This window comes from Plecotus auritus (assembly GCF_963455305.1).
Source record: "Plecotus auritus genome assembly, chromosome: 5".
Lineage (NCBI taxonomy): Eukaryota > Metazoa > Chordata > Mammalia > Chiroptera > Vespertilionidae > Plecotus > Plecotus auritus.
In genome coordinates this window covers 38955558-39094762 of record NC_137776.1, presented here as the reverse complement: position 1 = coordinate 39094762, position 139205 = coordinate 38955558, and the positions used below count along the sequence as shown (strand labels likewise).

The 139205-nt window shown below is 53.6% G+C and overlaps 7 protein-coding genes and 2 pseudogenes across 11 annotated transcripts; 4 read left to right on the top strand and 5 right to left on the bottom strand.

Annotated features, from left to right (window-relative positions):
* Positions 1 to 10586: 10586 nt before the first annotated feature.
* On the top strand, positions 10587 to 11278 carry LOC308248899 (PDZ and LIM domain protein 7-like; annotated as a pseudogene). The gene has a single exon. The product of its transcript is annotated as a PDZ and LIM domain protein 7-like (transcript).
* A 19008-nt stretch (positions 11279 to 30286) lies between these two features.
* Positions 30287 to 33831, bottom strand: RTP5 (receptor transporter protein 5 (putative)). Its single transcript, XM_080667844.1, has 2 exons — positions 33666 to 33831; positions 30287 to 31908 (listed from the first exon to the last, which is right to left on the bottom strand). Exons 1-2 carry the CDS (start codon positions 33815 to 33817, stop codon positions 30621 to 30623), a joined length of 1440 nt encoding a protein of 479 aa, XP_080523970.1. The 5' UTR covers positions 33818 to 33831; the 3' UTR covers positions 30287 to 30620.
* A 2018-nt stretch (positions 33832 to 35849) lies between these two features.
* LOC308249618 (actin-related protein 2/3 complex subunit 3-like) lies at positions 35850 to 36625 on the top strand (annotated as a pseudogene). Its single transcript has 2 exons — positions 35850 to 36045; positions 36289 to 36625. The product of its transcript is annotated as an actin-related protein 2/3 complex subunit 3-like (transcript).
* A 3872-nt stretch (positions 36626 to 40497) lies between these two features.
* On the top strand, positions 40498 to 52867 carry PDCD1 (programmed cell death 1). 2 transcript variants are annotated; one of them, XM_080669032.1, is made up of 5 exons: positions 40498 to 40626; positions 48992 to 49354; positions 49705 to 49848; positions 51417 to 51451; positions 51739 to 52600. In XM_080669032.1, the coding sequence occupies exons 1-5, from the start codon at positions 40551 to 40553 to the stop codon at positions 51967 to 51969; spliced, it is 849 nt and encodes a 282-aa protein (XP_080525158.1). In that variant the 5' UTR covers positions 40498 to 40550; the 3' UTR covers positions 51970 to 52600. The 2 variants fall into 2 exon arrangements, with proteins under 2 accessions (XP_080525158.1, XP_080525159.1); XM_080669033.1 differs by having other exon boundaries at positions 40515 to 40626; positions 51742 to 52867.
* A 1305-nt stretch (positions 52868 to 54172) lies between these two features.
* Positions 54173 to 55294, top strand: LOC308248529 (V-type proton ATPase subunit D-like). Its single transcript, XM_080668645.1, has one exon. The coding sequence runs from the start codon at positions 54189 to 54191 to the stop codon at positions 54930 to 54932; it is 744 nt and encodes a 247-aa protein (XP_080524771.1). The 5' UTR covers positions 54173 to 54188; the 3' UTR covers positions 54933 to 55294.
* Positions 55295 to 63831: 8537 nt separating this feature from the next.
* NEU4 (neuraminidase 4) lies at positions 63832 to 69745 on the bottom strand. Its single transcript, XM_080668160.1, has 4 exons — positions 69685 to 69745; positions 67141 to 67344; positions 66795 to 67050; positions 63832 to 66046 (listed from the first exon to the last, which is right to left on the bottom strand). The coding sequence occupies exons 2-4, from the start codon at positions 67339 to 67341 to the stop codon at positions 65052 to 65054; spliced, it is 1452 nt and encodes a 483-aa protein (XP_080524286.1). The 5' UTR covers positions 67342 to 67344; positions 69685 to 69745; the 3' UTR covers positions 63832 to 65051.
* A 5877-nt stretch (positions 69746 to 75622) lies between these two features.
* GAL3ST2 (galactose-3-O-sulfotransferase 2) lies at positions 75623 to 88271 on the bottom strand (the record flags this gene model as incomplete). The annotated part of the gene is made up of 4 exons (XM_080668024.1): positions 75623 to 76441; positions 77141 to 77405; positions 78548 to 78625; positions 88240 to 88271. 4 exons carry the CDS (start codon positions 88269 to 88271, stop codon positions 75623 to 75625), a joined length of 1194 nt encoding a protein of 397 aa, XP_080524150.1.
* Positions 88272 to 95050: 6779 nt separating this feature from the next.
* Positions 95051 to 116658, bottom strand: D2HGDH (D-2-hydroxyglutarate dehydrogenase). Of its 2 annotated transcripts, none has more exons than XM_080669368.1 (10): positions 116541 to 116658; positions 115074 to 115441; positions 111894 to 111951; positions 110466 to 110605; positions 109402 to 109595; positions 107813 to 107981; positions 105967 to 106110; positions 104655 to 104797; positions 101926 to 102091; positions 95051 to 96171 (listed from the first exon to the last, which is right to left on the bottom strand). In XM_080669368.1, exons 2-10 carry the CDS (start codon positions 115429 to 115431, stop codon positions 95912 to 95914), a joined length of 1632 nt encoding a protein of 543 aa, XP_080525494.1. In that variant the 5' UTR covers positions 115432 to 115441; positions 116541 to 116658; the 3' UTR covers positions 95051 to 95911. The 2 variants fall into 2 exon arrangements, with proteins under 2 accessions (XP_080525494.1, XP_080525493.1); XM_080669367.1 differs by lacking the exon at positions 116541 to 116658 and adding an exon at positions 116172 to 116530.
* A 2326-nt stretch (positions 116659 to 118984) lies between these two features.
* On the bottom strand, positions 118985 to 138384 carry ING5 (inhibitor of growth family member 5). The gene is made up of 8 exons (XM_080668602.1): positions 138323 to 138384; positions 135581 to 135652; positions 133379 to 133545; positions 131355 to 131466; positions 131097 to 131190; positions 124985 to 125120; positions 124681 to 124742; positions 118985 to 122315 (listed from the first exon to the last, which is right to left on the bottom strand). The coding sequence occupies exons 1-8, from the start codon at positions 138357 to 138359 to the stop codon at positions 122273 to 122275; spliced, it is 723 nt and encodes a 240-aa protein (XP_080524728.1). The 5' UTR covers positions 138360 to 138384; the 3' UTR covers positions 118985 to 122272.
* Between the last annotated feature and the right edge of the window lie 821 nt (positions 138385 to 139205).

Genomic DNA, 139205 nt, shown 5'->3' with positions numbered 1-139205 from the left:
TAGGAAAAAGTGTTACATAAAGGAGAGAGAAAAATTGTGTGAGAGGGAGAAGCCAATAAGGAAGTCAAATACAGTTGTGTGTGAAGGGGATAAGATTACAAAAAAAAAGTTAATAGGGGACCAGGCCGGCAGGGGAGGGCATTTAGGGGTGACCAGGCCAACAGGGGAGGACAGTTAGGGGAATCAGGCAGGCAGGCAGAGTGGTTAGGGCAGGCAGGCAGGTGAGTGGTTAGGAGCCAGAGATCCCGGATTGTGAGAGGGATGTCCACCTCCCAGTTTGAAGAGGGCGCAGGTCAGGCTGAGGGACACCCCCCATCCATGAATTTCATGCACCAGGCCTTTAGTCCTATATAATAAAGAGGTAATATACAAATTGATCCTCATGCCGTAACACCGACACAAGATGGCGGTGCGCACAGCAGGGGCGGGGCCTTCTGCTCTGCACGCCTGCTGCCACAGTTCCCGCGGGGGGGCAATTTGGCGGTGGGAGGCCCGGTGGCCGCTCTACATGGCTTCCCTGGAGATTCCTCAGCCCCGCCGGGGGCGGGTCCCAGCTGCTGCTCCATGCAGCTTTCACTGGGGTTCCCTCAGCCCCGCACGCTATGGGGGTGGCTTCGCTGGGGGGGGGGGGGCCCGCAGCTCCATGCGGCTTGATGCTGCGTCCATCTGCGTGGGCACAGGCAGTTCTGGATCTTGCGGGATTTTGAAGGATGCAAGTGGACGAGGACTTGACTCTGGGTCCCCTGGCGCAGGCGGACTTAACGCTCTGTCCCCGTGGGCGCCAGCCCAGACTCTGACAGCAGGGATGAGGGAGTCCCATCCCCCACAGAATCAGCCAAAATCAGCTATTGGTCAGCCAGCTCTCAGTGGCCTAACAGCCAGGACTCTCATTCATCTGCATCCCAGATCCTGACAGCAGAGAGGTGGGAATATGTCTAAAGAGCAATTATTGACACAATGTAGCTCTGTAGCCAAAAGAAGCTGGCGTCATTGACAGAAAATGTCTGAAGACCAACATGCCTCTGAAGCTGAAAGAAGGCAGCGGCAGCGAGAGAATGTATCTGAAGAGCAACTATTGGCACAACGTAGCTCTGAAGCTGAAAGAAGCTGGCATCATCAACAGAAAATGTCTAAAGGCCAATGTGCCTCTGAAGTTGAAAAGGTGGCGACGACGACAGAATATGTCTTAAAGAACAGTCATCAACAAGTACCACTAATACTGGTAGGAACTGCCTTGAGAAAGGGCAAATAGCAATATTAAAATATTTTCTCTTAATTCCCTATTAATGTGCATGAATTTTGTGCACCGGGCCACTAGTAGAAAACAAAGTACATAAGTACATACATCAGAATGATGGAATTTTTTTTCTTTATATAAATAAATGGGAGCCAGGACTCTCAATTCACCTGCATCCCAGACCCTGACAACAGGGAGGTAGGAATATGTCTAAAGAGCAACTATTGACACAACGTAGCTCTGAAGCCAAAAGAAGCCGGCGTCATCAACAAAATGTCTAAAGGCCGGGGGAGATCCAAGATGGCGGCGTAGGTAAACACCTAAACTGCTGCCTCGCACAACAATTTCAAAACTACAACTAAAAGACAAAACGTCTATCACCCAGAACCACGGGAAAGCTGGCTGAGTGGAAGTTCTACAACTAGAAGGAAAGAGCAAACAGCATTGAGGGGTGCACAAGCGCTGAAAAGCTGAGGTACGGAGACGCGAATCGGGCTGGCGACGGGTGACTGGGAGCACTGCTGTTTTCAACCCAAAGGGAGATAAGCTCCCGATTACTCCGAACTCGTTTCTAGGGAGACGCGGGGGACCCAAACTCCTACGGGGAGAAGCTGGACTGTCTGCCGTGGGGTTGGAAAGTGAGGGAGGCTTGCTTGCAGGGCTGCGAGCAGGAACAATTGTTTATTGTGCTGGGGCGCAGGACGCGTGGACACGGTGGGAGACGCAGAGACAGTTGCAGAGCAGGTCGGAGACGGAGAGCCGCAGAGCCGGCTTACTGGCAGCCATCGCTGTTTGCCACGCCCTAGCCTAGTCACGCCCTGAGACCCCGCCCTGCACAATCTACGAACCCACCCAAGCTCCAAGCAGCGGCTTTAGCATATGAATGGCCTGCCCTATCGCAGCTTAACCTAGCAAACTTGCAGCTCGGGTCAGACAGCTCCAAAACCTCCAAACCCCAAGCAAAGAGGAGAAAACTGTAGTTCTTGCTGTAGCTCCTGCTGGGTGGCCTCAGACAGTAGCTGACCTGCACCCCATTGGAGATCCAGAAGCCAGTGTACCTAGTGGTCAGTGTGAGACACCAGATTTCAACTCCTCACATCCATAAGTGACACATTCAAGAGGCAGACTCAGTGAGCACCAAAGCCCCACTGAAACAAGTCCTGCAACATAAGCGTGTCTCCAGCGCAGCAGTTCTTCCATTATAGACTCAGCGGGTCCTCACAGCCAATTGGCCTGGAGGTCAATTCCTCCCAGTGTACCAACAGCAATCAAGGCTTAACTACACCAAGACTTTGCACTCAGCCCACAAAGGGGTGTACCAAAGGCGTCCACCTCAGGTGATTGGGGAGGCTGAGCTTCTGGCCCCTATAGGTCACCTACCACACAAAGCCACTCCATCAACATAAGGAAACAGCAAAATGCGGAGACAAAGAAACATGTCACGAATGAGAGAAATGGAGGAAAGCAAACTAATGGACGATATAGAGTTCAGAACCACATTTATAAGGTTACTCAAGAATCTTCTAAAAACCGCCGAGAAACTTGTTGAGACCTCCGAGGAGCTTAGTGAGACCTTCAAGGACCTTAATGAGAATGCCAAAAAAATGGAAAAGGACCAGTCAGAAATTAAGCATACACTGTCTGAAATAAAGAATATACAGAAACTCAAATGTAGATCAACGTACCCCAAGAATCAAACCAAAGATCTGAAATATGAGGAAACAAAAAACACCCAACCAGAAAAACAAAAAGAAAAAATCCAAAAATATGAAGATAGTGTAAGGAGCCTCTGGGACAACTTTAAGCGTACCAACATCCGAATTTTTGGGGTGCCAGAAGAAGAGAGAGAGCAAAATATTGAAAACCTATTAGAAGAAATAATGACAGAAAACTTTCCCTACCTGGTGAAAGAAATAGACTTACAAGTTCAGGAAGCACACAGAACCCCATACAAGAGGAATCCAAAGAGGACCACACCAAGACACATCATAATTAAAATGCCACAGGCAAAAGACAAAGAGAGAATCTTGAAAGCAGCAAGAGAAAAACGGTTAGTTACCTACAAGGGAGCACCCATACGACTGTCAGCTGATTTCTCGGCAGAAACTATGCAGGCCAGAAGGAAGTGGCAAGAAATATTCAAAGTGATGAACAGCAAGAACCTACAACCAAGATTACCCAGCAAAGCTATCATTCAGAGTTGAAGGTCAGATAAAGAGCTTCACAGACAAGAAAAAGCTAAAGGAGTTCATCACCACCAAACCAGGATTACATGAAATGCTGAAGGGTGTTCTTTAAGAAGAGGAAGAAGGCCCTAACTGGTTTGGCGCAGTGGATAGAGCGTCGGCCTGCAGACTGAAAGGTCCCAGGTTCGATTCCGGTCAAGGGCATGTACCTTGGTTGCGGGCACATCCCCAGTAGGAGGTGTGCAGGAGGTGGCTGATTGATGTTTCTCTCTCATCGATGTTTCTAATTCTCTACCCCTGTCTCTTCCTCTCTGTAAAAAATAAAATAAAATAAAAAATCAATAAAATATATTTTTAAAAAAAAGAGGAAGAAGAAAAAGGTAAAGATAAAAATTATGAACAACAAAATGACATCAAATACATACCTACCAACAAGTGAATCTAAAAATCAAGTGAATAAAAAATCTGAAGAACAGAATGGACTGGTGAATATAAGAGAATCAGGGACATAGAAAGGGAGTGGGCTGACAATTTTCAGGGGTAAGGGGGTGTGAGGGGTGCGGGAAGAGACTGGACAAAAAGCTTACACCTATGGATGAAGACAGTGGCGGGGGGTAAGGGCATGGGGTGGGGTGGGGAATCAGGTGGAGGGAAGCTATGGGGGGAAAAAAAGAGGAACACCTGTAATAATCTGAACAATAAAGATTTATTTAAAAAAAAATGTCTAAAGGCCAACGTGCCTCTGAAGTTGAAAGAAGATGGTGGCGACGACAGAATATGTCTAAAGAACAGTCATCAACAAGTACCACTAATACTGGTTGGAACTGCCTTGAGAAAGGGCAAATAGCAATATTAAAATATTTCCTCTAATTCCCTATTAATGTGCATGAATTTTGTACACCGGGCCACTAGTAGAAAACAAAGCACATTAAGTACATACGTCGAAATGATGGAACTTTTTTTTTTTATAAATAAATGGGACATGGCAACGTAACCACAAAATGATCTACGTTGAGTCCGAAGTAACCCGAGGACTGTCTATACTCCCGTCCCCCTCTGCTACAGGTATCTAATACCTCTCCACCAAGGCCATTATGCTCCTGCTCGGTAACCTGAATGTCGATCTCTAGGCTTCCCCCAGCCACCTCCTCAGGAGAGAATGTTTCCAGGCTCTCCGTGAGAGGGGGTGCCTCCCCATAACCCAGACTCGAAATCAGGATCCCAGTAGGAACACCGGCACCCAGGGTGAAGTACACGCGCACTCCCCCCTCCTTCAGAATAACATAGGGGGGCGGTGGGGGCAGAATGGGGCCCAACCCCCCTCATGTCAGCCAGCACCTGTGCCGCCTCCGTTTCCTCCCAGAGCCTTGGACGCTGCTCCGGTGGAGGCAGGGGCAGTCGCATGAGTGGTGGTGGCGGCGGTGGCGGCGCATTGTCTTGAGTGGGCTACGAGCTGCTCAGGTGGCAGGCCTTGGCAGGAGGCCCCTCATCCGGGTGGTCCATGGTGACTGCACTCAGAGCACCACACTCGCCCCTTCCCTCTCAGCCAGGCCGCTGCAGCCTGTCACACCTGAAGAGGAGCCGCTGTGCCTGAATGCAACCAGCTCCGCTCTCCGTTCCCTCCCATGGAGCCTGTCCTATTTCCTCCGTGCCAAGTGCTCAGGTCCGGCCCTCCCTGACGTCAAGGACCTATTCTGCCTTGTCATTGGCTGCCAGCTGCAGGGGCAGCACTTGTGTTTCCAAGACCACTGCCCTTCCCCCCCAGGCCTCGCTGTGCAGAGCAGCCGCCAGGCCCCACCTCCACAGCGCGTGCAGCCACGGGACCTCCAGGCCTCGTCCTGTGGAGCTGCTGCCAGGCCCTGCCCACCCGCGTGCGCCTGCTGCGCATGCAGCCTCCTTGTGACGGTGTGAGGGCATCACAGCGTGAGGGCGTGACGATCACCTAGGCTATTATTAGTATGACTAGAGGCCTGATGCACAAAATTTGTGCAAGGGTAGGTTTTTCTTCCTCCAGCTGCCAGCTTTGCAGCCCTGGCTTCACAGCCCTATCCCCGTCCCCCACCCACACCTGCCTTGGCCTGGTGCTGCCCGCATCCGCTGCCACACACCCCCGGTTCTGTGGAACCCCCTGATAGATCGCCCTGCAGAGGGTGGCCTGGGCCTCCCTCTGTGGGGCAATCATGGGGCAATGGCAGGGCCTCCCGACCAATTGCATCACACCCGCCTTGGCTGGCCTGGCGCCAGTGTGTGTCACAGTGTGGCTGTCCAGACGTTCGGCTGTTCGGCCATTCAGTTGATTTGCATACTGTGCTTTTATTATAGATGCACATTTCTTCTAATGATTTGAGGAGATAAAAAATTTACCTATCAGGGTCTATTACTACACCTCTTCTGTTCCATTAATGTGTCTCTATGAAAGTAGTGAACTCCCAAATGCTGTCCAGAAGAGGTGATCACAAAAAGTGGTCCCACTGGAACACGGAACACTCTCCCCAGGAAAACAGCCCTGAGGGAATGCTGACTTGAAAATAGCCTGGAGAAAGTGCTCACAGAACTCCAGCTGGCTGAAGTGCGCCCCTTAGCCCAGGCAGGCACCCCCTCCACCTCTCACACACTGCCTACACCAGGATGGAGAAATGCAGCCAGGTCTCACCTCCCTGTTACCGCAGGTGCCAGCGCCCATTAGCTGCTGGGCTAGAATCAGGATAAACAATTCGTCTCAAGGTCTCTACTGGCCCTTCATGTTCCCTGGCCTCTTTCCTCATAATCCTCTTGCTCATCAAATCTGGACTAAAGCAGGGATGGAAAATTCAGCTCCAGATCTTTCTCCTTTTGTCAGGCAACTGTTTTAACTGCACAAGGTGGCTAGAGCTAGGATGCAGAATTCTGCTCAAGGTCTTTCCTGGCCAGTTGTCCCAAGAACCACTGGTCTTCACACCCTGGCTGAAGCAGGGAGGGAGAATTTGCCCACAGGTCTTTCTTGCAGGTTGACCCATGACCCCATCAAAAGCTGTGTGGAGCCCACATAGGTCAGTGGTTACTATCAGCCTGAAGGGTCACAGGTTCGATTCCTGGTCAGGGGCATGGGCCTGGGTTGCAGGTTTGGCACGTGCGGGAGGCAACCAATCTATGTGTCTCTCCCACATTGATGTTTCTCTCCCTCTCTCTCTCTCACTCTCCGCCCCCCTCCCTTCAAGAGAGAAATTGAAAAAGTATCCTCAGGTGAGGATTAATAACGTCAACAAAAATCTGTGAGGAGAGGGGATAAATAATTTGTCTCCAGTTCTCTCCTTGCCCCTTAGTCCAGCACCTGCTCTGCCCCTCACATACCAGCTCAAGTCAGAATGGAAATTTGCCCCCAGATCTATGTTCTCCAGATGCCTCTCTTCTCCTCTGCTTAGAATCGGGATAGAAAATCCGCCTCCAGCTCTCTCCTCATTGCTTACCCCAGGGCCTCTGTGCAGCTCACATAGCAGACAACAGATATGTGGGTGCTAAGAAAAAAGATACCTGCTATAAAGGGCTCCTGGTGGATAACTGGGCTCAGATTTTTTTAAAAAAATATATTTTATTGATTTTACAGAGAGAGGAAGGGAGAGAGAGAGAGAGTTAGAAACATAGATGAGAGAGAAACATCAATCAGCTGCCTCCTGCACACCGCCTACTGGGGATGTGCCCGCAACTAAGGTACATGCCCTTGACTGGAATCGAACCTGGGACCTTTCAGTCCGCAGGCCGACGCTCTATCCACTGAGCCAAACCAGTCAGGGCTGGGCTCAGATTTTTAAAAAACAGACCCTCATGTTCATTTCTACACGGGGACTTCTCATACAAATCTCAGTTCAGGGAGTGACCTGCAAACTTCCACATAGAACTGACTGATAAAGACCTCTAGACTGAGCAAAGAAGAAATGGCAGGGCCAGACTGGAGCACATGGATTAGAGCATATTTTTTCACTCCACATTCTTCTGAAAGAGAAAAGTTTACCTTCTCCCTTCCTCCTCTCTCTCTCATTTTTGTTTTTTGGATTCCTAGAAATTTTTTGTTCTTCAGTGTGTTCCAATCCATTGTAACCAGGTTGTTTTGATATTTAAATTCCTCAAAGTGGGAGCCCCTCAATGCCTCCATCAGTCTTTATGCATCTTGTTTTCTGGTACGTTAACTCTCCTTGTACCTCCTCTCACCCAAACCTTTATCAGTTCTTTCTCCAAAGAGCTATTTGTTCCTTTTACTGGGAAATTACATTAGGAACCAAGAATTGTCTGATTCTCTGGCATAGGGGAGAAATCATTCTACTTATATGTATTCTTCATTTGTCATTTACTTGCCAGCCTTCTTTTCTGATGTTTTATAGTATCCAAGGAAAGGTCACATGTCTGGCCTTTCTGAATAGCATGTTTTTAATAAGGCTGTTATACTATTTGAGTATGCAGTTAGCCCAAGAATATTGTGGGACAGGGCTGGGCTAGTAAATACAGCTTTAAAAAATTGTATATGTTTGTTATTTATTTCACACCGTATTTCTGTGGGTCGGGACCTGGGTGTCTCTGGTTCAGGGTTTCCTCAGAGGCTGCAGCCCAGCTGTGTGCCAGTCTGAGGTCACTTCTGAAAGCTCACTGTTCCCTTCAGAACTCACCGTCTGGTTGCCGGAAGCTCAGTCCCTCACCACGTGGGACTCGGACTTGACAGGCTTCTTGAACGTCCTCGTGACAAGACAGCTTGCCATCCCAGAGGCAGTGCCACAGGGAATCCAAGACATAAGTCTCGGCTTCTTGACACCTAACTTCAGAAGTGGCATCCATCACTTTGCCACATTCCATTCATAAGGCGTGAATCACCGGGCGGCCCACATGTAAGGGAGGGTCACACAGGACATGGGCATCAGGAGGTGGTCACCAGAATCATCTCAAAGGCTGACTACCACACACGTTTTAAAAGAAGCTTGTTCATTTCAAAGAAAATTCTGGCATAGTAATTCAGATTGCATTGAATTTATAGTCGAGATTTTTAAAGTTTTCAGTTTGTATTTTTTGTTTTGTTTATTTTTAATCCTTACCCGAGGATATGTTGAGAGAGAGAGAGACATCAATCGGTTGCCTCCTGTGCGTGCCCCAACTGGGATGGAACCTACAGCCTTTTGGTGTATGGGATGATGCTCCAACCAACTGAGCCGCCTAGCCAGGGCCAATTGGTTTTCATAATAATGATCTGTACCCTTACTAATTTTAAGAATTTTTAATTGTATTTTCTATGTACACAATCACATCAGTGAGAAATGCTATGTTTCTTTTCAAATCCTCATACATTTTTTTCTTACCTATGACACAATTAATAAACATGCGTTAACTAATTTACCATTAAAATGTTTGCTGCAGGAATTCACATACACTCTTTATCAAGTTACAAAAGTTCCCTTTTGTTTCTACAGTTTGCTAAACGTTTTTACAGTAAATGGAGTTTGCATTATCAGTGCCTTTTCCGCATCTATTGACATGGATTTTCTCCTTTCGTGCTGTTAAACCACGCTTTTATCCCTGGGAAAACCCCTCTGCGTTGTGATGCGTTACCTTTGTATATAATTCGGTCAATTTCTGATTTAGAATTTTTTTATTGCTATCATCAGAGGGAAAGGGCTGCCGTTTTCCTTTATTTAAAAGCCTTTGTCATGTTTTGATTTCAAGGTTATTCCAGACTCAAGTTGGTTGAAATAATATAATTAACAGTAGAAATCACTGAACTAGAAAATAGATAATGCCAGAGGTTAAAAAGAAGTTCTTATAGTTATTATTTCTTCCTTTCTTCTTTTTCTGGCCCTATTCCCTGTTCTTTTTCTAGATTCTTGAGACGGAAACGTAGATGACTGCTTTTCAGTCTTATCACCTAAATGCATTTACCTAAGGAATAAACTCCCCTGTAAGCACTCATTTAGCTGCATCCCACGAGTTTTGATGTGTCCTGTGTCATTCCTCTGAAGTAGTTACCATGACAAAGCTTAATAGGATTAAATTTTTTTTTTAAGTCGTGATGCTAATTTGTCCATGGTCAGGGCTTAGGAGTGTCGAAAGGGCACAGGAGCTACACTGGGTTGGCCAAATCTGGGACAATTTAGGCAAAATAATAATAATCGTATTGGACTAGGATAAACACCCGTGAGCCCATATTGATATAAAATTTTTTGAAAAAAATAAGTAAATGGGAGAGAAGGGACAGCCCGTTCCAACAAAACAATTCCAATTAATAAATCTAAAAGGGGGTAAGGAAGGACGGAGAGGATGAAGGGGTCAAATGCATGATGATGGAAGGAGACGGGACTGTGGGAGTGAGCACACAGTGCAATATTTAGATGATGTGTTATAGAATTGTACCCTGACACTTACTTGTCACTAAACAATGTCATCCCAATAAGTTTAATTTAAAAATAACTGTTAAGAGAGTCATAGAAAATCAACATGCCACAGTAATAATTCTTGCAGGAAGAGCTCCATAAGGATGCTAAATGCCTGGAGAAATGGGTATTTGCATCTCCATCGGGGGAAAATAGTCATTACAGTGGAGCCGAAAGGTAATCAAGGTCGACATCACCGTCAAGGAGATGGATTGACCTTCGGTAGCCCTAATGTTATGACCTGAGAAGGACAAACATCGAGTCTAGGTTCTTGGGGAGGGCAAGTATTGCGCCCATCTAATCTTGAGAAAACATCACACAAACCCAATTAACAAACATTCTTCAAGATGCCTGACCTGTACCCCCCAAAGCATCAAAGTCGTAAGGCCCGGGAAGGACGGGAGCGTCCCAGATGGCGCGGACTGAGGAGACAGGACTGGGCAGTGTGGGACCCGGTTGGATCCTGGACAGAGAAGGGTGTCAGTGAGAAACTGGTGAAGCTGAATAAAGACTGTGGCTGAGTTGAGAGCGTTAAGCAGTGTTAACTCTTCAGCTTTGATACGCTGGTGACACGAGATGGCGGAACTGGGGGTGCTGGTGATGTGAGATGTTGGCACCGAGGTTCCTGGTGAAAAGCTGTGAGAACCTCTCTTCTCTTTGGCTTATCTGATGTAAATCTAAAATCACTTCAGCAGAACACGGTGGCTGATCCCAAGGCGGCTCCTTGGAGCCTGCCCTCGAGCAGTGCCCCGACAGGGCAGAACAGGGGCAGGCACCATGGATTCCTTCAAGGTGGTGCTGGAGGGACCAGCCCCTTGGGGCTTTCGGCTGCAAGGGGCAAGGACTTCAATGTGCCCCGCTCCATCTCGCAGCTCACGCCTGAGACAAAGCTGCACAGGCTGGGGTAGCTGTTGGCGACTGGGTGCTGAGTATTGATGGTGAGAATGCTGGACGCCTTACGCACACTGAAGCCCAAAACAAGATCCAAGCCTGTGGGGAGCGCCTCAGCCTAGGTCTTAGCATGGTCCAACTGGCTCAGAGCAAACGTCGGAAGGCCGTGGCCCCTGCCTCGGACCCCCCCGGGTACACTTTTGCACCCAGCACTTCCCTCAACAAGACAGCGCGGCTTTTCGGGGCGCCCCTGCTGGCTGACAGCACCCCACAGCCGAATGGACAGCCGCTCAGACCGCTGGTTCCAGACATTAGCAAGCAGCGGCTGATGGAAGTCACGGAAGATTGGTGGCCACTGGGCCAATCCCGTTCCTTCCGCATCCTTGCCCACTTCACGGGCACCGAGTTCATGCAAGACCCGGATGAGGAGCACCTGAAGAAGTCAAGGGAAAAGTATGTGCTGGAGCTGCAGAGCCCACGCTACACCCGCCTCCAGGACTGGCACCACCAGCGCTCTGCCCACGTGCTCAACGTGCAGTCGTAGCCCGGCGCTGGCTGGCCAGCTGTCCTCTCTGCCTCTCTCTTCCTCCTGCCCAGGCTCCCCTGGTGCCTCCAGCTTTTGCCTACCTGGCCCACCTCTTTTCTGCTCCTGTACTGAGCCTCCTGCTGGCCTGGCCTGGCTGCCCGCCTGGCACAGGGCCCGGCTTCATCTGCCACTGCCTTCCCTCTTTGCCCTCTGGTACCACTGTCTACCAGGTCTGTGCTGGGTTGGGCATGGAAATAAACACTCAGTCCTCCTTTCAAAAAATAAAAAATAAAGTCACTTCAAATAGCGAGTTTAAAAAGTATCACAATATAATGGAACACGGATTATAAAATACCAAAATGTTCACAAAAAATTTTTCATAGCTTAAGTAGTAGGAATTAAATAATACATGTCATACTTTTACAAACTGAAATTTAGGGACTTTAGGAAAATCTGTTTGGCTATACAGACTATTTCAGGCACCGCCTAAACTAGAACACACTGGTGGTGGGTCCTGCTGCGCCCTTCACACCCCGACTTTACAATCTGAACCCAGAACTGAGAGCCAGGGGGGTCTTCCCATTCCAGACCAGGGACGCTGGGGCAGAGCCCTGGAGAAGATGGCACTGGGCCTCTGGGTTTGGTTTGTTGTTTTTCTGATCCGTCAGGAGAGGCCTGTGGATGCCCGGGCCCCACGCACAGCCTCCTTTGGCCAACAGACAGACTGAATCTCGTATTCAGCGTCACATTTGGAGACCGAGACATTGTGCACATTGGACTCAGCTGAAGAGGAGAAAACGGGGCTCGTTGCTGAGAAGCTGGGCCAGGAAACTCCGCAGAATTCCGGGGAGGATTTCACAGAGAGCTCTTCATCCCTGTTTGCGGAGCCAGGCTCCAGGAATCTCACCTACCCAAAACAGCTTTCAGTGTCCAAAAATTAGTTTCCGTGACAAAAAACACACAAAACAATCGGTTCAACCAGGCATCTGTTACATTTCAGTTCACTGGGTGCTTTGAGAATGAAAGGAATTTAAAAACATAAACAGCAGTTTATTAGTGTTTGTGTCTTACCCTCTCTGCTTGCATATAACATTTGTCAGAATAAACACTAAAAGGAAGATTAAATATATTTTTTAACACAGATGTCTGTGTTTTCAACACTCGCTGTGGGAACGTTTTGATGAGTTGTGTTCTCTCCAGAATGTTCCCTTGGCGTGCCCGGCTTTCTGAATCTCTCGCTCTCGCTCTCGCTCTCGCTCTCGCTCTCTCTCTTTGAAAGAACTTCAACCCACCCTACCTGGTTTGGCGCAGTGGGTAGAGTGTCGGCCTGTGGACTCAAGGAACCCAGGTTCAACTCCAGTCAAGGGCATGTACCGTGGTTGTGGGCACATCCCCACTAGGGGGTGTGCAGGAGGCAGCTAATTGATGTTTCTCTCTCATCAATGTTTCTAACTCTCCCTCTCCTTTCCTCTCTGTGAAAAAGTTAATAAAATATATTTTCAAAAAATAACTTCAACTCAAACATTCATTTCTGCCATTAAATGTAAACCGTTCTGCTCCTTTGGATGGAAGCTGCAGTCATTGACTTGACCGAGACCTTAGGTGGGTATTTACAAGTCAGTATGCAGAGGTCCAAGCCAGCGATAAAAGAAATGAACAACAGGTGGCAGCTGTTTGAACAGTCAGATGTCAAGCTGTAAAGGGCTTGGCGCCCACCCGGTGTGACTCAGTGGCTGAGCATCAACCTATGAACCAGGAGGTCATGGCTTCAATTCCCAGTCAGGTCACATGGCCGGGTTGCGGGCTCGATCCCCAGTGTGGGGCGTGCAGGAGGCAGCTGATCAATGATTCTCATCATTGATGTTTGTATCTCTCCCTTTCCCTTCCTCTCTGAAATCAATTTAAAAATATATATTTAAAAAGACCTTGGTGACAAGCAGGTTCCAGCAGCTATGAAAACATTAAGATGAAATGAGCAAAGGTGAGCAAAGGGAGACGATGCCGGTGCTCTGTTGCTGGCAGGAACGCGGCACCTCGGGGAGGAAGGGTGGTTTTTTGAGCCAATGACCCTGCCTGGGCTAAGAAGCCCGTCCAGCCTACAGCACTCGCCTGGGGGCCCTCAGCACGGGAGCCCCGCCTGTGATCTGGGGTCAGCTGATGAGGGGCAGAGCTCCTCAGAGGTCCAGGGTCAGCGAAGCCCCCGGGGGGCCTGTTGACAAGGCGTTCTTCAGTCGCAAGGGTAGTGGCACATCAGAACAGGACACCGTGCTTTCACAAATAGTCCTGCATTAAGCAGAGAGGTCCTTTCAGCCAGACGCACATGCCAGGTCCAGGACCTCAAGCCAGGGACCCGCTGCCTCCCTGTCACCCTGTCCCTTTAAATCAAGCAAACCATATTTTTATGTTACTCTGTTTTTTTAAAAATCTTCAGGTGGACAGAAGATAATAGTCAATGTCTCAACAATTTATCCCAATTTATTCCTCTCGGGTTAAAGCACAACCACCCCCGCTGTGGATGATGCCGCAGGCCCCTCCTTCTCAGCTGGCGTCCCCACAGGGACTAATAGAGCAACTGGCACTATGTACAGAGCCTTAAAAATATCTCCACCTGCTGAGCTGAATTCCACCTGTAGGACTCGCTACCAGATAAGTCAATAGCCTGGAATACAAGAAGAGGACTAAGTACAAATTCATTGCAGAGTTATAAATAGGGGCGAGAAATTGGAATCAGTCTCAATACCCAGTCATGTTAGGTGAATACCAGAGAGTGCACACGTCAAATACTGTGCAGGTTTGAGTGTGTATGAAGAGTTGAGAGGAGCAGGGCAGACATGCTGAGTTACTGGGAAATAAGATGAAAACGACATGTCTTTTCTCCTTGGGGGGAGGGGTGGCGAATGGAAGAAGAGAGATCCAGAGACAAATGAGGAACGCGCACATGGTTGAATGTCGAGATGAGCTGCGGATAAATTCTCCTCCTTATGCTTTTTAGCATATTCTAAAATTCGTATAGTATAGTTCCATTCCCAAACGCATCATTTTGTTTAGGGATTCCCCACTTCTTAAGTTATTCTTATCACAAGAAAATAATGCAAATACCTGTTTAAACAAGTTTGTGCCAATACGTGTACAATGAAAAGTCTCCTGCCCCCCACCCACCCAGATTCCTGGCCTCCACTCCCCCAGAGGTGACTGCCGTCCAAGGTTTTAGAGAGTCGGTCACAGAATTCTCGATGCAAATGTACCAATAGCCACGTGCTATATAGTCCATACCTGCTCCTCATCCAGACTCCTCACCTGTCACCAGGGGAAGGACCCGGAGTCTCGCCTGTAAACCAGGGCTGGGCTCGGTGTGAGCTTGTGGGTGACGTGGCCAGTGCAGGCCCAGGTCAGGAAGGGCACACCGAGCACACAGCACATAAACAAACGTCCTGCCAGGCTCCCATGGTGGCCGCAGGGCAGGGGACGTGGATGCAGAAGTTCCCACCTGTCTGTGCAGCTGGCCTGCTCACGAGCTGGGGAAAGCCGCCTCCACGGCCTCTGTGGTGACCCTGCGGGCTCTGCAGGCTGTGCCCTCAGCCCCTTTGCTCCCCCTCCCAGAGGGTCCTCAGGGGCTAAAGCTCTGGAGCATTGCCCTAAGGGGGATAGGGGTTCCACTCGAAGACGCTGCAGGTCGCCATCCTTTCCCAGAGACAGCCAGAGGAGATGGTGGGACCACACCGTAACCCCCCATGGTGGGATGGCCGGTCGCAGGGATGGGTGGAGGGAAGAGGGGACAGAGTGCTCCCAGGGCTCCCAGGGGACACTGCAGCCCAGCCAAACTCCAGGAGGTCACCCCTAAGCTCTCTAAAACGCACTAAGGGCCCCACTGGCGTGGCTCAGTGGTTGAGTAGTGACCTATGAACCAGGAAGTCACGGTTTGATTCCTGGTGAGAGCACATGCCCAGGTTGCCAGCTCAATCCCAGTGTGGGGTGTGCAGGAGGCAGCCGATCGATGATTCTCTCTCATCATTGATGTTTCTATCTCTCTCTCCCTCTCCCTTCCTCTCTGAAATCAGTAAGAATATATTTATAAAACAACAACCAACGTACAAAGGTGCAAAGATACACAGGGAGGCGGTCACCGTCTTGGGGGCCACACGCTCCTGCTCACTCCTGCTCTTGCCCTGGAGGGACCCTGCTCTTCACAGGATCTGAGAGGACACATGGGCACTGTCATCACACTCACATCACAGGTTCCCATGGCAGACTGGAGCTGAGAGACCTGCACCTGCCCAGCCTGACACCCCGTATTTGCGCACAGCCCCACCCCAGTTCCTGTGAACAGGTGAGAGCCTCCTCCCCACGGGACAGTCAGCCAGTCACACCGGGACCAGACGGGAGGGACGGGGAGGGACTGAAGGAGGTGATAGCAGAAGCCCAGTCACACGCTGGCTCCTGCCACTGAGATCACTACACGACCACGGAGGGTCGCAGCCCAAGGCCCACGGCAGTGACTCCCGGCCCCTGGAGCGGCATTCCAGTGGGACAACTTCTGGGTCAGGGGCGGGCTGGGGTGGGGTCTGAGAGAGGGACAAGGGATGGCCAAGCAGGACCTCGCCGAGCATGTCGGGAAGACCTGAGCAGGGCCTGGGTCCCTGGAGGAAACCACAGACTTCCTGCTGTAGCACACCTCCAGGACAGATCGCCTGTTCATGACAAGCCCCCGCCCCCCACCCCCACCCCCGCACACTGTCCAAGGCGCTTTTTTTGAGACTCTTCATTTTTGCTGGTTTCTCTGAATTGTGTCAACAAGAACCAGAGTGCTTCACCCAGGGAGGCTCTGATGGTGACAAGGGGAGGCCAGCGCACTGTGCAGGAGCAATGTGCACGGGGAGATGTCATGATGGAGCTGAGAAGCCGCAGCCTCTGGCACACGGATCACAGGTCCCCAGGAGACAGGGCCACAGAAACCCAGGGCTCCGCCTGGGAGCCCCTGAGCACAGCATGGGGAGGAGGGGGAGCCTGGGCCACAGCCTTGGGGGCCACTCAGGCCTTCCCACACCTGAAGGCCAGTTATCGTCCTGGGTCCCCTGTGGGGGGTGGTTAATGCCCAGGGGGTCTGGAGGTGCCAGTTCTCTGGTTTAAAGGGGAACCAGCTGCTCTTGAGGGGACCTGAGCGCAGAGCAGCTTCCTGGTCTCCGACCAGCACCTGCTGGCAGAGTGGATCCCAGCGCTGTCCTTGCTCAGAAAGCTGCCGGCCACCCACAGGGCCCCACGCTCCTCAAGGCCGCTCCCCACAGAGCATTCTCCTACCTCGAGGTGTGGGGAACATGTGTTAGGAACTCTTCTAAACAAAACATGTCATTCTCGTGGTGTGCTAACCAGTCACAGTGTCACCTAGTTTACAAACACATTAGCACGGGATTGCCGCCCCTCCCAGATGCCGAGGCGCGGGGGTCCCATGTCCCCAGGGAAGGCAGCGGCCCTGGGCTGTGGGCCAGCCTGCGGAGACCAGCGCCAATGCCCTGCTCAGGCCGCGGGGTGTGCGTCTGCAAGTGCGGGAGAAGCGCTGTGCTGGGTTCTGCGTCATGTTTGCAAGACGGGGGGAGGGGGGGGATCTACCCACGTTCTGTGTGTCTCCATCTCCTGAACAAGCCCCGGTGGCCTCCATCCCTGGTCCAGACCACACTGCCTCACCCCGATGGCGGAACTGGCGGGTGTGCACCCCGTCCCAGGATTCTGTGCCTGCACATGCGGCTGCAGCGACTGGCAGGGCACTGTCTCCACTGAGCATCAGGACCACGTCCGAGGGCACCAGGTAGACTCCGAGGGAGGGGGCCCGAGATGTGCCGTGTGGGGGTGGCAGGAGGTGGGCACCGGGCAGACAGAGGACATGAGCCGGTCAGGATCCCAGCTGCGGAGGGCGGAGTGAGTGGGGGGGTCTGGTTTTCAGCTCTGTAGACCCTCGACCTTGGCTGCCTTATTCGATTTGGGGGGTTGGGACAAGAGAAGTCTATTCGGAATGTGACAGACTAGGTTTCTTTGGTGCCAGTGGGTGCTCCTGATTCGTACGCGGGAATTGGGAAGCTCAGGGGACATGCAGAGTTAAAGCGTCGACTGAGGGGCCAAAGGTGTTCTCCCCAATTCCCTCTTTGGCTCTGGTTTTCAGGTTCTACAGCTAACACACACTCAGTATAACACTTCCACGAGAGGCTTAAAAACTGAGAAAACAGCTACTTGCAGTTGTGCTGCCTTCCCAGAAGCATAACCAATGTATTCTTCGCAGACCATCCCTTCAGACACCCTGCGCCTGCATACTAACATCAGGGGCTGGACACACGCTGCTTTTTAAAAAACCTCAGTCTATGAGGCTTCTTGGGATTAGCCATGAAGAGAAGGCGATCTTGCCTGGCCGGTGTGGCTCAGTGGTTGAGCGTTGACCCAGGAACCAAGAGTTCGAGGTTCGATTCCCATCGGGCACATGACCAGGCTGTGGGCTCGATCCCCAGAAGGAGGCAGCCGACCAATGATGTTTCTCTCATCACTGATGTTTCTATCCCTCTATCCCTCTCTCTCTAAAGCATCAATAAAAACGTATTTTAAAAGAGAGAGAGAGAGAGAGAGAGAAGGCGCTCTTGTCCCTGCCGGCAATCTCGCAGAGAGTCACCGAGCTGCCCGCTGGCTCCTGGACGAGGCGCTGAGGGACGCGTGCCCACCAGTGAGTGCGTGCGGGAGCCAGATGGTCTCCAGGGGCCGTGGCCAGACTGAAGGCAGGTCGTCTTTCCGGCACCGAACTGACGCCAAGACCGGTCACCAAACTCATATAAGAGGAAGTGACCGGAGTCACCTAGGCACGCCGGGACGGAGACGGCACCCGAGGGCGCCCGCCACCCAGGAGGTCTCCCGGTTTGGGTGAGAAGCGATTGAAACGTAAGCTCTGTCTGAGGGGAATTCACTTGGTTTATAACTTTTCCCAGTCCGGTTTGTGATGGGAATGCTCTGGCGGAGAAGCCGCTTGTGCTCACCTGTCCACGGCTCACCTGCCTTCAGGTGTCTCCTCTGTGCCCTCCTGGCTCTCCGGGTCCCCTTACCTGTGGGTTCCCGCCCGAGAAGCTCTGGGGCTGCACAGGGGCTGAGCCAGGAGCAGCTGGTCTCGGTTCCGTTTCCACTCGGTTTCAATGAACCCATTTCTCCGGGGGGGGGGGGGGTGGTCCTGCCCAGACCCTTGAGTGGATCCGAGAGTGGAGCCCCCCCCCCCGCCCCCCGGCTCCCTCCCTCCCCCAGCTGTGGAGCAAAGCCCACAATCAGCACCATCTCAGCCCGGTTTCCTTCAATTGGCTCAGCACAGATGTGTGTGTTCAGCGCCTCCTGGGAAAGGGCAGGTCTGGGAGGGCCTGGGAAGAGGGGCGGGGCCCACACCTGGCCATCGCACCTGCGTTCAGAGCGGAGGATCACCACCACCGCAACGCCGGCTTGACATCACACAGCGCATTTCCAAGATGCTCCCGGCCGGCTCAGCACGGCCTGAGCCAGTTCCAAACTTCCCCATGCCTCCCCAAACGGGGCGATTGCCCCCAACTGGGAAACTGCCACCTGTGCTTCCCATTGCACAGCAGACAGGCGGTAAAGGCAGTCCCGAGAGCAGCAGGGAAGGCACCCTGTCTGCCCCCTGAGCCCTGAAGGTCGGAGTTCACGCCCAGGGCAGGGCTGAGGCAGCTGCAGACAGCAGACACCTCCTTCACTCAGAGAACCCAGGGCCTCACGCTCTGGACCAACGGTGGCCCTGGGTCCTCCCCTCCCCCCATCACCTCTTCCAAGAGCACAGGGTGGGTGTCCACAGAGGCCTGGGGCGGGGCCAGGCCAGGCAGGTGCACACACGGGGCAGGTGATGGGGACAGCCTGCCCACGGGCTCCCGTTGCGGCATTAACAGGGATACGTTCTCTGCACGGCAGCTGTCAGAGCAGGTCCCTCAGTACAGACGGTCTCGTAGGTTCTGGGTTTGTGTTCTGAGACCACTGGTGTCCTCCTCTCAGGTCATTTCAGTGCAAAAGAACAGGTGGGAGGTGATCGTCAGCCTCCCTTTACCACATTCCTTCAAATACACAACTGAGGGGCCAGCATGCCAGGCGCAGGCCGACGTTTGGGGCTGAGCCTGCATCCTTATTGTTCACCTGCTGGCTCTCCTGGCTCCCCTGTGCTCTCAGACCACAGCACAAAACTGCTGAGTCTTGTAAATGTTCCCTCTTCCAGAAAATGAGTAAAAGCTACACTTCGAAGCACCCACGATGGGTGGTCTCCGACGCAGAGGAGCTGAAGGTGTTCTGGGAGAAGAAAATCCAGCGTCACGCACGGCAGCTGCAGAGAGAGGACGAGCGGATCCATAGGAGCGCCCTGGACAGGTAGGTGGGGGGCGGCGCTGGGTGGTCTATAGCAGAGCAGACCCCGTGGGCTCAGGCTCAGAGCTCAGGCACTCAGCCTCCTGCCCGCCCCTCCCCCTCCCCCAGTAACAGCATTGCAATCCCAGATCTCATATTATACATTACCTCAGCTTCTAATCACAATAATGAGTAAGTGGGAGAGAGGAACACCCCAGGGTGCCATCCCCCATCCCTCCATTCCCCACACTCCATCATCCATCCCTCCATCCCACACTCCATCCCCCCATCCCTCCATCCCACACTCCATCACCCCATCCCCCACACTCCATCCCTCCATCCCATACTCCATCACCCCATCCCTCCATCCCACACTCCATCACTCCATCCCTCCATCCCACACTCCATCACCCCTTCCCTCCATCCCACACTCCATCACCCCATCCCTCCATCCCACACTCCATCACCCCATCCCTCCATCCCACACTCCATCACATCATCCCTCCATCCCACACTCCATCACCCCATCCCTCCATCCCACACTCCATCACACCATCCCTCCATCCCACACTCCATCACTCCATCCCTCCATCCCACACTCCATACCCCCATCCCTCCATCCCACACTCCATCACCCCATCCCCCACACTCCATCCCTCCATCCCACACTCCATCACTCCTTCCCTCCATCCCACACTCCATCCCCCCATCCCTCCATCCCACACTCCATCACCCCATCCCCCACACTCCATCCCTCCATCCCACACTCCATCACTCCTTCCCTCCATCCCACACTCCATCCCCCCATTCCTCCATCCCACACTCCATCACACCATCCCTCCATCCCCCACACTCCATCCCCCCATCCCTCCATCCCACACTCCATCACCCCATCCCCCACACTTCATCCCTCCATCCCACACTCCATCACTCCTTCCCTCCATCCCACACTCCATCCCCCCATCCCTCCATCCCACACTCCATCACCCCATCCCCCACACTCCATCCCTCCATCCCACACTCCATCACTCCTTCCCTCCATCCCACACTCCATCCCCCCATTCCTCCATCCCACACTCCATCACACCATCCCTCCATCCCCCACACTCCATCCCCCATCCCTCCATCCCACACTCCACACCCCATCCCTTATACGCTCACACTCCTGAGCATGTGTGGAACTTGTTATGGAGGGAGGCATGTCCTGCTTTATCTGATATTCTTACAATTGCTCCCACTGAGTGTGTTCATTCTACTCCTTCCCACACATTTGCCGGACTGCAGATCCAAAGCAATCCCTTTCTTTCTGCAGCCAAGTCCCACGACCTTGCTGCTGAGGGGCCTTACAAGCAGAGCCAGGGTATCTGATCTCAGGGACAGCTAAGAGGGCAGATTAGCACATAATTCACACCTAGACCAGGCCTCCAATGGCCAGGATACCAAAGTGGACACAGCCTCTTCCTCAAATAGCACCAGCAGCGGCTGCCCTGGGAGCAGGTTGGGAAGGAGGATCCTGGTGGCGGCCGGACAGAGTTGGACTGACCTTCAAGCTGCCAGAGGTCTGGTTGCTGCACTGGCCCACCCTCCCCGGCCTGTGGTCCCCTGGCTGTGGGGTGGGCTCTGCCACTCAGGACATCTGCCCTGGTTAGGCATAGATAGGTAGGGGGCCATGGTGCCCACCCCTCCACATGGCATGGCCCCCACTCCAGCTCTCAGGGGGTCCTCCCCCTGATGCTCCTCCCAGCTGCGGCTCCTCCTGGGTCTCAGGGCCTTGTCCCTGGCCTCTTCTGCCATCAGGCCCTGGAGCCTTTGGGTCTTCTGCCCAGGGGTACAGGCCCAGGAGTGGGTAGGCTATGGTCCAACAGTGAGGGCGCATCAGCACCAGCTGGGTATGTCACCAAGGTCCTGGGTTAATGGGGATGGGACTGTGGGCGGGACGTCTGTGCCTCTTTGGAAAGATGTGGCTAGTTATCAGGATCACAGACCACAGCAAGGACATGCCTGTCCCCTGGACCACAGCAGCCCCTGAGACATCCTCACAGGCACCCAGCGACTCCCAGGAGCCAGTCAGCAGCCAGGGCCTGGTGCAGGGGCAGGAGCGTGACAGTCGTGTGTGGGGCTGTCACTTGCGGGCCCGTCATACGTGGGCACTGCTGTCCTGGTCTAACCACCTGCTGCTCAGAGGTGCCTTCCTCCCTCAGGCCCTTGGGTGCCGGGACAAGTGTCTGAGTGCATGCCTTCACCCCAGGGGTCGGCTGGAGCCAAACACCCATCTCTCCACCACTAAAGCCAAACCACACACTCCCTCAGGCCGAAGGCACCAGTTGGTCATTGTCTGTGGGCCAACATCCTGGGCTGGGGGAGCCTGGCCCCCTGAACCTGGACGTCCCGGCAGCCGGATCACCCTGTGCTTTGTGTTGTGGTGACCACAATGTGCTGCCTCCTGAGGTGGTCGGGCTGGGCAGACAGGTGGGTGCAGTGTGAGGGTGCTGGGGGGGCGGGGGGCCGGGCCCATCCTCATCCACCATGAACCTGGCCTCACCAAGCAGAGAGTTCAGGATGTGCCTCAGTCTCTCTGGGACTCGGAAGTTTCTAGAAGCTACTTCCTGGGGCAAAATGCTTTCCCTCTGGGTCTAAGGTCTGAGACAGACCCTCGTGACAGGCATGGCCCTGACCCTGAAGTGGCCGCCTGCCCGAGGTTGCAGGGTTCTCTGCGACCTCACAAGGTCACAGCTGCCGGCTGAGTGGGGACACAGCCCAGGGAGGGGCAGCTGTGCTCACGCAGGTGCTATGCCCACAGCGGGGCCTGGCTGTCGGGGTCCTGGGAGGGTGACTCACAGTGAAATTCCGCGTCCCAGGCTCCGTGGGGAATGGGCTCAGAAGCTGGAGCTGAGGCACAGGGCGCTGCAGGCTCCCCTGGAGGCCGCCCCGCGGGCCTCCGGAGACAAGACGGCAGCCTGAGTCCTGCGTGGAGCGGAGACACACAGCCAGCCACGTGAGTTCCCCCGAGAAGGGGCACCCGTGAGGGGCCATGTGTGGGCACCACCCACAGAGCCACTGCGCCCACAACCAAGCTTCCCGCGTGCTCTCCCGCGGCTCCGTTCCGGCTGCCATGGAATGCCATTGGTTTTGCTTTTCCAGCACATAGTAGGTGCCCAATAAAACCTACGATAACTGGAACAAGAGTTTGTGAAAACTGCCTCCCTGTCTTTAAAATGCACACATCTTATAAGCTGACCAACATGTTTCCAACTTGCAACAGCCATAGAAAGAAACTCAGCTGCCCCACAAGGCTTTCTGCCTCCTAGCTGCAAATTTTATTTCCCCTTCGGTCAAAACATGTCCATAAATCTCAGCCCCGCGGGCATGCCCGATGTGAGGTCACATGAAACTCTGTGCTTTTCCAGAATACTCCATGTGCACAGTTGGAAAAGCTCAGGTTTGCAGAGCACGTGTTCCCTGAGGCCATGAGGCGATAGGTCAGGATTTCATCCCTGCTGGAGCCCCACCTGTGGTTGTGACTGCCCTGGACGGGCAGGAGGCAGAGCGTCCACCAGAGGCCAGGCCGCCACAGGACCTGGTCCCTCACATCTCCCGGCGGGGACCCAGGCTCCAGCAGTGACCACCCTCATGTGTTCACCCAAACTCCACAGCCCATGTTCTCACTGGCACAGACCCAGCTGTGGTCACTGGGTCCGCTCTAAAGACGCGGAAGCTGCTGGTTTGGGGCTGGAGTCTAGCTTGTGGCTCCCTCTGGTCTTACGTCGTCTCTCCAGGTTTAGCTGCTTGTTGGTTTGAGTTCTGTTTTGTGTTGACCTTCCATCAAGTTGACAAAGGGCTTTGCCTGCCTTGTGGACTCTCCAGGGAGTTACTCAGAGAAAAGGCTCTGAGAGCAGCCGCCAGGGACCTTCTGTGCCCAACAGATTCCTCGGAGGACATTTCCAGAGCTGACCTCACAACGGAAAATCCAGAAAGAACAAGTGGCCCTGGCCGGTTGCTCAGTGGTTAGAGCACCGGCCCACAGACCGACAGGTAGCAGGTTCAATTCCCTGTCAAGGGCGCGTACCTCGGTTGCAGGTTTGATCCCCTATCCTGGACCAGGCACATGTGGGAGCCAACTAGTCGATGTTTCTCTCTCTCTCTCTCTCTCTCTCTCTCTCTCTCTCTCTCCCACTCTTCCCTCCCTTTCACTCTCTCTCTAAAGATCATTGGAAAAAATATCCTCGGGTGAGGATTAAAAAAAGAAAGAACAGTGGAGAAAGTTACGAGGCAGACCTACAAGCATGCTCCTCAGTCATCACCCGGGCCATCTGTCACATTCGTGACTCAGGAGATTCCATTGACAAACACCCTTGGGAACCTGGCAATCCCCACACACAGTCTGGGAATAGGAGCCACTCACTAATACTGGTAAAGGCCCAGGCTGCTGGAGGTAATTGTATTTGAGGATATACTTAGACCATCTGTGCTGTCAACACCAACAAATGGAGGCGTCAGACTAGCCCCTCTTGGCTGGAAGGGCACATCCACGTCCCTGTGAGGCTGTGCAGAACCGTCAGGAACAGCCACACCCTCCTTGCCATCTGTTACCACCCCAGTGACCCATCACCCCCCAATAATGGCAGGAGCCAAAATCCCAGGAACACAGACAACTGACCAACCTGGTCTTCACTTGCTGTGTCATTGATCTTGTCCTCGGGCAAAGCTGAGCCAGACTCGGAGGCTGGGAGGCACTAGGTGAGGAGGGTCGGGGAAGAAAGAGATGATGGGAGGTGAGCAGGCGGGCCTGGGGCGTGAGGAGAGCGGGACTCCATCCTAAGGCCCCCATGGGGGCTCAGCTGGGAACTCCCTCCTCGCTTGGGCCCTTTGTAACTTGCCACAGGCTGGGTTGTGGAGGGTGCCCCTAAAATCCAGCTCCAGGGGCTGAGTTCTACAGAACACGTATGCTTTCTCTTAGGGAGGAGGAAACAGACACAGAGAGAGAGAGACCTGAGGACGGGCTCGGCCACGCAGCCTGGAGAAAAGGGGACATTAATTTATTTTCCTTTGTAAGAACGGCATCCACAGGAATCTGGAGTCCCTAATAGGAGACCAGCGAAGATAGGCAAAAGGGGACGGAGGACCAGGGCACCTTGGGCACTGCCTGGCCCTGGGGGCAGCCCTGAGGAGAGGGATGAAACCAGGGGCTATAGATAGACTTCTCAACTTCAGGGGGAGAGAATTTTGCTGCAGAATTCAGTGCTTATGAGATGCTAGTTGTTCTGGGCTCTCACTTGTCCTGTGGTTGGCAGAATAACGCCTTCCCATAGATGACCAGGTCTTAACCGCAGGACCTGTGAGGATGTGACCTTCATAGCAAAGATCATGAGAGGGGGTTTCCAGGTGTCACCACAGGGTCCTTACAAGAGGGAGGCAGATCATTATCTCAGAAAGACGTCTGCACCCCCTCTTATCACAGCATACTTCACAGTAGCCAAGGCACAGAAACAATCTACACGCCCGTAGACTGACGAGTGGATAAAGAAAATGTGAGCTGTATGTGTGTATGTGGTGGAACATCATCCAGCCATGAGTGAGGAGGAAATCCTGCCATGTGCAACAGCACCTTGAGGGCATTATGCGAGTGACCTTGAGGGCATTATGCGAGTGAGATGAGCCAGAGAATGACAAGCATAGTGCGGGATCTCTCTTACATGTGGAAGCTGGTAAAACAAACTCATAGAAACAGAGAGTAACTGGTGGTTGCCAGTGCTGGGGAGGGGTAGAGGGAAGGGGAGGGCAGAGGTCGGTCACGGGTACAAACTTCCAGTTACAGGCGAGTGAGTTCACACAGTGACTGTAGTTGGCAACACTGTGCTGTATACTTGAAAGTCACTAAGAGAGTAGATCTTAAATGTTATCGCCACCAAAAAATGGTAACTAGGTGAGGTGGCGGAAGCCTTCACTGGCCTTGCTGTGGAATCATTTCGCAACATCCATGTATCAGCACAGTGCACACCTTCAACTTACCCAATGTTATGTGTTAATGTTATGTGTCCATCGTGTCTCAGAAAAGAGGGTCAGAGTCAGAGAAGGTGTGAGGCGGAAGCAGGGACCGGAGGCCACAGTCTGCAAAAGGCTAGACCTGGGTGTACCCTGGAGCCCCAGAGGGCAATGCCCTGTGCACACCCAGTCCCCCTCCTGCGCCAGAGCCATCAATAACCAACTTCTGCTGTTTCAGTCCACTAGTGTGTGGTGACTTGTTATAACCGCCACAGAAAATAACATCTATGACAACTAGTGCACTCCTCTGGACCCCTTGGGGGAAGCCAGTTACATCCCACAAGATGGAGAGACTAGGAGAGAATTTAAATAATGCGGCTGCAAAAGCTTAACCGAGAAATGGCCTGTAGCGTGACGAAGGTGGCAGTGCCATCTGTCCGCCCAGATCTGAAACAGGACTGGAGGAAGAAACTGGAACAGGGCTGCTCACAGAGAAGGTGGCCAGCGTGTGGCTGAGCAGGGAGGTGCCTGTCCCCAAAGTGGGTCCTGGACGCCCCTCTCTCTCTGGAGCATGCTCTGTGCCCAATAAAGCCCATTTGTCACACTCGAGTTGGCAGGGCTCGCAATTCAGGGCTCACAATAGGGTCATTTCAGAAAGCCCACTAATGGTATTATTCTTGTGCGCAGAGGGAAGGAGGGCAAAGTCGACAAAATTAGAAGGGTTTAGTAGACAAACAGCACCATGATGTTACATTTCCCCCCGAATTGCAGGACACATACTTTTTAAGCATACAAGGAACATGTCCCAAAACTACCGCAAAGACATTTCAAAAAGAAGGTATTCAAGTGGCCAGTGTGCCCATGAAAGGATTTTGCCGCGGTGAGTCCTTAAGGAAATGCAGATTAAGGCACTGCACATCCGAGAGGTCACAGGTGCAGTGACACGGCACATGCCCGGGTTGAGGGCTCGGTCCCCAGTGGGTGGGGCGGGGTGCAGGGGGCAGCTGATCAATGATTCTCTCTCATCATTGATGTTTCTATCTCTCCCTTCCTCTCTGAAATAAATAAAAATATGTGTTTTTTTTAAATGGAATTAGGAACAAGAGCCACCCTGTTGTCAGGGCGGTGGCTACATGCAGAGTGTCTGACAGAGTAGCCTCTGTGTGTTTATTAAGGAGCCGTTTCAAATGCATCCCAAAGAGGATAACACAGCTTCTCTTGATTAGGCTACGATGGTGTCCTGGCTGGATCAGGCTCCTTTCAAAACTAAGCAAACATTAGCAGAAATGAAGAACCTCAGCCACCATCAACGTCCCGGGAAATTCCCAGGTCAGAGGAGAGAGGGCTGGGGTCTGGGAGCAGGACAGTGAACAGGAGGTAAAGCTCAGTCAAGGGCCAGGTGGGCGAAGTCCCAGCCATGGGGACCTGAGGCCCAAAGTCGCTGTCTGGTTGCCGCCCCCAGACCCTGGGGAGAACCAAGAGGTGGTCAGGAGCCCCACCCATCCCCCATGGGGCACCCCAGGCCCTGACTCTCTCAGGAAGGGGAGCCACGGTCCGACCCCCCATTATCTCAGCTGTGTGCCTGGAGGGTGAGACCGGTGTCCAAGGGTCGAACAGCCCGAAAGGACAGAGACCTGGACGTGGCACCTGCTTCCAGACCGGGAGGGGGGGCACGGACGTCATAGAGCGCTGTGAATGGGGGGACAGGTCTGCCCTCCTCCCAGCCCACCTTGATACCAACGTGCGACCAGGGCGCCACCTGGCGGCCCCGCGAGCACGAAGCCCGAGGCGGGGCCCAGAAGCCGCCAGAGTCGGTGCACTTGGGGACCTTTGCCCTCTCAGGAATCGCTGAGGGCGGCACCAGGAGCTGCGCCTCCATCCGCCTGGCCCTTCCCGGGCTCACAGCCCTGCTGAGCACGCAGCGCCCTCCGCGGGGTGGTCCGCGGGGCTGGGGCAGGGTGTGTGCTGAGGGCAGGTCGGCCGGGCAGGGACTGTGTTCACATGACGGCGAAGGCGGCGGGAGCAGAGAGAACAGGGGCCCCCACCGCTGCTCCTAAAAGCAGCGTCGCCGAGACGCCCCGGACACCTCCATGGCTCTGCAGCCCAGCGCCTGCCCTTGGCCCCTGGGACCCTGTGGCCCAGAAAGTCCCAGCTGGGCCTCAGGCAGTCGTCCTCCTGGACTCCAGATTGGGCAGCAGAGGAGACTGGCACTGCCCCCAGGCCCCACTTGCCCGTCTGCCTGGGGCACCCCTCCCGCAGAGCCACCAGGGGAGCCTGGATCCCAAGTGCCGACCCCTTCACACCCTGAGAGGAAACAAGCCTGCCGTTGGAGCCATCTCACACAACACACACACACACACACACACACACACACACACACACACACACACACACACGCTGCCCCTGGCTCCTTTCCCGGGCCCCCAGGCTAGGACTAACACCTCCGCATGCCAGGCAGGCTCCGGGCTCCGAGGGCCGGATCTGCTCCACCTGACAGACCCCATCACTGAGGCTACTGCACAAAGGTGAGCCACCCGGTGAATAGGCAGGAGTCTGGTGGCCTCCTCTAATTCCTCCATCGGCCTCTCTGTTCTCTGTTTCTACAATAAGTGCGTGTCCTTTTCATGAATTTCTTGTGTTTAAAGGACTCACAGTGCGGTCCTTCTGTCCCGCCCTCGCCCCACTGCCAGGCAGGTGGGTCCTGGCTGTTGTAGGCAGGTCACAGCTGGTTGGTCACAGCAGGGCAGACCCACTGTTGGTTGAATGAATCATGTTATGTAGACAATTATTTTAGCTTCTAAAGACCCCACGCAAACCGCACGCTGCCTCATAGGGGCACTAAGTCCCTGGACAACGCAGAGAAGACGCCCCAGCGCCTCCGCTCCCGGGAGTTGAATTTTTCGTGGCACTTTCATGATCAGTTGGCGTCACCAGCAGCACCAAGTGTGAGGTTCTCATGAGGTCCAGGAAGCAGCAGCCTCTCCGGATGCCAGCCACCCCAGGGCCTGGGAAAGGACACAGCGTGGCCATTGTCCCACCCAGGCCGCCAAGGGCACTGGGGGCAGGGACCTGGTCAGGGACTCAAGGATCTGCACTGGCCCACCCTGACCCAGCCCCTTTCTGATGTGAGCTGTGGAATTTCCTAGAACTTTCTAGAAGGCAATACCAGGTTACCCTTACTGATGAAAACATCTGGACTGCGGGATTGCTGTCAACAGATTGTCCTCTGACTTCAACTAAGAGAAAAGGGACAGAAAAGCTTTCCAGAGGGGGTGGTTACACAGGGTGGGGTCCCAGCATTCGCTGAGGGGCCTCTGGCAAGGGCCCCTCGTACCTGCAGGACTCCGGCCATGATAGGGGTGTGCTCTTGGGTAGGTCAAGCTCCCTCACCCCTGACCTAGGGTCTTCTGGAAGTCTGCCCTGCAGACAGGTCAGGGGACCCCCAGTTGGAGGAGAGGAGGGTGCAGCTGCTCATGTCTGCCATGGCCACTCCCTAGGGTGCAAGAAATTGGGTTCTTTTCCCTCCACTAGGAAGTTTACCAAAAAGCAGCAAACTGTTCACATGTTAGTCCACCCAACTTTGGCTGAACTAACAATAATTGCATCTAAAATGCATCTGCCTTCAGTCCTCTTTGAGACCTTTTGGACATTCAATATCTCATATTTAATAAGGCCCAGCCTGGTCATTCAGGCTGCGCAGGGGCTCACGTACTGGCTCAGGTGTGGATTCAGGCCTGATTCAGGTGCAGACTCTGGTGATGGCTCAGGTGTGGGCTCTGCTGTGGCTGTCCTGTACTTCAGTCCCAGGCTGCCCTCTGCGCTGTAAGGAGTGTCCCCGCGCCTGAGGAGTTATGGTTAGGAAGGTGGGTACAGATCAGAATAGCTGATGTGCCTAAGGATGGGTCCGCCACAGATCCAATGGGCTTATTGCATGTGCTCTCATTTTTATTAGTGAATTTTTATTCTAGTAAATTAATTATTAATGAATTTTAAAAAAATTAATTATTCTTAAGATGAATGTTAGAGATACTGATAACGGGTGGGGTTGGTTGGGTTTTAACTAAACCAGCTGATAGTTTAACAGCAGGGACTACCTCTCCGCTCTCCCAACGCAGGGCGGCGATGCGGCCGGCGGCCACATGGGGGCGCCGCAGGACAGCGCGGGCGGCAGACCGGTGGGGGAAGGCGGGGCAGGAGGAGGGGCGAGACAGGGGTCGGAGAAGGGCCGTCCCGCCCATTCGACCTGCGGCTGGCGAGACCTGACAACTCCTCTCCTACACCCCACCCCTCGTCCCATCCCGGGGGCCTTCGGGTGGTCAGGCAGGCAGGGTGGGGTGGGGGTGGACTGGCCTCGGGGCCCCCTAATCCGAGGAGCCCCCAGGCTGGTGATCCCCCGCCCAAGCTGTTCCAGGTGTTAACCCTTTGAAGGTGTCCTGGCAGGGCAGGGTCCCTACGCAGGGGGGTGCAATTACTGTAGGGTGGACGGGGCTCCTCCGACCTGCCACCAGTCCCCCACCAGCCCCACCAGTTGGACCTGGCCCCGGGGCAGGAGCGTGGCGATTGGGCCGTGCACAGCAAAGGCGAGTCCAACATGAGCTCTGTGCCTGAGCCCCGGTCCCATCACGCCCTGGGGAAGTGTCAGGGTCCCTGGCCACCGCTCTCCCACTTCACCATCTCTCTTAGGCGCTGGCTTTAATCAGCCCAAGTGTGCTGTATGGTCTTCTCTTTTTCACTTTTATTTTAATGGTGTGTAACACACACAAGTGCCTGAACACACAGGAACAGCTGGGGATCACACAGGAGAATGATCACACATGGACATCACACGTGGACATCAGGGAACCACTGCTTGAGTCACATCAAAAAAGAGAACACAGAAGCAAGAGGTCCAGGGAGCAGCTGTGCACACTGGGAGGCCTCAGCTCAGGGGGCGGGGGTGGGGGGAGCAGCGGGGGCTGGTGGGCCAGCAGCACTTTGCTTTGTGTCTGGGCAGCCCTGCGGAGGGAGAGACGCTGTGGGGACCCTGAAGGGAGGTGGCACGCCTCAGACACGCGTCAAGATGTGCACAGGTACAATGTCCAGAGGACGAAGAAGACCATGCACATCCAGACCCAGACCTCTTCATAGGGATCGAAACTCGGCCAGCACCAGCCGTCCTCCTCCTCCAAGAAGTCCTCCTCCCTGCGGGACCGAGGCCTCCGGGCCCGGCGGCGCCTGTGCCTGTCGCAGTGCCTGCTCCTGTGGTAGCTGCTGTCTTGCAGCCCCCTGAGCTTTATGGTACTAAAGACTGAGAAGGGGATGATGAGGGAACCCCTGCTCCCCGAGGAGGCGGGGCTGAGGGCAGGGTCGTAGCCACACTCTGCCCCACCCTTGCACTGGTCGGTGATGATGAAAGGGAAGGTCAGGGAGCCGTTGAGGTCAGGGAGGGAGTCCGGGCCCTGGATGATGTTGGCCAAGGACAAGGGAAAGGTGATGGAGCCCTCGCCCTTCTCTGTGAGGCCCAAGACATAGGACACGGGCAGGGTGGCATCTCCAGCGAGTCCACTGTTGCTGCTGGGATCGGCGCCTGGGCCCTTGGCTTGGCCCAAAAGGGAGCCAAAGCCCTTGAAGATGAAGCCTTTGACCTGGAAGGACTTGATGCTCCTGAGCAGGTGGCCTTTGCCATGAAGGATGGGGGCCTTGATGTTGACCAGGATGCTCATGCTGGTGGGCAAGGCCCTGAGACTGGCAGGTTGATCAGTGGAGCCGCTGTCGATGATCATCAGCCCCTGGGGACCGGCCTCGCCCGGGGGGCCCTCTCCAGGGCCAACAGAGCCCTTGTCCCTGCCCACACTCACCAGGGTAAAGGGGACAGTGATGATGTCCATGTCCTCGCTAAAGAAGAGGCTGCTCTCAGAGAGGGGGTCGGACGCAGAGGGGGGGATGAAGCCCCAGGCACAGTTGGCCACAGGGCCGCTGCCCAGCGCTGGCATGGCCTGGACGGTGCTGGGGCTCCTGGTCTCAGGTCCCCAGGCGGGGTCTGGGGGCTTCTGGAAGAAGCAGACACCCAGGTCGCAGGCTTCACAGTGGTCCCCAAAGCAGACCTCGGGGCACTGGTCGGAGCTGATGCTCTCCTGGTAGCACTGCTGCAGGACGAACAGGACCAGCTTGTTGAGGAAGAGGCGCACGTTCAGCAGGCTCACCTGGCAGTCTCCCCGGGCGTCCGGCGGGCACAGCTGGCATGCCTGGGCCCAGATACGCATCTTCACCAGCCCCAGGTGGCGGTCCTTGTCCCATCGCACATGGAATAGGATGTGCACGTGGGCAGAGGACCAGCCCCACTGGCAGCGGCTGCACTGGAGCCTGGGGGGGGTGAGGGGGGAGAGGCAGGAGTGAGTGGAGGGGACGGGGATCTGCCCACAGCCCTCAGCCCTGTTGGCCCAGAGAGGGTCCCAGTGTGAGCTCCATGAACCCGAGCCCCTGTCTGTATAGGGACAGGATGCAGGTGCCTGGCCCCTGCCTGCAACCCACAGTCTGAAAAGCAAACACCTTTCATCAGATTGGCACCAAACACCTTCCCATCAGATTGGCACCACTGGGTGGCCAAGCCTGGCCTGACTTGTGAGGGGTCACCCGGCTGCTTCTCTGTCACTGTGTGACTCAGGGCTTCATCACCCTGAAGAAATGTTACCAAAAGCCAAAGACAGCCTGTGGGTCCTGGTGAGGGCAGGAAAAGAAGGCGTCTGCGGTGTCTGGGCAGTGGGTCTGTGGAGGGAGGAGCCCACCCTGAGAAGGAAGGTGAGGGGGAAATAAAGTTGGGGGCTGTGTGGGTGGTGGGGACAATGCAGGAGGCAGAGAAGTGTGGGGAGAGGGGGAAGCAGAGGTTCTAGATGGCAGGGTGCACCCTGCACCCGTGTGACACTGGCTTTAATCATGTGAGTAGGGGACCTGGCCCCACCCCTGCAATGGAAGAGGAGAAGCAGCTGCTTGGCTCCCTGGATGGTGAAGGGGCTGGTGCCACAGGCCCGTGTGTCTCAGGGGCCAGGCAGGCGGGCCCTCGGGTCCCAGACAGGTGACCCCGGTGAGGCACATGCACGCAGGTGTGAGAACCCGCTCTCGTGTGAGGTCTCCCTGTATGTTTCCCTCCGGGGCATCGGTGGAACTTTCCGTGACAGCGGCATTGCTCTGCATCTGCGTCACAAGTGGCCAGGGACGCCCGCACATGGAGAGTGTGCTGAGGAGCTGAGTGTCCTTTACTTAAATTAATTAATGAGCACTTCACAGGCTGCAGGTGGCCTGTGACCCTGTTGCAGAGCGTAGGTCTCTATGTGTGACCGCCCCACCACCTGCCTGCTTAAAGCAGTTCTTCACTTTGGCTGTGGGAGTAGCACGTGTTTAAAGGTGTTTCTTAGATCTGAGAAAGCCAGCATTCCACCAAAAGCTTGGCCTGAGGGTCCCCTCCAAGCCCACCTCAGGGTGCCTGGCTAGGTGGGATCCTGCAGGTCTGGGTCGTCCACTGTACTGACATAGCTGTCGTCATGACAATGAAGATGGAGGTTCGTGTAGTGATCCATGACCACCAGGGCTCCCACCCGCCCACAGCCCAGGCTGGGCACATGTGCTCCTTGTCTTGGGCTGCGCTGTTTCTGTGTACTCCTCAGCTTCCTGGTCCCTCAAGCCTGGATCATTGCGGAGCTGGGCGGTGGCCATGGCCCTGCCCATCCCCTGCTCCTGTCAGTGCTGCCATGGAAACCAGGAGAGGCCTGGGAAGCAGACAAAGCCTTGCCTGGGCGGCTGCGTCATCCCACTGGCCCCCGTCTGGACAGGGCACCCACTGGGCTCCAGGGGTCCCCTCCTGCCAGGCAGGGTCTGAGGTTGCCACTGAAACAGACTGGGCAGGCATCGTCCCCCACTTTCCAGAAGGGAGCACGAGCACCCAGCCCACCCACCTACTGGGGGACAGGACCAGGCCAGACATATGCCCCTGTGCCCACCCCTCAGAAGCCAGGTCACACCCAGCCTGGCTCAGGACTCAGGGCCAGCCTAGGGCCCGTGGCTCAGCAGCCTTCAGCCCCCTCCCCTTCCGGAAGCCAGCAGGAGACCCCTCCCCTCCACCAAACCTGGAAAGCCCCCTCAGCCGGTACTCGTAACTGCCACTGTCCAGATGCCCGGAGGCCAGGTTCTCCTCAAGGACCAGCTCCCAGGTGTCCTCTGGCTTCCTCTTGGCCATCAGCTGGGCTAAGGTGCTGACCCACACGTCCATTCCGTCCATGCTGGCGCCGGCCCCGCAGTGCAGACTGCGGGCTGTGCCAGCTCCGGCTCCCAGGAAGCACGCGCAGCCCCCCCTGCCCATCCAATAGCTGCCTTGACAACCGTCCAGTCTCCATGGCAACCGGCTCAGCTCAGACACACAAGAGACAGGCCTTTTTCTTATCCTTTTGAATATTTTTCATGACGCAAGCAAGCAATACATTTTCATTTTTGGAAAAAAATGGAAACAAAAAGTAAAAACAACCCAATGCGATGAAATTGCCCATCCCCCATCACCAGAGCTCATCCGTGCTGACGTCCATGCGTGCTCCCATGCATATGTACATGTAAATATTCGTATGTATTCTTCACAGATGGGAAAACATACTAAACAGATCATGCTGTGCCTTGTGTTTCATGCACCCTGGACAGTGGCCCATGCTCACAGCCCGGCTCTGCCATAACCTGCCCTGCCCCCGCCTCTACTCTGGCCAGTTGCTCTTTGTCATTACAGACAAAGCTGCCAAGAACTTTCTTGACTATGTATCATTGCCAATTTTTTCAAACTTTTTATTGGCTGGAAATGTGCATCATTTACGTAAAAATGCCTAACGCATCAATGCACAGCTGCAGGAACTTGTATAAAGTGTTGGTGAGCACCTAGCAGAAGCCAGCCCCGGCCGCTGGGACCGCCTCGGGCCCCACCACTCTGCTGTTGTCCCCAGATGCGCCCTCTGTGCTTTCTGTGCATGAGTGTCTGGCCTTGCCCACCTTTTCGGTGTGAGCTTCAGGAGCGTGGTGGTGTGTCAGGTACAACGAGGAAAAGTGAGTTGAGGTCAGGCAGAGCGGGGAGGGCTGGAAAACACAAATGAGAGGTAAGGGAAGGCCACCCTTGGGGGCCCATGGCTGAGGACAGGGCCATGTGGAGGCGGGGCTGACACACTCCTGTCAAAGCCCCTCCGTGCTGGAGGAGCTGCCAGGGCAGCCTTTCCTCTGGGCAGCGGGCCGGAGACGCGGAGCTCGCCAGCCAGCACGCCAGGGAGCGGGTTTCTTCTTGTGGCTGTCGAGAGGGAGTCAGGTGGGACCAAAGCCATGAAACCCCCACTCAGTGTTGGCGAAATAAAGGGTTCGACCAGGGAGACTGAGAGCCGACGTTGGTTCCCAACACCCACTGCAAGCTCAGCGGCCAGCAGGCCTCGTCCCCAGCACCCACCTCCACCGTCTTCTGTGCAGTGGTGCGGAGAGGATGGCCGGCGTCCAGCAGCCACCTTAGACCACGAGTTCACGTTGTGGCTGGAGGCCATGTGCTGAGGAAGCAGAAAGGTAAGACCCTGGATCCTAGATGACAGTCGGAGTCACCATACTTCCTCCAGGGTGCCTACCTCTGAGTTAATGTGCAGGAGAGAACCTTGGTATAAAAAGAGAGACATAAACTTCTAGCTCCAGTTTTTTAAGCACTGTTTTCAGAGGGTTTGGGAGGTATCACCCAACCACTCATAGCAATGTTAACTGATACCCTACCGTCCTGGATTTCTGTATGCACATACACAGGCTTGCACATTAATACACACGCACAGCACCTACACGCCTGCACACAAACACATATACACGTATATCACAAACACACACATTTGGAAATTTAAACTGTTAATTCACATTTAAACTAACAGCATTCTTGAAAGTTTAGAAAAGAAGGGGGGATGAGAATCTCTTGTGACCCCCCACCACCTTAACAAACAGGCAAGTGGCTATCTTTATTCTTGTGCATAGTAGATGGTGAAAGTATTTTGTTTAATTTTTTAAAAATTTGGTTCTTGCCTTGGCTGGTGTGGCTCAGTTGGTTGGGGCATCATCTCATGTACTTAATGGTTGCCAGTTGGATCCCCGGTTGGGACATGAACAGAAGGCAGCCAGTTGATCTCTCTCACATCGATGTTTCTCTCTCTTTCTCTAAAGAAAAAAATCAATAAGCATATCCTCAGGTGAGGATTTTTAAAAAATTAAAATTAAATTTGGTTCTTGTTCATCTGGGTTGAAACTCAGGGGCCACCAAGATGCTGGCTTCCCACTCTTCTCTCATGGACCCCAACCACAAACTCATTGGAAACACGGCACTGTCGCCATCAGAAGTCAGTTCAAAGGACCTGCCCCAGAGAGACAAAAGATACAGATATTGTGGATGAAGCCATCTATAACTTCCAGACCAATGTCTTCTTCAAAAAGTGTGAAATTAAGAATGAAGCTGATAGGCCCTGGCTGATTTGGCCCAGTGGATAGAGTGTCAGCCTGTGAACTGAAGGATCCCGGGTTCGATTCTGATCAAGGGCAGGTGCCCCGGTTGTGGGCTCGATCCCCAGTGGGGGGCATGTAGGAGACAGCCAATCAATGATTCTCTCGTGTCATTGATGTTTCTATCTCTCTCTCCCCTCCCTTTTTCTCTCTGAAATCAATAAAAATTAAAAACAAAACAAAACAAAAGAATGAAGCTAATAGAACCTTGGTATAAAAACTCCCTACATTTCTGAGTGTTTACAGAAACTCCAAAAGTGCAATTCCAAAAGCCAAGGCAAGCAGAAAGTGTATGCCCTGGGAGTCAGTAACTTCCCGTTTCCTGGAGAGCGTGGTTTTCCCCTTAACACGATGCATGTCCATCCCTCAACACACAGGAAGCGAAGGGCAGAGGGCCTGTTGGCAGCAGCTGTGGTAAGAGGCTGGACTGAGACTCAGAGAGGAAGTGTTTGACCCTCAGAACGATAAACCCAGCAAGTGGCCGACTGGCTTTGTGAAGAGACAGTTTATGAACAAGAGTCTTTCGGGACCTCGACGGTGAAGGGACCAGGCAGACACTGTTCCCCTGGCCGTGGGCAGCATTTTACAGCAAATGCCTTTACTTCATAAAGTTTTATTCAGAAGAGAGAAGAGAACATGTCTTTACTTGGAAAGTTCATTATTAAGAATTTGGGGAGGGGGGGAGAATGAGTTGTCAGAGGATGATTTGAAATGTTCTGCAGTATTAAGTTGGTATTTAATAAGCAGTGATAAAGAATTTCTAACACTTAAAAATTGGTTCTTGAATTGTGCAGACAAGTTAGTCTTTTAACTTCTGGGAAATGCTTCAAAAACAGGCTAGAACAGAAAGTTTTTATTTGCAAACACTATTAACCATTTCCTGTTCCGACCTCAGAAGTAGCTGTAACTCTGCCGGCCAGTGGCAGGTCCCACCCCACCCAATGGGAACCGCTCGGGGGTCACTGACATCACCCCACCAGCTTCCTCAGAAGCAGTTTCGGGATGATCCTCCTGCTTCCTGTGTTTCTCTGTGAATGGAAACTGCCTCCGGAGAGCTCTGGGGATCCCCTCTCCCCCACTTTCCATCTGTGCTGGCTCATGTTCCCCTCCGCCTGCTGCTGCCGTGTGTGCGAGTCACCTTGGGGCTGGCGCCTTGGAAACTCTAAAGCGCCTGTCCCCAAAGCAGGAGGCTGGGAGTCCCGCCAACACTTGTCCGGCCCCCAGGACCCTCCTGCCAGAAGGAGGGGGTGCCACCCTGCAGAGAGCCTCGGCCCCTTGCTTCCTGAACTTCGTCAGTGGATCCCGCAGATGGCAGCCACAGTTACCGGATAAAGTGGGTACACCACAGGCACAGGAACATGCACACCGCAGCAGCAGCGCCCGCGGGGACCACTCCTGTGATAAGGCTGACAGTAACACTGACACCACACACCGCTGTGCCCGCAGCCAGTCACCAAAACTCAACAGAAAGGGCCAGGCAGCCGCTCAGCTCCCACCACCCCCAGCTCTGCTCTCTTGGAAGGAGCCGTGGGAGACACGTGCTAGTGGATAAAGTGCTTGAGGCCACGTGGCCCATCCCAACAGGCCACACTCAGTCATTCATTTACATGCGTCACAGAAACACGTAGTCACCGAGGTGGAGGGCAGGGAGAGGGGCGAGTGACACAGCAGGGGCCCGTGGGAATGGAACCGGCACATGGCTGACGTGTACAGCAAACACACACACAAATTAAGTCCCTAAAGCGGGCTCTGAACAGATCGGTGGTTGTGGCCATGCCAGCGTCCTGGCTGCGAGATGGACGGGGCTCACACCAAGGGATCATTGAGGAAACTGGGCCGAGTGCGCAGGGTCCGCTCTGTCAGTTCTCACACGCTCAGCAGCCCAAGATGACCTGAGAGCAGCACCCCCCTTCTCCAGGGGACACCACACAGAGCTGGGGTCATGGGCTGTACCTGACAACCCCGCCCGGACCTGCTTATTGGAGAGGGTGAGAGGCGAGGGACAGAGGCGGGCCAGCCTGCTGTGATCTCAGATGCAACCTTCCACACCTGAGGGTGAAGCCAGGACATGGGGCAGGGAGGAGAGGGCCAGCCGGCAGGGGACACAGGCCTGGGGCAGATGCAGCCCCTGACCTCCCCACCTTTCTCCAACCAGGGCCCCTGTCCTGTTCCTAATGAGGATGGTGAGGGAGGCAGTGTGATGGGGACAGCGTGTGTGAGGGGACAGTGTGTGCATGGGGTTTGCGTGTCTGGGGGGACAGTGTGCTGATAAGCAGTGGGAGCTCATCTTGGGCGTGCATCACCCCAAGATGCCCTAGGCCTCCTGTCCCTGTCCTGCCTGTGGCATGCCCCTCCCCAGTCATCCTGCTGGTCCTGCTCACCCCAGGCAGGTGGGGGCTCTTCTAGGTCCCCACCTCCTTTCATAGTCTCTGGGTCCTCCCCCTTCCCAGCCCCCCTGGAAACCCCCTGCCAACCCCGAACCTCCCAGTGCCCAGTGCCCCTTTCAGCCTCCTGTCTATGTCCCCCACAAGCCCACTGTTCCATGAGGGGAGGGATAAATCAGGAGGAAGGACTGGGAAGAGAAGGGGTCAGCAGGAGGGAGCAGAGTAAAGGGAGGGAGACAAGAGGGCGGGGGAGGGGAAAACAAAGCAGAGACCAGGGGGGTGCACAGGGGGGACTCAATCACCCCTGGCTTTTGGCCCCCTGTGGACACATGCCCAAGCTCTTGCAGTTAAAGTCACAGGAAGGGGGCTGCTGGCATGGTGGGGAGACCCCTCCCAGGGATCTCACACCCAGAGCACAGGCCCACCCTCCCCACCACCCCCTCAGCCCAGGCCTCAGAGGACAGCTTGTCCCTAGCGCAGGGCCCCAGCCCCCGGGGACAAACTGCAGTGCCCTGGACAGAGCCTGGCCTGAGCTGAAGCAGCTGGTTCCCTGTGTTGGATGCCTGGTGACCCTTAGCCTGACCCGGCCCCACCCCCAGCCCTCCGCGGAGCCCCTCCCACCCCAGTACCGGTCCTCTGAGGGGCCACAGGGTAGCCTGGCTGTCAGAGACCCTGGGCCCTCCAGCCACCCACATGGGGAGTGGCCCTTTGTTCTAAACTGAAGCCGCCCGCTCACTGGCTCACTCGTTCTGCCTGCAGACACCAGCGTCTTTGATGCTGTTTCCACCGTTTCTGTTCTTTAATGTTTTCCCTTCACAACTAACGCTGAGCTGTGCCCTCGAGCCCAGCCCGGCTGTGGCGCCAGCTGCCAGGCGGTTTCTGGGTTTCTGTCTTGGTTATTTTAAGCTGGTGAGACCTACGCATTGCATCATTAATATCAGCAGTTTCTTTTCTCCTTGTTTTCCATTCATTATCATAAAAGGCTTAGAGCAAAACTATCTCACAAACATCTGGCTGGGCAGCCAGGCCACAGCCCCCTGCAGACCGGAACCCTGTCTCCTGAACGAGTCCCGGGGGGCCCTGCAGGGGTTGTGACACGGGCAGGTCCAGAAGGCAGGTCTGCCTCACAAGCTGAGCCCTGGACACTGCATGCTGCAGGAGGCTGCTGACAGTGGAAAGATCTGGAAATGGGGCCTCCCCAGCCTGGCTTGGGGCCTTCTGAAACCCGAAGCTGAGAGGGGGATGCTAGGCAGCCGATGGCCTTCAGTAGGGCTGGCAGCAAGGCTGCCGTGGAGGTGGGGAGGGTAAGGGGGAGGACATGGGTAAGGGTCTCAGGTGGGCCTGGCAGAAATGTCCCTGACCTAAGCCATGAGTCAGGCAGACCCTCAGCTGCCCCCTGCAGGTGTCCTCGCAGCCTGGGGAGGGACGATGGCTCTCCAGGATCAGGAGGGCCAGACAAGCCCTTGGCTGCCCACTGTGCACTGCCCAGAAGGGTGGCTGGGTGGGGCAGCAGAGGTCTGGCCAGGCCCCCAGTAGTGGCAGAATTGGTGAGTTCAAACACGAGGCCTCAGAGGAGGCAGAGTGGGCTGTGGGATGGGGTCGATCCCACCTTCACTGTTGCCTGGGGGAGCTCAGCCCGGAGAGGGTGACCCAACTTTAGAAGGATGGCTGGGAGGGGAGGACAGTCACCCCGCCCCCATCCTATGGAAAGGGAAAGAGGCAACCCCAGATAAAGAAACAAAATTTTCCCTCAATAGAGAGACCCCTGATGGGGAGAGGTACCCAGACACCCTCCCTCCACCTGTCTGTCTCCCTCTCCTTCTTCCTCTCCATCTCTCTCTGCGTCTGTCTCTGTATTTCTTTCTCCCTCCCGCCTCCTTCCCCTACCCCCTACTCTCTCACATCCCCCATCTCTCTCTCTCTCTCTCTCTCTCTCCACCCCCTAACCCTCCCCCTGCCCGTGTGGAGGAGGAGGAAGAGGGGGCGGGGCGTGTACCTTCAACCCCAGGGAAACAGTTTCCTTTCTTCACGCACTCTGCCAGAGCAGAGGAGAAGACGTCGTTGTCGGCAGGTGCTTGGGGCATGGGGACCCCGTGGGTGCCCTGGCCGCTCATCTGGGCGGTGCTGCAGCTGGGCTGGCGGCCAGGATGGCTCCTAGGTAAGTGGATCACAGTTGGGTGTCGGGGTCAGGGGTGGGAACAACCTCTGGCCCTCTGTCTCTGGCAGGTGGGGAGGAGACTGTGTGGCAGAGTGCTGTGTGGCTTTGGGCGAGGGAAGTGCCCTCTCTGGGCTCACCTGGTGGTGAGACCCCTGAGCAGGCAGGAGTATCCCAGGTCTTCCTCGGTGACCAGTGGGATGGCGAGCCTGTGCCCCTTGCTGTAGAATGACCAGGCCGGGCTGGCCAGAGCCCCAACCTGCGCCCAGCTGCCCCAACCTGTGTTTTCCTGGGATGGGCCAGCCTCACGGGGGCTGACTGGCTCTTGAGGTGAATGGCTGGATGGCCCCGAGACTTACTCTCGTTATATCCAAAGTAACCGTGCAAGTGAAGATCATCCCCCCAACCCCCTCAGGGCCTGGGGCGCCGCTGAGGTCTCTGGAGGAGATTCCCAGGGCACGACCTGGGCACGACCTCAGCATCCATGGCAGGTTTTGGTGAGGGGATCCTGGCTCTGACCCCCGGTATGAGCCGTCCACTGGACAGCCCTGCAGGCCCATGGTCAGGGAGCGGGGCTCCCCCTGGCTGGCCCCATCCTCAGCCACACTGCACAGGTGCGAACCGGGGAAGGTGGATCCCCACGTCTGGGCTAGGGCCTTTCCTCTGGACCTCGCTGGGATGGGGACCGAGGGCCCCTGGAAGAGCCAAGACGAGGTGGGGGTTTCCGGACACCGTGGAATCCTGGGGCCAAGGGCTCTCAGTCACTCTGCCCCTCCAGGGTCTGCTTGATGGTGACGGGGGCAGGCCTTTCCCTAGGCAGGGCCTCACTCTCCAGGAAGACCTCAGGGTCAGTGAAGAAACTCAAAGTGGTCCCAGGGCCTGTGGCCGAAAGGTGCCTGGTGAAGGGCCTTGGGGGGAGTCCAGGCATGGGAGCAGAAGGGGCGTGCGCCACCTGGGAGGAAGAACTGGGGCATCAAGGGGGCTGTGACCTCCCCGTGGCCCGGTCCTCACCAGGACCCCTTCCCAAGCGGGGAAGGTGAGAATAAGGTTGTGCAGCCAGACCCTCCAGTTTCAGATGAGTTAGCCTGGGCAAGATGTTCAAACTCAGAGTGCCTCAGTTTCCCCATGTGTGACCCCGGCTCAGCACAGAGCACAGCACTGCCGTGTCACATGCCTGCGGGGTCCTGCTCCTGCTCTGACTCAGACTCGGGTGCTCCAGGCCACGGGGACTTTCTATTCCATGTCGTCTTCTTTCTTCCTAATTCATTCACTATATTTATTGTTTCAGTCAGTCATTCCCATGGAAGTCCCCCTCCTTATGTACATGTTTTTCTTGCACTTTATGAACTATCCCAAACCCAGCAGTAGGACGCCCCCACCCACCCGGTGCGAGTGAAGGAGAGAAAACGAGAGTAAATGACAGCCTGGAGTCAAACAGGAGCCCTCATCCACGAGCTTCCTCACCTTCAGCGAGTCACTGCTCTCTCAGAGCCAAGGTGTTAACCTGCAATTTGGGGACAATAATGCCTGCCCTCTGAGGGTCCTGAGAATTAAATCAGATCACTTATAAAAACTGTCTGGCACAGACCGTGACACAGATCATTAAGCCAGGTTATTGTATTTATTTTTTCAAATTACAGTTTTGAAAAATATTTAAAACATACAGAATAGTTACAAAACACAGCTGCAAACACCCTTCACCCAGAGTTACCAGTGGATCACATTGGCACATTCGCTGTGTGTATCAGCGGCCATGACCAATGCCACAGACCAGGTGGCTTCTCAACAGAAGTTCATGGTCCCACAACACAGAGGCTGGAAGCCGGGATCCAGGTGTCGGCCGGCGGAGAACCGAGAGGCCAGGCCTCTCCAGCTCCTGGTGGTGGCCATCAATCCTTCTCGTCCCCCGGATTGTACATCACCCCATCTCTGCCTCTGTCTTCACATGGTCTCTCCTGTCTGCGTCTGTCCAGATGTCCCTCTTCCTATAAGGTCATGGTCATGTTGAATGAGGGCCACCTCTGGACCACAATGTGAACAATTACATGTGCAACCACCTGTTTCCAAGTAAGGCCACCCTGAGGTGCTGGGTCAGATCTCAGCGTGTCAATCTGGGCCCACGTCCCATCTGTGCATGTTACCGAGATTTGGGCTGGGCCATGGAGGTTGGTTGTTCTGATCATGCCGCAGACCTCCCCTCCTCCCGGCACGGGAGCTTCGCGAGTCCCGAGTTCAGATGTCCCCAAGTCCAGCGCTGACTGCTTGTTGGCAGTCACGGTCCTCAGCTCCCCCTGTCTCTGCAGGCCCTGGAGTTCTTTTTCTTTTAAAATTCAAATCTCAATTTTATTTCACACATGGGAAGCCTTAGAACTAGGAATATTTTATTGAGGCATTAGTTCCAGGTGCATAATGTAGTGATTCCATATTTGTCCGCATTGCGAAGTGATGAGCCGGTTAACAGCACCCACCAAACATAGTCACAGAATTCTTCTTCTTCTTCTTTTTTTTTTTTTTAAATATATTTTATTGATTTTTTACAGAGAGGAAGGGAGAGAGAGTTAGAAACATCGATGAGAGAGAAACATCGATCAGCTGCCTCCTGCACACCTCCCACTGGGGATGTGCCTGCAACCAAGGTACATGCCCTTGACCGGAATCGAACCTGGGACCCTTCAGTCCGCAGGCCGACGCTCTATCCACTGAGCCAAACCGGTTTTGGCCAGAATTCTTCTTTCATGTCTTGAAAACCTTTGAGCTCCACTCTCTTGGCTGCTTTCAGACGTGCAGTGGTATGCCTCAGTGTCCGCGGGCATGGGTTCCAGGTCGCCCGGGAATTCTGGTCAAGCCCCTTATATTGCACAGATGTACTACAGTCTCGTTAGTAAAGGTGCTTCCCACCAAGACGTGAGGTAGCAATTCTGAACCTACTGTGTGTACTGAGATTGAACAAGAAAGTAATATATTGTAAACTCTGAGATCCAGGTTTCTGTCAGACAGTAAACCCTGTGCTGTCGGGCAGGAATTGGGTAGGACCTTAAACTCACGGTCTTTAGCCAGCTCTCACAGCAGCCATGCCTGCCAGGACATCATCGCCCCCCTGGCCACTTAGCCGAAGGGACTGTCACTAAATCTTGAACATCCTCTCTTGTGTTCTTTTCTTTTCTCACAGCCTACTACTATTTTCTCAATAGTAGTAGTATGAGCATTTGGAGCACTCTTACTGACTCACACCTAATACATACACCATCATATTTTCCTACCTCGTCTCAAGATTTCCAGAGGCAGAAAAAGGCGTCAGAGATGGGCAAACTGTTGAGTGGGGACTGGGTGTCCAGGCAAGTGCCCACTCTCATGGAAGGGGCAGCCCCAACTCGGCTCCAGAGGCGGGACCTTGCACCGGATGTTGCAGATTTTCTGACATTTAAGGAGAGGTCAGAAATTCAAATTTTTATGTGACATATCGTATGTCTTATGTGCTAATTCTAGGCTGTTTTGTTTTTTAAAAATTCTTTGTGAGGGAAAAGATAAACAACAACAACATATCTGTGGTCAAATGTATCTACCACAGCCATTTTGCAAGTTCTGGCCATGAGCAGAGATGACATTTAAGTAAATAACTACAGCCAGCCCTCGGTGTCCGCGGGCCTGTGTACTGAAACCCAAGGATGCTCAGGGCCCTTACATAAAACAATGTGGTATTTGCATATAACATCAGCGGGTGCGCCCGCACATCACTTGTTTTGCGTGGATTCAGCAAGTGCTCCACACAAATTAGCACGTTGCAAATTCAAATTTTGCATTTTGAAATGTTCTGGGATTTTTGGTTCTTGCGAATATTCTGATTCGAGATTGGTTGAGTCCATGGCTGACTGTTGAATATTATGAAGTACAGTTGCCATGCCCCAGGACCTATTCATCTTATAACTGGAAGTTTCTGTCCTTTGACCCCCTTCACCCACCACCCCCCCTCCCTCTGGCAACCACCTGTCTGTTCTCTGTATCCAGGAGCTCGATTTTTGTTTTGTTTTGTTTGTTTTTGTTTTACATTCCACATATACGTGAGATTATATGGTATTTGTCTTTCTCTGTCTGACTTATTTCACTTAGCATAATGCCCTCAAGGTCTATCCAGGTTGTCGAACATGGTAAGATTTTATTCTTTTTTGTTGCTGAGTAACATTCCATTGTATGTACGCACACCTCTTTTTTATCCACCCGTCTATCAGTGGGCACTTAGGTTGCTTCCGTAGCTTGGTCACCGTGAATAATGCTCCAGTGAACGTGGGGTGCACCTATCTTTTCTGTTAGTGTCTTGGGTTTCTTCAGATAAATACCAGACGTGGACTTGCTGGATCCTATGATAATTCTATGTTTAACTTTCCGAGGAAACTCTATCCTGGTTTCCACAGTGGCTGCACCAGTCTACATTCCCACCAGCAGTGCTCGAGGGCTTCCTTCCTCCACGTCCTCGCCAGCGCCCGCGTGTCGATTTACTGAAAACAGCCATTCTCACAAGCATGAGGTGGTGGCTCGCGGGGGTTTTGACTTGCATTGCCCTGATGATTAATGAGGATGAGCATCTTTTCATGTCTGTTGACCATCTGTATGTCCTCCTTGAAAAATGCCTGTTCAGGGGCTTTGTCCATTTTGTAATCAGATTGTTTGTGGGGGTATTTTTGCTTTAGAGGTGTGTGGGTTTTTTATATATTTTATATATTAACCCCTTATCCAACATATGATTTACAAATATTTCAAATCTTTTTTCCACTCCGTAGGCTGACTTTTCATTTCGTTTGATGGCTTCTTTGCTGTGCAGCAGCTTTGTAGTTTGCTGTAGTCCCACTTGGCAATTTTTGCTTTTGTGGGCAGCCCTGGCCTTCTCGAAGGCTCCACCTGGGTGTGTCTGATGATGGGTCGTGGAAGATCACACATGTGTTGGTCCTTCTTAGGGCACCCGCCAGAGACCCCACCAGGGTCACATTCTCTCTGGGCCCCCAGCAAAAGAGGGGAAGGCAAGAGCCTTCCCTTTGTGATGAACAAAGACGCACAGGGGCAGCTGGACAGGGACCCGCCTCGTCCAGTCAGATTCCGTGAGAGGCACCACAAAGAGCCAACAGACAAGTGACTCAATTGGTAACAAATTAAGGTCAGGGGTGGGGCAGATGAGATCCAAAACTGCAGAGAAACAGGGCTCCCCCCTCCACACAGAACAAGGACAGTGTCCCGGGACCGGTCAGTAGTGTCCACGCTGGGGCGCCTTGGGAAAGCCTGCTGGAGGGGCCTGGGGAGGAGGGAAGGGGCTCCGTGCACTGCGTGGGCTCTGCGGGGAGCTTCTTGGGTGGCCCTGGCCATGAGAGGGGGGTCTGCTTGGAGGTGCTGGCAAGTTGAACCCAGGTGGAGGCATGGATTTGGGGAAGGGTTGGACAGCGACTTAGGATGGTGCCATCCAGATGGGCCATCCTGGGCGTTTGTGAAGGGAGACATGGGCTGGCTGCAGTGGACAGTGGCGGGGACACAGTGGTGGGCCCACGGAACCAGCACTGCGCTCTGCTGCTGCAGTGTCACCAGTGACTTCGCCGAGTCTTTGTCCACCTTGAACTGTCACTTCCATGACGCTTCCTTTAAAGACTTGCTTCCCGACACCATACAGAGAACTCTGCCTTCTGTCACCACCACACCACAGCAGTTATTCTTTATCAGGTGTCCTCAGACTTTTTAAACAGGGGGCCAGTTCACTGTCCCTCAGACTGTTGGAGGGCCAGACTATAGTTTAAAAAAAAAAAACTATGAACAAATTCCTATGCGCACTGTGGGCCCGGGACGAGTCGGCTGCTAAGCAGGACAGGCAGCGGCACCCGGCGGGCCGGATAAATGTCCTCGGTGGGCCGCATGTGGCCCGCGGGCCGTAGCTTGAGGACACCTGCTTTAGATAATTGTAATGACTAATGTGCAACATTCAAACTTTTAATTTCTTGCTTATCTAACAGTGCTGAGTGGTTTGGGGTTAGCTGGGTGGCTCATTTCTTTAGAAACCCAAGCTGATGGGGCTTTCTTTCATCACTTCGGCCTTCCACTCAGTCATCTTTATTGGTCGGCCAAGAGAAGAGAAGTTGGGGAGTGCCAGGGAAGAGCTATGGACCAGGTTCAAAGTGCCGCTCATCGCCTGCACGCCACATCCCATTGTAGAACGAATGAGCTAATGCTGACTTCACGTAGGAAGGAGACTGGACTTTCCTGAGCAGCTGGAGACTTTTTGCCCCGCAAATGGGAGGGAATCACACTACTATTCATCTTAAATTCTCTATTCCAGATTGGTGTACCTTTCCAACCTTTCCTGGACCGCTTCTGTACTTTGCCACCACACTGTTTCTATCAGATCCTTTATTCAGTCTAATAGCTCCAAATCACTTTCTTTCACACCAAAATCCTTTACCGCAAAGCACAGTATTACCTCTTTCGCTAAATCTTTTCTCATTTTTTTCTCTCCTAAAAAAGAGACCAAAGGTAGACAGTAAACGTATTCTACTTTAAATCATCTAAGATCAAATCATAATTAGTGTAGGAAAAGACCCAGTAATGAGAGAGGAGAGAGAGAGAGAGAGAGAGAGAGAGAGAGAGAGAGAGAGAGACACTTGCTTCCCAAATAAATGTGTGAAGAAGATGGCCGATAGTGCTGCCAAGGGGAACGGGGCTGGCATGCAGGAGGGTAGGACACAATCAAGAATGAGGGAAGGGCTGTGTCTCCATCAGTGTTTGTGTCACCCCCTAGAGGACCCTACCTGCCACAGCCATCCCCAGTCCAGAACTGCCCTTCTCCAGCCCCTGGCCTCCCTGACACCCAGGCCCCTCACAGCCAGTGGGACATGCCCTCCCCCAAGCTGCCCCTCCACAAGGCCCAGGGGACCCCAGCTCCCCTGAACAAGGATGTGCAGGCGGTCTGCGACGCCCACACAGGAGGGGGCTCGAGGCTCTCCGACACGATAATGAGCACACATGCTAGGTTATGCTCTCCCTCCCTCACATGCATTCACGCTCACGTCCACATGCTCCCCTGGCTCATGTCCAGCTGGCACTTGACGGGATCATAGGTACAGTACCTGCAGCCCCAGGACTGGCCATGTGCCCATCTTGACCATGCATTGATGGCCAGGAGAGGTGCCCGGGAAGGGACATGGTGGGAGGTACAGGCTGGCTGGGCCCTGGGCTCTGCAAGCCAGTGTTCTCAGTGTAAACCGGGTGGGAGGTGGAGAAGGTCCTGTGTCCCTGAGCAGGACAGAAATGCGAGGACACTGGGAACACCTCAGGACCCACCTGTTCTCTGAATATCTCTGATTTTGACCCTTGTGAGGTGCCCAGTAGGGATGGGCAGAGGGTGTCCTGGTCACACGTGCCCTGAAGTGGCCCAGGTTGAAGGGGAGCTGGTCCCAGCACCATCCCATCCTCCTCCGAGCCACGCAGGCTCACTGGGCAGGCATTGCACGGGGCAGGGTGGGCTGAAGCAGCCAGTCCGGGGCCAGTGTCATGGAGTGTGGGAGCCACACCCAGCAAGTATTCCCGTTCAGGATGGAGCTGAGTAGAAAGCAGACGTGTGGCCGTTAGCGTGAATGCATGTGAGGGCGGGAGAGCATAACCTAGAATGTGTGCTCATTCTCGCATCGGAGAGCCTCAAGCCCCCTCCTGTGTGGGCGGCCCCAGACTGCTGGCACATCCTTGTTCAGGGGAGTGTGGGCTGGAGCCCAGGGTGTTGGGGACTCTATTTCCGTCCATCTCAGGGGTGATGGCCCAGCTGAACTGCAGTCCCCAGAGCCTTGGAAGAGGACCTGGGGGGCCCCACACGACCCAGGTTAACAGTGCCCATGTGGGGTCCTAGCTCTGAGCTTGTCCTGAAATGGGGGAAAGGCTGGCCCCTGAGCCCACTGGACTGGGCTTCCCACCGCAGTCCTCGTCAGCCCAGCCCAGCGCCCAGGCCACCCTCCGCACCCCTCAGCACAGTGCAGACAGCTCAGAGACCTGGGAGGCAGAGCTGGGGACCTGAGTCAAGGAGGGAGGGGTGAAGGCCCTAAGCCACTGCTTGGGAAAGAAATGGGATGGGGGGCCTGGGTCGGAGTCAGAGGCAACCCAACCCAGATCTCTGGATGCCATCAATGGACAAGATCCCACCATGAGGTTCCCTGGTGAGAGGTGAGCACCCCGTCCCCAGGAGGCGTGCAAGGAGAAGCTGCAAGGCTCATGGCAGAGGGGACTCCAGCGTGGCTGGGCTTCCCAGGAGCTTCCTGTCTGACGGGATGTGGGGAAGTGGGAGGTGAGTCTCGGTGGGCTGTCCCACATGCCTTCCTCAAGTCCCGCTGGTTCTCTCTCCACCCCCCAGAGACTCCCGACAGGCCCTGGAGTCCCCTCACCTTCCACCCACTTCAGCTCACGGTGGCCGAGGGGGAGACCGCCACCTTCACCTGCAGCTTCTCCAACACGTCGGAGGACTTCGTGCTCAACTGGTACCGCATGAGCCCCAGCAACCAGACGGACAAGCTGGCCGCCTTCCCTGAGGACAGCAGGCAGGAAGTCCGCAGGGACCAGCGCTTCCGCATGACCCGGCTGCCCAACGGACGGGACTTCAAAATGAGTGTCCTCACTGCCCAGCGCAATGACAGCGGCATCTACCTCTGTGGGGCCATCTACCTGCCCCCCAAGGCGCAGATCCATGAGAGTCCCCGAGCAGAGCTCACAGTGACAGGTGCAGGGCGGGACCCGAGGGTGGGAGTGAGGGTGCAGACGGGCAGCGAAGGGCTTGTTAGGCATAGTGAGCACAGATTCTCCTCACTTCACCCCAGGACTCTGTCCCACACCCAGGACCACAGTGACCAATGGCTTCGGGCCTCTGTGCTTGGAAGCACCTCAGACCCCATTTGTCCTGAGGGAGGGGCAGGTGGTAGGTGCGCCTCAGAATGAGGTTGTGCAGGCCTGGGTGAGACTGGTCAGTGCAAGTCTAGGACTGAGTCCCCTCGAACTTGAAGGGGGCAGGGTAGGACCCGAAGTCCCTGTCCTGTGTCCCCACGCCTGAGTATCTGTCCTCTGTGTCTCCAGAGAAAGTCCTGGAACTGCCCACTGAGAGCCCCAGCCCCCCACCCAGGCCCACAGATCAGCTACAGGGCCTGGTCATCGGTGTCACAAGCGTCCTGGTGGGCGTCCTGCTGCTTCTGCTGCTGACCTGGGTCCTGGCCACTCGAGGTAATGCCCCACCCAACCGCCCTGCCGTCCCAGCCAGGTGGAGCCTGGGGCACTGCCGAGGCCTGTCCTTGGAGACCCCAGCCATGCCCTCAGGAGGGGTCTGAGGGGAAGGCAGCTGTCCAGGTCACACAGGAGGCAAGGAGAGGCCCCCAAGCTGAGGCCCCTGTGTGGCTACCCAAGGCTGCCCTCAAGCCTCAGGCCACAAGCCACTGTGACGGTGCTTCTAACAGCCGCTGGGGGCCTGTGGTGACAGCCACAGCCACCCCGCCCCCCAGAATGGTGGTGGTCACGGGCAGCTGACCTCAGTCACTATGACGATGGGTGGACACCTCTGGGGCCGGAAAAAGGGGCTGCTTCCTAGAGGGGGCCTAGCCCAGGGCTAGGCCAGCCCCTCCGCAGGCCCTGCACACCAGAGGCTCCCGTCACACTCTCCTAGGACGGGCACCATGGGTGGCAACAGCAGGAGTTCCCAATTGAGGACGGATGCTGCTCTTGGCCCCTCTGACGGCTCCTCGCCGGCCCATGGCCTTCAGACCCTGCGATAACAGGGTGACCACCCAGGGCTGAGCCTTGTAGGAATCACACCCCTGTACCATGTCAGCCCTGCCTGGCTCTCCTCTTAAACCTTGAGGGACCTGGGTGCAGGAGAGACCACTGTCCCTTCTGGGCGAGGAGAGGAAATTGGCTCAGGGCTCCAGATGCAGACCTGTTGCGACGGCCGCCGAGTCCTGAACTGCAGCTCTGTGCCTCCTGCACGCCTGCCCTGGGTGACAAGGGCAGCCACGGCCTCCATGCCCTCCCCCTGGGTGGTTAGGGACAGCGGCATGCTGCCCTACCAGGCCAGGCCCTGCAGGATTCATTTCTCCAGGGATCACATTTTCCTCCTCCAGATATTTTTTGATATGTTTTTATTGATTTTTTAGAGAGAGAGGAAGGGAGAGGGAGAGAAGATAGCAACATCGATGATAGAAAAACACAGCCACCTCCTGCAAGCCCCCTGCTGGAGATTGAGCACACAACCCAAGCAGATGCTCTAACGGGCATGGAACCAGGGACCTCTGGGTTCATGGGTCAAGGCTCAACCACTGAGCTGTGCCCGCCAGGCCCCTTCAGATAGTTTTGAGATGTGCTGAATGCCCCAGGCGCTGGTCCCTGGTGGAGATGCACGTGGTGCTCCTGTGCACATCAGTCAGGGAGATGCTCCGTAGCACCGCTGACTGTGTGTCTGCTGTGTGCTTTATGGCGCCAGCCCGGGACCCAAGGTGGGTTTAGTGGCCTGCAGTAGGCACCAGGCTCGGCCAGGTTTGCGACCCACAGGAGCACTACGCCTGGAAGACAGGCGGTCCTATGTGGCCTCACACCCAGCACCTCACTTCCAGACGGACCCTCGGAGATGAGCAGGGACTTGGGTGGTTGCATGGGGGGTGGGAGCAGGCAGGGAGCAAGCTTGGCCACCCACACCTGGAGGCTTAGGCTCTTCCCATGGCCAGAGGCCTTCCCACCCTACCGCCTGCTGAGACCCAGCCTGCCTGGGCCTCCTGGCCCTGACGCCCTGTGTTTCTCTGCAGGGGGCTGTGCCTGCCGGAGTGAGGACCAGCCTCGGGTGAGTTTCCTTCACCTTCTGGTGATGCTGGGACATTTCAGGAAAGGGGGGTGGGGGGACAGGCAATGCCACAGGTGAGTGGTCTCAGGAACAGCCACACCCATCCCCAACCATGTCACCTTGTTTGAACATGGGGACCCAAGCCCGAGCACAGGTGGTGGGACTCAGGCCCTGCCCCTCTGTGTATGTGTATATACGCACGTGTGGGTCTGTGTTTACACTTGTGTGCATGTGTGTGTTCACCAGCCACTGAGAGAGTGCTGACTCCTTTCTCCTTCTCCCCTAAGAAGGAGGGCCCCTCCGCAGGGCCTGTGTTAAGTGTGGACTATGGAGAACTGGACTTCCAGTGGCGGGAGAAGACCCCGGAACCCCCCATCCCCTGTGTTCCTGAACAGACAGAGTATGCCACCATCGTCTTTCCTGGCAGACCTGGCTCTCCCCGCAGGGCCTCTGCCGACAGCCCGCAGGGGCCCTGGCCTCTGAGACTCGAGGATGGACACTGCTCTTGGCCGCTCTGACGGCTCCTCGCCGGCCCAAGGCCTTCAGACCCTGCGATAACTGGGTTGCCACCAAGGGCTCTCCTCTTAAACCTTAAGGGACCTGGGCACAGGAGAGACCACTGTCCCTTCTGCGCGAGGAGAGGAGACTGGCCCAGGGCTCCAGACGCAGACCTGCTGTCCTGAACTGCGTCTCTGGGCCTCCTGCACGCCCATCCTGGGTGTCAGAGGGGCTTCGGGTTGGAGACTGCCTTGGGCGGCCAGTGAGGTGCCTCCAGAGCGAGGAAATCCAGCACGGACCTGAAGGGCACAGAGGGACGTGCAAGAGCCTGGCTCTCCCCAGGCCTGGAGAAGAGTCCCTGGCCACCCAGGTGGGAAGCACCCTGGAGTGGCCTCCTCCATGGTGCCCCTTCACGGTGCTATTTAAAGGTGCCCCGGAGGCTCCTGCCTGGGGTGCTGAATGGGCACCCTCCAGCCAGACTTACCACTCCTCACCTAGCACACACAGGGTGTCAGCTGTCTGGCAGGGTGGTCTGTGGGCACCCGGTGTGGGGGCTCAGAAGCAGGTGTCCTTTGTGGGCTCCACACACACTGAGAGGCCCTTCCCTTTCTATTATATTATCTACACTAATAAAAGAGAAACATGCAAATTAACCATCACTCTGCTACACCCACAAGCCACACCCACAAGCCAATCAGGAGTGAGTATGCAAATTAACCCAACCAAGATGGCACCCAGACACGGAGCTGGAGCAAGCAAGAGGCTTGGGTTGCCCCAGCAATGGAGGAAGCCAAGCTTCCTGCCCGCCCTGGCCAGCCCTGGCCTCCACTCAAGGCTACAAAGTTTCAATTATAGAAGATAAATAAATCCTAGATACTTGCTTCCAGCCAGCTCTGGCCTCTGCTCAAGGAGGCGCTGAAAAAATAAAAAGAAAAAGAAAAAAAGGAGGGGCTGGGACCTTGGGTCACCGGTGGGTGATCAGGCCAGGATGAGACAGCAGGGGTCATTGGGGGTGAGCAGGCCATCAGTGGGGGTCAGTTGGAGGTGATCAGGACAGCGGGGGGGCAGTTTGGAGTGAGCAGGCTAGCAGGGGGGCAGTTAGGGGTGAGCAGGCCAGTGGGAAGGGAAGGTGGGGGCGAGCAGGCCGGCAGGCAGAGTGGTTAGGGGCAATCAGGCAGGCAGGCAGGCAGGTGAGCAGCTGGAGCCAGCAGTCTTAGATTGTGAGAGGGATATCTGACTGCTGGTTTAGGCCCAATCCCTGTAAACGGGCAGTAGGACATCTTTCAGGGGTCCCAGATTGGAGAGGGTGCAGGCCGAGCTGAGGAACACCCCCCCTCGGTGCACAAATTTCGTGCACCAGCCACTAGTAATTAAATAATGACAGAAGCTCAAAGAAAGGCCCCCAGTTCTGTCCTGCTCACAAGGTCATGGGGGGAGGGGGAGACCCTGCTGGTGCCGGGCAGATGGAGGGCTCTGGTCTTGATGTCACTATTCAAGAAACACACAGGCCTCCTGTGGCCCTCATCTCCGCTCCTGTGCTCCTCCCACACTCACACAGCCTCTCACTTTAGGGGGCTGCTGGGCACCACCCCCCAGAAGCCCTTTCTGGGCTTCACACCCCAAGGTCCCACAGCACCCTGCCCCCAGACCACCTGAATCTGGCACAGGCCATCCCTGAGAGATTGTGCCTATATCTGCCCTGCTATAGCCCTCATGAGTCCCCCACACCTTGGGGTCCCTCCGGGGCAGGGGCAGTGCCCCAGGCTGGGGCCAGGCCAGCCAGTGGGTGGGCTGCACCAGGCTACCAGCAAGCAGGCTCAGGGTGTAGCCTGCAAAGAGAATGCCTGGCCCGTCCTCCAGCAGGAACAGGACACCCCCGTGCTGGTTCCCTGACTGCAATGACAGATGCCCCCAACCTGCCCCCTCCTGTGAGCCCCATCCAGGCCCGCCCCTCCCTAGCCATCTGAGCTCACAGCCTGTGCCTGGCACCCTGGGGTCCTGTCCTGGGTGGGGTGGGAGGTGGAGCCACCCATCCAGGAAGAGCAAGGATGCTAGACAAGGTCACACGTCCGAAGGAACACAGCCTGGGAAGTATGCAGTGAGCATGAGCCTGAAAAACACAGTAGGTTCCATGGGAAAATACTACAACAAGAAAATCCAGAGAAGAAGACGCTGTGGCTGGGTCTGTGGCAACCACGTCTGCCAGACCGGGAACCAAAGCCAAACAGTCATTGTCAGAATGTTGGGCAAAGACAGCATTGAAATCTTTCCCTCGAGAATGGCACAGACCATCATGAAGGCTCGATTAAAAGGAGCACAGACAGGTCGAAACCTCCTGAAGAAGAAATCAGATGCCCTAACTCTTCGATTTCGACAGATCCTAAAGAAGATCATAGGGACTAAAATGTTGATGGGTGAAGTGATGAGAGAAGCTGCCTTTTCACTTGCTGAGGCCAAGTTCACAGCAGGGGACCTCAGCACCACGGTTATCCAAAATGTGAATAAAGCCCAAGTGAAGATCCAAGCAAAGAAAGATAATGTAGCAGGTGTTACCTTGCCAATATTTGAACATTACCATGAAGGAACCGACAGTTATGAACTGACTGGTTTAGCCAGAGGTGCGGAACAACTGGCTAAATTAAAGAGGAACTATGCCAAAGCAGTGGAACTACTGGTGGAACTCACCTCACTGCAGACTTCCTTTGTTACTTTGGCTGAAGCTATTAAGATAACCAACAGGCGTGTAAATGCCATTGAACATGTCATCATTCCCAGGATTGAACGTACCCTTGCTTATATCATCGCAGAGCTGGATGAGAGAGAGCGAGAAGAGTTCTATAGGTTAAAGAAAATACAGGAGAAGGAAAAGATTCTCAAGGAAAAAACTGAGATGGAATTGGAGGAACGGAAGGTAGCTGGAGAGGTGACGGAGCCTGCCAATCTTCTGGCTGAAGAGAAGGATGAGGATCTTCTGTTTGAGTAATCTTGCCTACTCTGGTTCTGCTTGCCTGCTCTGGTTCTTTCAGAAGTCCTGACGTGACACCATTTTAGTTCAGTGTGTAGTTTTGGTTCGTGTGGTTATTTATTTTTTGGTCTAATTTCACTGGTTGTAAAACTTCCCTGGATGTCCATTTATGGGATTACTTTTGCAGAATCCTAATTTACCAACCACTGATCACAGATGAGATTTAGAGAACCTGCCTAGGAACTTGTAGAATTTATTCTGCAGCAGTGTCACCCCACCGCAGTTATAAATGGTGACAAGTGATCGGCTTACCAAGCATATTAGGAAATTCCCCTTAGGCACCAGCAGTGGTCTGAGGCCAATTCAAGGAGGCCAGCTACTGTAAGAGCACCCTCCATTCCTACCCACCCACACCCCTGGCGCTGTTGTCTGAGATAGCTGCAGCCATCCCGTGTTTCTGTGGTACTTCCCCTGCTTCAGGAAAGCCTTCCCTTAATTTACCTTGCATGACAGGTCTCTGTTTGTTCTTTCTGTCATGGAACAGTTGTGCCAATTTCCATGTGACTGTGGTATAAACAGTAAAATGATTTTTTTAAAAAAAAGAAAGAAAATCCAGGCAAGGAGCAGGTATAAAACTAACATCCTGAAATAGAGGGCTGTCACATATTCAAACACTGACCAGTTAGCAGAAAATGTGATAGTGTTCCGTCTACAACAGAACAAAGAAGACAAAATGCCTGCATCATAAATTTATCAAGAAATGTGTAAACCTGCAGGAGAGCTGGGTGTGGGCCTGACTGACAGGAACACGCAACCTGGTTAGGATGACAAGACACCACTGAGGTGTCAGCTCTTCCTGGGTTAATTTATAAATTTAACAGGATCCCAACAGAAACCCACATGTCTGACCTGTAAAGTTCATGTGGAAAAATGAACGAGTAAGAGCTGAGAAAGCCATGAAGAGAAAGTGAAGACTAGCTTTGTCAGATCTAAACTCGCCCCAATTAAAGCAGTGGGGTTAGCTCATGAAGAGACAGGAATGAATGGGACCAGGGCAGAAGGTAGACTTTTTGATGCATAGTGTAGGGACCATACCACTAGCTTAAAACACATCCAGGTAGACTCACCTTATGCCACTCACTTGCAGAAATCACCCAGCAGCAGGGATGCGAGTGTGAGAGAGGAACCCTACAAGACAGGAGAACACGTGATGAACTGTTCCTCACACTGGCTCAGAATCAAGGCGCCAGGAAAGAGAAGACAGAGCACGTTAGCATGGCAGAACTATCACAGGCCAACTGGGGAGGAGTGTGCAATGTCACACAGAGACCTTTTAGAAATACAGAGAGAGCAGCTCACAGGTGCAATGGGAAGGTGAGCAGGAAGTGTGACCAGACAGTACATACATGCACACAACATATGTACACATGCACATAACACAAATGTGCACACGGCACACTCAGGCACATGGAGCATACACACACGCATGAGCATGCACACTACATGCACACACATGTGCACGTTGTATTATGGGTACATTGCTTAAACAATGAAAGCATGTTCAATTTTACTCATAATAAGAAAAGTGCAGGTTACATTGCACCTATCAACTGGCAAACTGAAAGCTGGGACCAGGCTGCTGGCCAGGACGCAGGAGGCCCCTCATGCATGGCCATGGCCGTGGAAGCACAAACTGGAGGAGCATCAGGTGACATCCGGCAGTTAGCGAAGCATTTGCCCTTCGACCTGTGGAACCCACCTGGAATACCTCCTGTGGTGACTGGATGGCAAAAATATGAACCTCACTCGGGGTCACTGTGCTGGGTCTGGGGTCACAGACTACTGGGTGGGGGCAGGAGGGCAGCGGAAGCAGCTGGGTCTGGCTGGGACACTGGGAGACCACGGCTCTTGGGGCCAATGACAGTGCCGGTCCGTGGGGGGCGTGTGCAGGAGGGAGCCAAAGGCAAGGAGCCCAGCTGGGTCCTGGCAAAAGACCAGACAGACCATTTGAGCATCAAAACCGCCAGAAGTAAAACTAAAACCTAATTGATTAACACATTTTGAATGTGTTTTAAATTGCCTGAGATCGTATCGATACTACAAAAAGACAAAAGCGCGCGCAGAGAGAGGGGAGGAAGAGTCCTGGCCGCGGCGGCTCAGATAAGAAGTGGAAGCGGACACCGTCAGCACTTTGCGCGGCGCCTTCCTGTAAAGCGCCGGCCGCCCGCCGCCTGCCGCCTGCCGCCTGCCGCCTGCCGCCACTCACTTTTTCCATTCCCAGCTCTGCCCCAGCCTCGTGTGTCACGGCCGGGCTGGGGCACCTCGCCCACCCCCGCCCACGCGCTCCGGCGGGTCTGTCCCTGCAGCTCCCCAGCGGCGGCTTCGGTGAGGAGCCGGGCGTGGCCGGCCTCGGTCCCCGCCCCAGGCCTGGGCTTCCTGAGTGAGGCCCGCGGATCCTGGCGGGCAGGGGGCCCAGAGCAGGAGGCGAGTGGCAGCAACGGCACCCCGGGCCCCACCAAGCTCCGGGTCTGTGCCCCGCCCTGGGGCCCCACCCTGCAACCCCTTGCCCTGGAGGACACGCCCACCAGCCCCTGGGCCCTCCCAGTCCCAGGTCTGCAGCGCAGGGAAAGGGCCTGGACACCTTGGCTTAGGAGACCCTCCGGACAGAAAAGACAGGTTAGGCCTGTAGGACTCTGGCCAAGGTCTCCTGGAAGGAGGAAGGCACAGATCTCAAAGGGAGCTCCCCCTCCGGGTCATGCAGCAGGGCTGGCGCCAGCGTGGGACCCCTAGGGTCTCAGCCCTAGTGGGTCAGCGGTCCAGCGTGAATGGATCCATCCCCTTTGCATGTGGGTGAGGCTCCGAGTTTTGAAGACTTCAGGATGTGGGGAGTCCTCCTGAGGGTGATCAAGGCTAACACAGTGTTCACCCCAATCACTGGTGCCCCCTAACTGGGGCTCAATCGAACCCTTCCTGGGAGTCCTGTACCCTCTGACCTCAGTCAGGCTGCCCTACCTGCCTGTGGGACCCTGTGTTTGTGACTCCTGAGCCCACTGACTCACTGTGGACAGGGGTGTAGGGTTCCCTTCAGCCTTCGGCTCCCACATCTTGGGGTGCCCTGAGCTCACCACATGTCAGGGGCACCTCCAAGAGCCACTGGAGCTGAAGAATGAGTGGCCGAGCTGTCTGCCCTCAGGCAGGAAGAGACTCTGGGCAGAGGTGGCCACGTGTCCAGGATGTGGCCTTGAAGCCTCATGTCTGCCATGGGGTGGCCGCTCAGTCCACCCCAGGAGCCACTTCCCAGCCTCCCCCACCCTTTGGGTCCTCCCAGCCAGAGGTCCTGGCCAGGCACACAGATCCCCAGGACTCAGCTCTTGTTGGTCTTCAGGCAAAATGAAGCCAGCCTGGGGGTGCGGCCTGGATGGCGGGAGCTGCCTGGGGCTCAAGTTCCCTGGGCCCCTGCCGTGGGCACTAATTAATGGGTGTGTGTGTTTTTGTTATGTTTTTATCTCATTTGAATTCCAAAAATAAATTATTATATGGAATATTATTCAACTGTTAAAATAATTTTTAAAGTTTGTACATCAATGCACAATAGCCAACAGATGGCAGCAGCCCCAATGTCAGTGGAGGGATGAAAGGACTGTCGAATTGGGTCCCTCCACACAGCCAAGTATGATTGAGTCTGAAAAGGGAGCACAGTCTGACACCTGCTCCGACATGACAGGACCTTGAGGACTGACGCTCAGTGCAAGAAGCCAGACACAGAAGGACAAACACTATGTGATTGCACTGAGTTGAAGTTCCTGGAGGAGTCAGGTTCACAGACAGAGAGTAGGGGACCTGGGGTGGGGAGAGGGGAGAATGAATGTTCAATAGGAACAGAGGGTCAGTTTGGGAAGATGACAATGTCTGGGCTAGGAGGTCAGCTCCTGAGCCACAGGGACTGGTCAGGGCACCTGGACCAGATGTAGTGGTGGGATGACGCATGGATGGCCTGCAGTTCAGAAAGGGACTGATGTACAGAAGGGAACACAGGCGGGGGCGAGGGGGCAGGGGGAAAGGTCCCTGAGTCAGTCAGGGTTCTCCAGAGGAACAGAACCTGTAGGATGTGCTATAGAGATTTATGTTAAAGGAACTGGCTCATGCGATTGTGGCAAATCAGCAGCTGGAGACCCAGGAAAGAGCTGATGTTGCAGCTTGAGTCAGAAGGCGGTCAGGAGGCAGAAGTCCCTCTTCCTCAGGGGACCTCAGTCTCTTCTCCTAAATCTCACATGATTGGATGAGGCCCACCCATCACGGAGGGGATTTGCTTTACACAATGTCTGCTGATTTAAATGCTAATCTCATCATTAAAAAAAAAAAAAAAGGGAAAGAAAACCTTCACAGAAACATCTAGACTGGCATTTGACCAAATATCTGGATACTGTGCCTAGCCAAGTTGACACATAAAATTAACCACACCATCTACAAGCCAAGATAAGAGTGGAAAGAGAAGAATGAAACCCAGGCTTCCATATATTATTCCCAATTCCGCAGGCTCATGGGGGCAGCTGGGCCTCCCCACAGCCAGAGCAGGGCCCTGTTGCTCCCTCCAGGGCCCAAAGGTCCATCTGGGTGGTCAATTGCAGGGCCACAGACTGAAGGATGTGACATCTTGGTTTCTTCCAAGTTTTGGCAATTATGAACAAGCTGCTATAAACATCCGTGGGCAGGTTTCCATGTAAACATAAGTCTTCAACTTCTTTGGGTAAATGCCAAGGAGCACAATGCTGGATCATATGGTAGGAGTCTGTTTCGTTTTGTAAGAAACCACCAAACTGTCTCCCAAGTGGTGGCACCATTGTGCATTCCCGCCAGCATGAGTGAGGGCCCTGCTGCTCCCGGCATTTGATGCTGTCAGTGTTCCAGCAAAATTTTGACCATCCTGATAGATGTGCAGTGGCATCTCACTGCTGCTTTATTCTGCATTTCCCTGTCGACATGCTGTGCGGCATCTTTTTATATACTTACTTGCCATAATATGCAAACAAGGTTTAAAACTCAATGCTATGAAAACAAGCAACCCAGCTGAAAAACAGGCAAAGACCTGGACTCTTCACCAAAGAAGATACACAGATGGTAAAGCCACTGTGGAAGACAGTTTGGCCATTTCGTACAAAGTGAAACCATCAGATACGAGTCTTGCAACAATTTTCCTACAGTCTGTGGCTTGTCTTTTCATTCTACGTGTTGTGTCAACTTTTCTCATCGAATTGCCCTTTCATGGATCGTGGCTTTAGGTGTTGTGTTAGTACACTTTGTGAACTTTACTTCTTAAAATGTACCTAATTCCTTGGCTCTTTAATGGTTTCTCCTCCCAGGAGCAGTGCCCACAGTGTCAGCCCCACGCTCTCCCCAGGGACACACGACACGTGCTGGTCCATTCTTAGTGTTTGACAGGTTTCGCTAGGAAAGCCGCAGACATCTGGAGTGTTCCTAGTGTGCAGATTTTAAATTATGGATTCCATTTCTTTACCAAGATTCTCCAGATTTCCCCTTTCATCTTGTGTCAGTTCTAATGTCATATTTTTCCAAAACTTGTCCATTTTATCTAAATTTTCAACTTTATTAACATAAAGTTGCTCCCCAAGTCCCCTTGAAATCTTTGAGTGTCTGTAGGGTCCCGTATGTCCTTTCTCATTCCTGGCATTGGTTATATGTGGGCATTCTGAGAGAGAGAGAGAGAGAGAGAGACAGAGAGAGAGAGAGAGTGAGAGATCAGTTGCCTTCTGTACCATCCCTGACGGGGATCAAACCCGAAACCCAGGTATGTGCCCTGACTGGGGATTGAACCAGCAACCTTTCGGTGCATGGGACGAAGGTCAACCAACTAATCCACTTTGGCTGGACTATTCTCTTCCTTTCTTCATGACCAGCCTGTCAGGGGTTTGTTGATTTAATTAGTTTTTTCAAAACCCAACCTTTGGCTTTCTTTGCTCTCTTGTGGGATTTTCCTGTCCCACTGCTCTGCTCTTTGTCATTTCTTCCTTCTGCTTTGTCTGGACCAAATACACTGACCTTTTTCTCGAGAGAGCAGGACTGTCACCTTTCTTCTGTTCTAACAGGTGCATTTCCCTCTGATTCTGGATTCAGCAGCATCCCACAAGTTTTATGTAGTGTTTGCATAATTTATTTCAAAATCTCTTCTAATCTCCACTATGGCTTCTTTGAACTGTGAGTTATTTAGAATACTGTTTCTAAATTCTTGAACATATGAAGATGTTTAATTATCCTTTGTTTAATTTCTGGCTCAATTTCACTGTGGTTTTTCAAGTCTTTGAAGTGTGTGGGGATTTGATTTTGTATCTTGATGCATTTGGAAAGATGGCACCTCCTGCAGGTGTTGTGTGCCCTGTCTGCAGGTGTCAATATAGTTTGGCTTGTTAGGCAAGTTGGCCACCCCTGCCCTGTCCCTACTGCTTTTATTGTTGTCTGCTGGCTCTGTCAGTTACTGAGAGACACGTGTCTAAAACTTGCTATTATAATTGTGGGTCTATTTTCCCCAACAGATCTGTCCATTTTTGTTTCACTTTTTGAGGCATAATATTGGGTACATACAAACTTAATATGGCTATAATTTTCTGTTGAGTCAAACATTTGTAATTTTGAAACGTGTCCCTTTATATGTTTGGCTGTAAGGTCCTTGCCTGATAGAAACACAGCGCCACCAGCTGTTCATCTGCATTGTTTCCTGGGCTATTTTTTCTTTTAGCCTCCAACCTTTCTCTTCACATTTTCTGTCTGCTGTCAGAGGGATATCGCTGGGTTTGGGGTGGGGTTTACCGTTGTTGTTTTGCTTTCTGCCATGACCGTTTTGTCTGTTGATAGGAATGTTAGTCAATTTACATTAATGTAATTCTGATATGCTTGTATTTCAATTGGTTTCTTAATATTTTTTTTCTCTTTATCTTACCAGTTCGGTGTGTATTTTCTCTCATTCCTTGCCTTTTTAAAATTGAACACTTTCTATTTTATTTTCCTATTTGTCACCTCTATTAATTTGGTGATTATACAGTTTTGCTGGTTCTTTCAGCATGTGCCCTAGAGATCCAGACCCCAGCCTTGGCCAACACGCATGGGTGCATTTCCCTCTCCTTGGACAGGGCAAGGATCTCTGAGCTCTTCCGTCCCATTTGCTGCCCACTCAGCTTAACGCTGCTCTTATTCCATATTTAAGTCTATGCACATTGAAACCTCCCGAGGAATCATTGTCGGTTCACAGTCAGGTTCATCCAGATTTATCAACTGTGTGCATTGCCACTGCTGTCCCATGACGTTCCATCTGGAGTCACCGTCCTTCCATTGAAACAACGAGCTTTCACACTTTCTTTAGTGAGTCTGCTGGTGACAAACTAATTTATTTTTATTTATGTGAGAACGTCCCTATTTTTCCTTTGTTCTTGAAGAATGCTTTTTCTAAGCATAGAATTCCAGGTTGGTGGCTATTTCCTCTCAGCACTTTTGAAGGGACCACATCATCGTTTCCCAGTTTCCATGGTTTCTGGTGAGAAGTCAAATTCCAACTAAATGTTGTCACAAATCGGACACTTAGACAACAGGTGGTCATTCTCTCCCGGTTCTGGAGGCCAGAAGTCCGACACCAAGGTGTGGCCAGGCTTGCTCCCAGAGAACGGTCCTTCCTGCGGCCTTGGTTTCCGGGACCCCAGGGGCTCCTCCAAGTCTCTGTCTCCATCTTCAGTGCCTTCTCCTGAGTGTCCTTTTCTGTCTCTTATAAGGACACTCCCATCTGACTGAGGACCTCATCCAGGGTGATCTCATCTCCACCCTTATCTTAATCACACCTGCAAAGAACTTATTTCCAAATAAGTCACAATCTGAGGTTCTGCGTGGACATGAATTTGGGAGGCATTAATCACCCAGTCCGGAACTGAATGACAGGACATGGGCCATACAGACCTGTAAGTTCTATAGCTCCAGACTGGCTGTCCCCCTGGGATGCGTAGAAGGGGTGGTCAGCCTGAGTTGGGGTCCCTGATTGAGTGCAGGCTGGCTCAGGCCACTGAGAGGCCCTGGATCCAAGCTCCTGTGCTGCTGCTGCCTGGAGCCCAGAGGTGACTCCAGAAAGGTGGCCATGCTTATAGGGGACTGAGAATGAAGGTAAGTGATGAGGGGCCACCTTGCTCCCATGGGGACTGGCTGCCCTGAGTTCCCTAGGCTGCTGTAGGCTCTGGGAGGCTCCAAAGCTTCCTGGATGCCCCCACCTTTTGGGCAGGTTACCCAGCAGAGGCCTTGTAAAGAAACTATGTCCAGGCTGGTTGGGGCGGGGGGGTGGGCACAAAAGGTAGATGACTGGAGTGTGACAGTCAGGAAAGCTAAAACACCGTCAAATCTTTTTAAAAGAAGAAAAAGTCAGAAACACTGTTATAGAAGACCGGAGAAAAACCAAGCCACGCTTAGAGAAAGGGAGTTACATTTTATTATGCGCAGGCCCAGAGAAAAATGTGTCTTTCAAATTCTGGGCCCCCCAATATGGAGGAAACTTTTTCTATTTATACCTTTTCTAGCTCTTTTGTCTCCCAAATTTGGAATGAGACTTCCCGGCCTTCTGGGAAAGAAGGCCTGCATGCTGGGAAGGGGCCATGAGACCATATCTCAAGGCCTGGCCTGGTGTCAGCACTGACAACTCTGTCTGGGGCACAGTCCACGGCTTGTCTGGAATGGGAGTAGTCTTATTTTCCTTATTATTTAAGCAAGCAAGCGTTTACAGAAGCCAAAATAGCAGGGTTAAAATTTCAAACAGCAGTTTTTATATAAGATGGATGCTTCAACACCAAAAGGAACGTCATGGTTATGACTTGCGGGGGGAAGGGGGGGAAGGTCATATGGGATCTTTTTTAAAAATTTTTTTTATTGATTTGAGAGAGAGAGACATCTATTTGTTGTTCCACTTATTTATGTATTCATTGTTTAATTCTTGTATGTTCCATGACCAGGGATCAAGCCCACACCTGTGGCATATGGGGACAATACTCTGGTCAACTGAGCTACCCGGCCAGGGCACATTTTTATTTTGTCTTTATAGTTTCCTACATATCCAAAATTTTGTACAATTAACATATTTTTTGTTGTTGTTGTTGTTGTTAATCCTCACCCGAGGATATTTTTCCATTGATTTTTAGAGAGAGTGGAAGGGAGGGGAAGAGACAGAGAGAGAAACATCCATGTGAGAGAGACATATGGATTGGTTGCCTCCCACATATGCCCCGGGGTGGGTATCGAGCCTGCAACCGAGGTACGTGCTCTTAACCGGAACTGAATCTGGGACCCTTCAGTCCGCAGGCCGACACTCTGTCCACTGAGCACACCGGCTAGGGCAAGCATATTTTATTTTTATAACCAAAATGAAGAAGAAATAAAAAGGAGCTTCCGTGAGGAAACGGGGCAGGTCCTGGGAGGTGACCCTGCTCGTTACACTCCAATGGGAAATGCAGACACGCAGGGCAGCCCATGTGCAGACCAGACAGCTCTGGGTGCTGCCACACTGAGACCTGCTTTTCCTGCCCTCATCCTGCCCCCACCCCTGACGCCCCGGGGCTTGGAGAGTTTGGCCAGTGGGGTGGGGAAAGGGAGCAGACGATGCAACAAGATTGGGCTGGTGGTCAGAGAAGTGAGCTAGAGAACCGGGTACCCTCCCTAGGGCTTTGGCAGGGAAAGAACTCAAGAGAAACATCTCTGGACATAAATGCACAACACCTTTATTTCCTGTCCAGAAACCAGAAAGCAGAGTAAGATTAAAGAGCCAGACACCAGGACAGTGCAGCACCTTGTTCTAGTCTAAGGGTCCCCAGTCACCCTTACCCACAGCCCATCGCCTGTCCCTACAAGGCTGAGAGCCCACCTCCCCTGGCTTCCAGCTGTGAGCTCCCTTCTCAATGCCCAGTCCTGCTTGTTTGACAGTATTAAAACTGAACTTATGGGTCATTGCACAGGGTCCTTCATGAAGACCTACCCTCACAGCTCTTCATGAAGAAGCCGAAGGTCAAAGGTGCTTCTTGAGGGATCACCCAGAGCTCCATCCAGGCCCTTGCCCTCCCCCTCCTCCTGGGCACACCTGGCCAGGCCTGGTCAGAGGGCCCTTCAGGAGGGCCAGCACTGCTCCTGAGGCTTGCTCCCCAGGCCAGTTGGCTCGGGGCCTGGAAGCACATTCTCTAGGACCTCGCGCAAGGAGAACATGCAGAAGGAGATCTCCTCGTAGGACACCCTGGCTCCACTCTCATATAGACAGGCGAAGGTCAGGGTGCCCTCAGGGGTGAGCCCGATGGATGCCAGGTCGGAGTAGCCGCTGGGGCCCTGGTAGATCACCCAAGGCTCCGTCCAGCTGTGGGGGTCCAGGGGGGACCTGTTCAGGTGGACACCCATATGGAGCCGAGCCCTGCGCCCCGCTGGGTGGGAATACAGCAGCCATGTGGGGCTCTGAGGCAGGGCAGCAGGGAGCCTAGGGAGCTGTAGGGACCAGGCCCTCCTGTCCCCACCGAGCTCAGGCCCTGGGCTGGGGTCCCCTGATCCCTCTGTCCCGCCCCCACATCTCTCTGTCCCACCCAGCCCCCCACCCCTTTGGGTGTCCCCAGCCCCCTCCTCTGGGGATTCCTGGGCTCCAGGACAGAGATTTGGAGGAAAGGGAGTCTTCCTGGAGCCCACTGACCATCCCTCATTGCCAGGCCTATTAGAGGGGGGCGCTGGGAAGCCCAGGATGCTGCCCTGGCAACCCCGGGCAGTCTCGGCCAGGGTGGGCACCAGCTCTCCCGGCAGGAAGGACGTGCCCTCATCTGTGCTGAGGGCCTGCACACGGCTGCCCAGGGGGCTCCGGGCATTGCAGTAGAGGACACTGCCCGCCTGCCCTCCATCCACCACAGCCAGCTGACACTCGCCCGAGCGCAGGTTGGACAGGAGGCCGCCATGGTGCCAGGTCTGGCCATGGTCATCGCTGTAGAAGGTGAAGGCGTGGGGGCTGGTCCTGCAGATCTTGCCGAAGCACTCACGCCGGTCCACACGGTAGGTGTAGGCTGGCACCAGCAGGCGTCCCGAGCGCAGCTGGATGCCATGGCCTGGGCCCACGGCAAACGTGGCCCAGTCTGCAGATGGGAGGGGCTGCTGTTGCCTCAGGAGCGGACAGCCACAGCGGCAGATGGTGGGGAGGATGGGGGACAGTGCCGGATTAGGGAGCAGTTTGTGAGGGAGCCATCCGTTGACCGTGCCTCCCGCCCTCCACTCCTTCAAGCCACCCTGAGTCCTCTGGGGCTGGACAAGCCTCCTGAGAACACTAGCACGAGTGGGAGCCCAGGCAGGCCACTTGGCCAGGTTCCCAGCATGTGAGCAGGTGGCCAGTGTGAGCATTGTCCCCACAGGGGCAGCTGAGGGATGTGGGGGGTGTGGAGCTTCAGGACTGGGTAGCCCCTCCAGCCTGGGCCAGTCCCCTGGGGTGGGGTCCACACCAACAGGTAGCTCTTTGATTAGCTCCAGGTCTCAGAGCCGCCCCCTGACAGGGTTGGGGTGGCCCCTGAGGCAGTGGTAAGGTCAACCTGCCTGCATTCTCCGCTGAGGAGGAGGAGGAGGAAGTGGTTAAGGAGGGAGGCCTTGGGGTTTGGGGGCTCAGATTAAGACACAGCTCAGGAAGATGAACAGACTGCTCCTTCTGGCGTGACCAACACCCGTTTGCGGACTCAGGGGTCGAGGATGGTATAGCCTCCATGGTCCTTAGGCTGGGGGCGGGGCGGGCCGCCAAGGGACCACTAGCCAGACCCGCCCCCACCAGCGGTGAGGATCCCTCCGACCCGTGCAGGCCCGCCCCCAGGTGTAGACCAGCGCCCTGTGCCCGCCTACCCCGCTCGGTGGCGCCCACCGCCTCCGCCGTGAGGTCCCGCGCGCTGCCCCAGGTGCGCCCCGCGTCCCGGCTGGTCACGCAGCAGAGGCGCGCGGCGTTCCTGCCCGTGGCTATCTGCGCCACCTCGGGGGTTTGGCCGCGTACGGCCACGAAGAAGAGGAAGACGGTGCCGGTGCGCGCATCATGCACGGGGCAGGGGTTCATGGACCGGTGCTCCTCCAGGGCCGCGGTGCTCAGCACTTGGGCGGCGCCCCACTGCCGGGAAGGGGGAGGGTTGAGGGAGGGGGCAGCCTCAGTTTCCCGTCCGCACCGGGTACGCCCCCCCCCCCCTGCAAGGTCACTCACCCGCACAGAGCCCCCCGCCAGGGTGCCGCACCTCTGCACCAGGCGGTGGGCGTGCGCGTCGTTGGGGCTGAGCCGCTGCTCCGCGAAGGCCAGCAGGGTGGGCCCGGGGGTCACAGGCAGCAGCGCGGGCACGCGGTAGGTCAGGCCGCTCCTCTCGCTCTGGAAGAGCACGGTCCGCGTGGGGACTCGGGGGGTCCCCATGCCCTGCGGGCCCGGGACAGCGGCTCAGCGGTCAGGGTCCAGGCACACTCCCCTCTCTCCGTCCCATGGTGGAGGGGCTCTGTAGGTGCAGATGCGCGGAACCACGCCAGACGCCTCCCTGCACCCACCTCGAACCGCTCTGGCCCAGGCTTCCCGCCCACCTCTTCTTCACGGCCACTGCACCCCCAAATTGGCCCCTTCCTGCTGTTAACATAGCCCACAGAGGGAAAGCAGGTAGCCTGGCCAGAGCCCCCTCACCCTACACACCTGTGTGCCTGGGGCAGGTCAGCACCACCTGCCCAAGAGGCCAGCCAAGTGCACAATCAGGACCCAACGTTTTGGACAAGGAGGGGTTTAGTGTCCCCAAATAGGGGCCCCACAACCTCGGGAGCCAGCGCCACAAACACAGAGAGGCACAGAAACTGACACAACAGTCAGAAAAACAAAAACAAAACCAGGGAGAGACTTACACACGAAGCAGAGACACATGCAGATGCACACACATCCCCACAGATACCCACACAGACACACACTTGGGAAGCAAACACACACAGTCACATTCCACACACAGGAGGAAGGCACCCTAGCTGCTGCCACCACTCTTCTCAGACCTGCAGGGTCATCAGGGTCAGGAGGTTCTGGGGAGTAGCCAGGAGAGGTGGGGATCACCTGCTGACCAAGGTGGCCCCAGCAGGTCTGCAGAGAAGGGGCCTGAACTCCAGGCCCCAGAGGGACATCTGGGGGGGGGGGCAGGTGACCCGCCACCCTGTCCCTTGGGCTCCTGAGAGAGGCTGGGGGTCCTGGGGAGGTCCAACAGAGCCATTGCTACCCACAGGGGCCCCCAATAGCTCCTACACGTGCCTCAGAGACCTAGGAATGATGTAGGTCAGAGGAGCAGTTGCAGGGATCCTCAAACTACGGCCCGCGGGCCACATGCAGCCAGCCGAGGAGATTTATCCGGCCCGCCGGGTGCCGCTGCCTGCCCTGCTTAGCAGCCGACTCGTCCCGGGCCCGCAGTGCGCATAAAAATTTGTTCATAGTTTTTTTTTTTAAACTATAGTCCGGCCCTCCAACGGTCTGAGGGACAGTGAGCTGGCCCCCTGTTTAAAAAGTTTGAGGACCCCTGATGGACCCCAAGGAGGCCAGAGAGGCCACCATCCTACATTCCTGCTCCTGCCCCATCCCAGCAGAGAGGAGCCACAGGAGATGGGAGGTGGGGGGGGGGGGGGGCGCGCAACTCTAGTCCGTGCACTGAGGCCCAGTGTATTGAACTTGAAAGCAGGAAGCAGGTGTGGGTGTCACATGTCCCTCCGGGTTGAATGGATACAGCAGGACATTCTCTCCACTTGGCTCCCTCCCCAGGGCCTGGGACCACCCGAGCTGGTATCAGCAGAACAGGCCACCCAGGCCCACGCCTGGCCTGGGGATAGAGCAGCAGAGAGGGAGGCTCCCAGACCAGCTGGTATTTCTGCTTGATGCCCAGCACTTGGAGCATCCTTGCCCCAAAGTTCTGGGGAGGCCCCCATTGTAGGAGGAAGTACCAGGTCTCCCAGGCAGCTGTCCCTTCCCAGTGTGGCCAGTTCAGCAGATTCTGGGGCTTTGACTTGACTAGATGGCTACATCTGAACATTAACTGGGGCCAGAACCTTTAAGTCTGCGTGCCCATCTACCTCCACAGGGGGGCCTTTCTCGGGGGCAGCACATGACAGAAGGGAAACTGAGGCCCAGGAAGGCCATGGGACCCCCAAGAGAACCTGGTCCCCTGACCTTGGATCCCAGGCAAGTTGTTGGGGCTTATTCTGCCTCGAAGGGGCTTACCCTAGATCTGCCTGCAACCTGTCCTGTCTGGGCTCCGCCCTGGAGCACTGGGCCAGCACAGGTCATCCGACCCACACCTCCCTTCTGAGTCAGCACCTCTATTATCCGTTAGACCTGTTCCTGCTGGGTCGCTCACCTGCTGAAATGCCGCACAGGAAGGGCCAAGGCTCTTTGCATAGAACTCAGGCAGAGGGACCCTGGCTCTGTCATCCCCGCGGGCGCTCCAGTCTAACCTGCCTGCCCTGTGCTCTGTCCGGACAATGACTCAATCACACACCCCTCTGCCTGGTGGAGCGACACCCACAGGCCCACCTGGTCCTGCAGACTGGCCACCCAGTCTGCATCCATCCCACCCTCTGAATCTATCTCCAGGCCCTTCGGTGTCATACCTGCCCCTTGAGCTAGGAAACTGTCCCACTAGGGATCCACGTGCCCATGGCCCTCAGCCCGAAGAGGGGCAGCCAGGGAGGACAGAAGGAGAGGCGACCCTGCCCTGGGAGGCTGGGAAGCAGGGAAGGGACTCACCGGGCACCGCAGGGAAGCCGCACAGCGGGCTGTGGGGAGGCCACGGGACTGCCTGCCTGCCTTTGGACCCAGCGAGCTGAATGGAGACAAGGGCCCACTGTGTGGGCGGGAGGTGGGAGCTGGCCTGGTCCCAGGGCTGCGTCAAGACCCAGGACCCTCCCACCAGCTGTGTGGCTGTGGTTCGGCAGAGCAGTCAGGGGATACAGAGGGCACTCAGGGTGGGGGCCAGGGTCAGGACGGGGCCACACAGGGCTCCTCTCTTCTGGCTGACCCCCTCCACCCTGGGGTGCTGGGGACTTGGGATTGGGGGGTCACAGTTGCCCTCAGGTCTCCTGCAGAGATGCCTCAAACTACATAACACTCTGTGACCCTGCCCTTGGCCTCCAGGTTGTAACCTCTTGGGCCCTCACTGGGCTCCAGCCCCATGTCTATTGCTTGGGGCCCGGCTCCCACCAGGCAGGCCAGCATTCCACCCCTTCCACCCCCTCCCCAGCACCAACTTCCTCCCAGGGCTCCCTCCTGCCAGCTGGCCCCATTCCCCCTCACCACTCCCCCACTGCTGTCTCCAAGGTGGCTTTGTGGATGGCCACTGCATGGGTGGTCACTGTCCAGGTGACACAGTCTGGGCCAGGACCTCAGGGACAGTGCTGTCAGGGTCCTGAGGGGCCAGCCTCCTCAGGGACATCCTGGCCCCGCCCCCTCCTTTTCCTGCTCCTCCCTCCAACGTGAAGGAACTTTCAAGGGAGAAATGGGCTCTGGGAAAATGAAGACATCCTATGGTGTCCACATGGAGCTGACAACCCTGCTGTGTCCCTTCAGATCCTCAGGGCCCGAGGGGATTTACAAGGCCACAAGGTGGAGAGGAGCGGGTGGGCCAGGAGAGGGCTGGTGACGCTTCCTAACGGCCACCAGCCCCTCACCACCCAGCACAGGCACGGCCCCAGGAAGACGGCCGCCCATTCTGTGAGGCTTCTGGGATGGGCACCTGTCACCTCTGCCCACTCCCATGAGCCCCAGGGCCATCCCCCACTCCCCCTAAGACAAGCACGTGCCCTCTCGCAGCAGGCAGCCCCTCACTTGCCCCCAGAAGGAGGTGTAGGCAGAGTTTGCTCTGAGCTCTCACTAGCTGCACAGGATGCCAGCATATTCGGCCTTTTGGGTGGGTGGACTGATCATTTCTGAGTTCTTATGACAAACCACATTCACTTTATATGGTAATAAATACCCCAAAGTTTCCCTCCAAAAACCGTACCAGTTCATATTCCTGCCAACCCCAAAGGCACAAGCAGATGCCATGGAATTTCTATGGTGACTCAGCGGTCAAGGTTCTGTGCCGCTGAGGATGGAACGTGGCAGAGGTGGAGGCTCCCCTCCCCCACCCCCATTACAATACAACCCGCAACCTGCTCAGGGTTCAGAAGCAGCAGCTTTCCTCCTTATCCTGGGTCCACACTGGCCCAGGCTAGCCCAGGTGTGGGTCTTGCTTCCTTTGGGTTTTGGCGGAGCCTGCCTGATGCTCAGGGCACTGGATTTTTTCTGAGTCTTTCTCATTTGACTATAGTTTCTTATCCATGGCTCTTACTGTCCTTCTGAGCCGCCTGTCATCCCCTCGCTGTTCATCCGGCATCTGATTCCCTTTCTCTGCATTCCCCAGGGATTCCTTCTGCCTTGTCCCTGGGTTAGGGAGAGGGACCCCAGCTCACCCTGGCTCTGTAGTGCCCTGTTTTTCACCATCTCTATTCAGTGTTTCGGAAGTCACTTTTTCTGTTTCCAAGTATTGTCTTTTCTTTTCAGATTTGCTGCAATGTGTCTTCTAATCTCACTAAAACCTCATTCTTTTCTTTTTTTTTCTTTTTTTAATTTAATAAATCTTTATTGTTCAGATTATTACAATTGTTTCTCCTTTTCCCCCCCATAGCTCCCCTCCACCAGGTTCCCACCCCACCCTTTGCCCTTACCTCCCCCGACACTGTCCTCATCCATAGGTGTACGATTTTTGTCCAGTCTCTTCCTGCACCCCCCATATCCCTGAGAATTATCAGTCCACTCCCTTTCCATATCCCTGATTCTATTATATTCACCAGTTTATTCTGTTCATCAGATTTTTTTATTCACTTGATTTTTAGGTTCACTTGTTGATAGATATGTATTTGTTGTTCATAATATTTATCTTTACTTTTTTCTTCTTCCTCTTCTTAAAGAATACCTTCCAGCATTTTATATAATACTGGTTTGGTGGTGATGAACTCCTTTAGCTTTTTCTTATCTGTGAAGCTCTTTATCTGACCTTCCATTCTGAATAATAGCTTTGCTGGGTAGAGTAGTCTTGGTTGTAGGTTCTTCCTATTCATCACTTTGAATATTTCTTGCCACTCCCATCTGGCCTGCATAGTTTCTGTTGAGAAATCAGCTGACAATCGTATGGGTGCTCCCTTGTAGGTAATTAACTGTTTTTCTCTTGCTGCTTTTAATATTCTCTCTTTGTCTTTTGCTCTTGGCATTTTAATTATGATGTGTCTTGGTGTGGTCCTCTTTGGATTCCTTTTGTTTGGGGTTCTGTGCGCTTCCTGGACTTGTAAGTCTATTTCTTTCACCAGGTGGGGGAAGTTTTCAGTTATTATTTCTTCAAATAGGTTTTCAGTATCTTGCTCTCTCTCTTCTTCTGGCACCCCCATAATTCTGATGTTGGTACGCTTGAAGTTGTCCCAGAGGCTCCTTACACTATCTTCAACTTTTTGGATTTTTTTTTCTTTTTTTTGCTTTTCCGGTTGAGTGTTTTTTGCTTCTTTGTATTTCAAATCTTTGACTTGATTCTTGCGATCCTCTAGTCTGCTGTTGGGTCTCTGTATAATATTTTTTATTTCAGTCAGTGTATGTTTAATTTCTAGTTGGTCCTTTTTCATATCTTCGAGGGTCTCGTTATATTTATCGGCCTTTTCTAGGATATTCTTGAAAAGCCTTATAACTGTGGTTTTGAATTCTATATCCAGTCATTTGTTTTCCTCCATTTCTTTCGTTTCTGATCTGTTTCTTCGTCTCCCCATTTTTCACTGCTGCCCTGAGTTGGTAGGGTAGCTTTGTGTGCTAGGTTTCCTATATGGCCCAGTGGGTTGGCCTCCCCATTTAATCTGAGGTGGACACTCTTGGTGCACCCCTTTGTGGACTGTGTGTACAGCCTTGTTGTAGTTAAGCCTTGATTGTTGTTGGTATCACTGGGAGGAATTGACCTGCAGGCCAGTTGGCTGTGAGGATCAGCTGTGTCTACACTGGGAGATTTTTGGTGCTGGAGACAGCCTTATAGGATTAGCCTTGCCAGATTGCAAAGGCCTCTGTGCTCAGCTTGGAAGGGGCGGAGTCTCAGGGCGGAGCAGACAGTCTTGGCTTCCCGTCAGCCCTGCCCTTGCTCGCGAGTCTCCAGACCTCTGCCTTCCGCGGTTCCCAAGTTTCCGCCTTACAGTCCAGATTTCCCCCGTAAGAGCGTGGGTCCCCAGGGGCTCGCCCGGAACTGCGGTTCAGTGCAGTCAGAACTGGGGTTCAGTGCAGTCAGGAGCTTCCGACTCCCTTCCGCTAGGGATAGCCTGTGGTAACCTCCGCAGTCAGTCTTTGTGCGCACTCCCACCTCCAGACTCCTGCCGCTGCGGCTCCCCTGAGTCTCCGAGTCTCCGTGTGCCTTTCTCTCTACCTGACAGTCCAAACTCCCCCTGTATGAGCCTGGGTCCACAGGGTTTCTCCCGGAACTGAGGTTCAGTGCAGTCGGAACTGGGGTTCAGTGCAGTCGGGGGCTTCCTTCCCCCTTCCGCCAGAGAAAGCCAGCCAGGCACTCGCCGCCCTTCCTCTCTGCGCGCGCGTGTCTCCGTACCTCAGCTCTTTGCCACTCCTTCTCTGTGAGCTTTCCTCTTTCCTTCTAGTTGTAGAATTTTCACTCAGCCAGCTTTCCTGTGGTTCTGGATGGTGTCCGTTCTGTCTTTTAGTTGTAGTTTTGAAATTGTTGTGCGGGGCAGCAGTTTAGGTGCTTACCTATGCCGCCATCTTGGTTTTCTCCTCATCCTTTTCTTTATTCTGAGAGGACGTTCATTAAAGCTGGGGGCAGTGAAGCAAGGAAGGGCGTAGGGTAGGAGCAGCAGCAGGAGAGAGGCTAGGTGGAGCTGCTTTGGTTCTCTGGGAACTTCAGGGGAAATAAGTGAGCCAAGGCCGGCGCTGTCAGCTCACTGGAAAGTCAGAGACAAGGGGGCTCAGAGACAGGTTCAGGGGTGAGCCCTGGATGAGCTGCCACTGCCCATTGCTCCCCTGGCTACAAGGCTCATGGGACCCTTAGAGTTTAGGAGGTGCATGCCTGTGGGGGGAAGAAGAGGAGGAAGGATAAGGCTTGGCATGTTCCCAGGAAGGAATGTTCATACCGGGTCCTTTGTTTTAAGGGTTTTAAAGGCTGGGAGTTTAGGGGAAGTGTTAGGGGAGGATCTCTTTTTTTAATTTGTATTAATTTGAGAGAGAGAGAGAGGAAGATAGAAAGAGAGAGAGAGAGAGAGAGAGAGAGAGAGAGAGAGAGAGAGAGAGAGAGAAACATAGATTTATTGTTCCACTTATTTATGCCTTCGTTGGTAGATTCTTGTATGTGCCCTGGCTGGGAATCGAACACAAAACTTTGGCATATTGAGAAGATGCTCTAACCAAATGAGCAACCCGGCCAGGGCATAGGAGAGGATTTCAACAGAATATTCATTAGATTTATGGTGATGCACCAAAATGAGATTAATTTTTTTTTTTTATTTCAGAGAGGAAGGGAGAGGGAGAGAGAGATAGAAACATCAATGATGAGAAAGAATCATTGATATGCTGCCTCCTGCACGATCCCCACTGGGAATCGAGCCTGCAACCTGGGCATCTAACCATGATCTCCTGGTTTATAGGTCAGCGTTCAACCACTCAGCCACACCAGGCTGGGCAAATTCATTTCTTTAACTTAATCATCCTTGGTGTGGTTGGTACAAACCGTACTAACTGGATTTCTGCTATCTATCTCTCTGAGGAGTCATTTAAGCTGTATACCCTCTGGTTAGGAAGAAGTGTAAACCATTTACTCTTAGGTGTCGTTGGTTACAGAATATAGGATTTTGCGATTTACTAGCTGGCTGTAAACTGCTAGGTCATTTAAATATTTGTCTCAATTTTCCTATTCTACTTTCCCTGGCTTACTGACCTGTCTTAACTGGACCAGGTTTTCCGAAAGAGCTGAAGTCACCTGGCGGTAGCACCGTGTGGAGTATCCTCCTAACAGAAGCCATGGTACTAAGAAAGCTCTTGTTTACCCTGCTCTGTGGGTTAAAATCACTTTGAAAAAGTTTGCCCCTCCTGGGAGAGGGCAATGGCCACGTTCTCTGTTCCCAGTGTTCCAGGGAGCTGCTGCCTCCTGTTCTGATCGTGTGGGGGGCTCCCCTTCTTTGAAATGCTGATTCACCTGAAAAGTGTGGACACACCTACACACAGGAGTACCCACCGCTGCAGGTGCCCAGCCCAGCTGCCAGGTCCTCTGAGCTGGAGGCCCTGAGGGGAACGGAAGGGGCCCCCAGCACGGGGCAGGCAGGCCAGGCTGAGCCTCCAGGCTGAGCTGTGAGAGGAGCTATTCCTCCAGCGCTCCGGGCACTGCGCGTTTTGAAGGGTGCAGGGCCTATGACACTGACGGTGGGCATCGCACTTTAACCACCGGACCCCCGAGCAGCCAGGAATCATGTCCTGCCAGGCAGGGCGCCCTAAGTCCCTCCCCATGACCAACAAACAGGCTCTCTTCTGGACTGCGACCAACATGAGCTCCTCCTGCAGGCGTTTTCCTCCCTGGACACTGGGGGTCCGGGGCTGTAATCCCAGGAGCCCAGCTACCAGCCTGAGGCCGGCCCAGGGACTCCCAGCATGACAGCACAGGGACGGGCATCAAACGGAGGGGCTATGCCTTCAGGAAGGGGATGATCTTGGGGGGCTTTTCGGGGAACTGCAGGGTGTACAAGTGGGCCATGTACTGGAGCTCGGGCATGACCATCCTCTGACACATGCGCAGCGTCTCGTTGTCCAAGCCCTGCCTGAGGTTGTAGCCCAGGATGTCGGCCTCCCCGGACTGGAATGGCTGCAGCCTGAGGTCGGTGATCTGCGTCTTGTTCTTGGGCGCGCTGTCCTGCAGGCACAGGGCTGCGAGCTCGCGCCGCCTGGCCCGAAGCCTCGCCACCTCGGAGCGCAGTCCCTGTGGGCCCAGCTCGGCGCGCACTGAGGCCCAGAAGGTGCGGTTGAAGTGCTGGTAGAGGTGCCAGTCCAGCGCGCACCAGCGCTTGGCGCGCTCCTGGCCCTCGGGCGTCAGGCGGGTGACGGTGCGCTGGCTGCGCGAGTTGACCTTGAAGGAGACGACGTCGTCCAGCCGCCAGCGAAGCCGGCGCCGCAGCAGCACCATGGACTCATCGAAGTGCTCGGCGATGAGCACCAGCTGGAAGCGCTGCTCCACTTCGGCCAGGCGCGCGCGGACGTAGCTCTCCTCCACCGGCGCGTTGGGGTCGAAGCCCAGGTCGAACCACATGTGGTTCCGGGCGCAGGCGTTGCTCAGGCTCAGGCTCCGGTTGTAGTAGGTGTGCGGGGCCGCCAGGAAGGCGTCCAGGCTCGGGGCGGCCCTGAAGGCGGGCGCGTAGTGTCTGTAGTAGCTGAAGGAGGACTCCAGCTGGAAGATGGGGTTTCTGAGGATGGAAAAGTATAGAGTGTCGTTGGGCATCACTTTCTGCACCTGTGCGGAGACAGAATGCGGGCTGGTGACGCTCCGGCTTCTTCCAGAAGCTCAGGGGGCAGGTGTCCTCACCCCCCCGCCCTGCACACCTGATCCTGCCCACCACCTCTCCCACTGGCTTCCCTGCGTCTCGTCCATGCTCCCTTGCTCCCTTGCTCCCTTGACTGCCACTTTCCACAGTGTCCAGAACGATCCTAAAACACTTGAACTTGGCCCTGCCCTTCCCCCAAACTCCCTCCCCCTCCCCCTCTCTCTCCTGGAAGGGAAGTCAGGGAAGCCCCCAGGAGGAGATGATCTCTAAGAATCTGAGACCCAAAGGCCCACAAGAGGAGGTGTGAAGAGCATCGCACTGAAGGGGACAGCACATGAAGAGGTTCTGGGGTGGGAAGACTGCGGTTTGGGAACAAGAGGAATCTGGAGAAGGAGGAGAGGGTGGCAGGCTGTGAGGGCACCCCTATCTGATTCCAAGAGCAATTGCAGGCCACTGGAAGTGGGGGTTGGAGTGGCAGGGTCTTCCAATGGACCGCTACCAGCCCCCTTCAGCCAGGTCCCTGTACACACCCCACAGTCTCTCCCACGGCCAGGCCTGACGCCTTCCAGCATGGTCACGCCACAAAGCGCCTTCAAGGCCTGTGGCTGAGTCCTGCCCTCCATTACGCCCCATCTCCCCCCTGCAGAGGGCACGCCCCCCAGCCCCACCTCGGGCAGGTTAAACCTCAGGTGGTTGCACATGATGTTGAAGTGCCGCTGTGGGCCATCCTGCTCCACGCCCTCCACGTAGCGTGCCAGGAAGAGCCAGGGGTAGCCCAGGTGGAAGTGCGAGCCGGCTGGCAGCGCCACCGACAGGTTGTGCATCTCAGCAAATCGGTAGAGGATGTTGAGCACCGTGCTGCTGGCGGTCTTGTGCGTCTTGAGAAACATGATGTTGGTGATGGGTAGCTCCTCAGTCTGGCCGCCGAGTAGGCTGGGAGGACAGCATGCTGCCATCAGTGAGGGACATTGCCCCCCCTGCACCCCCAACCAAAAATCCCCACTGGGAGAGACCCCAACCCAGCAAACCTCCCAGCTGCATGACCCAGCGACCCCCAACCTACTCCCCCAACTACATGACCTCCAATCCAGCAGCCTCCCAACCCGCACTCCCCATAGTGGTGACATCCCAACCCTCCCAGCCACATCACTGTGGTCCCTCTAACCAGAGACCCTCCAACCCTGCAGCCCCCAAGGACCCCCTGGCACAAACATGATTCTCCCTAGGTGGCTGCATCATCTGCTCCTCATGTACTACAGGCTGCACCCCTAGACGCTGGCACCCCTCTTGGCCCCCCAACTTCTTGTCTGGCTCCTGGGGCACCTGACATGGTGCTGGCCTGTGGCCTGGGCCACGTGTCTGGCATTTCTTGGCTGACTCTTCATATCAGGATGGGCCAACCTGACCGCAGGGCAAGAGTGGAGGCTGGTCTCCTCAGCGGTGGACTCCAGCCTGGAGCAGCAAGGCCCCAAAGCAGGGCCAGTAACAGGGACCCAGGATGGGGGAGGGAGGCAGGGTCCAGAGGCCTGCACTGGCCCTGGGGACAGTGAGTAGGTGGGGTGGCAAAGAGACCCAGGGACTTTGGCATTCCCCCATATCCTAAGGAGATCCAACCAAAGTTGGCAGTAGGGACAGGGGGAGGTGACCTGGGGCCACAAAACGCTCCCAGCAGCCAGGCTAAAGCGCTGGGCCTATGTGGCCATCCCCGTGGGCCCTGGGCTTCACAGAGGACATACCACTGACAGGCAGGGAGCAGGGGTCCTGATCTCCCCAAACCTAGGCCCTAGCCCTCCCTTCCAGAACCTGGTCACCCTTTGCACACAGCAGCTCTCCCCAAGACACCCCCAGCCCAGGCCCAGGCCCCACCCTCCCAGAGTCCTCCTCACTGCCCAGAGGACTCATTGGGAGGAGGACCTCAAGAAGCTAATGGGTCCCAAAAGCTAATGGGTCAGGCCATCTAAGAGGTGTGACCTGGCCGGTCACTGGCCAGTGATTGGAGAAAGGCAGGCTGGGGCCCTGTACTGGTCTGGGAGGGAGCAGTGCCCAGACCACAGAGCACCCAATGCAGCACTCACGGTGTGAGCATTTCCACATCCACAAGCAGGAGGCCAACCAGCAGGAGCAGGGTCAGGAGGAGAAGGGTCCAGAAGTACCTGTGGTCAGGGGAGCCACAGTCAGGGTACAGGAGGGACCAGTGCCATCCACCCCACCAACCTCAGCTCAGCATCACCATGTAACAGCTCCTGTTGAACCCTAAGTGGCTATACCCTCTGCCCCTCATGTACCACAGGCTCGGCTCCTGTACTGTGTGCCGGCCTGTGCAGGCCCTGGGTGGATGGATCATCAGACTCTACTCCCCTTTGGCCACCTGCCACACTACCCACTGCCCAAAGCCAGGGGAAGCCAAGAGGCAGATCCATTCTCCAGGAAGTGGGCAGGAATCTGACAGGTGGAGGTGAGAGCAGGTCAGGGGTCCCTGGAGACTGGCCTGACTGAGACCCCTGAACTCACACCCCAGGGGCACATCCTGGGTGGGGGCTGGGAGGTAGTACATCCTGGCATTCCGCCCTCTCCCCTCCCCCCCCACCCCCCCACCCCCCCGCCGCAGAAGGGGAGAAGCCCCACAAAAGAGGACACTTAGAGGGCCTGTTTGGGTTCCAGGAACTCAGCAGGTGGGGTTCAGGCAATAGTCCCCAGGCTGGGACACCCAAGGGAGACACTGTGACCAGATCAGGGAAGAGACAGGCTAGGACAGGGCGCCCCAAAGTGTAGGGCTGTCCCTCACTGTTGTGATTGACACCACCTCTCAGGACCTCTGAGTTAAAGTGCACAGAGCCTTTGTCCAGAGAGGACATGTGCAAGGATTTGTCCGGGAGTCACCGAGTACCCCTTGACACCTGACCTGCTCTATCCCATGAAGTCCCAGGAGGTCACTGGTACCCACTGGGCTCAGGAAGATCACATGTCTTGCCTGAGGCCACTCGCTGGGGAAGAGGCTTGTGCCCAGAGACACATTCATCAGCAGGCCACACTGTCCCTGCCCGCACAGCACCGGCGCCTTTCCACACGGGCAGGTGGGGAAGCCACCTGGAGCACTGGAAGAGCTAAGGCACACCCAGCAGAGCATGTCCAGTGGAAAGAACCAGGTCAGGACACAGCGGCACCATTGTGGGGAGGGACAAGCTCAAGTGGATGCCAGAGACCCTGAGCGTTCACCCAGGAAGGGAAATGTGCACGCTTCAGACACTTAACACTCTGCGTGCACTGAGCACACTGCACACCCTGCACACAGTGTGGGCACTGCACAGACAAAACACACACAATGCACACACTGAGGACACTGCACAAACAAAACACACACTGAGGACACTGCACACACAATGCACACACTGAGGACACTGCACACACAATGCACACACTGAGGACACTGCACACACATTGCACACACTGTGGACACTGCACACACAATGCACACACTGTGGACACTGCACAGACAAAACACACACAATGCACACACTGTGGACACTGCACACACAATGCACACACTGTGGACACTGCACACACATTGCACACACTGAGGACACTGCACACACGTTGCACACACTGTGGACACTGCACAGACAAAACACACACAATGCACACACTGTGGACACTGCACACACAATGCACACACAATGCACACACTGAGGGCACTGCACACACAAAGCACACACTGAGGACACTGCACACACATTGCACACACTGTGGACACAGCACAGACAAAACACACAGTACACACAAAGCACACACAATGCACACACTGTGGACACTGCACAGACAAAGCACACACTGTGGACACTGCACACACAATGCACACACTGAGGACACTGCACACACAATGCACACACTGAGGACACTGCACACACATTGCACACACTGTGGACACTGCACAGACAAAACACACACTGAGGACACTGCACAAAGCACACACTGTGGACACAGCACACACAAAGCACACACAATGCACACACTGAGGACACTGCACACACAAAGCACACACTGAGGACACTGCACACACATTGCACACACTGTGGACACTGCACACACAATGCACACACTGTGGACACAGCACAGACAAAACACACACAATGCACACACGGAGGACACTACACACACAATGCACACACTGTGGACACTGCACACACAACGCACACACTGTGGACACTGCACAGACAAAACACGCACTGTGGACACTGCACAGACAAAACACGCACAGTACACACACTGAGGACACTGCATACACAAAGCACACACAATGCACACACTGTGAACACTGCACAGACAAAGCACACACAATGCACACACTGAGGACACAGCACACCCTGTACACAGTGTGGGCATTGCACAGACAAAACACACACAATGCACACACTGTGGACACTATCAACACTGCACATGCTGCACACACATTGCACACAATGCACACACACGGACACTAGATAAGCTTTTCCCTCCCTCACTTCAGCCTTGTTCTCCAAGTAATTCTCTCCCTGATGCTACCCCAGTCCTTATGACAGGTGGGAATAGCTGATCCTTAATAAGTGATAGAACAGCCCGGCTGGCATGGCTCAGTGGTTGAGTGTCAGCTTGTGAACCAGGAGGTCACAGTTCGATTCCCAGTCAGGACACATGCCTGGGTTGCAGGCTCAATCCCCAATGTGGGGTGTGCAGGAGGCAGCCAATCAATGATTCTCTTTCGTCATTGATGTTTCTATCTCTCTTCCCTTCCTGTCTGAAATCAATAAAAATATTTTTTAAAAATAAGTGACATAATATTATTATATTAAAATCATTTTTCTTGAAATATTAATTTTTTTCATGTAAATGGCTAATTATCTTGTATCTACAACCTGGTAATAGATTTAGTTTGTATATTGCATAGTTAAGTGCAAAATAAATAATTAAATAGATAAATATGGGGGGGGGGAGTGATAGCCCTAGCTGGTTTGGCTCAATGGATAGAGAGCATCGGCCTGCGGACTAAAGGGTCCCGGGTTTGATTCTGGTCAAGGGCCATGCCCAGGTTGAGGGCTCGATCCCCAGTAGCGGGTGTGCAGGAGGCAGCCGATCAATGATTCTCATTATTTATGTTTCTATCTCTCCCTCTCTTCCCCTCTCTGAAATATATATATATATATATATATATATATATATATATATATATATATATATATATATATATATATATTTTTTTTTTTTTTTTTTAAATAAGTGATAGAACAGCAGTGAGTGGGGCCAAATAGGAAAGGACGCCCAAGTCAGCAGCGTCCTGTGGGCAGCAGCACAGGGACCCCTTGAGATGCAGAAAGGGGAGTGACCAGGAGAAGCAGGTGGGGGACTTAGGAGAAGCAGGGCCCCAGTGAGGTGCACGGATCTGGGGGAACCAGTAGTCTGCACCAGAGTGAGAAGGGACAAGTTTCCAAACCCCAAAGTGTTGCCCTTCTAGAAGGCCACTCTGTGGTCACAGAGCCACGGGGTTACTGTGCTGCAGTCATTTCCACTGAACTCATGAGACCCTCCCAGGGAAGCGGTGTGCTGTCCCCGGACACCTGCTGAGTTTAACCCCTGCTGGGACGTCTGCCAGGCTGGTCTCCCCTACGATACTCTCCAGTCGACATTTTGTTCCACCATAAAACTCCCTCCCACAAATACTGCGGTTTACCGACGCCTTGCAGAGGCTTTAATAAGATTCTGCCCACACTGACCAACTGTTTGCAACTTACAATAATCTCTTTGGCCTTGAGGCAGCATGAATGTGTCTCAGTTCTTCGCAGCTGCCCAGTGAGAACCAGGAAGTCTTGCAGAGAACTCCCCATTTCTAAAGAGAGGCTCTTCTGGCTCTAGTTCCAACGCCTGCCCGTGGGGTCAGTAGGGCTGTGGGGGTTGAAGTGACCTGGGAAGGCAGTGGCCATGGGGGGACCAGTGGTCAGCCCAGAGGGGCCACCAACCCTCAGGGCCGAGGCAGGGAGTCCCTCTCCGGCCTGTCCTGACACCAGGAGTTGCTCATAGATGGTTAGTCTTTAACGAGAGCCCAGTGGTTGCACAAGGCTAAATGGATGAATTGCTTGGTATGTGAATTACATGTCAATAAAGCTGTTTGAAAAAAATAAAATGTTAACACTGTTTAAATGACTCCAGCTCCTAAAAAAAAAATTAAAGCCAATAATTGTGAGAAAAATTATGAAAAATAGTTGAAAAGTATAAACAATGTGATCATGCTTCCAAGTGCCTTTAGCTGGAAGGGGCCACCTCAATCCCCATGAACGTCACCCCTTAAACAAACACTTCTCTGTGGCACCCCCTTCCCTTTGGGGGTGGCCCACGTTGCTCAGGAGCCTCAAACTCCCTGCATTTGGAACTGAGAACAGGATGTGGCATTGGTCCAGTTCCACTGGGGGCCAGTGGGGAGAGCATAAGGTGCCCAGGCCCACGCCCACTCTCCGGTGAGCCGAGGGCTGACCAGTGAGTGCCCCAGGTGAGGCCATTCCCAGGTTGCTCAGGAAGAATTCCTGACATCTGGTAACAACCAATAAAAGATATAAAATTGTGAGCAATAAACAGTCAAGACAGCCAGCATATGAGCAAGATTCACAATGGTTTTATATCCAGGATTCCACCCTGCAGGCCCATCTGACCAGCTCATGAGAAATGGACAAACATTTGCCCTCTGCGGGGTTATAAAAGGACATGGAACCAAACGTCTGACCATCATTCAGCCGTCAGCCAATTTTAGCTGGAATCTAGAAAAACAACACCCAGCCTAATCTCTAATTTTTGGGGGGGTGATCTTACAAATCACCCCCAAAATCCAGCACTACAGGTAGAAGAATCACACACCCGGTCACCTGCCCCACCCTCTCTTTCCTGTCAGGGTCCCAGAGCCGGAGGGAAGCAGAATGGACTGGAAGGGACACTGCCATCCCCCCACCACACACATGGCCTAGAAGCTCTTCATCTGGCCTCTGGACTCTGGGCTCTGGGCTTTCTTAGAACAAATTCTTCCTCAGCTAAGGCAGGGCCCCCACCTAGATAAAGCTCATGTGTAGGATCCAAAATCATCAGATAAAGATATCCCCAAACAGCAGTCACTGCTCATCCATCCATCTATTGTCCCTTCGCCTGGTCCTTATGGAGCCCCAACGGCACTTCAGCTGGAAGGGTGTGAGTGCAGAGAGAGCATTTAATTAGCAAGGGCCAAGGATGAGACTGAACAGTTTCTCAGGGCTTCCCTACACACACACACACACACACACACACACACACACACACACACTCACACACTCACACACACACACACGCATACACGTACACACTCACACACACACACTCACACACATATACATGCACACACACATACACACATACACACACACACTCTCTCTCTCACACACTCACACACACACACACGCATACACGTACACACTCACACACACATACACACACTCACACACATATACATGCACACACACATACACATACTCACACACACATACACACGCGCGCACACACATACACACGCCACACACATACTCACATACACATACACACACACACTCACACACAAGCACTTGCCAGCAAAGGCTGCATTCTCAGGGAACAGGAGGCCTAGACCCCTTCCCGACTCAGTGGGCTGAGAAAAAGCACTGAGGAGCTAGCCTCCAGTACCCCCCACAGAGACCTGCGTGAGGCCAGGCACAGGGCTCCCGGAGGCCAGGGGCAATTCCCAGTGCTGGAGACCTGGTCAGTGCAGAGTGGAGACTATGGGCCAGCAAGTTCAGAGCACAGAACCATCCATATAAAGGCCAAATCAAAAAGAAACAGGGGCCCCCGGCCAGCATGGCTCAGTGGTTGAGGGTCGACCTATGAACCAGGAGGTCACAGTTAATTCCCAGTCAGGGCACATGCTCAGGTTGCAGGGGCATGAAGGAGGCAGCCAATCAATGATTCTCTCTCATCACTGATATTTCTATTTCTCTCTCCCTCTCCCTTCCTCTCTAAAATCAATAAAAATATATATTTTTTTAAAAAAAAAGAAAGTGATGGGGTGCCAGGCATCCAAACTGAACATCCCCCAAATCACAGAGGAGAGGAGTCCACACCCTGCACCCGGGGACTTCATCTAGAAAAAGAAAAGAAGGCCACGTTGTCACCACCTGCAGATGTGGCAGAGGAGAAACGTGGCCACAGATGCCTATCCCACCACACCCACCACCTACCTGCTACCCTCCCATCAAGATGCCACCCATTTCACTGCCATTGAATTAGGAATGACAGGGTGTTGCTTTGACCAGTAGAATGTGCCAGAAGTGATGCTTTGCGATTCTGAGCTCAGCATGAATAATGCAGCGTCTGCTTCTGCTGCCCTGAGACCCTGCTCAAGACAGCCACCCAAGGAAGCTGTTATACCACTGGAAGGCCATGTGGGGGAAACTGAGGCACCCTCGCCAACAGCCAGTGAGCACAAGGCTGTCCAGGGCCTTCCAGCCCCTCAACTGTCAGGTGAATGCAGCCACTGGGGGCGGGGGAGGGGGTGCCAGGAGTGGGCGCAGAGGGGCCACTGTCCCTGAGAAATGTCACGCCCTCTCTTCCAGCGGCTGGGTCCCGGGGGCTTGTTAACAGACTGCTGGTATAGGAGAGCCCAGTACAGCCCATGTCCCATTACCCCACAGGATGCCGATCCTTCTCCCAATCACTGCTTCACGCTCCTCAGCCTAGGATGGTGTACTCTCAACTGTGGGCTGCACGCCATTTGCTAAGAAGTCGATATATACTAGATGTATGAAATAATAAACATCCTATATAATAAAAGAGTAATATGCAAATTAACCATCACTCCACTATACCCACAAGCCACGCCCACCAGCCAATCAGGAGCGAAGATGCAAATAAACCCAACCAAGATGGCTACGGCCACAGAGAGCAGGAGGGAGGCTTGGGTTTCCCCGGCAATGGAGGAAGCCAAGCTTTCTGCCTGCCCTTGCCGGCCTAGGCCTCCACACAAGGCTACAAAGTTTCAATGATAGAAGATACATAAATCCAAACAGAAATGGCGGCAGCCATGGAGCTGGAAAGAGCAGGAGGCTAGGGTTGCCCCCGGCGATGGGGGAAGCCAAGCTTTCCGCACACCCTGGCCGGCCCAGGCCTCACTTAAGGCTACAAAGTTTCAATTATAGAAGATACATAAAACCCAATAGAAATGGCTGCCGCCATGAGCAAGCAGAAGGCTTGGCTCTACACCAGGCTACAAAGTTTCAATTGTAGAAGATAAATAAACCCCAGATACCAGGGCCTCCGCTTGGGTCACCAGGGGGCGTGGCCGGCCTGCAAACCACCACAGGCCCCTCGCCCAGGCCACCTCATGCCCCAAGGGAACCCCCACCCTGATCCAGGACACCCTTCAGGGCAAACCAGCTGGCCCCCACCCGTGCACCAGGCCTCTATCCTATCTAATAAAAGAGTAATATGCAGATTGACCATCACTCCAACACACAAGATGGCTGCCCCCATGTGGTCAAAGATCCTGCCCCCATGTGGACACAAGATGGCCACCACAAGATGGCCAGCAGGGGAGGGCAGTTGGGAGGGACCAGGCCTGCAAGGGAGGGCAGTTGTGGGCGATCAGGCCTGCAGGGGTGGGCAGTTAGGGGTGACCAGGCCTGCAGGAGGAGGGCAGTTAGGGGTGACCAGGCCTGCAGGGGAGGGCAGTTAGGGGAAAACAGGCTGGCAGGGGAGTAGTTAGGGGGTGATCAGGCTGGCAGGGGAGTAGTTAGGGGGTGATCAGGCTGGCAGGCAGAAGCAGTTAGGGATAATCAGGAAGGCAGGCAGGCGAGCAGTTGGGAGCCAGCAGTCCTGGATTGTGAGAGGGATCCCAGTGGGATCGGGCTTAAACGGGCAGTCGGACATCCCTCGAGGGGTCCCAGATTCGAGAGGGTGCAGGCTGGGCTGAGGGACACCCCCTCCCCCATGCACGAATTTCATGCACCTCTAGTAGAACAGATAAAAATGATTATAGGGCAGAACAGGAAGTATCAGGGCTGTGGGCCTGTAGTGGCTCCTCCTTCGGCCCCACAGGACACCCAGAAGCCCAGAGCTCATGTTGCCTAGATCCCCCTTGGAGGCAGCACCATCCTCACCAAAGTTCTGCTGCCTAATCGGCAAGTGGGGTCCTGTCAGGGTTGGTTGGGAGCCCCCCTACAGCTGGCCTCCCTCCCAACTTCAGTGTGTCTGAGACTCTACCTCCTCTGCTTATAAAGGGAACAGCCACGTGTCACCAAGAGCTGGCAGGGAGGTGCTCTCAGGCACTCGGGCCCCCCCAGCAAGCGTCCTAAAATGCATGGAGCCCCCACAAGCACCGATCCTCAGGGCTAGCACTCTCAGGGTTCTTTGCTCCCACAGAACTGAGTCTCAAATAAACAGAAATGCAGGTTTTTAGAGGCCCAGATGGATATCCCAAAGCCATCCAACGACTGCCATACAGCCAATGAGTCCACAGTCTTGGGCTGGGGTCCCCAGCAGCCATGAGAGCCTGGGGAGATGCCCCCCAAATCAGGGGTCACCCAAAACCTTGAAGTCACGGAGGAGGGTTTGTGCCTAAATCCATCACAGGCAAGGGGACTGACTCACTGAGATGCCACAGCCCATCTGGCCAGAAAGTCTCGGCTCTGCTTACAGCTCCTCGGACTGCCCAGGGCCACGGGGTCCCTGCCCAAGGTTGTCCTCTTTCTGCCCCTCACCAAACAAGCGTGCTGGGCCAAGCGAGAGAAGCCTGCAAACGTTCGCACAATTCAAGGGAACTAAACGGGCTCTGGGTGGCCCATGCAGGGTTGTGGGAACAGGGACTCTGTGGCTGCAGTGACTTGGAAGCCCCTTCCTCCAAGCGCTTTGAGCTGAACCCATGAGCCTGAGACACTCAGAGCAACCAGACAGCCCATGCCCTGGGGCTCCCCGCGCTGCCTCACCTGCCCTGTGCACGGGATGCTGGGCAACCAGAGAAAGCCGGCTTGGCCCCAGCTAGAGTGACCCTATCCCCAGCCTTCATGCCTCCTCCTCACAGAATGGTGACAAAGTTCACAGGAAGAGAGACACTGGGACCTTCCCCCATCTCTGCTAGCCCCCAGGGCCCACAGCGAGGGCTGGGCACAGGTGGAGAGGAGGGCATCAGAGGTGCTGGAATCCCCCAAAAGCTTGTGGGATGAGGCAGAGAAGTAAAATGCAAAGCATCTGCAGATCAGGCCCGCTTCCCTCCAAATGCAGTGTGTCCGATACTCTACCTCCTCTGCTTATAAAGGGGAATAGCCACGTGTCACCTAAAGCTGGCAGGGACTCCCTCTCACACATTCAGGCCTCCAGCAAGCGTCCCAAAATGCAAATGCAGGTAACTGCCAATGCCATGAAGGAGGATGGAAGGTCACTACAAATACAGGGGCCCAGCCACAGGAAGGTGACACCCAGACTGGGGCCAGGAGGTCTCAGGCACCTCGCATTCCTCCACCCAGGCCTTCACCCCAAACCTCAAATCCGCATCTTCTCCTCAGCCCTGGGCTCTTGTCCCCAGAGGCCCAAGACTAGGGGTGAATTCAGGGGAGTGTTAGAGCCCCCAACCACGTAACTTCCTTTTTAAGACAAACACAGAGTGACTCCTTTCTGCCAGGTTGTCAGAACATCCACGGATTAAAGAAGTGCTTTGTCTCCCCTGGAGGGCCCAGGTCCCCCCGACTCCCCGCCTTACCTCTGCATGCTGCCCCGCAGAGACAGCAGCATGCTGGCGGGTCCTGGGAGCTGGCACAGCAGGGCAGGTAGATTCAGGCTCCCTGCCGGCTCCTGCCCCAGGCCACAGGCTGCATGTGGCCCCTTGCAGAGTATGAATTTGATTCCCAGAGAAGCTCACCTGCCAGCTCAGGTGTGAGGCCACACCCTCCACCCTCACCCCAATGGGAGGGATTAACACTGGACCAAAGGAAGAGCCAGCCCTCTCAGTCTCTCCTCCAGGCTCCCCTCGCTGTCCCCACCTGCTCTCTCTCCCTGCCCACCTCAAGGGTCAGTCGGCCTAGGGTGAGCTTGGAGGGAGCTGTGGGCAGCCTCCAGGGCCTCTGAATCCAGAACTCAGGAGGTGCAAATACTTGAGCGTGAAGCAAAGACAGTCAACATCGTTGAGGAGGAAAAAGGGAAATACGAGACCAAGTTCAGGAGCTGTTCTCCCTCTCCTTTTCTTCTGAAAAGTGTGCTTTATGCCAGGAGGACATTTATTATTTCTTATATCTTTGGCTGAAAAAAACTTTTCAATGAGGATATCATCATAGGAACTCAACAAAAATACTAGTAGATTTTACTGCATAAAAGCTCATTTCTTTCTTCAGAAAATGAAAGAATCTCATTCAAAGACAGACAGACAACAGACTGGGGAAATGTTTGTAGCACTTGACCATGTGCAAAGTCCATAAAAAAAATAAATAAATAAAAGCCCCATGGCCCATTGAGGGGCTTGGACAGGACAGACAGCCATGTGGAGGAGGCCAGGCTCTGGGGGAGGGGGGCACACTGCACACCTGATTGGGACAGGCCACCACAGTGGGGCCTCCTTCTCCACCCTGGCATCTCCACACACACAGAGCTCCGGGGCTGTGGCTCAGAAGGCACGGGGTCTGCACCCCAGGACAGCCCTCAGGGGAAAGAGCATGAGGAGAAGCATGAGGCCTTGCCTCCATTCTCAGAGGAGCTGGAGCTAAGCACCCTGGGCCTCACTTCTAAAATGGGGGTGGGGGTTGAAAAGAGAAACAGCGTTATGCCGCCAAGGAAAGACAGGCAGTGCGTGGACAGCACCCACCTGGCCAGGAATCCAAGCAGCACAAACCAAAGGAGATTCCACCTGACCAGCAGGTTAGGATGCTGGTGCATTAGCCAGCGAGCCCCACACTCACGCTTCGTGACAAACCACCCAGAACCTCGGAGGCCCAGCGGCAGACGTGGCTCCTCAAGCTCACTGTCTGCCCGAGATTCAGTTTCCGGTGGGGTTTGCCCTGCGCTCGAGCAGCCGCCAGGACACACTCTTTACATTGAGGACAGCGAGGAGGCCCTCACATCTCACAGGCCAGCGAAGCCACACGGCCAAGCCCGAGGTCCCAGGGAAAGTCATGAAGCCAGGGTCAGCAATCCTACAGGATGCTTCTCGGGGGCGTGCCAAGTCCTCTCCAAGAAGCTGCTGGGTCAGGTGAGACACAAGGAAGGGCTCACTGATGGGCAGGAGGGGGCCAGGCCCAGGGCAGTCTGTGGGTGGTGCTCCCTCCTCCAGGCCCCGCCACGGTGCCCACCGCTCCTGTCTCCTCCCCGAAGCAGAGGCCCCAGGGTTCAGGGCACAGGTTTCCCACTGCTTTCTCAGGGCCAGCCCTCCCCGGGCCCGATGCAGGCATCAGCCTAGCTCCTCAGGGAGCCCCAGTGGGGCATATGAGCCAGGGAAAACTGCCCTGGTTATGCTTCGAAATGCCATTCCTCTGATTCATTGGGGCACACTCAGGGCACTGGGCTGGGGAAAAGAACAGTCATTTTAACAGACAGTCAGACCCAGGGCAGCCAACTGTTCACCCATTTACAGCTGGGAAGGAGTTCCGGGCGTGGGGGGGGGAGGGGGCCCACAAGTGCCACAGGTGGGGACATCTCGGGACCCAAGTGCCAAGGCCCCTTCTCCACCTGCTGGGGCCTCAGACTTCATTGCTGTTGTGACAAATGTGTACTTTCCTCCCATTTTGTTGTGTGTTTTTGTAAGCCCAACCCTAACCCAACGCCTTGGTGTAGACAGTGACCACACCTCACAAGGTCAAATTCTCAGGACACTTGGTGAGGGAACCCCAGAGAAAGGGTAGCTGTGTGAACACCCATGAGAAGCGCCCCAGGGCCCCATCCTGAGGGAACAGGGGAACCCCGGAACCACCAGCCCTCAGGTGGTGCAGGTCCTGAGGTGTTGGCACAGTTGGTGATGGGCTGGCCCAGGGCATGGAGCCTGTGGAGAAAGACCGCAGCTGCATGCCGGGTCAAGGACGAGGCCTGGATGGAGGCCGCAGCCTCAGCACCTGGTGTCCAAAGCCAAGGGACCCCAGGAGGGCCCCTGGGAGCAGCCAGCAGGGGAGAGAAGGGGTTAGGGGCTCAGCCTCAGCTGTCGGGAGGCTTGGATGCTGGAGAGGAGGAGGCAGCAGCTAAGGACGCCAAGGGGGGAGGATTAGGGGTCAGCTGTCAGGTGGATGAGAACCAAGGACTGACCACAGGGTCAGTGGGGGAAGAGGAGCCGGTAAAGGGTGATGGGGACCCAACCAGCAGCTGCTCGGTGCAGTAGGGGCTAGGGCTCCAGGAGAGGCACTGACTTCAGACCTGGAAGGCAGGGAGGGGAGCTGGGTGCCAGGGGTCGGCGGCAGGAACTTGGCCCTCCTTTGTCCTGAGCAAAGGTTGCCCCATGGAGACCAGTGCTGGGGAGCAGCCATGTGCAGCCTGGTTTGTACCAATGAGAACACACGTCTCTCCTGGCCAGTTCATCTCTTGCCCGCCGACCGAGGGAGACTGTGCACCCAGGAGGCCTGGCTCACCGACTCTGAAATACCAGCAAGCTGGGTCCTGAACCTGAGCCCCACTCCTCACTCACACCCCACAGAGTAGAGGCTGGAGGAGGCAGAGAATGGAGGACCAGGAGCCATGTCATCCCCTGCCTGTCCTTCTATCCCCACCCCACCTCCTCCCCTCACCCCAAACTGGGAGGTTCCGTTGGCTCTCAATGCCCCTTCTCTGACCCTCCAAGTCTGGGGGGGGGGGATAAGGAGAGGAGGGGACAGGAGGGGGCCCTTGGGTGGCCTGAGCCCCCTGACACCCCTGCAGAGGTTGGCGGGCTTGGTGATAGAATGGAGGGAGGAGCTTTCTGTGTAGCCCGCACAGAGGTACCTGTGAGGCTGATGTCTCCCCGTGCCTTCTGCCCTGTGGGAAGGGGGTCAACCCTGCATGTGGGGTAGAGACAGCCACTCACATTTGATGCATCCAGGCCTGGGCGTCATACAAAGGAGGGGTCTGGAGGACAACCGTGTCACCCACCACAGGAGGGTCCAGAGGGCCATGTGGATGCAGGCTCCAGGAGATGCTCAGGCCTGGCCTTCCTGGCCTCAAAGACCCTTGGTGGGTGCACAGCCCCACCTCCCTCACCCAGAGCATCTGACGGTGGTGGGAGGCCCATCATCCCTGCTTTCCTCCGTCTATACCCCGAGGTCATGGTGCAGCTCTCCACCTGGACACTCCTGTACCCCCGCATTCCTCTCTCCATGAAGGTCTGGGGGCTGCCTTGCTCTTACTTTAAAGGGAATGTTCTCTTTCCACCCAGCCACCCACACCTCAGGTGTCACCACCACTCTGATCCCTTGCAGGTGCTAGGGCCCAGGGACACTCCTCTCCAGTTGGGTCCCAGCTCCGGGATCCAGGCAGGAAGAGTGAGCTGAGGCCAGAGGCCTGGAGCCCTTGGCTGCCACCCAGCTCAGACAAAGCCCATGATGTGGATTTTTGAGGTTAGCCACCCAGGTGACCTGGGGAAGGAGAGGGAGGCCCCCTGTGACCTGTGGGACCTAGCTGGAGCCCCCATGAGAGCAGGTCAGAGGTGTAGGAGCATAGAGAAACCACCATGAAGTCTGGGGGCAGGTGGCACCCCTGCTGGAAGAGCCTGATCAGAGGACACAGGGTCACCTCCAAGCCCACTCTACCACCTGCTTCCTGTGCAAGGCTGCCTCCAGCCACTCATGCTCACACCTCTGTGCCAGGTGTGTGGCCTGGATCCTGTGCAAATGGATGGCCTTTGGGGCAGATCCAAGGCGTGAGGGGAGGCCAGCCAGGCCACATGTTTCCTCCTCCCCTGGGTGGGGGTAGCCAGAGGCAAGGGGCTGGCAGGACCCATGGGTGGTAGGGGCTCCCATCCACAGAATCAGGAGTGCACCCTCTTTGCCAGGGGGAGTGAGCACCAGGACTGCCAGCTGGCCATATGCCACAGAGGACCCCTCAGGCAGCAGCCCCTCTGGGCCCTGGCTTTGACCAGAGCATATGAACTAACCCCAAGGCCTGAGTCAGGACTAGGGCCAGAGCCCAGCCTTCTGCCTCAGACCAGTAAGCTGGAATGTGAGCCACCAGGTCCAATGTCCCATCCTCCCACCAGTCACCCTCAGACCCATCTATGGGACCCACTATGACCCATCCCCATCTCAGAGAGCTAATGGCTGCTGCAAACTCCGCCCAGAAACAAGGGCACATCATCTGACTTCCCAGCCACGTCCCCAGAACACCTATTTGCACATGTCTGGACCAGGGCCAGTGGGGAGGGGAGCCAGGAGCCAGGCCTTATAGGGCCCGTCCGGGAAGCCCCTTTTTTTCATGCACCCCTGCACCAGGAGCTATTTCAGAAACTTCCGTGACTCACTTGTTCCCACCACCACGTGTCCCTAAGGAGGAGCCTGTTCTCCCGCAGGCCCTTGAGTCCCCTAAGTCTGAGTGACCTCCGTCTGTGGATGGTGGATGGTTTACTAGGTGGGGGTGCGGGGGTGAAGCCAGTCTTCATGGGGGTCAGAGAGGAGATGGTGCGGTAGCCTGGGACTGTGTCCACTGTGAGGTCTGTCACCTGTCAGTGGGGTTGAGGTCAGGGGTCAGGCACATTGCGCTGTGACCTGTCATCTCCCCCATTCCATAGAGCAGCATCCTGATGGTTGTCCTCAGGTGCCCTGCGGGCCACAAGACCCCAAACTCTCCTCCTGAGCCCTCTAGGCCCACAATCATGTAACACTGCAAGTCCTGAGCAAACAGGAAGACTGCTATCCTCAGAGACTGCTCCCTGTAGACCTGCGGGGGCTGCCCACCCCCAGCCACATCCCGAGGTTGAGGGGCAGACTCCTTGCCCCACCCCCACGACTCCCCCACCCTGCTCCTGGAGCTGAGACCACTGAATCACCCTCTCCTTCGCTCGCCCTCTGGCTGGGGCTTCCTCACCACTTCCTGGGCCCCTCCAGGCGGATGCCTCCCCGGGGGCCCCTTACATAACCTCTTCTCACATTGCAGTTTAGAGGTTTTAAAGCAAAAATCGTAAGCTTTTCCTCATCCAAACACAATGGCCACCGCTCCACACATTCAAGATTGTTGAGATTGTCCTCAACAGAAGCCCCTCCTGGTGGGAGCGGCTTCCGGAGGGGAGTTGTCCCTCCACCCCCAGAGGCTCAGGGTCCAGGGCGTGGGCCCTGGGGTTCAGGGCTCGAGGACTGGAAGGCAGGTTTTGCTTTGCAGACATTCCAGACTGCTTGGCTTCCTTTCCATGTGCTTGTGTGCGGTGTGGCCTGGACGGTGCGCTCTGCTTTGATGGGCACTCCACCAGCTTTGGTGACATTCAGGGCCACAGGGAGTGAGTTCCCCAAGGGCACAAGGGCATGCGGCCTTGGCCCAGCGGGTCTGCAGCAGCGTCCAGCCCTTTAGTCAGATTTTCCTGTTGGTTCCAACAGGTTTTTCTGGGTGTGTGCAAAGGATAGTGGGGAGGGCACGTATTAACATAGTCACAGCTGTTTTATAATTATTCACCCTACTAAGCATAGATAAGTTTTCTTACAGACCTGGGGAAACTGAAGGATGAAACAAGGCTGTAAACAGATAAGATGCCTCTGCCCGGCCGGTCAGATTTCTGGTCAAAGCACATGCCTGGGCCCAGGTTTCAGGCTTCATCCCCTGCGGGGGGGTGGGGGGAGGGAGGGCATGCAGGAGGCAGCTGGCTCCCCTGACCCGGATCTCTGAATCAGCTTGTCACCTGGTTTGTCCTGTTTTGTTTCTAAAGTGTACATGCACTTAGCCAAAAAAAAAGTACAAGGCATCCAAAAATTACAAAAAATAATCTTCCTACCCCGACAGCCAGGCGCCCTCCCCAAAGTGAGCCCAGCTACAGTCTCAACACACCGGAAGGTTCTGTGTGCAACCAGCTTCCTCAAGCCAATGTTCTCTCTTGGGAGCAGGTGGCTGTCCCCTTCTCCCCTCTTCTTGCATACATGTACATCCCTGTGCACAGGTGGATTCTGTAGGGCGACCCCAGGAGTGAACTGCAGAGCACTTCACATTTTGACATTTTGGGAACCAGCTTGTATCCCAGGGAAATGGAGGATCCTCCAACACTTGCTCCCAGAATCTGTGGGCCACTTTTGCAAAGCCCTGCTGCTACTCTAGCAGAAAATGCCTCAAAATTCTTAGCTTTTTAATATTTCATGCATTATTTGAATTCTCCAAAATGAACCTGCTTAGTCACAAAACTATTATTGAAAGTCACTGCATACATGAACGGAAAACCACCTGAACCTAAGCCTCGGGGGCCCCATGAGACAGGGCTCTAAGCCTCAGGGTGGGGCAGGGGCCGGGATTCGGGCAGGACAGGGTCTAGGGAGGGGCAGCCACCCCCAGAGGTGGTCAGGCCCGGTCTCTCTGGCAGCCCCCAGTATTCGGTGCTTAGGGCACTTCACCACGGGCTTTTAGATTATTTCTCTAGTAACAAAAGCAAGGAAAGTGTCCTGAATAATTCCATTTTTACTGGAAGTTCATGACAGCCAGAAGGAGAAAACGTGCCCCACTTCCCAGACTGTCTCCACAGCCTTAGCAGCTGCCCGGGGCCCCAGGTCAGCAGGGACAACCGAGTTAGAGTCACTGAAAAAGCAGGAACACAAGAGGGCTGTGTGTAGTGAGCGTGCACTAGTACGTGTGCCTGAGGGGGCTTCACTGCAGCACGGCCCATCTGCGTGGACTCATCACAGTAGACCGCCAAGTGTGAGAAACCAACGCCTGAGCTCTGACAACTGTCAAGGGAAAGGATACATTCCAGGGCCCAGCAGTCACCCATTCCACGTCCCGGTAAAGCACCTGGTGAACCAGGCTCTGGTGGCTGTTCACATGGAGTTGATCACCACTGCCCCGACCGAGTGGCTTGCACAGCCTGGGCCAGGGGTCGGGGGAGGAGGGGGGCAGGACCACAATGCTCCTCCCAGGGCTTCGGCTCTCAAGCAAGGCTGGTGCTACCTGGTCTATTTCTGAGTGGGCAGAACTGTTCATACATGGGCCCATCCAGGACGTGCCAGCAGGAGACCCCACTCCCTACCTGTGCAGGGACATGAGGTGTCTACTTATAGGCCAGGCAGAGTGACCAGGGCAGCACGAAGCCGCTCTCTCCTCTCTGCTCACACAACGTAACCTGTGGAGCCACCAGAGGAATCCTGCCCTAGAGTAAGTCCCAGATCCTCAGAGCCAGCTCCCAACCCCTCCAACCAGGGGGCTCCATGGGATGGAGGCCTGAGCCCACGCCAGCCCTGTGCACCCATCCCAATGGACAAAACTAGGACTGGACCAAGGCCACTCCTGCTGACCCCGTTGCCTTGTCAGGCCCGGGTGGGCAATGTCTTGTAGGGGTTCAGGATGCCCTGGGGGTCCAGGAGGGTCTTGAGCTGCTGCATGAGCTGCAGGGCCTCAGGCGGCTTGCTGTAGCCAAGGACACTCTGCTTCTTGAAACCGACACCGTGCTCTGCACTGACACTGCCCCGCTGCCCCGCTGTCCACTCGTACACGTACGGCTCCAGGTCACCCAGCAGCGACGGGCTGAAGGCCTCTGCTGTTACGTTGAGGTGCAGGTTGCCATCCCCTGGAGGGATAGGGAACCATGGGTCAGGATGGGCAGGGCCCCCAGGAGCCCTGTCCTCTCCACCTCTTAAGCCCCTCCCAAAGAGGCCCTTCCGCCCTGTCTGGTTCCAGCCCTTCAAGTCACCAGCCACTGACCTGCAGTGGCAGAAGCAGCCTCTTCAGGGGGGCCCAGCTCCCTTGGCTTTTGCTCACTTCTCTTGCCAGTTCTCCCCGACCTGCTCCTTCCTCCATCAGCTCATTATCTTCCATGGGCTCCCAACTGAGAGCCCTGGAATCTGATCACACTGGTGGCTGTCACCAGACTCACATCTCCAACAATGCCCAGTATGATCCCATCCCCACCAGACACCTCCAAGAACACCATGGGGGCCGCCCCCACCCCCGGGATGCCTCCTCTGAGGCTGCCCAGCCAACACCCACCACAAACAAAGTCCTGGATCCCCACCTGCCTCCTCTCAGGTCCACTTGGCTCCATGTTGCTCTCAATGAGATCCCTTGGGCCCTAGCTTTCCAGAACTGTCCAAACACATGCTGACTCTGGCCCTAGGGATAGCTGGGCTCACCGCACACATGCACCCTCTCTCAGGGGTCCCAAAGCAACGACAAGAGACATGAGATTAACCCAAATCAATACAATCCATGTGCTGGCGGGGGCTGTGAGCTGGCTGTAGGGAGCCTAGGGTGTGCCTGTACCCAGTGGGATCATGAGAGCAGAAATTGATGGGGGGGGCCTGCAGGGAGTCTGGGGGGCAGGAATTGTGCTGGCCCTGGGAGTCCTGGGAGGTAACACCCAGGAAGCATTGGATATGACCAGCACGCCCTGGAGCCAGTGCAAACATACAGAGAAGAGGCCCCATGGCCATAGTCAGCAGTCAGGAAAGTAGAGGGGTTGAGCAGACAGTGGGCCAGGCCCACTGAGGGTTGCTATCCATCCTGAGGGGCAGGGAGCCTTGGAGGCCAGAGGAAGGGGCTCCCAGAGGCAGGAAAAAGCACAGCAAACCTAGGGCAACACAGCGGGCAATGGGGGGCAGGCATGTGGCCTCTGATCCAGTGACCTTGAGCTTTTTATACCCCCTCCCTCCATGAGGGTGTTTCAAATGTGGAGTGCACAGCAGGGACCCCCTCTAACCAAAAATGGTCCCCACTGACACACACAGGGCAAAGGCAACTGAAAATGCCAGAACGGGCTTTCTTTGCCCAGGGAACTGTGTGTGGGAGGAGACCCACCACCACTAACACCTGGATATTCACAACCATCAACCAGAGCAGAGTTTACAACCCAAGTTCACACTACCTGGTGGTCCACAGACACTGAGCTCAGAACATTTGGGAGGTTCCAGGCTGGGCAGCCTAGGTCTGCACCCACCCCCTGCACAAACGAGCAAATCAACTCCAACCCTGGCCTCAACGTTTCCACAGGCAAAGGACTAAGACATATGAGCCCAGGCCACAAATTACATCCACACAAAACAAAGCCACCAAGAGCCAGAGCAGCAGAATCAGACCACAGAGACTCGCCATCCGGCCTTTTCCAGAAACAGAACGTAAATATACCATATATTTAAAGAAATAAGAGATTAAAAAATACAAAAACTGCCCGGCTGGTGTGGCTCCGTTGGTTGAGCATCATCTCATGCACCAAGAGGTCAAGGTTTGATTACCGGTCAGGACACATGCCTGAGTGCCGGGCTCAACCCCCCAGTGTGGGTGTGTGGGTGTGTGGGAGGCGGCCAATTGATACTTCTCTCTCACTGATGTTTCTATTTCTCTATCCCTCTCCCTTCCTTTCTGTCTAAAAAAAAAAATCAGTAAAAATTCATTAGAACCCTAACCGGTTTGGCTCAGTGGATAGAGCGTCGGCCTGCGGACTCAAGGATCCCAGGTTCGATTCCGGTCAAGGGCATGTACCTTGGTTGCAGGCACATCCCCAGTAGGGGGTGTGCAGGAGGCAGCTGATTGATGTTTTTCTCTCATCGATGTTTCTAACTCTCTCTCCCTCTCCCTTCCTCTCTGTAAAGAATCAATAAAATATATTTTTTTTTAAAAAACTCATTAGAAAAAATAGTGTAATGGCTGAAGCACACGACTCAGTGAACAGGTTTAACAGGACACAGCACACAGCAAAGCGAGACTCGTGACCTGCAAGATGGCAAAATGCTCTGAATGTAGCAAGAACTGAGGCCCACATCACAGGAACCTGCCATCAGTGATGGCGGAGGAGACCTCGAGCACTGGGCTGCAGTTCCAGAAACAGAGCTGGGGAAGCAGGATGAGGGAGAACAGCATTTTAAGACACAAGGGCAGACCCGGCAGGACACACGCTGTTACCCAGATGAACCAGAGGACACAAGGTCATAAAAGCAGAAAGAAAGGAAAAACAGATTCCTTTATGGGACACCTGCCCTGGCAGCTAAATTCCCAGTGACACCTCATGCTGCAGAGAGAAAAGAACCTGTCAAACCCAAATTGCTGAAATCCGTTTCAAAACAAAATCAATACCTTTTCAGGCAAATAAAATCTGAGATGTTGTGTCACCTACGTCCCTAGTAGGAAATTCTAAAAGATGAGACCCAGACAGAGGCTATGAAAGCAGACAAAGCAGGATAGAGGTTTGCCCAGGTCTGGACCAACACTGACCACACAAAAACCAGCAACAGCATGGCCACGCGGGCTGAAACACAAGGCTAGACTGTGATCTACTCCAGAAACAGTGTATGAACAGGCAGGTGATAATCTGGCCCGCCTTTCACCTAAAGCAGGACATCCGTGTAAAGGTGTCCCCGTTGTCCCCCCCTCTACCAGGAAGGACGGAGATCATTGTCAGAAATGCTGGACCCTGATTAGCCTGAGACACAGGAGAGGAATTCACGTAACAGCTGGTGGTCCATTTCCCCAGGTAGTTATTGACCTTCCCACGGTTTGCTGCCTGAGAAGCTGCAAGTCCTCATCCTTCCTCTGTGACTTCTCTGATGAGATGCCCGTCTCCTGAACTCCCTTTGAGCTCCTCATCGCTGAGCCCTTTGTGTGTGTGAGATGCATCTGTTAGTGAATTTGTTTATGTCTTGTACTCTGTGTCTTATGGGTCTTATTTCCAGGGCCCCAAAGACTCTAGGAGGGTAGGGGAGAAGTTGAGCCTTCCCTGCCCAACACAAACCAAACGCTTTAGTTTAAAGACAATGACTGGCCAATGATGAAGAAGAAACCCCAGCTCCATGTTATCTTCAAGACACCTCCTTAAGTCATGGACAGAAAACAGCTGAAAGTCACAGGAGGAAAACCAGTACGTCAGGCAAATAGAGAAAAGCTAATGCTCCTGTAGAACATCAAACAAAGGAGGCTTCATGGCAAACGAAACTCTGAAGATAAAAAGATTCATTTAGCAGAATGAAAGGATAGTTCTAATCTATCTTCCAAACTGGCAGCTATAAAGAGAGACAGATTATCCTGTCACCCGGGGACTGATGCTCTGACAGCCAGCAGGATGTGGAGGATTAAACTCCACGTGAGCACTTCTCTGTGGATCTGTACAAACACAGCTCCAGGACTTCAGAGGGCAGCTCTCTCCAAGTAGTCATCACAGCTGTGGAATCAGACCACACACGGACCCACTGGGCCGCTGACTCGTTTCAGTGTGACACAGGCCCAGTTCTCTGGCTTCAGTGAAATTAAAAGAAAGTCAACAATTTTTAAAATAGCTAGAAAATTCCCATATGTTTGTGAATTTAAAAACACATTTCTGAAAAAAAGAAAAAAAACACACACATTTCTGCCTAACCCATGGGTCAAAGAAGAAATGTCAATAGAGATGAACAAATATTTATAACTAAAGATAATGAAAGTGCCATCAAAACTGTGGGACAGCCGAAACCGGTTTTGCTCAGTGGATAGAGCGTCGGCCTGCGGACTGAGGGGTCCCGGGTTCGATTCCGGTCAAGGGCATGTACCTTGGTTGCGGGCACATCCCCAGTAGGAGGTGTGCAAGAGGCAGCTGATCGATGTTTCTCTCTCATCGATGTTTCTAGCTCTCTATCCCTCTCCCTTCCTCTCTGTAAAATATCAATAAAATATATTAAAAAAAAAAAAAAAACAACTGTGGGACAGCCCTAACCAGTTTGGCTTGGCTCAGTAGATAGAGCATCAGTCTGCGGACTGAAGGGTCCCAGGTTCTATTCCAGTCAAGGGCACATGCCTGGGTTTGCGAACTTGATCCCCAGTAGGGGGCATGCAGGAGGCAGGTGATCAATGATTCTCTCATCATTGATGTTTCTCTCTCTCCCTCTCCCTTCCTCTCTGAAATCAATAAAAATATACAAAAATAAAAAACAACAACTGTGGGACTTCCGCACAAATGCTGGGGCACCTCTAGCTGCTGAGGCGGACCTGCCCCAGAGCCATTGACTTGGAGCCACCCTCCGCCAGGCCTTCTGGGAGCCTGGGGCTGAGGTCAGGGCTGCAGAAGGACAGGGCAGGGGCATGCCAGAAGCAGAGAGACCAGGAAACAGAGTCCCAGCAAGTGGCCTCCAAGCATCACATGCATGGACACTCGGCCCTCACACTGAAGTCTGAAGGGAAGCCACACTTTGCTTACGATGACACATGGACCGGAGTCACTGTGGCTGAGTGACAGCTACTGTCCTGGCTGAGTACTTCCCCAACCATGCTGATATCATGCAAGGAAACATGAGAATATCATGAACACTGTTATGCCAATATATTTGAAATTCTAGAAGAAATGGACAAATTCTTAGAAAGAAAAACTGTCAGGACCAGTTCAGAAGAAAAGGCAAGCTGGAATAACCTGCAGACATTCAGGAAACTGATCTGCAGTTGCCCCCCAAACACTAACTTCTGGCCACTTATCTTCATTGGCAAGTTCTCCAAACACTTGAGGAGAAAACTCGACCGTGCACGACTTCCAGAGATGGGAAAGGGGCCACTACCCCAACATCAACCCAGACAGAACCAAGGATCCTGACAGGGCAACATCACCCTAAAAATATCCCATGTAGAATTAAATAAATGGAGTCGAGATACCGGAAGGACCATCGCCAAGCAAGCCCATCCTAGGAATATGGCCCCATCAGTCAGGAGGGCTTAATGTCCTTTGATCCCTGACTATTACAGGAGAAGCACCAACAAACCCAACATTCGCTCCTGATTTCACAGAGGGAGAACCCTCAGTCCACTGTGACCACGACAGGTTAGAGTTGCTCTCCCCAGAAGAGGACTCACCCACTCTGGAGTCCAAATTCTCAGGGGACAACAGCTTCCTTCACATTAGTCCTGTGACCCTGTGCCCACCTCCCCAAACACTAGAGTTGTGAGATCCAAGCTTTGCCAGCCATCTTTCCCCTGAAGGTTGTTTTAGGAATAGGATTATTCACTTTCCATGTAGCCGAAGTTACCAATCCTTCCTGACGCTTCACACCGACTCGAGTCCCACAACTGTCCTGTGCTGTCCCCTAACCAGAGTCACTGCTGCCCTCCCTGGGGACCTCCAGCCCACATGAGACAGTGTGATGCGGTGTGGTCAGGGATCTCAGACCTGCTCAGACTCTTGGTTCGGGCCCATGCCCTACTGCGCTCCAAGGAGCTCCCCACGGCCAGTGTCACTCTTCCCCCAAACACCTAAAAGACTCAGAAAAATGGTTAGGAATCTCTCAACCCCAGGTTTTCTCCATCACTGTTCAGAGCATGGACGTGGCGCTGAGCTAGCCCATAGTTAACCACGGTCCACCTGCCCAGCTCTGCTCACCCAGGTGGCCATAGCCCACCACGTGCTTGGCCTGCGAGCCAAGGCGGGCACGCAGGTCGGTCACAAGGTCGTAGAGCCTGTCCACGGGCAAAGAAACGTCATACTTGTACACATAACCGTCCCGGGTCAGCGCCTCCGTGATCCTCTCCCGCAGGGCCCACAGCATCTGGGGGGACAGGAAGAAACAGGCAAAGTCCACACTTGACTGCAATGGGTGTCTACAGTGATGGGCATGACAACGGCAGCTGCCTTGGGGGGACACTGCTCTGTGTGGCAGGCATGGGGCTTCCATACTCGACAAGGTCCCAGATGCAGCCCCACGACTGCACTGAGTGCCAGCGACTGAGGCACTGAGCCCCCTTCTGAAGGGGACGGGCAATGGCACTATAGGCATGTCCTGTAGGTCTGGGTGATAGGGTGGGCATGGCTAGTCGGGGCTGCCTGAAGGCGAGGGGCTGGGAAGGCCCCCAAGGATGGGCCCTGGGCTGCCTGGGGACACATGGGGCATGGGTGGGACAGGGATGCTGGTGGCTGGCGCAGGGACAGTGGGGGGTGCAGGGCTAGGGGAGGGGTCTAGGGGAGCTTGTTACAGCAGTGCTGCCCTTCCACACAAACCCAGCTGTGCTTTACTTGTTCAGTTAACTTGTCACTGTGGGCATCTGAAGCCATCATGAGGGAGCAGAGACAGTGTGCTGTGCCACCACTGGGCCCTACTGTCCCACCTGGGCTCTGCCCCCACACACCCCACCATCTCAGGAAACATCACCGAGAAATTTCTACTAGGTAAGGACGCTCCTTTTGTTTTTAACATAAGCACAGTACCATGAGCACCTCTAAAAATAAGATTTCCCCAATTCTCTCATCGATTGTTATAGCCCCACAGGTCATCCGTGCCCTGACTATCAGCAGGTCCTACTGGCCTGGCCCCTCACACACCCAGAGCCCAGTGACATCCCCGCAGAGATGCCGGAGCCACAGGGACCCCAGAGGATATTTTTTGGTTGCCTCCCAGACACACTCTGACCAGGGCCGGGATCAAACCTCACTTGCTGCACAGCTGTCATGCCCACACTGCTGCCTGCAGGCTCTGCTCACCTCCATTCACGATCATTGCCAGTGCACGGCCACAAGACTGCTCTCCCTGCCCACCCTGTTCTGTCCCACCAGCTCAGGGATGTTCTGCACAGGCCTCCTGGGGCGTCCCCTCCATCCCACCTTTGCTCAATGCCCCTTCCCAGCCCCTACACTTAGCCATCTCCCCGTCTGGATGCCCCCCCAACTTCTGCCCACCTGGGAGGAAAGCCGGCCCAGCCCACCCCCACCACCATCTGAGAACAGGGCTGTGGAGCCAGCAATCTGCCAGGCCAGGACCAGCGTATTCCTGCCTCCCGCAATGGGATAGCAGTCACCCTCTGAGGGAGGGTCCCCCCCAGGCTCATGTGACCTGCTCCCCCTGGAGCACAGTGGTGTCTGTCCTATCTTCTGCAGCAAGACCAATGGAGGCGGCTCTGACTGGGCCGGGGACAGGGAGGTAGGGCACTTGTGGGCAGAGCGGCAGCTCAGGCTGCCCACTCACTGCGCTCAACAGGGGCCTGGGTCAGGTATTGCTGTAACTCCTTACGTATAATATCTAACTAACATAAAAGTAACTGTAGAGAAAAGGGTTTAATTATAAAGTAGAGAAATAGAGTCAATAGCCAGCCACTAGGAGACAATGAGCCCTGGCCAGTGTTGCTCCATGGTTAGAGCGTCAGCCTGAGCACCAGAGGGTCTCAGGTTTGATTCCCGGTCAAGGGCACGTACCTGGGTTGCAGGTTTGATCCCTGGCCCTGGTCAGTGTGTGCAGGAGGCAACCAATCCATGTGTCTCTCTCACACAGATCTCTCTCCTCTCTTTCTCTCTCTCCCCTCGCCCCTCCTTTCCACTCTCTCTTATAATCAATGGAAAAAATATCCTCTGGTGAGGATTAACAACAAAAAAGAAAGAAAAGAAAACGAGATCCCACTCACCCGAAATCAGACCCACCCGGCTCCCATTCCTGCCACTGTCCTGTGGACTTCCTGTCCCCTGCTGGCCACTCTCCACACTGCAGCTCAGGGGACCATGGAGCGGGAAGGGGACAAAGGCCCTGTGCTGTTGAGGATGGCTTCCCTGCTCCGGCCCTTACCTCCCCCCATGGTGACGATGGCTCCCCTGCCCTAGCCCACCCCCCATGGTGACAATGGCTCCCCTGCCCTAGCCGCCCCCCCATGGTGACGATGGCTCCCCTGCCCTAGCCGCGCCCCCCCCCATGGTGATGATGGCTCCCCTGCCCTAGCCTGCCCCCCTCCCCCCGCCATGGTGATGATGGCTTCCCTGCCCTAGCCTGCCCCCCTCCCCCCCCATGGTGATAATGGCCTCCCAGTGCCAGGCCCCCCCACTTCCTTCCTTTGGCCTCAGAGACCAAGTCACTCTTGTTGCCGAGTCATCTTTAGGGAAACGTCTCACCCCCACAACTGGCTCAGCATCGCACTAACCCTCCCACAGCCCACGCAGTTTTATGCCACTGTTTAAAACACTGCTGAAATACCCAGACACCAAGAATGCGCTTCCAAAGAGGTTCTCCTACCAAAGCTGGAACAGCCACTCAGGTCCAGCCACCAGCCACACTCACAGTGGACACAGGGCCTTCCACATGGCCCAGCTGAGCCGTGATGGGCAGAGGACGAGGGCTGCCAGCACACACACACCTTGATTTTCCTCTGGTCGGTGGCCAGGGTCCCGTCAGTCACCAGGCCGGAGCCCAATGCATGTTCCAGGAAGCTGCTCAGCTTCTCAGCATCATGCTCCACTCTGGAGCCTGAGGTCTCGACCAAAACATAGAACGGACTTTCTGGAGAGGGCAGAAGGCAAGATGGGCAGAGGCAGGGCGGTCAGGCTGAGTCAGGAAGCTCTGGGCCCAGGAGCCTGCAGAGCAGGGGCCAGCAGGGCAGGAGCTCTGCTGAGGCTAAAATCCAGGCAGTTTAAAAACAGATCTTTCACTATAACAAACCACACTCACTGGAAACACAGGAACAACCCAGGTGACACTGGGAAGCCCTCATTGTAGGAGGCACTCTTACCAACCGAGGGAGACGCGCCCTTCACCCAGGGGCCCACCATCTTTCCAAAGGTTGTATATGTCTTATTTCTTCACCACTGGGCATTTATGTTGTTTCCTACTTTATACTAAAAGTAGCATCTCATTCAAAATTGGAGTCTTTCCATATTTATAATTGTATGCACTGAATTGTGTCGTCGTCACCTCACCCCCAAATTCCCATGGCGAAGTCCTAACCCAACCCCAATGTAACCATTTGGAGATCAGGCCTTTAAGAAAGTTAATGAGGTCAGAGGGCGGGGCTCTGATCCCGTAGAGCTGGTGCCCTCCTAAGAGGAGGAGGAGTCACCAGAGCTCTCTCTCTGGCCACCATGTGAGGACACAGTGAGAAGGTGGCCACCTGCATGCCAGGAAGTGGGGCTCACCCGGAATCAACCCTCCAGAACCGTGAGAAATAAATTTCTTTTGTTTAAGCCACCCAGTCTGTGGGGTTCTATTAGGGCAACTAAGACAATAACGATTTCTTTAGGATGGATCTCAGATATAAAATCACCAAGACCTCCAGCTAAATATTTTTAGATTCATAATGCAAATTGCCTTTCAAAACCCTATCTGAGTCACACCCAGCACCTGTGACTTGCTCGCTGAGGTCGGAGGGTAAGCGTGTCATGGAAAGGCATATCTCTTGGTTCTGGAGACTGGACAACATTTCTGATAAGTGCGCTTGGTTGTTTTGAAGATCCCAAAGCTATGCCCCAATGGACTGCATTCAGTGAACTAACCGAGGGCACATTTAAAACAAAAGTAAATGAGAATCCTGTGCTCATCCAATAGTGGTGACACCACAACTGCAGAGGGGCCAGTAACCTCCTTCCCACCCCCTCTCGCACAGCATGGCCTGACAGCCTGAGCCATCCTGTGCAGACAGCCTAAAAGGAGCGGCAGGTGGGTGGGGTCAGTACCTTGCACTGGGCTGGCGAGGTGGAGGTGTTGCCTGACCAGCTGCATGCACTCAGCATCCATGAACTCATACGCAGACAGGATCTCCCCCAACATCCTCTTGCAAGTGCTGAAAGTCTGCAAAACCTCAGCAAACCCTGGGCAACCTGCACAGGGCACAGAACCTCAGGAACACGCCAGCCCAGAGCCTCGCCCAAGCCCACCCAGATCCCCGTAAAGCAGCCTGCCAGCCCAACTCCCAGCTGGCGTGCGAGGCAGCCTCTCGGAGCTTCAGAAGCACTGCCGAGGGAAATGCCACCGGTCAGCCAACAAGTACATCACAGGTATCGAAGATGATGAAGACAGAGAAGGCTCGCCAAGGTTGCCCACGGTGTCCTCGCGACTCGCTCAAGACATATTCACAGAACACTGAGAGGTCACTGTGGTGCCAGGACAGGGAGAGCTGACCCTCCAGCTAGAAGGCAGAAGGGACTGAGTGGACTGCTGTAAGTGGAAAGGGCTGGGATGGCAGTGGGGAAGGGGTCAGGGATCAGGGGTCACAGAGATGTCGAGAAGAGTGTCCCAAAGAGAAGAGCCTGGGACTGTAGAGGCCTGCGGAAGCTGCACTGAGGGTGCGGCTACATGGGGACACCAGCAAAAGGACCCATTAGTGAACTGAACAAATCCGAAGAACAGCTGGAATGCCACACAGGCGGTGAACGGGATGGAAAGGATGGAAGAGGGTGAGAGACGGGAGGGCAAACGATGCCACATGTGTAATCACAGGTTGAGTAAAGGACATGGGCAATACTGCAACTGACAAGTCGCCCGGCCAGGGAGACCTAGAGAAACGCACTGAAAACCACGAAGACCAAAGGTCCAAAGAAAGGAAGAGACAGACCTCTTCAGAGCAGCCGTGGAGGCCACCCAGAGTGGAGTATTTTCAGTGGGAGAGGAAACGAGTGCCCACCTGAACCTGCACGCCTATGATCGCGCCTCTCAAGGATGAGTGTAAATTAAGACATTTTCAGACAAACTGACAGTGAGAACTCATCGCCAGCGGGTGTTCCCCAAAGGATGCTCGAGGATGTGTTTACAAGATGAGCCCAGCAGGAAGTCTGATGAAGGAGGAATGCAGAGGAAGGAAAGTGGCACATTTATAAAATAATGATAATTATGATCTGAGAGATTAAGACAAATGGGATCAAGAATCCAGACAAGAGGGGACGTTTAAAGTCAGGAGGGGAAGAAACAGCTAATGTCCCCACAATCCTGTCACAGCGGGAAGACACTGATGCACGGACTGACCGCACTGGTACATTAGGGGCCTGCAGAAGCCTCTAGAAGACTGGTGGTTTGCATCCCTCCTGTCCGAGGACAGGAGGAGACGGACCACACACCTACCCAATGGAATGAAGGCAAGAAATGAGGTGGGAGCAGATGAGGGAAGCAGGTGTAAGGTTGTGGTTCAAGTCCGCTGGGAAGGGAGGCAGGTGGTGACGGTTCCTCTATGGTGGAAATGTCACATGTGCATTTGCTGAGGTGCCGGGAAGGGCATCCATCTGATCACCCCTCATAATGAAGATCAGTATCCTTGGCCTTATGCCCAATGACAATGTTTCCCATAGAATCTTAGGTATATGCTCCGTAAATGACAAGTGGGTGAGAGAGCTGAGGAAGCTCGACTTTGTTATAGAGTGAGGTTACTCTGTCCAGAACCTGCAAGCATGACTCCAGACCTGACTGAACACCAAGGCCAGGTCCTGGATCCCTTCGGAAAGAGCGAGAAGGTAGGAGAAATGGGGAGTCCTGTGAGGGCCCTGTCCATCCGCTCTCTCAAACCATGGGGGCGGCAGGCACTCCACCTACCAAGGAAAGCCACGTTCACAGCCCTGGGCTTGGGTGGACACAAGATGGACACAGCAGTAATGACCCCCAGGGTGCCCTCTGATCCGATGAAGAGCTGCTTCAGGTCATAGCCCGTGTTGTCCTTCCGCAGGGAGGTGAGGCAGTTCAGGATGGTGCCATCGGCAAGCACCTGGCAAGGGAGAAGAGAAACAGGTGTCTAGGAAAGCAGGGGCCCCAGGGTGGGGACAATCAGGCTGAAGGAAGGACTTTTCTTCCCTGGCTGGAGTGAAATCCCCCCACCCACAACCATGAGGCTCAGGGCCCAGTTCTCAAAGGAAGCTGGCCAGAAGCAGAGCCACACCTGGAGATGGAGCAGGGCCCACACCTGGGGGCACAACAGGGTGGAGCAGGACACACCTCATAAATATGACAAAGTGAGTTACAATCAAAATAATGTGCAGCCCAGCCAGCGTAGTTCAGTGGTTGAGCATCGACCTATGAACCAGAAGGTCATGGTTTGATTCCCAGTCAGGGCACATGCCCAGGTTGCAGGCTCGATCCCCAGTGTGGAGAGTGCAGGAGGCAGCTGATCAATGATTCTCTCTCATCACTGATGTTTCTCTTTCCCTCTCCCTTCCTCTCTGAAATCAATAAAAATGTATTTTTAAAAAAAACACAATAATGTGCAGCTAGCCAGAAAACAAAGCTATTGAACCTTTGTGAATTAGCAGATGGAAGTCCAGCGTGTATTTATGTTCAGTCCACCCTTGGGTAACAGGACAGAAGGTTCCAAGCTTTAAAAAACCATGAGGTGTGCCCTACCTGGTTTGGCTCAGTGGATAGAGCATCTGCCTGCAGACTGAAAGCTCCCAGATTCAATTCTGGTCAAAGGCACATGCCCAGGTTGCGGGCTCGATCCCCAGAAGGGGGTGTGCTGGAGGCAGCCAGTCAATGATTCTCTCTCATCATTGATGTTTCTATCTCTTTCTCCCTCTCTCTCTAAAATCAATAAAAATATATTTTAAAAAAAAAACAAAACCATGAGGTGTCTAAGCAGGAGCCAGTGAGGGTTCAGGGAAAGGGACTCCAACGCCCCTGGAGGGGCAGCCAGTGATGGTGTGAGTAAAGGCCAACAGAACCTTGCTCCTTCTCTGCACACAGCCCACCTGGAAGCTGACTGGTGGAACGTCGCTGGGTCGTGGGAACCTGCTCGAGGTGAAGGAGGCCGAAAGCACCTCACGTGGACCCAGAAGCCACGGACCCAGCAGCAGTGCCTCGGGAAGCCAGAGCAGGACCTCCCTGAGCAGCTGCTATGTGTAACCCACAGGTCCCGGCCTGGGTGGGATGATGGGAGCCCAATCACCTGCACCACCTAGGGCCTGAGGGCAGCCTGGGCACCACCCCAGTGTCCACACAGTTGTGGGCCTTCGCAAGAGGAATGAACGCTAACCCGAAGGCACAGGGTGTGGAGCTGACAGGCCTTGTGAGCACACTGACAGCTGGGAAAAGGCTGGAAGAACCCTGAAACTGGCACCTGGACACATAGTGCCAGGCCGGGTATCCCTGGGAGCGGGACTGCACTTGCACACACAGCAATGGCTCCAGCTCACCACTTCCAGGCCCAGGACAGTCCCACGCAGAGAGCCATATCTCAGAAACCGCAGACCACCTGCGTTGGTTGCCAGGTTACCCCCGATGTGGCAGCTGCCCTTCGCTCCCAGATCCAGGGGCATGATGAATTCCCGCTCCTCCACATACCGGCTCAGCTCCTCCAAAATGCACCCTGCCTGGCAAACCAGGATCCCTGCAGAGCAAGCAGAGCTGCCATGGTGCTCTCAGCACAGGGTGACTCAGGCAGAGCCTATGGTGCGAACTCCCCCACCCCCAAGGAGCAGCCACTTCACCATCCAACCCAGAGCCCAGAAAAGGAGCTTGTGCCCCATCCCTCCCCAAGAAGTTATCTCTGTGAGCACTGTGAAAAAGAGGAAAACTCGTAAGGCAAAGATGAGAAGAAACACACATGCACACATATACACCTGCACACATTCACATGCATGTGTGTGCTCATTATGCCCATGTACACTCATGTGCCCATGTACACTCATGCATGCACATGTATTCAGACACGTATGCATACATGCATATATGCAGCCCTATGGAAGGGAGCAGAAAAGAGAGGGTTGTTATAAGGCAATGGTCCTCAACTAGGGGTGATTTGCCCCCCAGGGCACATGTGACAACACATTTTTGGTTGGGGGTGCTGTAGGTGTCAAGTGGGTAGAAGCCAGGGATGCTGCTCAACACCCTATGGTGCCCAGGTGCCCCCAGCATAAAGAATGATCCAACCCGCACATCCCACCCAAGAAACCTACACCATGATGCTGCTGCATCCTGAGCAGGAAGCCCCTTCATGCTATGTGACCTCACACTCCCAAAAGGTGGTCCTGGCCAGAAAATGTCAGAGTCCAAAGGGGCCACAGTGACAGCCCATCCCCTTCACCTCAAGCCCACAATATGTCACTAAGTGACCAACTAAATAACGCTCCCTGGGAGGACATGTCCAGAAGGCGGACATGGACAGACCTGGTCTTTCCTTCCAGGGCCCAGGTCCCCTACCGCCCAGCCCCAGCTGATGACAAGGATGAGGACGGCACCAACAGGCAGCCCGGCTCACCAGATATGTCCTGAAAGCTGATGACCTGGTTCATGAGGGCAGTAGACAGGATGATCTCATCAAAGACAGGGACACTGCCCCCCACCAGGCCCGTGTTGCCCCCCTGGGTGTTCACGGCCAGGTTCTTCTCATGACAGTACCTGGGACAAGCACAGGAGAGGTATCAGGTCCCTCTTCCCCACACCCACATCACCATCCTGTGAGACATGCTCTGGACCAACATCTGAGAGCAGCAATGGCAATCCAATGGAAAAGGATTTGGAGCAACAGGTGTGCCCACGTGCATCAAGTAAACCCACCCTGTGAGGTGCCAGTCTCTAGCGATGAATTCTGACAGCAGGCACACATGGACAATGATATGTAATAATGTGAAACTCGAGACCACCTTGATGTGATCTGGCAACTTTGGGGGACTGTAAAATGTAGGGCACTTGTGAGGTGGGTCAAAAATGGCACGGAAGAATAATTTGCACCAAGAAATGGCCATGGATTTGCCAAATGGGAAGGGAAAAAAAGATGACAATGTCTTAGATACAACGTGACAACATTTAAAACCACATGCAGCAAAAAAGATACTACATAAATCAAATGTCATCAAGTGTTAATTCTGGAAGTGAAATTAATGGTTACTTTTGCTTTTTTGTTGTTGTTGTTAATCCTCTTCCAAGGATATTTTTTCCATTGATTTTTAGAGAGAATAGAAGGGAGGGAAGGAAGGGAAGAGAGGAAGAGAAAGGGAGCGGGGGAGTGAAAAACATTGATGTGAGAGACACATTGATTTGTTTCCTCCCACATGTGACCCAACCACCAAACACGGGGATTGAACCTGCAACCCAGGTACATGCCCTTGACCAGCAATCAGACCCTCGACATTTCAGTGCACAGGCCAACATTCTTAACCACTGAGCCACACCAACCATAGCTGCATTTTTTTCTTTTCTTTTTTTTTAATCCTCACCTGAGGATATTGTTTCCACTGATTTCTAGAGGGAGTGGAGGAAAATAAGGAGGGGGAGAGAGACACATCCATTGGTTGCCTCCTGTACACACCTCTACCAACGCTGGGGAACCTGCAACCAAGATACATGCCCTTGACCAGGAATCGAACAGGCAACCCTTTGGTCCGAGGGCCGATGCTCTCACCACTGAGAAAAACTGGCCACGGCTGCATTTTTTTCTTTATGATTTTCTATGTTTTCCAATTTTCCTATAATAAACATAATAGTTTATTGATATAAAAAATAAAAAAGGTATATTTCAAGAAAAGGTCCATTTCCTTGGAGTCTGCAACCACTCCCACTCCGCACCCAAGGTTCTGAGGTTCTGAGGTTTGAGGCCTGGCTCTGCACAGGCTGCCAGCTTCCTGGGGTCTGTGTTTGTGTGTCTTCAGGAGGAATCTACTTACGTACCACAGGGAGGGCTTCTTACCTGAGGATGTGAGACACCTCCTCCGATGTCCGGGGCTTCAGCAGTACCTTGCTACAGCCTGAGACAGAAAAGAGCGTTAGACATGGGAAGGGGACCTCCCTGGAAAAGGAAGGTTCTTCAAAATCACTTTCTCCTTCCTTAGTGAGATGACGCGCACAACCACGGTCACCCACAACCTCAAGGACAAGAGCAGTCTGCTCACTGAGAGGACGTGCAGAGGCCGGTAGAGGGTGCCCGATTGCAGTAATGGTGAAGGTGGTCGGATGTGAGGGGAGGGGCGCCTGCCTGGCTTCGCCACTGCAAGTTACTAAGGATCTTGTGGGCAGACACTTGACACTATGTAGATACCCTGTTGCTCCTCCAAGTTCACCCCAGGACTTTAGCATCTATTGATTTTCCTGCCTGAAGCAGTTCTTAGGATAGTTGCCAAATGGGGATTTTCACCCATCCTTCATTGAACAGCTGACCTTGTACTGTAAGGAGGGGCCTTCCTTCTCTCCCGTGTATTTATTTATTTAGCTATTCAATCTATCAGTGTGGACTCATCGGTTCATTTTTCTTTTATTCACTGGTTACAATTCATGATTTGAGGTCCAGATGTGGCTGGTGGGAGCCCCCTGAACTAGTCCGTCGGCATCCCTAACCACTGCCCCCCTTCTGTACCTTTGTTTTGTTGAAAGAACTCTGACTAGAAGAGTGGAGGCTGCAGAGGCAGGAGGAGCACCCAGCATGTTCCTCTTACATCAGTAACTCTTCACGAAGCTGTGAGATCAGGCCAGTGGGTGTGGCTCAGAGCTTGAGCTTCGACCTATGAACCAGGAGGTCATAGTTTGATTCTCTGTCGGCACATGCCCGGGTTATGGGCTCGATCCCCAGTGTGGGAAGTGCAGGGGGCAGCCAAACAATGATTCTCTCTCATCACTGATGTTTCTCTCTCTCCATTCCTCTCTGAAATCAATAGTTTTTAAAAAAATTCCTAACTGGGAAGTCACGCCCCATGCAGATAACTTTTTAGTAAAAGGTTTACCTTTGCCTTAAGCAAGCCCTGTCAATTGTTTTTGTGCATCTACATCAACACACTTTTTTTTATCAACACACTTTTGAAATAAGCATAAGCAGCCTCAAGCGAGCACTAATCTTAACTATCCTGTAATGCAGTGGTCAGCAAACTGCGGCTCACGAGCCATATGCGTCTCTTTGGCCCTTTGAGTGTGGCTCTTTCACAAAATACCACGGCCTGGGCGAGTCTATTTTGAAGAAGTGGCATTAGAAGAAGTTTAAGCTTAAAAAATTTGGCTCTCGAAAGAAATTTCAATCGTTGTACTGTTGATATTTGGCTCTGTTGACTAATGAGTTTGCTGACCACTGCTGTAATGCAATCCCTACCTTGCTTTTTCCTACCCTCATGTAATCTTCATTATGGTCCCTCCTTAATTTCAAATGCACGAAGACTGCAAAACTGTTATTTTCTGGAGCATTTGAGATCTTGCTCCCCGGTATATGTCATCAGTTTGGCTCAAATAAACTCTTATAAAAATTCTCTACAGGCCTAGCTGGTTTGGCTCAGTGGATAGAGCATTGGCCTACGGACTGAAGGGTCCCAGGTTTGATTCCAGTCAAGGGCACATGCCCGGGTTGCGGGCTTGATCCCCAGTAGGGGGCATGCAGGAGGCAGCCAATCAATGATTCTCTCTCATCACTGATGTTTCTCTCTCTCTCTCTCTCTCTCTCCCTTCCTCTCTGAAATCCATTTTTAAAAATAAAAATAAATTTAAAAAAATTCTCTACAGCCCTAATTGGTTTGGCTCAGTGGATAGAGCGTTGGCCTGCAGACTCAAGGGTCCCCGGTTCGATTCCGGTCAAGGGCATGTATCTTGGTTGCGGGCACATACCCTGTGGGGAGTGTGCAGGAGGCAGCTGATCGATGTATCTCTCTCATCGATGTTTCTAACTCTCTATCCCTCTCCCTTCCTCTCCGTAAAAGATCAATAAAATATATTTTTTTAAAAAAATTCTCTACAAGTTTGGCCGTTTCTTAGGTCCCATGTAATGAAAGAGGCAGAGACTGGACTGATACTGTCACAAGCCAAGGACGTCCCCTAGAAGTTGGGGGAGGAAGGAAGGACCCTCCCTGGAGTCTCGGGAGGGAGTGCAGTCCTGCAGACACCTGATCTCAGCCTTGTTGCCTCCAGAATTGGCAGGACCCATCTCTATTCTCTTCAGCCCCGTCTATGGTTCTTTGTCACAATGACTCCAGGAGCCAACACAGGAGCTGAGAGGAAGCAAGCAGTAAACACACAGACCTCCTCAGAGCAGCCAGGGGACTGTCTGGTCCTTTAATGTGAAGGTGTCATGCACCTCTGTGGAGAGCAGAGTTAATAACTAACTCCAACTTGTGCCTGAACCTTATCATCTGAACACGTATAAACCTAGGCCAACAGCCAAGTCCTGGGCTGCCAGCAAAAGGGAGGCAACCCACATGTATAAGTTATAACGATGACCAAGCATCTTCGTGGACTGTGCCAAATATTTTGATTTGGATTTCGAGGGCTAATCTCAGAGAGCACAAGCTAATCCAACAAGTGCAGATGAAGGGAGACACCTCAACAAGAAGGATAAAAGTGAAACTAAGAACAGTTGACACTTGCTATTCGCCCTCCAGTGAATGAACCGTGCTGACAGCTCGTGTGTCTGGCTTGGTGACTGTTGATTATTTCGGGGCCTTGCTGCCTCAAGGTAGTTCAGTTGTCTTCCTTGCAAGACATACACCCCTCACCCACCCCCAGACACTGAGGCCTCTGTGACTTCGAATGACCAGTAAACACTGCTCTGTGAATAGCCTGGACTGGAGAACAATTTGTTAACCCCCAATATTTGTGTGTATATGTTCTGATGTGTTTGTAATTTGGATTAAAACTGCAAGTAAAAAAGCTAAATGGACAGCATAGTCACCTGTGTTGGTGTTGGGAACCTCGAGGGCCAAGTGGCCTCGATCAAGCACCCCTGATATTATCTGGGAGTCAGGACATTGAGTGACTTATAGGAAAGATTATACTCACAGCCAGAGTGCTCATGACAACCACCAATAAACTTCTGTAAATTCTGTCCTCAGAGCATTTTAAAGTCACCTCTTAGGCAGCTTTCTGCAGCATAAGAAAGGCTTGTGGGGTCCTTGCTCACCTCGCATGGTTCTCAGCCAGTCCACATTCGAAGCCTCCAGCTCCTCGGGGTCTGTGATGACCCTCCTGGGGATGATGCGCTCAAAGGTGGCCAGGTCTTCCGCAGACACTGTGGAGAAGGGCAGCCGCCGCACAGGGTAGCGCTCACAGGTCAGCACCACCTCAGGGGCCTGGGAGGACGTGGAGGAGCTGCCTCTGCGAACCAGGGGGCTAATGCCCGCGACCCCACGAAGTCTGCCCCACGAGGGGGTTCTGGATGCCCCTGCCCATGTCCTCTGTTGCACGAAGGCTCCAGGAGTGCAGGCTACCCGCCACTGGAAGAGCCACACAGGCCACCTGGGAGCCAGACGGGGCACCATAGCTCTTGCCCTACAAAGCAAGTGATGGGACCTGTAACCCTGGACTACTATGAGCCATGAAAAGGAAATAATTGCCCTAGCCGGTTTGGCTCAGTGAATAGAGCATCGGCCTGCGGACTGAAGGGTCCCAGGTTCGATTCTGGTCAAGGGCACATGCCCAGGGGAGGGCTTGATCCCCAGTAAAGGGTGTGCAGGAGGCAGCCGATCAATGATTCTCTCTCATCACTGATGTTTCTCTCTCTCCCTCTCCCTTCCTCTCTGAAATCAATAAAAATATATTTTTTTAAAAAGGAAGTAATTGCCCAAGGAATGGCGAAAGTTGGGAAAGTGAGGACAGGACGCGGGGAGAGGCGGGCTGCAGGGGACAGGGGACAGGAGGCCAGCGGTGGCAGCTCTGCCCTTGTTCTTGCCCCGGGTGTGGTCCCCCTGCCCCTCCTGAGGACTCACAGCTGTCCATCCCTAGGTGGCTGATCTTTGCCTCTTTTCAGCCCTCTTCCTTCAGAACAAGACCAGGATTCAAGGCATTCAAAGAAAGGGACGGACGGCACGAAACTGTACACTTAAAAATGGCTAAATGGTAAACTTTATGTCTTATGTATATGTTACCACAAGTTTAAAAAGTGCAGAATAAAAAAAAAAAGGGACAGATGAGGGAGCTTCTCCGGCTGCCCACGTGGTGGAGACGGTTCGCACACTGACCCCGCACCAATGAGAGGTGACAGGTGGCTACCTGCCCTCACCTGGCGCTCAGACCACCTGAACGGCGCCTGGGGCTGCGCTTTCGCCCGCTGCGTGGCTTGGGGAAATGAGCCGGCCTCTCGGTGCCCTACGATGGCATCCGCGTGCCGCCCGCGCGGAGAGGACCAGCCGCACCGCCTCGGGCCCTCGCGCTCGGAAGGACACGGAGCGAGCTCAGGCTCTTCCCGCGAGAACCGCCAGGCGCGCGCAGCCTGCGTGGTCACGTGGTGGACGCAGCCCGCACGGGGTCGAGCCCGCAGACGGCGCCTGCGCTCCCTGTCCTCGCCATCCGCGACCACGGTCGCCGCTCCGCCCCGAAGCCCGCGGCCCCTCCGCTCAGACCCCTGGCGGCCGCGCGCGCGCGCACTCACGTCCGCGTCCCCGTCCCGGCCGCAGCGGCCGTCGCCGTCCTCCAGCAACCAGAGCCAGTGGACAGAGCAGGCAGGACTGAGCCTGCGCACTGCCGCCCTCCCGGCCCCGCCCCGCTCCGCTCCCTCAAGCCTCGCCTCTCCCGTAGGTCCCGCCCCCAGGCCGAGGGCAGCCCCCGGCGACCAGGCGCACGGCGCTGTCCACACCCCTCACTGTGGGGACCCCCAGCCTCGACCCGCGTTCCCGCACCGCCCAGCAGGGGTCTCGGCACACTCCCACCCCCTCCCCGAGGCCGGCCCCACCGTAGTCCGCCGGACAGGCCCCACAGGGAAACTGCCCGCTCCCTCCTCCTACTGCGGGCCCTCAGGAGACTCTCCAGGAGCCCCGAGTCCTGGCCCCTCCCGCCAAAGGGCAGGCAGAACCCGAGCTAGTTCCCAAAGCTGCCTGCCAAGCAGCGGGAACATTTTCTTGGACAGAGGCCCTGGCCTGGGACTGGAGTAAGGGGACCGCAGAGGGGCTGGGCGTGACCGGGCTGCGAGAGGCCACAGCTGGACCTCAGCCTTCTCCAGCCCCTCCAGGTCCCACCTGCCCCTACACTAGTAGCTCTCTGTGTGGCCTGCTAGATAGACTCCGCCCGCCGGCAGCTCGGAGACAGGGCAGGAGCCTGATGGACGTTCCTCTGTCATCCCAGTAATGGCCCTCACCCCAGCGGCACCCGTGCCAGTTCCCAGCCTCACCCCATTGCCTCAGAGGTGCCGCCCTCGCCCCAGACGTCTGAGTCCCAGATCCACGGGCACCCCCTCCCTAAGCTTCTGCTCCACCAGCCAGGTAGCACCCACTCCCCAGGTGGCTGAATCCCTCCTAAGAGCAATTCCCCATCAGTTGTGAGGCCAGCCCCCCCTCAGAGCAGAGTCCTAATCAGTCCCCTCCCTGACGCTGTCAGATCCAGAAACTCCAGCTTCCTCCATTGCCCTCCCCCCCACCCCCAGGATTAGGGGTGGTAGCTGCTTCCTGCAATTACTGTTCCCTGGGCCCTCCAGTACCCTGAATTAAACTGTTGCAGTAACACGTGGCTCCTGCTTTCCTGACAATACAGTCCTCGTGTAGAATAGGGTTCTCTCCCACCCTCTGGCTCCCAGGGGTCCTACTGAGGCATCTCCAATTCCCTGTGTGGTCAGTGATGCCCACAGAAGGGATACTCTTCTATGTCCCAATGTTGAGGGTCTGTGGCCAGGCTGCAGACAGCAAGAGTGTTCATGTAATCCTAATTCCAGAGTTGCACTGATGGCTTTGCCAAGAATAGCCAGGTCCTTGCCAGACCACTGGCCACATGCCCGGTGCCAAGAGTGCGGATGTGCTCTGGCAACAATGCTGCAGCTGGAGTCATCACCTGTCTTTGTAAACTGTATTCCCACAGGTAAATTGGGGGGTGTTGAGTACATCCCACTGCACCTTCCTGCCAGGAATTTGTTTGCCTTTGCATCACTGTCTTGGCAGGGAGAGGACAGGACAACCCAGATACTTCTACCTGGCCCTTCCTGCCTTAATGGCCCTTGCTTCACTGGTCAGTTACTGTGGGAATCCTGCCAGCTGTCAGGTCTGTTTCAGTGACACAGGTGGGCCCTGGGGAGACAACCACTCAGACTTAACTTGCCACGACAGCCATAGGCCCCACACTGATTAGACCAGCATCTGGGACCTCTGGGGACTGGTAACAGTTCAGAACTAGTGAGGATGGCCACCCCCATCCCCAAAGAAAGAGCTGATGTTTCCTTTTCCCAGGGAGTCACCCAAAGAAATGGCTGCAAGTGCCCTTGGAGTGCTCAGAGGGGGACAGCCTGTGGTTCACTCCACGTCTGTGAATGATTTTCACCTGGAAAGTGAGGCTGTGCCTCTCCATCATGGTGACCACGTTGGGTTTCTGGACATTGACCATTAACTCTCAAGGAATGTCCTAAGACTAGTTAGTCCTCAAAGGGATCTTGACACCCTGCAGGTCTTGATGGCAAACCTGTTCCATACAAAGCACTTTTAAGTATCCATACAGCAACTCATGGCACTCTCACCCACACACACATCTTTTTTGTAAGCCTGGGAACCAACTTCTGATGCTACAGCACAGCTGAGGCCTAGAGCTGGTCAGTAACCAAGGTGAGGCCAGGGCCTTACTCGGGCCCATGGCCAGCAAACAACTCTCCTCCAGTTCACCTCACTTCGTAAACTGTGTTCCCACAGGTAAATTGGGGGTGTTGAGTATATCCCACTGCACCTTCCTGCCAGGAATGTGTTTGCCTTTGCATCACTGTCTTGGCAGGGAGAAGGCAGGACAACCCAGATACTTCTACCTGGCCCTTCCAAATTCAACATAGGATATACTCACCACCTCTGGACACAATGCTGAAGTTTTATCATTTCCCAAAATGATGCATTCTCTACTGTTTGTTCAAAAAAATAGTTTATTTATTAAACAATATATCCATAATCTATAACATGATCAAAAAATACAGATATACATCTTTACATTATTTAATAAAAAGATTTACAATATTATCTTTCCTTTACAAAGGGAACATAGGTAATAATTCCTTGAAAATAAAATGTAACATTCATGTTAAAGCTGCATCATCTTTTTGGATGAAATGTGGTAAAAGTGAACACCACAAAACACATACGAAGGAAGAAACTTCATAGGACTGTCTCCTGAATGAGAACATTTCTTAGACTTCCCATTTTAAATGCCTCTCAGCACAGGTAATGACAACTAGTTACTGTTCACTAAAAATGGAGGAAAACCTTAACTCAAGAATGCCCATGAGAAGTGTCCGAATCCTGTGACGGGGCAGGCCTTGGCTGTGGCATGTGGACAGTTATTGCTTGAAGCAGCCCCTGCCAAGGGCTGCCAGGGACAGGGCAGGAGGCAAGTGCAGTGTGGCTCCCTGGAACAGCACTGACACACAGCTGGCCGGCATCCCCATGCATCTCACCACATACAGCTGTACACCTGGCTTCCAGGGCCCTGGCTAGTCCCAGTCTCACATCCACCTGCCTGGGGCCCAGCCTGCACAGTGGGGACAGTCACTCAGGCCTCAGCCCAGCCAACAGCTCCACTAGCACAGCCAGAGATGCAGAGCTCAGCTTAAAAAACTGTTAGTGTAGATGTGTCCTGTTGGAAAACAAGGTTTCTCAAATGCTAGCTGAAAACATAGCACTGAGAATAAGAAAAATGGTTTTGCTTCTCCTCTGAACAAGATACTTCTTCCCTTACCAGTAAACCCCAGCCATGGAGGGTGCACCCTCACCTGCTGGGCCCAGCCCAGATCCTGTAACCTGAGGGATGGGGTTGGCTCCACAGCTGTCCTCAGGATCAGAGATGGGACCTGGCAGGCACAGACAGGGTTCCAGCCTAAATCACTCCCAGGACGAGGGCAGCCAAGCTGTGGGTAGCAAATCACTGTGGTGCTCCAGCCATCCAGGGCCAGAGCCAGCCAGGTGGCCTGACATTCTTTCTCAACCAGAAAGCCACCCTTTTGTCTTTCTGACTCCGACGGTATTAATGGTCAGGAATGGCATTCAGGCATTCTCCAAACATCCCAGAGGACCTTCCTATCATGCTCATGATTTCCATTTTTTTCCAAAGCTGTCTGCATACTATTTTGGTAATATTGTAACTGGCAAAAGTAAACACTAGAAACAGATAAGCACAGAAACTTACAAAAAGTCGACACATGGGATGCTGCACAATGACAAGCAAAATGACAACATTGAAATTTAAACAAAAACTTAAGACAGAAGTTGGTCTCATTCTCAGGAAATGAGCATGGCCTCAGGAAACCAGGTGACAATTGAAACTAGCCAGCCATTAACCTGCATCCACAAACACACTGTGTTCCAGTGGCAAGTGAGTGTGTTCAAAGATGAAGTGCAAATATTAAATTCGCTTCCAAAGAATCATCACAAACTTAATGTACTTACCTATCCTCTCCATAAAAACTGGTAAAAGAATGAAGAAAAAAAATTTCCACAACTGATTCCTCACAATCTTGAAACACCTGTAATGTAAAACTAAGTTGCTAAATACAAGCCGGCCTCGTGTTACAGCTGTTACAGGTGCGCCCCCAACTTCTTCCTGAGCAGCAAGAAGACATTGGTTCTGAGACAGTGCATCAGGCCTGGAACCCACCAGGGACAGGCTGTGGCAGCTGCTGACCCCTACCCTAACCACTAGCACACAAGCTGAAGTGACCCCCGCCTGCAGTCATTTGGAAGCAAGTCCTGCTCCCTCGGGTGGCTCTAGAAAGGACAGCAGTCCGGACACGTTCCGTGCAGGGTAAGACCCACTAAGGGCCACAGATTCCAGCTGGACCCCAGCTGCCCTCTGATATCTGCTCCCAACTGCCAAATATTAACTCATTTGCAGGGAGGGGCTGGTCTAGGACGCAGCTTCACCAGTTCCTCTGCCCTATGTCCTCTCCATGGTGAAACACGAGGCTAGGCGAGGATGTGGTACAGGAGGCCATTGGAAGGAAGCAGGTGGACCACTCCAGAGGACACTCCTCACAGAGAATGAGATTCTTCTGAAGCTGGGCATTTCACACCTTGGTTCTCTCTCTTGGATCTTTTTTTCTGGCAAAAGAAACCCTGACTTGTCTGAATCACGCGGGGTGGGTCTTGGAGAGTCCAGGGACGCTCCCAGAGGCCCCACTCTAGGTACCATCACAAGTGGATCTCAACATACCAAATGTATGCGATGTCCCCAACTAGTACCAAAGAGACGGTTTAAAACCAGTTTGGTGAATGCTGATTAAACAGAAAGTACACTCTAGTTTCCTAGCTTCATTCCAGAACTGCTATTGTGGCACAAGAAATTCACAAATCACATCACATAATTGTAGTCCTCTGGGAGACAAAGTGCTGACCCAGTGTGTAACAGAAGCAGGTTCAAAATCAGCTCTTGGTAGACTGGATTCACTTCACAGACAGACTTCATGCAATTACAATAATTTCATCTTCACAGTAAAAACATCCGGAATTCCCAGAGAAATGGAACATCTGCCAGTCTGTTAGGCTGTTTCTCATTGGTGCTGGTCATGGTCACCTACGGCCCATCTGCCAATCCAGAGCGGTTTACTCCAGACAGTGAAACCTCAGGGAAGAACTGGCAGTACAGACTAAAAGGCAGTGCACAGCCAAGCAGAGCTCCTTCTGGGAGGCGCAGCCCTTCCTGTGCAGCTGCCAGCTCCAAGCGCACCTGAGTCGGGAGGGCGCCTTCCGGCAACGCCCACCAGACTACACACCCGTGCACTCAGCGAGGCCAATATGCATAGAGTGGTGTGGGCTCGCAGGGGAAGCCCAGGAAACTGCAGACCACACAAGGCTCACGCCTCTAGCTGCAAAGTGATGGCAGTATCTGCTCCCAGCTGGCACGTCCCACCGTACCCAGCACACCGCATGCACACACCCATGGAGTCACTCAGGTTCGTGGGACTGCTGTGCTCAGTGCTGGGTCTGTACAAAAAGTCATGAGAACAAAGTCACTGTGGCAAGATCCCGCCTCTGTGCAAACAGGGTATCAGGTGGGTTCTTGTTGGTTTTAGGAAATATCCAGAATTACAACTGGCCACTGAGTTATTAAATATCATTCAAAACAAGGTAGCTTTAAGATGAAGGTAAAATATTGCAACGTGAATAAAGGAGTGTATCAACTTGCTCTTCTGGCCCGGTGTCAGCCTCTTCCTTACTTCTTCTTCCTCCTCTCCTGGACGCACCGAGGACAGAACCTGTGATGAGAGAGACAGTGTTAGTTAGCCCTCTGCAGATTTCCGCCAGCACTCGGGAGGCCCAGACCCTGCCTCCCGGTGAAACAGCACCAGAACCAGAAGAGAGACCCACAAACACAGTGCACAGCTCTCCCACCAGGAAAAATCTCCTAAGCAAGTCGTTCTATCTAGCATGGCTGTTTTCTTTTTTTTTTTTTTTAATATTTTATTGATATTTTACAGAGAGGAAAGGAGAGGGATAGAGAGCTAGAAACATCGATGAGAGAGAAACATCGATCAGCCGCCTCCTGCACACCCCCCACTGGGAATGTGCCCGCAACCAAGGTACATGCCCTCGACCGGAATCGAACCTGGGACCTTTCAGTCCGCAGGCCGACGCTCTATCCACTGAGCCAAACCGGTTTCGGCTAGCATGGCTGTTTTCAAATAGATACAAATCAATCAGCAAAACTGCTTTCAGACATGAGCATTCCTCTTGACCAAAACAGAGGCAACACCTGCTGTTGAGCTGGTGGCCTAGTGTGGGTGTAGATAGGATGACGTGCACGCCGACCAGGCAGGCCACAGGCTCCGGCCCATCCTGCAGACTGTGGTCAGGTGACCCTGCGCAAGCAAGTTCCAGAGTCTCAGACACAGAGCGCTTTCTCAGTCACTCCTGGACCATGGCAGCACACAGGGACACAAGGACAGTCCAAACTGCTGTCCACCTCAGCCCTCCTGAGCTCCCTATCAGAAGGCAGCTGATTACTGTGTAGCTGAGCTCACCCAGGCCAGGTCTACGCTAGTGAATGGGCCCTGAGGAAGCCTCGGTCCCTGCTCTTGCCCCTGTCCCTGCCCTCTGGCCCCTGCCCTAGTCCTGCCTGTCCCCTGGCCCTACCTTGCCCTCTGGCCCCTTGCTCTGCCTGCCCCCTGACCCTACCCCTGCCTCTGGCCCCTGCCTGCCAACTGCCCATGCCCTGGCTGAGACCTGAAGAAGCAGCACCCAGCATCATGCTCACACATGGCACACACAGTACAAGCACGGTAATCAGCTCACATCTCACCGACCAAGAAGCCTGCACACTCGGTGATCTCTAAAAAGACCACAAAGACGTACAGCCAGCGTGGCTCAGTGGTTGAGCATTGACTTATGAACCAGGAAGTCCTGGTTCGATTCCTGGTCAGGGCACAAGCCCGGGTTGTGGGCTCAATCCCCAGTGGGGGGCGTGCAAGAGGCAGCCAATCAATGATTCTCTCTCATCACTGATGTTTCTATCTCTCTCTCCCTCTCCCTTCCTCTCTGAAATCAATAAAAATTTTAAAAACCCAAAGAAATCAGGAGGAGGACGGCCGGGTTGGGTCCCCACCATGCCTCCGGGCTCTGCCTGTTCTCCCAGGCAGAGGCAAAACTGTTTTCCAAGGCCTGCTAGGAAACTTCCACCAGGAGCTCCACAAACAACTCAAACACAACAAATCCAATATCAAACTCTAATCAAACCCCTCCTGCCTCATGCCCCTTCCATCAGCTCAGGAGCTCCCCGTCATCACAGGCCAAGCCTGCCCCGTGGGTCGTCCTCCTCAAGCCCAAAGGGCCGCCCTGATCAGCCAGGGCCCTGACCACAGTCCCATCACATTCCCATCACCCACGCCAAAGGGCACTGTCAGGGCTGCTGCATCACTTCTCAGACTTGCTGGTGCGTCCCGGTGCCCAGGGAGCCCCTGCCAGGACAAGACTGCACAAGCTGAGACACTGAGCACTGCACCCGGCCCTGCTGTCATCCACTGAGGACCCAGAATAAGGCAGACTGTCCTCAGGGCATCTAGTCCCCGTCTACATACAGCAACTGTGTCACACACACAAACAGGGAGGGTGACATCTCCACAACTGTAGCCTAGAACACGCCTGCCTTTAGCACAACTAAACAAAACCAGGTGTTTACTTAAATGGCATAATAGGGACAACTGAATACCAGGATGAAGAACAGGAGGGGCTCAGTCCAGAGCATGTAAGTCCCTGACCAGGCAGAGCGCCCACCCACCTGGTCCCATTCGTTTAATACTGTGTTCCTCATCTTCTCTGAAAGCTTCCCCAGCAGAAAAGAACCCCTCATTTCTCATTTTTATTTAGGATTATCTCTACCTCACTCAAAAGAGTCAGAATGGCCATTACAACAACAGAAATGTAGGTGTTTTGCAAATATAATAGAAGATGCCCCAGGTGAGGTGGACAGCAAATGACCCTCATTGACTTGGCCAGGGACACAGGACCAGTGTGTGACACAGCCAGATCCCCAAACCCACCAGGGGCCAGAGCAGGGAAGGTTACTAGGCCCAGCCACCCCCACCTCATTCTCGGGAAGGAGATAGATCAGTGCCCCATACTCACCATTTTCCTTTAGGCTTCGTGGTCAGGTCTACACAGGCAAAGTGAAACCACTCGATCGGACACTGCAAGGCGGCAGGGGAGAGGGGGAGAGCTGCAGTGAGCACTTGGCTTGCCGTGTACCAGACACAGAGAGTCTGCTACCTCCCCATCCCACCGTCCCCTCTCCCCTCCCCAGCCTAGCCCACCTGGTATAGGACCCTGCCCAGGGTCCCACGGGGGCGGGGGGATGCCGCAGTGTCCGGCTTCCCATCTCAAGGCCCCGCATCTTGCGGCAGAACCCCACCTCAGCATGCCCAACACTCACATCTGGATTGTCACAGCCAATCATTTCCCCGTAGGACACCTGGTGGCAGAGGCAGTAGGTGGGCTCATTGGGGTCCACGGGCATGTCCAGCACATCAGAGGGATGCACAGACAGGATAGTGTCAGTGAACTCCGACCTGCAGGGACACAACAGTGTTGAGCAGCAGTTAGATGGGACCACATTGCCCCTGTGGTACCTGACTGGTAGTGGGGGCAAAGGCACATTCATCTTCCGGCTTCGGGGTCCAGCCCACTTGGGCACATGAAGCCATCCTGCCTCAGTCCCTCCACCTGGATAGGACCTGCTCCCAGGACTCACCCCCACCCCAGGTCGACCTTCTTGTGCCTCCAAGGGGCCTCTCCTCCCCATCCAGGGCAGGCACCCTGCGGGATCACACCCAGACAGGTCCGGCAGTCTGAGCAGGCCTGCCCCCACCAGCTCTCTCCATCCCTCCCATGACAATGGCTTGTGAGTTCCCACTCACATCCCCAGGTATCTTCTTTACCCCAAAACCCATGAAGCCCACCAGCTCTCCTCACCCTCCATGATCTAAATCTCAGGAGTCCCCCTCTGCCCACCCATCAGCAGGGAATGCTTCTAACCACAGCTACCCTCCCCACTCACCTGGGAAGCAGGCCTGTTGCCATCCCCCCTCAGTTCCCCTCAGGGTCTCTAACCCATGGCCCAGCCAGGATCCCACCGTGCCCACACCTCCCTCCAACCCCACAGCTCTGCAGCAGGGTGGTGGGACAGACGTCCACCTGTTAAAGGGAAGGAACTAGGGCATTTACTCTTAATGTGTTTCAGTATTTTTTAAATAAAGCTGCAAGCTGCAGGTTACACAGACAGTATATTCCCATCAGTACAGAGACCTGCCCCCAGATAGAGAACACATATGTTCACTGAACACACACGTGCTATGTACACTAATTCACAGGGCAACAGGGCAGAGGGGAAACTGAGCAAGTGGCAGGCCAAGACAACTGACATCATGACGTGGGTGACACGAGAAGTCTGCTTCCCAAAGGGAACCCCCCTTACCAGTTCTGGTCTAGGAAGGTTTTGTGCCTTTGTGGTCACATACCAAGCTCCATAATGCCCCCAGCATGCCACATGACGCCCCATATGTGCTGCCCACCCCCCAGCATGAGTGCCGCCCATGCAGGCTCCAGGCACGTCTGAGTCTCCTCCCTCTGCTCTGTCTCTGGAAATAGACAGGATTTTTTCTTTAGATCTGAAAATCATAAATGTCACAAGAACCTGCCCCATCCATGTGCTTTAACACTACTTCGGCAACAGTCACAGCAGTCCTCAGGCTACGACACTGGCTCCTTGCTACACTGAAACCTAGGTTTGTCACCACGGCCCATGACACTGTCTCACCCACCTGCTGGCTCTGTCCTGTCTCCCAGGTGCTCACCCTGAATAACCACACATACTCGGCACACTCTCACTCTGTGGCACTCTCCTCACTTCTGCAGACTATGTTTCAGCTGCCCTCTGACCCTCGCCTGTCACTCTGTGTTCAAGGGCACAGGCCAGATGTGGGTGGCAGCAAGAGAAGCTGGAGGGACTTAGGGCACCACCTTGCCAGCAATCAGGCCTGGGGATTGGTCCTGAGCCACCTCCTCTCCAATCTCACCAGAGGGGGCTCCAGGGTGGTGGGCGCTCATGCTACCCCTGGAGGGAAGCACATAGGAAGTTGCCAAGCCTGTCCCTCAAGCAGGCCAGGCGACCCCACTGCCTGAGGTGCTCACTCTGGCCTGACTGGACACCAGAGCTGTCCTCTAAGCTAATTCCCGTGGACACAGGGGACATCCCTCCCCAGACAGTGACTGGGGCCCCTCCCACACACTGCAAGTAGCCCTCCAGCAGGGGCGGCTGCTCATCCAAGCTTTGGGATGTGGGGGCTACAGGAGGAACTGTTCCCAGTCCACACACAGCTCCTGCCTTGCCAGAAGACAGCATGACCAGGCAAGGAAACAGCCTAGCCAGTATGGCTCAGTGGTTGAGCACCTACCTATGAACCAACAGGTCCCAATCAGGGCACATGCCCAGGATGTGGGCTCAATCCCCACTAGGGGGCAACCAGTCGCTTGTTTCTCTCTCATCGATGTTTCTATTTCTCTCTCCCTCTTCTTTCCTCTCTCTCTAAAAAGCAATAAAAACATTTTTAAAATAACTAATAGCCCAGCCGGCGTGGCTCAGTGGTTGAGCATTGACCCAGGGTTCATAGTTCGACTGCTGGTCAGGGCACATGCCTGGGTTGCGGGCTTGATACCCAGTGTGGGGTGTGCAGGAGGCAGCCAATCGATAGTTCCCTCTCATCATTGATGATTCTATCTCTCTCCCCCTCTCCCCTCCTCTCTGAAATCAATAAAGATATATATTTTTAAAAATAACTGAATAAAAATAATAAAAAAGAAACAAACAGAACTTCTTGAGAAGAAAATATATTAAATGAATGATTCACTAAAGGAGGCTAAAATTCAATTAGACACCAAGGGAAAAGAACTTGAAGACAAAGAAATAGAAATTATCTAAACTGAGCACAGATAAGAAATTAAGCAGAGCCTCTGTGATCTGTGGGAAAATGTCAAGCTAAATAACATACATGTAACTGGAGTCCCCTAAAAAGGATGCTTATGCCCTAGCCAGTTTGGCTCAATAGATAGAGCGTCAGCCTACGGACTGAAGGGTCCCAGGTTCGATTCTGGCCAAGGGCACATGCCTGGGTTGCGAGCTCGATCCCCAGTAGGGGGCATGCAGGAGGCAGCCAATCAATGATTCTCTCTCATCATTGATGTTTCTATCTCTCTCTCCCTCTCCCTTCCTCTCTAAAAATCAATCAAATATATGTATTTAAAGAAAAAAAAAAAGATGCTTATGGCGCGAATGGGTTAAAATCTATTTAAGATCATCAATGGTTTGACCTGAAATAATAACACTAATATATTGTGAGGCTTGTCACATGTAGAAGTAAAAATTCTGACAATAACACCAAAAACAGGAGCAGGAAGGAAGAATATGTGTGTAGGTTCTTATAGTAAACATCTGAACAATCTAAATATTGCACGAAAAGGCAGAGATTATCAGATTAGATGAAAAAGCAAGACGCAACTACTTGCTGCCTTCAAGAAACCCACTCTAAACACAAAAACATACACATGTTGGAAGTAAAAGAATGAAAAAGGAAACATACACCATCAAAAACTCACCATCAGACAGTGGGAAGGGCTGCAGTAATATCAGACAGAGCAGACTTCAAAACAAAGAACATTACAAGTAATAAAGAAATAAATTCCATAATGATAAAGAAGTCAATTACTTTTTTTAAAACTAAATGCTCATGTAGAACCAAGTAACAGAGCTTCAAAATACATGAAGCAAAAACTGACAGACCAGAAAGGAGAAACAGATAAATCCATAATTAGAGTTGGAGATTTCAACAATCCTCTTTCAATAGTTCATAAACTAAACAGAACACCAGTAAGAATACAGAAGACTTGAACAACACTATTAACCTAGCCATTGAATTCACATTTATAGAACACTCCACCCAACGACAGTAAAATACATATTCTTTTCAGTGGATATGGAACGTTTAGCAAGACAGACCATAACCCATAACACGTCTTAATCAACTGTAGAAGATTTCAATTATAGAAATGTTCTCTGATCATAACAAAAATAGAAATTGAAATCAGAAAGTTACATGGAAAACCCCAAATTACTTGGAAACTGAGAAACCTATTCATACATAAGCTATGGGTCAAAGAAAAACCACCAAGGAAAATTTTAAATATTTTGAATGGAATTTAAAAATATATGTATCAAAATTTGTGAGATGTAGCTAAAACTGAAATCAGAAGAAAACTTACAGCTTTAAATACTTGTTAGAAAAGGAAGATCTAAAAATCAAAGATCTAAGCTACTTCTATCTTAAAAAGTTAGAGAAAGAAAAGCAAAGCCCGGGCCGGTTTGGCTCAGTGTTGGCCTGCGGACCAAAGGGTCCCAGGTTCGATTCTGGTCAGGGGCACGTGCCTGGGTTGCGGGCTCAGTCCAATGTGAGGAGGCAGCGAATCAATGGTTCCCTCTCATCACTGATGTTTCTATCTCTCTCTTCCTCTCTGAAATCAATAAAAATATATTTTTTTTAAAAAAGCAAAGTAAATCTAAGTAGCTTAGTAGGAAGGAAATAATAAGAATACGAACAGCCAAAACCGGTTTGGCTCAGTGGATAGAGCGTCGGCCTGCGGACTGAAGGGTCCTGGGTTCGATTCCGGTCAAGGGCATGTACATTGGTTGCGGGCACATCCCCAGTGGGAGGTGTGCAGGAGGCAGCAGATCGATGTTTCTCTCACATCGATGTTTCTAGCTCTCTATCCCTCTCTCCTCCTCTCTGTAAAATATCAATAATAAAAAAAAAAAATACGAACAGAAATAAATGCAATAGAAAACAGAGGAGTGCCATGGCCAGTGTTGCTCAGCGGTTTGAGTATCGGCGCGCACACTGAAAGGTCTCGGGTTCGATTCCTGGTCAAGGGCATGTACCTGGGTTGCCGGTTTAATCCCCAGCCCCAAAGTCAGGGAGCATGCAGGAGGCAACCAATAGATGTGCCACTCTCACATCAATGTTTCTCTTTCTCTCTCTCTCTCTCTCTCTCTCTCTCTCTCTCTCTGTCCCCCTCCCTCCCTTCTACCCTCTAAATACAAAAGAAGACAGGAGGGGGGGTGGGGATCAATGAAACCAAAAGCTAGTTCTTAATCAAGACAAAATGAGAGAAGACATAAATTACCAATGTCAGGTCTGAAAGAGCAGTCGTCTGTACAAATCCTACAACATTAGAAGAATCACATATTATAAACAACCTGATGTCAATAAGTCAGACAACTTACAAGAAACTATAAATCTTTGTAGACACATTACCAAAACTGATTCAAAAAGATACAAAAAGCCCAAATAGTTCCATACTTTAGAAAAAATATCAAACCATATACTTAAAATGAAAACATCTTACTGTATGTAAATTATCTTCTATAATAATAAAAGCATAATATGCAAATCAACCGAACAGCCAAAAAGCAGAACGACCGTCTGGTCCGGACGAAGCTGGGGCTGCAGCTGCGGGATCGAGGCAGCCGCTGAGGCTGCAAAGGCCTACTCTCATGTATCGGGCCTCTAGTTCCTTAATAAAGTCCATCTCAAAGTTTAATGTCCAGGAGTGTACTCATGGGGGAAAAACTAGAAAGAACAAGTAGGTCATATACTATATATACTGTATATGTGGGTCATGTTGGTTTGGGCAGAGTGAGGAGGTTATGGTTCTGACAGGCATGTCAAATGACACGCCTCTCACAGCAACTCATCACACTATGTTTGTTCTGTGTCATGTTCTGCATCCCTGTAGTGCTTTACAATACAAAGGCTGGCATCTGGGTGTTTTTAAAAGATGGAAGTTTGAACACCAGGTTTAATAACCAAAAATTTTCCTTTTTCTGTCAAGATACAACTCTTCAGACCTCTCCCCATAACTGTCAGAATCATCTCCACAGAATCATCTCCACAATATGGCATTTTACCATATTGTCTTTAGTCTAAATATTTCTGAGAAGCAACACTCCAGTACAGGGGAGGGCGTCAGGTGGCAGGCTTTACATGAAACATCTTCAAGGTCAAGTTAAAGGACATGTGTGTTTAATAAATTCAATCACACAATAAGGAATATATACAAAATATATTTATATATAAAATGATCAACTGATACATAGGCAGTTACTAAACAGCGGCTTAGCCCGAATACACACACTGTTACATCACTCGAGAGGCAGGCATACGCTCAGAGAAGGGGCTGTGGAACCAGCCTGATGCTCTTGCACATGGGCCACCAGGCAGGAGCAGGTGCACTCCCTGGGAATCACTGCCCACCACGCTGCTCACCTCTGCTGCTTAAGGGACTGACAGACTGACACACGAAAAGTCCACAGAACTAACTATAGCCATGCTGGGCGTGGTAAGCACTTCCTCAAGGGTGGCTGTCACTGGTGTTTAGATCTAGCAAATATTAATGGTGTTCTTTGGGGGAAAATAGAAAAGAAAAAGGCCTCTCACCCTCCTTTATGCTTCTTTTTCTTTGGAGTGTCTTCTTCTGAGGTCCTTCTGCCTCGCCCCCGGGAACTTCTCTTTTCTTTCTGGCTTCGACCTTCTGAAAGACAATGAAGACTCAATTACTGTCACAGAATTCACTAAAGCAGGACAAGGTTTACCCAAATATGATATTTACTGATAGGTTCCTAACATATTTATCAGACAATTCTTCAAAACTCCATAGTTAAAAGTAACAAAATAAAGAAAAATGGACAGACTTGCTTTTTAACCCTCGTCCTCCAGAGCTCTCAAAGTCGCTACCCTCCAGCTTGTCTTTCAGGTCTGCTTCAAAGCGCGCCAGGTCTGCATCGAGCCTCCGAATGTGTTTATCCACCTGCACAGAAGATCGAGTCACATTTAATATGAAAGCAAACAGCCTGGAGTCATAGCCCAGCACCAGCCAACCACTCCGCGCTATCTAAGCCTCTACCTGAGCCTTCCATTAACAAAGTTCTGCTAAAGTGAGGCCACCGTGTTAAAGTGTACAAGACGGTCCTTTTCTAAAAAAAAAAAATATATATATATTTTATTGATATTTTACAGAGAGGAAGGGAGAGGGATAGAGAACTAGAAACATCGATGAGAGAGAAACATCGATCAGCTGCCTCCTGCATTCCTCTTACTGGGGATGTGCCCGCAACCAAGGTACATGCCCTTGACCGGACTCGAACCCGGGACCCTTCAGTCCGCAGGCCGACGCTCTATCCACTGAGCCAAACTGGTTTCGGCAAGACGGTCCTTTTTGACACCTCAACCAAATAAATCCTGCTCAGGAAATACCATGAGTCGGCAATATGAGACAGAGAGCTGTGAAACACAATGGACTAGGGTTGAGGATGTCTGAGATCGAGTCCTAACTTAAAAACCTGAAGAACAGCCCTAACCAGTTTGGCTCAGTGGATAGAGCGCCGGCCTGCGGACTAAAGGGTCCCAGGTTCGATTCCAGTCAAGGGCATGTACCTTGGTTGTGGGCACATCCCCAATAGGAGGTGTGCAAGAGGCAGCTGATCAATGTTTCTCTCTCATTGATGTTTCTAACTCTCTATCCCTCTCCCTTCCTCTCTGTAAAAAGTCAATAATATATATATATATATACATATATATATATATATGAAGCCCCTCCTTTAAAAAAAAAAAAACAACCTGAAGAACATATAGGTTCTTAAACAGAGTAACAAAACAAAAAAAAGGAAAATAAAATTCCTCCAGTGCTTTGGCTATGGATGAGCTGGAAGGAAGGGAGAGAAGGCACTGCAATCAGGGCAGCGAGATGAGCCGAGCCTGCTCCCCCCCTGAAGTCACAGCCCACCAGGGAGAGTGATAGTACCTTCCACATGTGGAAATGAATTACAATCTTCGTTTTGCCACACAGTACAAATCTGACTCAATGGCAATTGACCAAAGCCAATATTTCAGAAAGCAGACTGCATACTCCAAAGATGTAGTACTTGGGGCATCAAAATCCCAAATACAAGCATTAAGGTCTCCTTCTAGAGTATTCTTTCTCAAATACAAGTTACTTCAGATTTTTAAGAAGTCACTATTGCTTGATTGGGGAGGTGGGGAAGGGCGTCTGTCAGGTGACGGCCTACAGGGATGACAGAGTTCTGCCACACGACATGTGCCTCATGGAACAAGGACTCCAGGCCACCGCGTGAGCTCTGAGTGAAGAAGCTTACTGGAGAGGAAACAGGACACAAATTCTAGGAGTTTTCCTAAAAATGACCAAAAAATTGATTAAACCCTAACTGGTTTGGCTTAGTGGATAGAGCGTTGGCCTGCAGACTGAAGGGTCCCAGGTTCAATTCCGGTCAAGGGCATGTACCTTGGTTGTGGGCACATCCCCAGTAGGGGGTGTGCAGGAGGCAGCTGATCAATGTTTCTCTCTCATCAATGTTTCTAACTCTCTATCCCTCTCCCTTCCTATCTGTAAAAAATCAATAAAATATATATTTTTTTAAAAAAGCAAACATGACTTCCTTGTTAAAATTATTTTTTTTATTAAAAAATCTATATATAACAATGGACTGTTTCCCCAGCTAAATAAATAATTAAAAGAGCAGAGAAAACAAGTCGCAGTCACAGTCTGGGGTGAACGACACCCCCCATTTGTACTCCTCTGGAAGCATCACTCTGCCAGAGTCTGAACTGTCCCCAGCTCCAAGCCGTCCCTGGCCTTGGGATCCCTGAGCAGCTCATCCCCACCCCCCTACCCCCAACCCCCACCCCACCACCCAGCCTCTCACCATCTCGTAGGTTTGCATGGCCAGCTGCACCTTGTCATCGCTATACTCCTTGCACTTGCTGTAGGCGCTCTGGATCTTCTGCAGATGCTCTACCCGCTGCTCTGGGGACAGAGTCTTCACTGTGGAGATGTACTCCGCGGCCAGGATGTCAATCTCCGCTTTCTTATCTGATAGAGAAATGGCTGAAAGCTAGTCCCTGCATGAGATGCCAGAACAGGCTCACCAGACTGGCAACAAATGAAGCCTGACAACATCAAGTGTCGGCAAGTGACTGACAAGCACCCCGAAGTATTGTAGGTGGGGACATGAGGGCACAGCACTCCACAGGCAACGTGTCTACAGGCAGTGTGTCTACAGACAGCGTGGCACCTCTGAGCTGGACAGAGGCTCCGGCATAAGACTGTTGTCCCAGGAGCAAGCATCATGCCTGCTCTGACTCGTAAAAGTCCCTATCGGAACAATGAAGTGTGTGCTCACCTTACCTAAGACCTGGCATACTAATCTTAGGTACCCACCCTAAAGATTTAGATGCCAGGATACACATGGGAAAACATCCATAACTTCAGGAAACAAGAAACAACCCAAATGTCCAGTCCTCACTCAAACAGACAAATAGCTCTGCTCCAGCAACAAAAAGAACCAACTGCTAGTTCACAGAACACCACCTATTAATCCACAAAAGGTGACCATGAGCAAGAAAAGGGACAAAGGACACGCTGTGTGGCTCATAAACATCCAGGTGGGACAGACACAACTCTTAACTCCGGTTTAGAGGTGGGAAAACACCTGTTGCAGGTGGGATTCAGGGTGGTGGCCCCAGAGGGGGGTCACACAGGTCCCCAGGAGCCAGAAGCTCCACCTTACCTGGGGACAGTTTCACCGGGTAATACGCTGTAAATGTTTATGCTTATTTCTGAATGCAAATCTGTATTTCATAATAAAAGAAGTCTCTGTATTTGCTAGTCAGGCTGCTGTATCTTAGTGAAAAACCGCAGCTACTCCAATAAGAAAATTAAATGATAATATGAAAACCACTGACACCCAAGCTCATCATCACAAAATATAAAGCCTCAGGGCTAAGGACAACACAAAACTTCTAAACAGGACAAGAAAAAGATGGCACGTATAAAGGACCAGGGATCCAAATGGCCTCTGATTTCTCAAAAGCAACATGGAAGCCAAGAACCAGTCAGCAATGCCTATCATATCCTGGGGGAATGACTATCAATCTGAAATGCTACCCCAAACTATTAAGTGACTAGAGGCCAGAACAAATACGTTTTCAGATACGCAATGTTAGAAGACATTTACCTTCCTAGGTACCCTTTTTCAGGAGGCTATCGGAGGAAAAGCTCCTCCGAAATGAGGGCAAATCAAGAAAAAGGGTGTTTAAAAAACGAAAAAGGATGCTTATGACCCAGGAAATGGAGTCCCAACTGAAGAGGAGCAAAGGGAGAGCCCAAGAAAACCCAGCACCTGCATGTGCAGCAGGCCCGGAAACCACCAGCTCGGACGGACCTGCAGGACCTGCGTCTGGAGAGGTCTCCAGGCAGAGCAGGTAGAGCCAGCAGAGAACCCTGTGCAGCAGACACACTGAAAATGCAGTGGAAATGTGGAAAACAAAGCCAACAAACAAAGTAATTAGTAACTCCAAGAAAAATTACTATTCAAAAAATGTAGCCCGGCCGGTGTAGCTCAGTGGTTCAGCATCGACCTATGAACCAGGAGGTCATGGTTCGTTTCCTGGTCAGAGCACATGAGTGGTTTTCAGACTCAGTCCCCAGTGGGGAGCATGCAGGAGGCAGTCAATCAATGATTCTCTCTCGTCATTGATGTTTCTATCTCTCTCTCCCTCTCCCTTCCTCTCTGAAATCAATAAAAATATTCTTTTTAAAAGAAGTACTAGCTAACTTTTTGAACTACACATACACAGTTTGAAATTAGAAAGTCTTTTATAAGAAAGAAAAGGTAACAGATATTTTGACGGTATGGAAAGGATGATCCTTACAGATCTGATTTGAAGAAGTGTAAGAATCCAAGGAACTAAGTTTGGTTTAAAGTATCAGCAACTCTCTCTAGACACCATCCGAAGCCATAGCCTAGGGCTAGGCCACACAGCCCCACTGCAAAGGCTGGTCACCCAGTGCCACCCCAGGATCCTGGTGCCTCCTCTCCCCAGATGTACTGAAGGCCTGAGCCCACCTTCTGTCCTCTGGTCCAGCTCACGCATCAGCTGGAAGTTCCTCTGAAGTTCACAAGGAAGGTTCTCGATACCTGAAACACAAGGACATGGACTTCTCAGGAGAGGCACACAAATCTACCTGCTGGGCTTTAACCCTGAAGTGACAGATAATAAGCCCACTTAGTCTTCTCTTTCTGCTAGGGTTTGAAGAGGACAAGGATTAAGATATCCTCTTTTAGTGGCGTGTGAGTACCAAACACTGATACAAGGCTGACACTTCTGAGGTTACCAAATGCTGGAGAAGCCACAGGTGAATTTAGAAACAAGTTGCAAGCAGAGGCAGGAAAGATGACCTCTTGACTCCCACCCCAGACCATCCAGTCTAGATTACTCCACCACAGCCACTCAGTCCAACCCTAGGGTCCTCTTTGATCTTTCCCCACCTTACTCTGAAATTTGCACTGGGTAGTGCAAACAGCACTGCTGGTAGAACTTTATCCAAGGATGAAAGCGTTCTCTAAGCTTTCCAAAAATGTGGGCACTGGCCACACTGGGCTACTGAGCATGTGAAATGGGCGAGTACCCATTGAGGGACTGAACTTCTAATTTCACTCAAGTTTATTCACTTAAAGTTAAACAGGACATGCTGAACCTCACAGGTGGAGGGTCCCATGCAATGCTGCTAACCTGTTTGTGCTGCCATCCTCATAGTTCAGGCCAACGTCCCCACACACCTGCACAGCCACAACAGGCCCTGACTGGACTCCTGTGTCCAGTCTTGGCCACCCTCCACTCTCCCCATGTGCCAGCGATCATTTCAAGAGCTCAATCTAATCTTTAGAAGCTGTTGCTTAAAGCCCCAGTGCTCCTCAGCTCCCCAGAGAGCCATGAAAACTCCCCACACAGCCTCAAGGCTCACCATGCCCTCCCCAGACCTCCCTGCTCTGCAGGATTCTGCAGGATAGGCCACTCCCTGCTCTCGAGACTTATGGGGCTCCTTCGTGGCCTTTAATTTTTTTTAAATATATTTTATTGATTTTTTACAGATAGGAAGAGAGAGGGATAGAGAGTTAGAAACATCGATGAGAGAGAAACATCGATCAGCTGCCTCCTGCACACCCCCTACTGGGGGTGCCCACAACCAAGGTACATGCCCTTGACTGGAATCGAACCTGGGATCCTTCAGTCTACAGGCTGACGCTCTATCCACTGAGCCAAACCGGCAGGGCGTGGCCTTTAATTTTCTATAAACTTTAAAAATAATCTGTCTGCCCATGTGACAGTAAGTTCCAGGAAAATGGGGATCATGTCTGCTTTTCTGGAACACAGGACATGCTCAAGAAGCAAGCAAGTGCCCTAGCCAGTTTGGATCAGTGGATAGAGTGTCTGCCTGCGGACTGAAGGGTCCCAGGTTCAATTCCAGTCAAGAGCACATACCTTGGTTGCAGACTCAATACCCAGCCCTGGTTGGGGCACGTGTGGGAGGCAACCAATCAATGTGTCTCTCACATCCATGTTTCTCTCTCTATGTCTCTCCCTCTCCCTTCCACTCTCTCTAAAAATCAATGGAAAAAAATATCCTCCGGTGAGGATTAAAACAAAAAAAGAAGCAGGTGCCTCCTTTCCCAGCCTTCATGTTCAGGTTCCTCAGACCCTCCCATAGGGGCCACTGGGCAGGTGGTGTGACAGAAAGGGCAAGCCCCAGTGCTCCCAATCAGGCACCTGAGTGCAGATCTCTCTAGTGACAATGAAGGGAGGGCTCCCCTCCAGCGCTCTCCCACCTGACCTGTGCTTAGGATGGGCCAAGAGAACAGAACAAATGACCAAGATTGGGTAACCCCTCCTTGGGGAGAGTTGATCCCCACTGTCTCCTTCAGAGCAGGGGCTCACTCCTACTCAGCAACTCCTGGGGCGCCCAGGCCGGAGTGACCATGAATATCCCCAGTGCAGCAAGGTGCTCCAAGCCCCAGCCAGAGCCAGACACTCCCAAAATGTATGTGACCTTGACAAGCTACTCAGCCTCCGTGAAATGCGGGAATAACCATCTGGTCAGGAGGGTCCACCCTAAGCTACAGATAGACAGAAGGATGCCTGCTGGAGGAGCCTCATGGACGTCAGCCCTGAACACATAATCAGTCCCGTAAGTACCCCCGCGAAAAGGCAGGCATCCTGGGAGACCCTCCAGGCCAGCATCGCCTCCCCATCTTCCAGATGCACAAGCTGAGGCTCGGTGCCCGGAAGCAACTCCGTGGACCCCAGGCCCGGAGCCCCCCAGGCCCGGCTCAGCATTCAAGGGGGATGGGGCTCACCACCATCTTGGGGCCTGAGTGGTGGGAGGCAGGCCCAAATCAAGTAAGGGCAAGGCCTGAGACCAAGACAAGACTGTGGAGGGCGGGGCCTACTCGGGGAGGCAAGAACTTGACTGGGCGTGGTTTTATATGGGGGCGTGGCCTGTTGGTGAGGGCGTGGCCTATCAGGAGAGCCGGGCCCAGCTGAGAGGTGGAACCGCACACTGGCCCCGCCCCGCCGTGACGCACCTAGAATTGGCGCGGCAGTGTCGGTGGACCCGGCGCCGCACCCCCCCGCGCGCTTCCCACCCTTGTACCCGACCGATCTGCGTCCGCCTCCGCCGCCCCTGGGCCGTCCCACAGCCCCCATGAACCCGGGATCCGCACGCGGCTCTTAGCGTGCGGGGGAAAATGGCGGAGAGGGCCCCGCACGGGCGACGGCCCGGGGGACACGCGGGTGGGGGGAGCGCTTACTGTCCAGGTAGTGCTCCAAGTACATGGCAGTCGCCATCTTCGTCCGCGGCCGCGCTCTGGGTCTGCGCAGGCGGGCGGAGCCGCGAGAAGTAGAGGGCGGGGCCGGCATGTTCACTATTAATGAGCTGCGCGTAAGGATTGGTCAGCAGGCGGGGCGGCCACCGGCAGGATCCGCCCCCTGGCTTCCGGCCGGAGGGGTGCGTGCAGCACCTCCGGGGAAGCAAAGGGGGCCGAGGGCGTTCCCTTTAGGAGCGTTGAGGGAGGGGAGGTTCCTAATCCCCTTTTGGCCTGGTCGTCCTTTTGGCAGGGTCAGGTCTGGCGGAAGCCTGGGAGGAGTGAAGAACGTGGTCCAGCGGACGAGAGGGTCCCCTGAAGTGCACCGGATGCGCGCAGAAAAACTGGAGGTCACGGGGTCAGCACGTGTCGCTGGGGGTCATGGAAACGATGGGCCCAGCGCTAGCCGCCCCGAGGCCCCTCACCGGGGTGCAGGGGAGGGGCTCTGCGCGACCCCCGCGTGCGGGAGGGACCACTGATTCCTGGATGGAAGGATCCAGGACCCGGAACCGCACACCCCCATCCTCCTCCCTTGGGATTCAGGTAGCCCTGACCAATGAGTTTTCTTATTGAAAATGCATATATAACACCAGCCCCCTCCCAGCGGTGTGGCTCAGTTGGTTGAATATCCTCCCATGCACTAAGAGGTCACCAGTTGATTCCACCTCAGGGCACTTGCCTGGGTGTAGGGCTCATCCCCAGGGGGCCCCTATAGGAGACAGCCCATTGATGTTTCTCTCTCATCAATCTATCCCTTTCAAAAATTAAAAAAGTACCCCCTTCTCTATGTGGACGAAAAGGGGCCACATACCAAACCCGAAAAGCTCAG

What these genes read in the sequence shown, in the direction of transcription:
- RTP5 (XM_080667844.1), bottom strand. Translation starts at nt 33,817, where the DNA reads ATGGACGGAATGGACGTGTGGGTCAGCACCTTAGCCCAGCTGATGGCC. An exon ending in CGGCTGAGGGGGCTTTCCAG is followed by an intron (nt 31,909 to 33,665) that starts GTTTGGTGGAGG and finishes CACCCCCCCCAG; the next exon opens with GCTCCAGTGCAGCCGCTGCC.
- PDCD1 (XM_080669032.1), top strand. Translation starts at nt 40,551, where the DNA reads ATGGGGACCCCGTGGGTGCCCTGGCCGCTCATCTGGGCGGTGCTGCAG. An exon ending in AGCAGAGCTCACAGTGACAG is followed by an intron (nt 49,355 to 49,704) that starts GTGCAGGGCGGG and finishes CTGTGTCTCCAG; the next exon opens with AGAAAGTCCTGGAACTGCCC. An exon ending in CTGGGTCCTGGCCACTCGAG is followed by an intron (nt 49,849 to 51,416) that starts GTAATGCCCCAC and finishes GTTTCTCTGCAG; the next exon opens with GGGGCTGTGCCTGCCGGAGT.
- LOC308248529 (XM_080668645.1), top strand. Translation starts at nt 54,189, where the DNA reads ATGTTGGGCAAAGACAGCATTGAAATCTTTCCCTCGAGAATGGCACAG.
- NEU4 (XM_080668160.1), bottom strand. Translation starts at nt 67,341, where the DNA reads ATGGGGACCCCCCGAGTCCCCACGCGGACCGTGCTCTTCCAGAGCGAG. An exon ending in TGGCGGGGGGCTCTGTGCGG is followed by an intron (nt 67,051 to 67,140) that starts GTGAGTGACCTT and finishes CCTTCCCGGCAG; the next exon opens with TGGGGCGCCGCCCAAGTGCT. An exon ending in GGTGGGCGCCACCGAGCGGG is followed by an intron (nt 66,047 to 66,794) that starts GTAGGCGGGCAC and finishes TCCCATCTGCAG; the next exon opens with ACTGGGCCACGTTTGCCGTG.
- D2HGDH (XM_080669368.1), bottom strand. Translation starts at nt 115,431, where the DNA reads ATGGTGCCCCGTCTGGCTCCCAGGTGGCCTGTGTGGCTCTTCCAGTGG. An exon ending in TGTGAACGTGGCTTTCCTTG is followed by an intron (nt 106,111 to 107,812) that starts GTAGGTGGAGTG and finishes TGCCCTGTGCAG; the next exon opens with GTTGCCCAGGGTTTGCTGAG. An exon ending in CCTCGCCAGCCCAGTGCAAG is followed by an intron (nt 104,798 to 105,966) that starts GTACTGACCCCA and finishes TGCCCTCTCCAG; the next exon opens with AAAGTCCGTTCTATGTTTTG.
- ING5 (XM_080668602.1), bottom strand. Translation starts at nt 138,359, where the DNA reads ATGGCGACTGCCATGTACTTGGAGCACTACCTGGACA. An exon ending in GCTGGACCAGAGGACAGAAG is followed by an intron (nt 133,546 to 135,580) that starts GTGGGCTCAGGC and finishes TTTCTCTATCAG; the next exon opens with ATAAGAAAGCGGAGATTGAC. An exon ending in AAAAAGAAGCATAAAGGAGG is followed by an intron (nt 125,121 to 131,096) that starts GTGAGAGGCCTT and finishes GTGTCCCTGCAG; the next exon opens with GTCGGAGTTCACTGACACTA.